Source organism: Macaca nemestrina, chromosome 11, assembly GCF_043159975.1.
Source record: "Macaca nemestrina isolate mMacNem1 chromosome 11, mMacNem.hap1, whole genome shotgun sequence".
NCBI classification, from domain to species: domain Eukaryota; kingdom Metazoa; phylum Chordata; class Mammalia; order Primates; family Cercopithecidae; genus Macaca; species Macaca nemestrina.
In genome coordinates, this window is record NC_092135.1 from 58,666,455 (window position 1) to 58,788,350 (window position 121,896).

At 39.4% G+C, this 121,896-nt stretch overlaps 1 long non-coding RNA gene across 1 annotated transcript; it reads left to right on the forward strand.

Moving 5' to 3' along the window:
- Window positions 1-22,372: 22,372 nt before the first annotated feature.
- On the forward strand, window positions 22,373-110,494 carry LOC105493166 (uncharacterized). The gene is made up of 5 exons (XR_011609809.1): window positions 22,373-23,736; window positions 90,512-90,616; window positions 91,156-92,459; window positions 99,109-99,230; window positions 109,458-110,494. It is a non-coding gene; the product is annotated as an uncharacterized lncRNA (long non-coding RNA).
- Window positions 110,495-121,896: the final 11,402 nt, after the last annotated feature.

Sequence of the window (121,896 nt, forward strand, 5' to 3'; positions counted from 1 at the left end):
CCCATATCTTGTGCTTAGTGTGGGGCCTTGGGTGCTAGAAGGTTTTTCTTAGTGTTTTTGCTCCACCCTTAGCTTTCAACAGTCTTTGCATGCCTGCACCACAGAATAGGATCCCTTTCCACGTTCTTGCCTCTCCCCCATAGACTGTTGCTGCTCATTACTCAGTAGGAGGCTTACCGTGTGGTCAATAGGGTAAATTTTAGCTTCTGTTCGTCAGTCTCTGAATTAAGGCCAGGCAGCCAGGGATTGAGGGGTTAAGCCTTCTCCATGTTTCTACCACTCCCCCACCACACCCTTTGGCTGCCAAATCCTGCCTTGTATCTGTAGTGTATCTTGGGAAGCTGAGAGTTTCCTGCCCCTTCCCAAGCAGTAGAAGATTTCTGCTTTGTTTTATTCAGAATTTTGGATTTTTAAAGGGGTTTGTTGGTTTGTTTCTTCACTCTGTCAGAAGCAAGAAACTCTTTCTTCTACCTTTTCTCCACAGCAATGGTTCTTTGCCTGGCTACTGAAGTTGAAAAGAAGAGTATCCTACCCTACCCCTAGAAGCAGATGGGTTTTATTTCTGTCTGTCCTGCAGAGGCCTTGGAGGTGAGAGATTTGGCTGCCTAGCCCCAGTGACTTAAGGCTTTTGCTTCACATGAAAGGATACAGAGAAATGTGCAGTCCTTGATGAGTCTTTCCCAGTGGCAGTCACGCATATCCTGTAAACCTGTGTCCCTGAAGAGGCTGTCTCCAGGCTCCTTCCTTACTCCTAGGCTTTCTCACAAGCTCCTGGAGAAGACAAACTACGAGCTCTTCTTGTATCTGGGCTTTCAGGTACTTTAAATTGATATGCTGGCCCACATTCAGCTTTAGGAATTCCTAAAGTTTTTAGCCAATTTCTTACTCACCTCTGTGTCAGTTACCGCTTCCTCCTATGCTTTACCAAAGATGAAATGATGCTTGTGCCCTACCTCCAAGATCTCAGCCCTTTGACAGCTTTCAGAAAAGTTATGATTTTGTAAATTATTTTACTTTTCTAGGCTTTTTAAATATTTGGATGGAAGTAAAATTCTCTTGTGACTACTTTTTACATTGTAAGTAGAAACAACACCTTTGTGTTTGTGATTTTACTTTGATGGGATATTCATATATACCTTATTCTTTTCAACTGTGGCATTGAATTCCAGAGTGAAATGTATCATGGCCCAGAAGAATTTACCCCAGTGGTTTAAATAAAGGGACTAAGGAAAGGCTATTCAGAGAGGTGTGGGCAGGCTTAAGAGAACTAGCAACTTCCTGGAAAATTCTCAGATTTATGTATACTCAATCTCTAGATGTAGACAAAAGTTGGGACATCATCAGCTTAAAGCAAGTGGGTCTGCCATTGATTATATTTCTTTATTTCAAGGCAGGTATATTAGGGTTCTCCAGAGAAACAGAACCAAGAGGACATGTGTGATGTGTGTTCTCTATAATCTCTTTTTTTTGTTTGTTTGAGTTTGTTTACTTAGGATAATGGCCTCCAGCTTCATCCATGTTGCTACAAGTGACATGATTTTGCTGTTTTTTTGTGGCTGCATAGTGGTCCATAGTGTACACATACCACATTTTCTTTTTTGTTCTCATTGGAAATATTTTCTTTTTTTAAATTATTATACTTTAAGTTCTGGGATACATGTGCAGAACATGCAGGCTTGTTACATAGGTTTACACGTGCCGTGGTGGTTTGCTGCACCCATCAACCTGCATCTACATTAGGTATTTCTCCTAATGTTATCCCTCCCCTACTCCCACCCCTTGACAGGCCCCGGTGTGTGATGTTCCCTCCCTGTGTCCATGTGTTCTCATTGTTCAACTCCCACCTATGAGTGAGAACATGTGGTGGTTGCTTTTCTGCTGTTGTGTTAGTTTCTATAATCTCTTTCTATATGTACATTGAAATAGAAAGGAATTGGCTTACGAAAGTATGGAGACTGGCAAGTCTCAAGGTCTGCAGGGTGAGCTGGCAAGGTAGAGACCCAGAAGAGCCGATGGTTTCGTTCCAGTCTAAAGGCCAGCAGGCTTGAGATCCAGGAAAAGCTGATGTTGCAGTTTAAGTCCAAAGGCAAGATAAAAGCCAGTGTCTCAGTTTGAAGGCAGTCAAGCAGGAAGAGCTCTCTTCTACTTAAAGGAGGGTCAGCAGTTTTGTTCAGTTCAGAGATTCAACTAATTGGAGGAGGCCCGCCCACGTTAGAGAGGGCAATCTGCTTTACTCTGTCTACCAATTCAAATAAATGTTAATTTCACCCCCAAACACCCTCACAAACAGAACCAGAAGGGTGCTGATCAAGTACAGAGATAAAATTAACCATCATAGCAGGGAATAAGCAATATGTTTATTTCAATTATTGAGACACTTTATCTTTGAGGGTTGTTATTCTTTTAAATCTAAGAGCTATTGGTGATGTCCTACTTGGGTAATGTGTATGTGCACACATGTGTACGTGCATATATATATATATTTTTGACAGGAAACACAAGATCTCTGGATCAGGGCAAAGACCATTTATTATTCACTGAGCATCTTAACCTTGAGCCTCAGTCCCCACAGGGCAACTCAATAAAGGCCTAATGTTTCCTTGCACATGCACCATATGCACACATATACCACAGGATAGGAACCCTCAAATTATGAAGCTTGGAGCTTCTATAGACTGCTGACATATCTGCTCATTCTCCCCTCCAGAGAGGGAGAAAAACCTTTACTCTGGAATGTAAACAAATCTTCTCTGGGGAGGAGAGAGAATCATTTCCACTTTTCCTTCACCATCCTAGAATATAATCAGATGGTGCCACAGGAGATAAATCCATAAATCTCTCCAGAGCGATATATTGTCTCTAACTTCTCTAACTTAATGTTTGCTTTTCAAACATTAAATGAATTTTTAAAATTATTTCCTCAGAGTGATTATTAATCACTAAAATTTCAGTTCATTATTAATTATTAAAATTCAAGTTTATTAACAACTGTAAGGTACCAGAAAATCTTTATAAAATCATAAATAAAGATGATTTTTGTCTTTAGTAGTTTTTCTAATTCCTAATTCCTCTCCCCACTCATGAACAATGAAAATAGATGGCTTTGTAGGTTCATCTTCTTTCTTTCAATAATTTAGCTGAAAGCTGGGTTAGCTGGACTGAGCCAGTCTGCAGAGGGATAACAAAGCTTTTAGTTGATGTCAACATTCTTGATCAGCAAGGCTGTTCCCAGGGTCTAGTATGCATACTCCCTAGGGCTTTTCAAATGCCTCGAGGTTTCTCGATATGTTTATTCCAACTTAGAAAAACTGTATGTTCCCAATCCCTTCTAAGCTGACCTATAAATAGGTACTATGGTATGGGGGCAGGGCTCACTTTTGTTCTTGGAGTGTTCTCTGACTGCTGGCCAATGCAAGGCTTTCTTTGCTGGAAACATCTCTGTGATGGATACTGAGTGTTTATGCTAGGAATGTGCTGTGAAATAATTGAAGGGTCGGCAAATTGCACGCACTTTGCTACTTCCCTATTCTTACGTCTTTCCCTTAATAATACAATTTTATAACTATATTGCATATTGCTAATAGTATACAGTCATGACCACTCTGCTTGACAGTAAACAGTGCATATTTGTGTATTTTGAAAGCCAAAGATAATTTTTTTCTTTAATCATTTTTCCCAGTTCCTTTTCCCAAGAGACATGCAGTTTTCCTATGATCAGACAGCCCATATTCATTATCTCCAAGCTGAAACTGCCTCATTCCACTTATCCTAAATGGACATAATGAAATTACTGTTCTCAATATTCTCATTGAAATACTTTGTCATTTAGCTTTCATCAGTTTCTAGAAGGTTCTATGAGTGAGATTTCATCCTTCTGATTGTCTAACTTTATGAGATCTGACTTTTTAAGTATAGTTTTCTTCTTCATGATTACACTCATTGAAATAATTTATAATTATAAATATTTTAGAATACAATCAAATGCATTTTGATCTGATTCATAAGTAGAAACTATTAATTGGTTAGATACAGTAGCTTATGCCTGTAATCTCAACATTTTGAGAGGCTGAAGCAGGAGGATCACTTGAGCCCAGGAGTTCAAGACCAGCCTCGGCAACATAGCAAGACCCCATCTCTAACAACAACAACGATAAAATTAGCCAGGCTTGGTGTGTGCCTGTAGTTCCAACTACTTGGGAGGCTGAGGGAGGAGGATTACTTGAGCCTGGGAGATCAAGGTTGCAGTGAGTCATGATTGTGCCACTGCACTCCAGCATGGGTGACAGAGCAAGAGCCTGTCTGAAAAAAAATAATAAACTATTAGTAAGCAGAATGAATTGCCCTTATAATCAATATCACAGCTATTTTTAAGGAATAAATATTGTTCCCAATTTTAACTTCTTTTAGTCAGAAGGATGTCCATTATCAGAAAATCAGAATAGTGGTTTCTAACCTCAAGTTTCATATGACTGGCATCTCTTTCCCCACATATGGACTATACACCGGGGTGGGAGAGGGTGCAGGGTAGAGTAGGGGCAAGGGAATGCTGTATTCTGGCACTGTTTTAGACACAAACTGTGGCTTCTGCTCTTTAAGATTAAGAACTTTCTTACCCTGCCCTGCCATCTGCCTTCTTCATGCTTATTCTCTTTTGCGCCTCTCTCTATCTTCTTTTTTTTCTAATACTCCTTTCTCTCGACCCGACCAAAGTTGTGGTGATAAATAGGTATGTCTAGTATTGAAAGATGGGGCACATTTCAATACTTATTTTTTTCCCCAACCTTCAGAACCACCAGAAACATTCACTTCTGTTTTCTCAGCTCACAGTAGTAGTAATCTGAAGATTTTGCTTGTTATCTTTTTTGCCAGTTCATAACTTACACAGTAGGTACATTGAGTCCTGTTGCATTAAGCTTACGTGGGAGCTCTTTTGGCTACCACATAATTGTCTTGGGAAATAATCTGTAGTTCTTAAAATGGGCTGTAAAAATCTAGTAAAGCTGGTTGTCCTTGAATTTGAGTTAAGGTTTCAGCATTATCAAAGAGTAATGTTTGGCCCTTGAAGATGCCACCAAGCATTTCATGGACTGATTCTCATTCGCCATTGTCAACTGCTTATTGAACACCCAGAGTTCATAATATTGTACAAGACAGCCTAGCACAGGGTCTTGAGCAAAAGATACAATAAATCCTGACAGCTTTTCAAGAGTGACTCACAAGCTGCAATCTATTAGGAAATGGCAGAAATCTAAAATATTTTTCTCTCCAAATAAGTCCACAGTGACTGTCCCAAGTGGTAATATAATTATATCATTAATTTGTGATGATGCCACTTTTAAGTCAAGTAGAATCTCATAAATTTCATCTTAATTTGTAGGTGTAGGGGCAGGGTAAGGGTGGTGATGTATGTGAGAAAAGCGTGAGAAAATCTTCTGAAAAAAGAAAAACTCAGCATAGTTGAGAATAGAATTAAGACTCACGTTTACTTTTTAAAAGGTTATTAAACCCTCTTTTGAGACTGGTTGGAAACCAGTTAATTCTTCTAGCAGTTAAAGGTTTAAAGCCCTAAAGCCATTTGTTTAATACATCTATTTAAAGTTGGGGGTGGAACTACGACCAGGTTTTATATACCTCCCAGTAGCTTGTGCTCTGTGTGCCTAGGGGATGTGGGAGGGAGATGGAGAGGTGAGGGTAGGCAGACACCCAGGATGTTTATTTTATAATTAACAAGGCTATAGGAAGTTTTTTGAATCACTAATTGGGGATCCAGGCATTAAACTTAGGCCTTTGCAGGGTAGGGCTTTGCAGGATAGGAGATTTAGTTCATTAATGGACCGGTAATCAGAGTGTGAGTGGTGGACATCATATTGGAGGGTCACATGGCCTAGATGGTGCTGAGCTGCTTCGAGCCCTGGATGATGTTGAAATCTGAAAATTCTGTATTCTTTATACTATACATTATATAGTTGTCCCTCGGTATCTGTGGGAGATTGGTTCCAGGACCCCCATGGCTACCCAAATCCACAGATGCTCAAGTCCCTTATATGAAATGGTGTGTGTGTGTATATGTATATTATTTGCACATAACCAACACACATCCTCCTCTATACTTTAAATCATCTCTAGATTACTTATAATACCGAATACAAGATAAATGCTATATAAATGGTTGTTATACATTTTTTAAATTCGTATTATTTTATTGTGTTATTTTTTCAAATATTTTTCATCTCAGGTTGGTCGAATCTGAGAATGCAGAACCTAGGGATAGAGTTCAGGCCTAGACACTAAAGTTGGTGATTCACAGGCCAATGTTCTTTCCAATAACCCACTAAATAGGTACAGAGGTACATGCAATTCTCGATTCCATGTTCACAGGACTCTCTCAATATCCAGTTTCAGCTTCATCCACTTCTTAGCACCTGTACTCTTTCCTAACTGTAAAATTTATACGCATACAAGAAAAATACCTATAACGGAAAAAAAACAGAATTTCTCTTTAAAATCTGGCTTGAGGCATCTACCAGGGTAGACTTTTAATCTCATTATGAAGCTATAACTTGTTGTGATCGAAGTGTATCTTAATGTGGTTATAACAGAGTAATATTCCTGTGTGATGAGATAATCTTAATTCACTGTAAAACATCTGTCTGTGTGCAGTACATTGTCTGCTGCTCTTGAGTATGAATATTGCTTCTCTAGGTAGAAATTTCAGCATCTCAATTTTCTGTCTGGCTTTTAAATTGTGTCTAATTAAAGGATTTCACATTCCTTCATAATATTGCCTTCTCAAGCAGAAATAAAAAGACAGAACCACATTTTGTGTTTTTCTTATGAAAGACGTTTTGTTAATATTTGGGTGGGTTATTTTGTCTGAAATGTGTTAATTACTTTAATTAGCCTTTCTTCAAGAATAGCAGCTAGGAGGTAGTGGAATGAATCTGAGCTAGATTATTGTCATTCCAACCCCCCCCTCCCTTTCGACTTTCCCCATCCTGCCCCATCTTTCCCATTACAAAAAGACCAAAGCTCAGGATCTTGGAAAGCCCTACTTACACAGAATTGCTATCACATGGGTTCTTTTTGAGATGGAAGCATAGATGCAACAAAAATAATATTCAGTCATTTTATCAATTTCATAAAGAATGATGAGGCTCACAGAACAAGAGCACCCAGGAATCGTGAACACATAATACAGAATTCTAATCTTAATGAGCAAGGCCAAGTTGTTCTCTCATTTTTTTCCCCCATATGTATTCTTTCAGTCACCTACTTGGAATAGAAGAGAAAAAATAACATTCTCTGTGGGGGTAGCACTGAGAAGCCAGGGGACAGTCAGCTTTTCAACTACCTTTATTGAAGCAGAAAATACCATGGGCTAAACTCCCTCCCCAGACATCAGTCACTATTTTATGGAAATTAAAAAGGACCAACAATTTGTTTTGCACCCTGGTGTTCATGGAAACCATTACATACTCCCCCCCAAAAATAAAGAGCTTCCTGATATGAATTCAGTCATCATTTCCACAGCAGCCTGTGCCCTATCGACTCTGGCCCTGCCTCCCATAAAAGCAGGCAAGGAAAAATGCCCACAATGCCAGGTCTCTATTCGAACTTTCCAGAGGCGGCAGGTCATTGCCCTCATTCCCAGCTTTCAATTAAATACAGAGTTTGTATCTTACCCTCTTACAGACGCAATAAGCTGTTCACTAGGACAGTGCTTTTCAGACTTGACTATAATGCAAATCATCTGGGGATCCTGTTTCAAAATGCAGATTCTAATTTAATACTTCAAGGGTAGGACTTGAAGTTGCAGCCTCTCAATGAGGCTGATGCTGTTGGTTCATACGCTGTACTTTGAGTAGCAGGAGTCTAGGACAGTGACTTTCAAAATGTGTTGATCATGACCCACAGTAAGAAATGCATTTTATTATTTTATAATATATTCATATACATGCATGTAATACATGTGTGAATATGAATGAAAATTAATGTAAAACTGTGCAGTTTCATGGAACAATTCTTACCTTAACCTGTACTATTTTCTAGGGTAATTTTATTTCAATAGTCTCCTTGATTGTGCTGGTAGTTATACGAACACATAGGATAAAATTGCACAGATCCATACATATACCCACTCATGAGTGAATGCATTGTGGGTGAAATCTGAATAAGCTCTCAGGAGTGTACCAAAGTCAAGTTTCTGGTTTTGATATTGTACTATAGTTATGTAAGATAGTGGCATTGGGGGAGGTGGGATAAAATGTATGTAAGGTCTGTGTATTTCTTTGCAACTTTCTGTGAATAATAATTTCAAAATAAAAGAATAATTCAAAATAAATTTCAATTTAATAATTTCAAAATAGAAAGTAAAAAAAAAGATTATAAATGCATTGGGACTTACAAAATTGGTTTCAAGACCACTAATGTACCGGGACTCAGTGTGAAAAACACTTCTTCAGGACATCATGAAACTTGATGGATTGGTTTCACCAGAGCACCTGCTATAGGTGGTTCAGGCTGAGATGAGTTTTTAACTGGGATTAAAAGGCAGTGTGGTATGAGTGGAATGTGGAGACAAAGGGAGGAACATGGAAAGGGACTTTTCAAGGGCTCCTGGGTAGAGGGCAACGTTGCCCACAAATAGTACATCGTAGTGTTCACCTGTAGCCCACACCAGAGGGGGGAAGAAGAAACATGCACGGGTGTCCACTGGCTGTCATCTGCCTCCTGACATTTCCAACTTTTCAGAGAGGAGCCCATCCAAAGTTTCTGGGTTTTGTTGCATGTATTATTATTTTTTTAATTTTGTTTGTTTGTTTGTTTGTTTTGAGATGGAGTCTCGCTCTGTTGCCCTGGCTGGAGTGCAGTGGTGCAATCTTAGCTCACTGCAACTTCTGCATCCTGGGTTCAGGTGATTCTCCTGCCTCAGCCTCCCAAGTAGCTGGGATTACAGGCGTGCGCCACCATGCCCAGCTAATTTTTATACTCTCAGTAGAGACGGGGTTTCACCATGTTGGCCAGGCTGGTCTCAAACTCCTGACCTCAAGTGATCCGCCCACCTTGCCCTCCCAAAGTGCTGGGATTACAAGCGTTAGCCACTGCGCCCGGCCATGTGTATTTTTTAAAGTCTGTGGTAATGCAGTCTAACCACAAGTCTCTCCGGTACTTGAATGAGATGTCTGGGGAGCAGGGAATCCAGAGAAACCTTAAAGCATGAGGAGTGGGAAACATTTGGATAAAAGTGAGCCTAGAAAATGGTTCAGGGTGGGAAAGGGCCATGAGTTTTAGCCCTAAATTCAGACCAAGGAATCTGGGAGGCAATTATATGCATTTAACTCATCAGGCAACAGCACAATGCAAATGACACAACTGTACAGTCTTGTTTTCCTCAGAGTAATACAAATCACAAGAAAAATATGGAGGAAGGAAAAGCATATTCCTTGGCCAGAGGCTCATGAATGTAGGATGAATAAGGGGTATATCTTAGTTTAATAAACCACTAGTGTAATGTCATAATGCTGAAAATATGAATCATACAATTGTTCCAAATTAACACCTAATTGATTTGTCTATACATAAAAATGAACTCATACCATTTTCTTAAGGCGTCCTTTTTGTTATTCACTTCATTTTTGCTAAGATGCATATTCCTTTTCTAACTAGATAATTCCGAAGCATTATTTTTGCTCTTGTAATCCAATTGCAGGTAAATCAGAGATATCTGCAAAGTCTAATTTAGAAGAGAAGGCTTTCTCTGCACGGTACAATAATTCATTTCAATTAGCATGATGAAACAAACTGCAGAGCTATTTTTCACTGAAAATGTTGTGGTGGAGTTCAGGGAAATATTAAAGATGTTTCTAGAAGCACAAACAAGCTTACACATGCATTTAGTTGCCCTAAGGAAAAAGAGAAGATTACAAATTATCTCATCACACAGATAAGAATGCTCTGTCCTCTTCAGCACTTTAGGTGAAACGGGATCATATCTGGCTTATTTATAGTCACTCAACGTACAATCTCAGGACATGTCCCATAAAAATATCCCTGTTATTTGCATTATTCTTCTTTAATGCACTTATCTAAGAAAAAGATAAAATACAGACTATTGTGGGTTTTAATAAAAATATGATAGACAGAAAAATATCCATAGGAGCAAATACTGCTTCCAGGAACTGAAGGATGTTGAATAAAACTGATATAATTAAGGGTTACCAAGAAGTTATGATACAAGCTTAAGGGATTTCAAATTTTGTAAATAAGAATTGTAGGGGAGAAAAATCAATCTAAGATAGGGTTTGTTTCGTATGTGAATGTAGGCGTTTGTGGAGATTGAATGTGTACGGCCAACTGACTTGTGACAAACTAAAGAATGCAGTAGTGAGGGAGGAAAAAAGAGCTATAAAACTAACTGGGGTCCAACATGTTTTGGGCTGCATTTAATTTTCTTGAGGGGAAAAGAGGTCAAGAATGGAATGAAGTCAATGAGAACTGGAATAAGACTCATTGGAAAAAGTAAAAAAGCAAAATGGCCAACGTTGAAAGGTCAGTGAATATCCTAGAGACAGGAAATGAATTTCAAACAAAATAGAAGGCAGTATTTCTATCTGTGTTTGAGAGTTGCTAAAATTGCTATTTAAAAGGGCGACTTAAATCACCAGGTGTTGTTTGCATAGAATCTAATTTTGGTGTATTTAATTCATTAGAAATATTAAGAACATAGATGTTTTGCACTGGGCAATAAAATAAATATTTAAACCCACAGCAAAACTGTTATTATTTACCAAGACTTAGTTCCTGTTTTATTATCTTTTCTTGGGAGGAAAAAAAAAAAAAAATCTTCTCTCCCAAGAAGTCTTCATCATGAGAGTGCTGTTAATATAAAACTTTACCCAAAAGTGTGAAATCAAATAAATTTCTTCTTTTGTTAAAAAGGTGCTGCTGTCAGTCAATTTCATTGGGACTGATCATTTACATGTGGCATTTTAAACAGGCAAAATTTGATTGCAAGGTCTGTAGATGCCCTTATGTATCCACTGTCTCAAGCCGTAGCTCTGACTGAATACAGCAAATTCTGGATTAGCATCCAAATGCTTTCCAAAGTAAAACCAAAGCAAATAATTGCTACTTGGAACTGCCACACCTAAGCACATCGTTTGAGTCTACAAAGCTTGATTTGTAGAAATAAATGTTCATGGTTTTACTGAAGGTTAATAATAATTAGAATGAACAACAATTGTTAAGGAGGTTTCTCTTCTCAAGGAGGCATTCGTAACTGTGATGTATTGATGTCCTTGTCTCCTGGCTTCCTGTCTGATGCTGTGAGATTCTGGGAAAGACCATATGATGTGGCAGGATGATGCTGGGGCAACAGACAGAGTAGGCAGGCTTGTAAAACTCAAACAGGTCGCCAACAAACCCGCTGTTGTGCCTAGAGCTTCCAGTAACACGCACATTCTCTTTTTTCTCCAAGCATTCTGTTAAGCCTTTCCTCATATATCACCATTGCATGTAAATATTTAGACTGGCCCTTTTTGGCACTATACACCTATGTTATGCTTTTAAAACTGTGACTTGTCCTCTTCCACCCACTTGTGGGAAAGACTGTTTTGCCTACATTTTCCCCCAGTCACAAGTATTCTGAATGTTTTTGGCATTTCTGCTTGGTTCCGCAATGGAGTATTACCAAGTCTTTCTTCCCCCTCCCTTTAAGTAAAGGAATGAATTGGAGTATGTGTTATACTTTGCTGTCTTGGCAAGAAAGGAGGAGGATCAGAAAGGAGCCCAATATGTTCTTTGTCCATGCATGTGGTGCTCCTAGCCCTGATTCCAGAGGCTATATAGAAAGCTAGGATAGGCTATGGCTTCAATCAAATACTGGCCCTGGTGGTATTCACTATAAAGGCATATACACAAAACCCTTCCAGGGATCTTAAAGGCAGCAATCTGATTCTCCATGGGACTAAGGGGCTTGCCTTGAAGCTATATTTGTCCCACAAATGTGTTTCACTTTGCTTGTATGTTTATTTGGGAAAAATGATAGGGTTTAGAATTACAGACCCACAGATTTCCCCTCCCCACCATCACCACTACAAAATAGATTCCTTCCCTCCAAAATTTGGTCATCAGAGAAACCTACTGACATGTATTTCTCCATAAGGTAATTGAACTATGAAACTGCAATATACATTTACAAATTATATATATGTGTGTGTGTGTGTGTGTGTGTGTGTGTGTGTGTGTGTGTGTGTGTTGTCCCTCTGGTCTTTTGTTAAGCACATGAATAGCAAACAGAAAAAAAAACTTATCTTAAAAATCAGCAGGGTAGCACTAGCTGGAATGTAATTTTACAAAACCTGGCCATCTTTCAAAAAGAGTGGGTGGGCCGGGCGCGGTGGCTCAAGCCTGTAATCCCAGCACTTTGGGAGGCCGAGACGGGCGGATCACGAGGTCAGGAGATCGAGACCATCCTGGCTAACACGGTGAAACCCCGTCTCTACTAAAAAAAATACAAAAAACTAGCCGGGCGAGGTGGCGGGCGCCTGTAGTCCCAGCTACTCGGGAGGCTGAGGCAGGAGAATGGCGTGAACCCAGGAGGCGGAGCTTGCAGTGAGCTGAGATCCGGCCACTGCACTCCAGCCTGGGCAACAGAGCGAGACTCCGTCTCAAAAAAAAAAAAAAAACCGAAAAAAAAAAACCAAAAAGAGTGGGTGGATTTTTAGCACTACAAATGTTTGTGTATTATAAAGTATTTGCCATGGTGACAAAGCTGGGAGAAACATCCCATTAGCCACAGACGGGCTACAGACTGTTCTGATTATCCATGTCCAAAACTCAGTCTGGCTACAGCTTTGTGTTATTTTCAGCATTTATAAGTGCTCCATTTTTTCAACATACTAACCTACAACTTAGTATATATGGATGTATGTAAGCATTTAATATAAAGTTACCTTTATTTATTTATTTATTTATTTATTTAATTTATTTATTATTATTATACTTTAAGTTGTAGGGTACATGTGCATAACGTGCAGGTTTGTTACATATGTATACTTGTGCCTTGTTGGTGTGCTGCACCCATCAACTCGTCATTTACATCAGGTATAACTCCCAATGCAATCCCTCCCCCCTCCCCCCTCCCCATGATAGGCCCCGGTGTGTGATGTTCCCCTTCCTGAGTCCAAGTGATCTCATTGTTCAGTTCCCACCTATGAGTGAGAACATGCGGTGTTTGGTTTTCTGTTCTTGTGATAGTTTGCTAAGAATGATGGTTTCCAGCTGCATCCATGTCCCTACAAAGGACACAAACTCATCCTTTTTGATGGCTGCATAGTATTCCATGGTGTATATGTGCCACATTTTCTTAATCCAATCTGTCACTGATGGACATTTGGGTTGATTCCAAGACTTTGCTATTGTGAATAGTGCTGCAATAAACATACGTGTGCATGTGTCTTTATAGCAGCATAATTTATAATCCTTTGGGTATATACCCAGTAATGGGATGGCTGGGTCATATGGTACATCTAGTTCTAGATCCTTGAGGAATCGCCATACTGTTTTCCATAATGGTTGAACTAGTTTACAATCCCACCAACAGTGTAAAAGTGTTCCTATTTCTCCACATCCTCTCCAGCACCTGTTGTTTCCTGACTTTTTAATGATCGCCATTCTAACTGGTGTGAGATGGTATCTCATTGTGGTTTTGATTTGCATTTCTCTGATGGCCAGTGATGATGAGCATTTTTTCATGTGTCTGTTGGCTGTATGAATGTCTTCTTTTGAGAAATGTCTGTTCATATCCTTTGCCCACTTTTTGATGGGGTTGTTTGTTTTTTTCTTGTAAATGTGTTTGAGTTCTTTGTAGGTTCTGGATATTAGCCCTTTGTCAGATGAGTAGATTGCAAAAATGTTCTCCCATTCTGTAGGTTGCCTGTTCACTCTGATGGTAGTTTCTTTTGCTGTGCAGAAGCTCTTTAGTTTAATGAGATCCCATTTGTCAATTTTGGCTTTTGCTGCTGTTGCTTTTGGTGTTTTAGGTTTCTTCACAGAATTGGAAAAAACTGCTTTAAAGTTCATATGGAACCAAAAAAGAGCCCGCATCTCCAAGACAATCCTAAGTCAAAAGAACAAAGCTGGAGGCATCACGCTACCTGACTTCAAACTATACTACAAGGCTACAGTAACCAAAACAGCATGGTACTGGTACCAAAACAGAGATATAGACCAATGGAACAGAACAGAGTCCTCAGAAATAATACCACACATCTACAGCCATCTGATCTTTGACAATGTAACCTATGTAAAGATTATGTGCTTATTATCATTACATGTAAAATGGATGTGTTTATACTATTCAAAGTAATATGCTTTAAAAGAATGAAAGACTTGTGAAAAGTATCCTGGAGCACTTATTAAAAATAAAATGGTCATGCAGAGAAAACATGAAGGAGAGGCAATGAAGTGTCTGCCCTAATTTATTTGCAGACATTTCTGACTATTGATTTCAGTTTTAAAAGTTATAGCCTCTGTTTTAAAAAGTGACTTTCACCTCATGTGCATGAGCAGAAATGTGAAGGCATGGGGAGAAATGTGAATTATAAATAGCCAGGAGAAACTATGCCACTGCATGTAAAGAATCTACATTCTTCCTTTTCCCAACATTTCTCTGCTGAAGAAAACATAGGGAAAATGTTAATGACTCATTTTTGCCCCTTTTTTGGGGGGAGAATGTTTATAAGCAAATGATGTTTTATGTAGTGGAATGAATAGTCCCACAATAACACCTAGTATTCACACAGAAAATTGCTTTGAAGATACCCATGACTGCACAAGTAGAAGTCAGGCAGAATAAAGAAAAAAAGACCCAAAAAAAAAAAAAAAAAAAAGCTTTAAGGTCATATAAAGGTTAAAGAAAATAGGCCACAGAAAATTAATTCTTATCATCTGAATAGCATTGCTCCAAATTGAACCACACTGGCAGCTAGCACTATCTGAAAATTTAGTGAAAAGACACTACACAATTTATTCTGCAATTGCAACTCTTCAAACTTTTCCTTACTTTTCTGGGTGATTTTTAGTGGGGATGGCACTTCTTTCTCGTATAAACAAGGAAGAAATTCTCATTTATCTGTTTATCGTTTGGTCTTTCAAGGCAGGTAATATAGCAGATCGCTTCACTAAACAGGACTGAAGAGAGAAACATTTTAATGAGGAGGTAAAATGCCTGCTACAGGTATTTTGAGCAAATAAAGTTTTGCTGACTCCTTACAAAAATTGTGCTTTCTTGATGCATTTTGAAAAGTACTAAGTACTAATTCAAGTGCACATTTGTGTAAATGGAACAGTTGTTTCAATAAAATATATGAGCTTTTCATATTCCCCAAATATGGTCATGTTCAAAAGAGGATTTATCAATACATTACACAATTTTGGAACCGGCAAATTAAAGAACCTTAGTTTGAAAGGACAAAGGATTCTAAGGTCTTGTTTCTAGGGTTCTGACTAGGATTGTATTAAACATTGCTAATAATCGTAATTCCAAGGTTAGTCTGTGTTTTGAGGACCGATTCTAATACTAGTTAAATTTGTTCTTGCCAATCAGCTAAGTAGTGAAGATCGTGAATATACCTTGAAGATTTCAGCACTTAAAGCAGCCCAAGTTCCTAACACTGTTAAGCAATTTTCATGACCAAAGAGTCTGTCTACAGTCAGGATCGGGGTGGGCATCTGGGGCAGTACTTTACTGAATATTTCACAATTGTCATTTGTTTCTACCCTGCATTTGCTTTAGAGTTCACATTTGGCATTTTCCCAAAGCTAATCTGGACCACTGTCTTTCAGACTTGAGCTGAGATGTTCGTCGGATCTTTCTCTATTATATTTTGCTCATGACTAAATAAAACAAGACAGACATAAAAGCCTAAATTCCTGACACATCTTTAATAATGGCAAATTTTCATATTTAAAGAATGCCTTGTACATATTTGTGTTTCAATGGAGCCCTACGCATCTGTTACTTATTTTGGAGCAGCAGCTATCACATATGCAAAAGTCTTTTGCAGATAAATTACTGTATTTCAATCTAAAATTACACATAAAGGATTTAATTCTTTAGAAGAAAATTCCTTACACAGTCATCACAGAAAGATCACAAAGGAACTAGCGTCACACTGTGTGTACAAAAATATGTGATCAGTTACTGCAGTCATTGGTACAGTAATAGTATGCATGCTTGCTTTATTTGAGTGCACAGATGCAGAGCAATATCCATTAAGGGTATAGACAAACAAATGCTTCCTATTTGCTGTGCAACTGAAGGCCTAGGATTTATATAGGTTCCAATTTGGAAAGTGCATATAGTATGCACTTCATCCCACAACTTCTCTCCCAAGGCTCTGTGGGCATCAACAGAAAGACATTTGCAGGAGGAACTCTTCCTCTGTATTTGCATTTGCTGCCCACCTGCTTCTTTGCCCTTCTCTCCCATCCAATAAGTACAGCACTATATGCATACCACCCAAAGGCCAACTTTCCAACCCAAAGAAAAAATGTTAATCCCTGGAAGGAATAGCACTGGAAGACCACTTCCATCCCTCTCACTACTCCCATGGGAAGAGGAGGAAGAGTCTCATCAGCCTCTGATTGATGGAACTGGGAGACAGGGCAATACTCCTCACTAGAGATCCATCCTCTTTGATGCTGTCTGGACCTGGCTGCCCACAAACAACCCACATTTTCCTTTTTACTTCCTGCTGCCTTGTCTGAACCAGAGCAGCTGCTCTGCCCACTACCAGACAATGTCAATTCAAGGTGGGTGGAGAGGATGTAAAGCCTATTGGCCTTAGATCCAAGATATGTTCTCCAACCCATTACTAGCAAGAAAGGCCACTTTTTATTCCTGTCTGACCTCTATTATCTACTTTTCAAAGTAGTTCAGAACTCAGAGAAGAGTTAAGTTTTCTGGATCTTGAAAACACCAACTTTCCTTTAGCAATTATCTTACTGTGGTTTAATATTTGATTGACCATACACCTTTGTAGCAGACTATAAGCAATTTGAGAGTAAAATCTAGTTCTTTTTATCTTTTTAAGCCCTGACCTAACACAGAGTAGCATTAATGTTGTTTCCATCCATCAATCATTACACTAATATCTAATAAAATTGTAATAAAGTGATAACCTGGTTTTAAAACACTTCACTCAAGCAATTACATAAGCTGCAGGGGTACTTTATCCCAGTTAATAAATTTAAAATTATTAACTGGGATAAAGTGCCCTATTGTTGACTGACTTGATCTAATGAGTATTACAAGTAGACTGAAGTGTGAGTACTTAGTTCGGGCTGCTATTACCAAACACCATAAACTGGGTGGCTTGTATGCAACACATTTATTTCTCACAGTTTTAGAGGCTGAAAGTCTGAGATCAGGGGATACCAGTCTGAGATCAAGGTCTAGTGAGGGCCCTCTTTCTGGTTGCAGACTGCCAACTTTTCATTATAACCTCACATGGCAGCAAGATGACTCTCTGTGGCCTACTTTATAAGGGCACTAATCCCATTCATGAGGGCTCTATCTTCATGACCTAATTACCACCCAAAGTCCCTACCTCCTAATACTATCACCCTGGGGTTAGAAAGCAGGAGGACCCAAACATTCAGTCCACAACAATCTCCCTCCTGCTGTTCTCCCTAATCCACATTAGAATACACAATTCTAATGTATTATGTGTGTATGAGGGAGGGCATTGGATATTAGGGATGCCTTATTTTTCTTTTTTTTAATTTTTTAAAATTTTACTTTAAGTTCCGGGATACATGTGCAGAATGTGCAGGTTTGTTACATAGGTATTCATGTGCCATGGAGGTTTGCTGTACCTATCAACCCATCATCTAGGTTGCTCCGCATGCATTAGGTGTTTATACTAATGCTCTTTCCCCGCTTAGCCCCCACCCACTGACAGGCCTCAGTGTGTGTTGTTCCCCTGCCTGTGTCCATGTGTTCTCATTGTTCAACTCCCACTTACGAGTGAGAAAATGAGGTGTTTGGTTTTCTGTTCCTGTGTTAGTTTGCCGAGAATGATGGCTTCCAGCCTCATCCATGTCCATACAAAGGACATGATCTCATTCTTTTTTATGGCTGCATAGTATTCCATGGTGTTTATGTGCCACATTTCTTTATCCAGTCTATCACTGATGGGCATTTGGGTTCGTTCCAAGTCTTTGCTATCGTAAATAGTGCTGCAATAAACATATGTGTGCATGTGTCTTTATACTAGAATGATTTATAATCCTTTGGGTATATACCCAGTAATGGGATTGCTGGGTCAAATGGTATCTCTGGTTCTAGATCCTTGAGGAATCGCCACACTGTCTTCCACAATGGTTGAACTAATTTACACTCCCACCAAGAATATAAAAGCGTTCCTAATTCTCCACAGCCTTGTCAGCATCTGTTGTTTCCTGACTTCTTAATAATTGCCATTCTGATTGTCAGGAGATGGTATCTCATTGTGGTTTTGATTTGCATTTCTCTAATGATCAGTGATGATGAGCTTTTTTTCATATGTTTGTTGGCTGCATATATGTCTTCTTTTGAGAAGTGTCTGTTCATATACTTTGCCTACTTTTGGATGGGGTTGTTTGTCTTTTTCTTGTAAATTTGTTTAAGTTCCTTGTAGATTTTGGATATTAGGCCTTTGTCAGATGGGTAGATTGCAAAAATTTTCTTCCATTCTGTAGGTTGCCTGTTCACTCTGATGCTAGTTTCTTCTGCTATGCTGAAGCTCTTTAGTTTAATTAGATCCCATTTGTCAATTTTGGCTTTTGTGGAAATTGCTTTTGGTGTTTTAGTCATAAAGTCTTTGCACATGCCTATGTCCTAAGTGGTATTTCCTAGGTTTTCTTCTAGGGTTTTTATGGTTTGGGGTTTTACATTTAAGTCTTTAATCCCTCTTGAGTTAATTTTTGCCTAAGGTGTAAGGAAGGGGTCCAGTTTCAGTTTTCTGCATATGGCTAGCCAGTTTTTCCCAGCACCATTTATTAAATAGGGAGTCCTTTCCCCATTGCTTCTTTTTGTCAGGTTTGTCGAAGGTTTGCACAAAATCAATGTGCAAAAATCATAAGTGTTCCTAGATAGCAACAATAGACAAGTAAAGAGCCAAATCATTAATGAACTCCCATTCACAGTTGCTACAAGGAGAATAAGATACTTAGGAATACAACTTACAAAGGATGTGAAGAACCTCTTCAAGGAGAACTACAAACCACTGCTCACGGAAATAAGAGAGGAAACAAACAAATGGAAAAACATTCCATGCTCATGGATAAGAAGAATCAATATCGTGAAAATGGCCATACTGCCCAAAGTAATTTATTGATTCAATGCTATTCCCATCAAGCTACCATTGACTTTCTTCCCAGAATCAGGAAAAAAAAAAAAAAAAAAAAAAAAAAAAACTACTTTAAATTTCATATGGAACCAAAAAAGAGCCTGTATAACCAAGACAATCCTAAGCACAAAGAACAAAGCTGGAGGCATCACACTACCCGACTTCAAACTATATCACAAGGCTACAATAGCCTCACTTTTCAACTAGTCATTGTGAAGATTGAGTAAGGTATCAAGTATGTAAATATCTCTTATATCAGGAATCTCCAATCTTTTCTTGAAGAATAATACTTGGTTATTTCCATAAAACGGTTGTGATGATTCAGAACCCAAACACGGAGCTGGATGCTGCTTTCCTGTTTCCGTCTTCACAAGAAGGGAAGCCCCAGGAGCAAGACGACACGTATCTCTGAAAGTCTTCATAATCCTGGTGGAATTTCCTGAAGTTATATACACAGCTTGAAAATTTTCTTGACACAAAATTTGAATCATGCTAAATACTTTGTCTGTAAGTATATGTGGCATTATGTATGGACTGATTCAAGCAAGTAGTTCTTTGTAATAAGCATTAAGTAGTCATAACCTAATGAGAAAACTTGATTTTAGAGTCACTATAAGACAAACAGGAGAGTGGTCCACATGAAAGAAATGAAACCAACATAGATTATAAGATCCAGAGATTGTTGAGCAACCATAAATAAACAGTTCCCTTTTTGCTTCAGCTAGCCGTGGATGAATCTCCATCTTCTGTTTTGTTGTCATTGTTTTCAATGTTTACATGTTTCTAATAACAGGTGTTCATTGTCATGTGCTTTTATCATTATGCATTCATTCCTGTGATGCTCATATTTTCTTGCAGATAATTATAGCAATTAGCAATTAATTTTTTTCTTTCCAAGAGAGACTATGAAATAAACCTTAAAACCTATTAACACCAATACTTTATTTCTATCCTATGGATTGTGACCCATTAACTTGCATAATCCACCAAACTAATCCACTAATCCACTAAACTAAGTCAAATCTCTTCAAATAACTTGTCTCTAGTCATCTTATTAGAAGCAAGAATAAATTTAGTTAGACAGCTTCCGGGTGGAAGAAAGGATGGGGAAAGTACAGGTGTTTACCTAAAGTGAAACAGGATAAAGAAGGTTTAGGAGGAGGTGGGAGAAAGAGAATGAGAATCAAAGAAGAGGTAATAGTATATCAGTCCTTGGAGACAAGAAGATGAAAGAGGGAGGCAGAGGGCTGGGAGGCAGACCAGGGACAAGGACAGGGAACACTGGGAACATGACCCTACTGTGATTGGATAGGGTTTTAGGGTTGGCTGACACTGGTGTTCCAAATAGAATGAGCCATTGGTCATTTCAAAGCTGCATCAGCAAATGTCCCTCTTCACCCACCTCCATGTTGATGCAAGATACAACTCCAGCTGAGGGAGAATATATAAACCAACTTCTTTGGATTTCAAACAAGATGTCCCTTTTGCTGTCTGATATTGAAAGTATATACATCTCGTTTCAATATAAAACATATCTGCACCCTACACACTTGTCAGAGAGCTTAACCTGGCCCACTGTGTACAGTTTTATTGTATTTCATTCCAAGGTAATTTCAGGAATAAGTAGGATATAAATTACCATAAATAACACAAACTTAAAACACAGACCCTCCCTCCTGCTCTAGGATTGGTGCACTATTAGATAACCCTGGATCAAAAAGAAAATATTCCTTGTACTTTCTTTGCTCTGTTTAATAAAGCAAGAAACTGTTGCATATTTTAGATTTTCATCCACACTCTTCACTTAAAGTATAAAAGTATTGGCATGAAAAAGTGTCAGCTCTGGAAAACATGTCTATGTGGGACACCTCATTCCCCAGCAATGTCAGCTAAATGATGTGCTGCTATAAGAAGCAATGATGCATGACATCAAAGAGAGTTGGACCCACCACATTTCATCACAGTTTCTCTGGCATTCCAGAAGACCTCCTTGTTCTGTTTTTTTAAACACTGCTGCAAGAACTGAATCAAATATCCGGACCTTCCCCTGACAATTGAATTGATAATATTTTGATTTTTGAATTTCCATTAGAAATAATGCATGGCTACATGGCAAGGGAAAAGAAAGTAATAATGTGAAAAGCTTAGATACACCATGACATTATCATTTTATATAAATGTACTTACATTTTAAAATAGATAGTAATGAGTCATTAGAGGAAAGATACTGTATCTTTGTATTACAGTGCTACTGAGCTTAATGCTGAATGTCTTTTCAGCAACCACAGATAGAAAGGGAGAGGGTAGGGTTGCTCTTCATTGACCTCTCAGCCATTATTCAGAACTATAGCCACATCATGCAAATATTTAATCAGTCCCTGAAAATTGTCAGCAAGAGGCAGTTAGAGGCAGCATTCTTCATTTATTACTGGCATTGCTATAACAGTACTCAAGAAAGATAGAAGGGCACGCTAATCCCCTGTCCTTCAGCTAGATAACTGAGAATTCTTACTCCATCAGCAAAATGTGTCTATCAAAATCAAGACATAAGGTCTCGAAGACCATTTCACTGAGAAAACATGAAATGGGGCTAAATGGTGGGCACACAGTCTTGAAATAAAAAGATACTTTTGATCCAGGGAGGGAGAAGAGATTGACCCCAAATGATCCTATGTCCAGGGAAGCCAATTTTTAACCCTCCAGTATTTAAATCATAACTTCCAGAAAAATTTTAATCTGAATTTCAGCAAAATTAACACTGATGGAATACTGAATTTGTATGGGAATGAAACTAATCTCGAAGATAATTATGTTTAAAAACCATTTTGAGAGAGAAATTATCACATGTTTGGCTGTACAGGGAAAGTATTTGCATTGACAAGTCAAATAAAAAGGAGGATGGGAACTAGTTGTCCTGGGAGAAGCAGGGCCAGGGCCTCTGAGCCCACTGGCCAGCAGAGCAGGCAGTGCCCTGGCAGGCCTGACTTCCTAAGAGTAGATCATCAGAAGTTAAGGGCCTCACATAACTAATTGGGAAGCCAGCCAGCCAGGATTAGTCCACATCTAAACATAGGCATCCTATCCAAGGTAGACTTCTGGAAGAGGCTCCAGAAAGGGCCAAACATGGCTTACAAAGAGCTTTTGTTGCCCACCTGGTTGTAAATGTCTTTTTTTCTGGTGTTGATGTAGCAGGGCTCCCAAACAGCACCCTCACAATGGTTTTTTCATACTGTCCAGGACACCTCCTTCAGGCAAACATGGAAAACATGAGGGTACTCCAAATAATTACAGAGGCTCTGTCCCCAGGGCCCCTCCTCATCATGGGCACCTTGCAGGGGTGGGCAACAGCACTGGATAACCCCTGTCAGGGAATGGAGGAGGAAGGCAGGGCTGTGCAAAAATGGAGTTTTGCAACCCAGAGATCCCTGTTGATCATAGATCCATAAATTCAGACACGTCACTTAAGAATAAAGTCAGAGCCAGTTGATGACTGTTGCCCCACAATAATTGTAAATAGTACTTCCTTACTCTAAAATATCCCCGTTTGGGTTCTGTATTAATACATGGGCACTCTATGACAAACACCATTTACAAAAAAAAAAACTTCTGATTTTTTTTTTAATGTTTGTTTGTAGAAACACAATATAGCCATAATATAGGCTCTGTTCAGTAAAGAATCAGTTCTGATAAATTGGCAATGAGAGGTAGAGTATTATAGAAATGTTGACTCTTTAAAAATTGCTATCTTAACTTTTTCATTTTTGTGTAGACAGTGGTGGTGGCAGCAGGATGGGTGGTATGTGTGCGTGTGGAGGAAATTATTAATACCTCTTAAAAGGCCTTTAGAAGGTCTTTTAAGTAAAGATGCCATACAACATAGTATTATTATAACTTGTTGGAATTGATTTAAAAGGCTTAACAAGCAATAATACAGACTCATTTGAAAAGTCTGTGAGCAGAAGAATGACCAGGGACACGGGTGGAGTGGGTAAACTTCTGAATGGCAGTCAGATCACCTCTTCTGTCTAGGAAGAACATAGAACTGATCTGCATGGGACAAAAAGCACTTGCATAATGAAACCAAAACCCAGTGGGAAAATCAGGACACCACAAGGAGCTCAAAGTTTTGTTTTGCTTTTGTTCTTTAAACAAGGGAGTGGCAGCTAGCCTGATGGAACATTTTTGTGTTAGAACATTGTGACAAGGGGGAGAAACCTTAATTTCTTTAATTCTTTACCGAGAACTCCTTGCTTTGTCTTTGAGAGTGGGTTAAGCTCATTGTCCTGCCAGGGATTATTGGAGAGAGTCAATGGTGGGAGCGTTAAGAGCCTGGAAGCAAAGTGTGAGTACTGTCCCTGGAAGCAGGGAGGTGGGATAAACCCTGGCTGCTTCAGGGTCTTGCTGTGATCTCTTTAACATCCACTGGTCATTCTGAAAATCACAGTCAGCATGGAAACCACTTCACAACACTCGTTTTATTTCCCCTTTTTTTGGTCCATTGCTGAAAAATGCATGAAAATCTTGTAAACTATAACGTAAGAGGGCCCCAAATCATGGTGATTTTGTACCTCTTCATTCAAGAGGTAAGAGTGAGCCCAAAAAGGGCAGCTCGAGAGTGGAAGGTGGGAGGCCCCATTTATTTTCTTGTAATAGCTCCAGCCTAAGTTGCCTTTTATCCACTTAGGCCCACATGATAAGTTCACTCTGGAAATCTCTTCAGCGTGGCTGCGTGCAGATGTAATCGGACCTGGTCTGGGTCGTCCTAATTGCAAACAGATTTCTCCCCCTCTGCGGCCATTCCTAAGCAGGCAGTGGTCAGAGCCTTGCCAGGCTTTTCTGGCATCTTCTTCCTGCTTTGTTTCCAAATCTGCATTTTTCTTTGAGAAAAGACGTATGAGAGATTGTAAACAGGATAATTATATGGCAATGTGATTTTCAATGCAGGCTTTCCTTGCAGATTATTTTGAATGTGTAGGGGTTTGTTTTGGTGTGTTTTTTTCCCTCTCTGCCTGTGAGTCAGGGAGATAAAATGTTGTTTTGAAAGTGCAGTATATGGATCCACTAGAAACCTCCTACGATGTTGTTTAGACAAATGGTGAAAGATTATTGGGGGAAGCAGCAAACAAAAAGGAAAAAAGGGAGGAAAGAGTAGGCGCACAGGTCTCTGGCATTCGGCTCCCATCACTGAGGGTGTGGGGTCTGTCCCTGCTCTCCATTCTAGAACAGCACGGAGAAGGAAGGAAAACTGTGCATAAATACAGCTACAAGTTCAGACTATTACTACAAAGCTATCGTTTCTGAAAGGACAGTGCTCTGGTTGAGGAGGTTGAATGTGATTATTTGAAAGAACACATCCTTCTGTGCTACCCCTATGCTTCATTAAATTTTCCACTGCAGTCTGTAAAATCAGATGGCCCTGAATCTAAAGATGGGACAGGGTAATGTTAAACATATGCTCATCCTTCAAGTCACATGCATAGACACAGCACATTTATTTATTTTTGGTGCATAAAATCATATAATTTGTGGCTATTTGAGGTAAGGGGTACATCAGGGCCCACACTCACGGCCACACAGGTTGCTTGGCACAGCTCCAAGCATGCGGAATATGGTGTGTAATTGCTGCCCCTGGAGCTCCACAGCAAGAGAGCCCCGGGACAGTACTGTTTCTCACTGACATTTTGTCTCCTGTGCCAGCATGCTTCCTCCAGTGGCACATACCAGGTAGTCAATCAGTTTTGTTGGATAAATTGCCAGTGTGCTTCCAGAAGATTGAACTTGTTAATAATCAAAGTATAGCCAGGTGTGGTTACATGTGCCTGTAGTCTCGGCTACTAGGGATGCCAAGGTGGGAGGATCCCTTGAGCCCAGTAGTTCAAGGCTGCAGTGAGCTTTGATTGTGCCACTGTACTCCACCCTGAGTGACAGAACAAGACAAAAGAAAGAAATAAAGATCAAAGTGCTGCTGTAAAACAAACTATTGATTCCTTCTCCCAATAGCTAGAGAAGCAGGGATAAAGAAAGCTCCATCCTGCTTTCAGGAAGCTACAGTTTCGGGGGAGGAACATGTTTATAGGAAGTATATGAACAGCACAGAGGGGTCACAGAAGGAAAGTCAGGAAAGCAAACTCTGCATTCTACAGTCCCAAATATCAAAGAAAACAATGCCCATGTCTGATCTGTGTCATTTCCCTCATTTTCACTGGGAGAGGGGAATGAAATATTGGAGCATAAGGATTACTCCAGATATATTAGAATCTATTCTAGTTTTGAATAATAGAAACTACCATAACCTCTTATGTCTCTCCTTCAAACATAACATATTCCCTTTCTCAAGAATTCTTCCTTCAGATATTGTGGAATGACTTCATGTTATAGTTAGGCAATCCTATGCTGATGCGTATTAGCTGTGTGACCTTGAAAACATTACTTATTATGGTGATTTGTTCCCTATAAAAAGGGAATAATATATATCAAATAACCATAAATGTCATTCCTTCTCCTCCATCTCCCACCTGGAGGTACACTTTGCAAGTTCAAGTTTTTGTAAATAGCCCACTTAACATGGAGAATGGTTAGTAAACATCAAGTGAGAACAAATGCCGCAAGGATTCTTAGATGGCTACTAGTTTACCTCTTAATCATCTTAAGCCTAAACAATAGCACTACTATTTCTCTTCCAAGACTTTCCTCAGGGAAAGAGATAGAAGGTATGGAGTGAGATTCAAAAACTTGAAATATCAATGGTATAACAGTATCTTTTCCAAATGAGAAGTGTCTCCAAATGAGAAGAATACTGTCTCCAGCAGTATTTTTTTTTTTTTTTTTTTGAGACGGAGTCTCGTTCTGTCGCCCAGGCTGGAGTGCTGTGGCCGGATCTCAGCTCACTGCAAGCTCCGCCTCCCGGGTTCCCGCCATTCTCCTGCCTCAGCCTCCTGAGTAGCTGGGACTACAGGCGCCCGCCACCTCGCGCGGCTAGTTTTTTGTATTTTTTTAGTAGAGACGGGGTTTCACCTTGTTAGCCAGGATGGTCTCGATCTCCTGACCTCGTGATCCGCCCGTCTCGGCCTCCCAAAGTGCTGGGATTACAGGCTTGAGCCACTGCGCCCAGCCTCCAGCAGTATTCTTTATGCACTCCATTCATAACATTAGTAAGGCAAATCTTTCACAGGTTATTTTAAAAATTCAATATATTAAATGTTTATTTTCTTCAGGACTCCTCTCACTATATCTTTATTTTAAAAGTTCTTGACTACTGTGTCTAATTTCACTTTAGAGGCAATTAAAGGCTTACTGAAAAAAAAACATTTCAGGAAAGTATATTTGAAAGAAACACATGAAAGATGGTCAGCAATCTCTTTATTAGTCCCACAGCTAGAACCGGTAAGAAAAATCAATGACATTTTAGTTGATTTCCAAGACTCATTTACAATTCAGTTGAACTTACAACTTTCTTCCTAGAACATTTTACTGATGGCTGCTAAATAAGAAATTTCATTTCTTGGTCTTCTGGTTATGCTATTAATTATCATCAATATGCACCTCCCCCCCATAAAACAGAGTAGGAAGAAAAATTAGAGCTTTATGTAATTAGATACTGGTTAACATACTGGCTCAGTAGCTTAGCTGTGGCTAATTCTACAGTTAACTCTAGATTATCCATCCATAGTTAATGCATAAGGCAGTAATCATATAGCATCCATGGGGTGCCATCTGCTTCAGTAGGTACTGACAAACAAAGATAAATAAGATCATAACCTCATAACCCACCTGGACATTTTTCTCACTACTGTATCCCAAGCACTGAGAAGAGCATTTAGTGTATTATAGATTTTCAATAAATGTTTGTTGAGTGAATAAATGACCACATAGATCTCTCTTTCCAGAAAACCACTGTCTAGGTGGGGAAACTGGTGTGTATACCATTAATTCAATGCTGCACTGCCTGTGGTGGCCTCCCTCAGCCCCTCATCATAGTCTCCAGACTTCCTTTCAACCACCTTATGAAGCTCTTTTTTGATTACAGAGTAAAGTGGAAAGAGATTCAAAGTAACAAAAATCCGGTTTTAATTTTTGGTTCCATTACTAGCTGTATGACTTTAGAAAAATTATTTGCCATATTTTATCTTTAGTGTTTGATGTATCAAATGAAGATACTAATACTTGCCATGTAGGGCAGCTTGATAAGAAAAAAACACCTAGAGGAGAAGAATTAAATGTCATTGTATAAAACCTCCAGTCCAGAGCTGGGCACAGTGGCGCCCACCTATAGTCCCAGCTACTTGGGAGGCTGAGGCAGGAGGATCTCTTGAGCCCAGGAGTTCAAGGCCAACCTAAGCAACATAGTGAAACCCTGTCTTTAAAAACAATAACAACTCAGCTCAGGGCTTGTTACATAGTAATCACTTAAGTAACTGTGAATTTCTTTTTGATCCCTCCTCTTCTTCCTTCCCGGCATCCTCCATCACACTGCATCAGCCTTGCCTCTGCATTACTGCCCTGCTAATCACTAAACCAGTGGTTGTCTAGCCTGGCTAATTTCAGAATCACCAGGGCCCAGCCCAGACCTACAGAATTAGCATCTCCTGAGGATGAATAGAAACCTATAGAAGGCTCACTCTCACTCCAGGTGATTCTGATAATAAATTGTGCCTGAGAACCTCTGCTCTCCATCAATGGGATGTTCCTTAGGGCAGTGGTTCTTATATTTTAGTGAGCATCAGAATCAGCTAGAGGGTTTGTGAAAACATAGATTGCTAGCCACACCCCCAGAGTTTCTGATTCACTAGATGTATTAGCCCATTCTCATGCTGCTAATAAAGACATACTGAAACCAGGTAATTTACAAAGGAAATTTATTACATGGTATCATGCAAGAGGGCATGTGCAGGGGAACTCCCCTTTATAAAACTGTCAGATCTCATGAGACTTATTCACTATCACGAGAACAACATGGGAAAAACCACCCCCATGATTCAATTACCTCCCACAGGTCCCTCCCATGGCACATGGGAATTATGGGAGCTATAATTCAAGATGAGATTTGAGTGGGGACACAGAAAAACCATATCAGTAGGTGTGCAGTAGAGCCTAAGCATCTACATTTCTAACAAGTTTCCAGGAGATGCTGATGCTGCTGGTCCAGGCACCACAGTTTTTGAGGTCTTGTTTAAGGTCTTGCTACTAAAGTGTGACGCACTGACCAGCAACATCACTGGGGAGCACCTTAAAAATGCAGGACCACGTGCCCCATCCCAGATTTACATTAAAGTTTGAGAACACAAATGTAAGGAAGAGCTTCACAAAGGAAGCTTTTAAAATGCAGATTCCTGGGCTTCATACACTAAAGATTGTGTATGAATAGAGTTTAGGAATCTGCATCTTAATAATCTCCCCCATGACATTCAGATGCACGAAATTCCTGAGCCAAGAAAAGCCACACCAAGAAAAGCACTGCTCAAGAGATTTGCAACAGCAGTTTGTTAGCTACAGAATCAATAAAGGTGCTTGCTACTGAGTATGCGACTTAGAGCCTAGCCAGACGTGCTAGCTGTCTTGCTATAGCAAGGGTCCTACCAACCAGGTAGACACACTGGACTTACTATATTTCTAGGTATCCATCAGAGATTGTGTGTGCTTCCCAGTAATCTAATCATGACCTATTAGAATAAGATAAGGATTGAAATGGATTCTTTTTGAAGACAGATGCCAAGTAGAAGAATGTCTAATATCATTACTTATACCCATTAGTCAAGGCTGTTTTGATTGTTAATTATAGAAACCCCCCTATCTAGCACACATACACAAAATGAAAAGTGGATTTTATAGAAATATATAAGGTATCTAATGAAATATAAGGTAAGTACAATTGGACAATGTCCTTTGATGATCCAGAATTGAGGTTCTTTTCTGTGGTTGATTGTATTTTCCCAAATTGGCTGCAACAATATTTTACATCCTACATACTCTTCCTGAACCTTGACATTCCCACACCGAGAGCTAGAATCTATGTCCCCTTCTCTTGAAACTATGTGGGCCTTTGTAAATGCCTCAAGAGGTAACAGGGTCTTGATGGAGAGTGGTAGGACACTTCCAAAGCTATATTGTAAAAGGTGATATGGCTTCCATCTGGCTCACTGTCTTAAAATTTGACCTTTTGGAACCTTGAGCATCCATATAAGAAGTCCGGCTGTCCTGAAGCTGTCCTGCTGCAGAGACTACTTGGACTGGCCATATGAAAACAGAGACACCCAAGGAATCTTAGTTGTTCCAGCCCCAGAACCTGACAAGGAAGGTACCCAGAACCTGGTAAGGAAGCCATTGAGATGACTCCAATGCTACCGTCCAATAGCAGCTACATGAGAGATTCCCAAGGAGAACCACCTGGCTGACTCCAGAACTATGAGAGATAATTATAACTGATTGATGCTGCTTTACACTACTATGCAGCAATAGCAACTGGAATACTTTTGTCTAGAGCCCTGTAATTTCTCCTCTCTGTTTCTCTCTGCTTGTCTACTTCATTTTCCTCTTTCTGTCCACAGACAAAGTTCATGCATTTGTCTGTGTATTGAGATCAGATAGCTGTTTGTCCACACCACGTGCCCTCCAGAAGATTTAATGTGCACAGGAATCATCTGGAAATTTTGCTAAAATTTAAAGTCTGATTCATTACTTTTGTGATGGGACCTGAGGGTCTGCATTTTAAACAAGTTCCTAGGTGATGTTGCTACTGGTCTGTGGACCACTAGATTGACCTTTTGCTATTTGCTTTCTCTCCCCTCCCCAATATTAAATTAAGGGAGGAGACCACCCCTCATATCACCTTACACCCAATTTCTGCCTCCAAAGAAAGAAGAAGTAAAAACTAAAAGGCAGAAATGAAATCCACAGACAGACAGCCCGGCACCGCACCCTGGGCCTGGTAGTTAAAGATCGACCCCTGACCTAATTGGTTATGTTATCTATAGATTACAGACATTGTATAGAAATGCACTGTGAAAATCCCTATCCTGTTTTGTTCTGATCTAATTACCGGTGCATGCAGCCCTCAGTCACGTACCCCCTGCTTGCTCAATCAATCACGACCCTCTCACATGCACCCCCTTAGAGTTGTGAGCCCTTAAAAGGGACAGGAATTGTTCACTTGGGGAGCTCAGCTCTTGAGACAGGAGTCTTGCCGATGCCCCCGGCCAAATAAACCCCTTCCTTCTTTAACTCAGTGTCTGAGGAGTTTTGTCTGCAGCTCGTCCTGCTACAAAATCATTTGAAAACAAGTTGCAGACCTTGTGATAGTTTACCACGAGATTCTCCAGTTTAACTCTCCCAAGATTTTCTATATAATCAGTATATTGTTATATATGCCACAAACTTATTTTTAAAAGCTTTATCTAAAATATAGTCCATATTTAAATTTCTTCATTTATCTCAACAATATCTTTCGAAGCAGTTTTTCCTTCCTTTGATCCAAGATGCAATCAAGATTAAGCACCTTTGATATCCTATAATCAGAATAGTTGCTCTATCTTTTCTTTATATGTCTTTTAAGAGACTAATATTCTTGGAGAGTCCAGACCAGTTTTCTAATAAAGTGTCACACAACCTGGATTTGACTGCTTCCTCATGAACAAACTCTAGTTACACATTTTGTCAAGAATTGGTGGCTTGTTATAATCACCAATTACGTAGTTTACATGGCAACACATCAGGAGACTCTGAATGTCAATTTGCCCCTTTTTTGGTGATGCTATGTTGGATCACTTAGTTGATAGTTGATGTCTTTCATGTTTCTTTTCCTTTTTTTTTTTGTTGTTTTTTTTTTAGACAGGGTTTTACTTGGTACCCCAGGCTAGAGTGCAGTGAGATGATCACAGCTCACCATAGCCTCCACCTCCTGGGCTCAAGCAATCCTCCCACTTCAGCCTCATGAGTAGCTGGGACTACAGGTGCATGCTACCATGCCTGGCTAATTTTTGTATTTTTTTGTAGAGACGAGGTTTCGCCATGTTGCCTAGTATAGTCTGGAACTCCTGAGCTCAAGTGATCCTCCCTCAGCCTCCTAAAGTGCTGGGATCTTTTTACAGTGCAAAGAAGTTTTTTAAAGAGAGGCCCCAGCTGTCTTCCCCTCTCATCTCATTGGCCAGATTGGATCACATGATCACCACTAACCCATTCACTGACAAAGGAGATCAGTGTCCTTTGACTAGCTTGGACCAATCATGATTCCATCCCTGGGGTGAGAATTTGTCAAGCTGTAGGAGAGCTGACTAATGAGGGGAGCTATTAGCCTAGAAGAATGGCTTTTGGGTAGACAATCAAGAGTGCCTGCCACATTTACCCAATATTACAGAGTGAGTTAGAGGACCAACTGCTCTCTGATTCCTATTCCAACATAGCATGCTGCCTCCTTAAGAGATTAAGGATTTATTGCTTATAAAATACTTTATAAGCCTCTTGTGAGAAATCCAATATTTATTTGCCCTATAAGATAAAAACAGGAATTTTTTTTTCTTGTTTTCTTTTCAGCTTTTCTCAGTCTATGATTCTTCACAGTGTTATAATGATACAGCTATTTATAGCCACTACCAAAAAAAAAAAACAAAAAACAAAAAAAACAAAAAAAAAAAAAAACAAAGTTTTTCTTTCCAAAATGGGCCAATAAGTTTTATACAGAATAAGTTTATGGGATGTAAATTGTATAAGTTTAAAGCATTTCTCACTCTATTATTCTTTCAAAACATTCCAGAGATGGAAAATCAAAAGGAGTTATAATTCCATCAGGACAAGAAGTCAAAATTGTGGATACTTTCATGAAGTTTATCAGGACAGTTAATAACTGTCATCCAGACCTTTCTCTTCTGCAGAATTGGTTGGATATTTGTAAAATGTAGTTGTCTTATGAGAATTCTGGCACTTTGAAATATCATTCCAGCTGGAAACTAGACATGAAAAATATCAAGGTGATTCCGAATCTCTGAAAATGTTTGGTTTAATTCTGAAAATTAAATGTAGTGCCCTAGGGCGGGGTACAAGGGCCATTGATTGTCCCAACTAAGTGATTCTTTTCTACTAGTTGTAGTAATCTATTGTTCTGTGCTGTCAGGCAATACTCTATATCTTGTGCTTTAAAGGGTTCAGAGACAGCTCTTTTACTACTAGCTTGCATAGGTCTAAAATTTTAGCATTTGAGTTTCTAAGTCCTCCTTCCCTATTCCCAGCAAGAAACTCCACCTACATCCAACCCCACCCTAACTGGGCCAAAGCTATTTCCCCTCCTGTTTATCTATGTAAGGGGGCCCACAGGCATCTCTGCATAGACCTAAGCCACCGGCACCCTCCACACATCTCTCAAGCATCAGCCAGTACTTTAGCAATGGAACTTTAGTTTCCATTGAGACTTAAGTGCACAGAGACCCAGATAGCCATGTGAAGAATGGGCTTTGGGTAGAGAGGAGAAGTGGAGGTGTGTAGGGAGAGGAAAAGGGAGGGAATATCGCAGGCAATCTTTACCTGCTTCACAATTTTGCCAAAACCAAGCTCCCATTTTTATAGCTCACCACCACTGTTTTCCACAACCACTGACCCTGACATTCACCAACCCTTTCTTTCTTTACTGTAACCTTGACTCCAGTAGAATGGTGCTTGTGGTTTATCTAACCTTGTGTCACCCTGAAACAAAAAAAACAGGAGATGGCCAAATACCACAGAGAACTGTGGGGTTATTTTTGTGTGAGGCCCAAACAGGATTTCTACATAGATTTGTCATCTCTCCCATACAATGAATGGGTTTTAAAAACGTGGAGAAATTTCTCAAAACTATTCCAACTATTTTGTTCTTTGGCATTTACCCACATACCCCAAGAGAGGTAGATATGAAAAAACAATATTTGACCATGTAGCTATAGTTACAGGCCACAGACAGCAAAGGGAACAGATTTTTTGCCCTGATTCTGTCTCCCTGGATAAACTCTGCTCACCACTTAAATCTAAGTGTTCCCTAGACTCGATAAGTGACAGGCAGTGGGAGAAGGTAAAGTCAAGTCTAAATTGAACATTGAATACAAAAGCACCTCCTTTCCAAGAAAAATTCCATTTTATGGTAAAATGATAAAAATGCCCCATTCTTTTGTTTAGATAAATTCCAGCCCTGTTTATGCTGATTTCTCCAGAGGGAGAAAGAGAGACTGTTTCTTTGAAAAGCGATTGACACAAAAAGACTCGGGTTCAATTTGGTTTTATCCTGAAGGTTTGAAGTAAAACAATTCTTTGTAAGAATTTATAAATAAGACATTCATTAATTAAGCTTCACAATATTGCTTTGAAGTGAATACTACTGAATTCATTTAACCAGTGATAAGATTCTGGCAGGGAAATTGAGCAATTAGACTTGTTCACTAACGCATTTAAAAGCCTAGAAAAAAAAATCCAGGAGTTCCCAATGCCTCATTCTCCATGTTGAATTACTCTTAGGTGTGGAATCAGATATTCACTGTTTAATTGCAGTAGGAAGGGAATTCTTCTGTGACCCAGACAGAATTGTCAGAATAACATAGACAAACTACTTGGAGTATCAGAATTTCCCATCTGAAATGGATATCCAATGCCTGTCACATCTAGAGGAGGCCTCTGAAGTCCATGAGTGCCGTCACCTCTTTCACAGAACTGAGCATCCGCCCTGACCCCTCTCCAGTTCTGAGGCAATCTCCATCCCCAAAGTCAATGCTGCTACTGAACATTTCTGATACTAACAATCCAAGAGCATCTGGAGTCTCAGAGCCTTTCCCTCACGGTCAGTGTAGTTATCCCTGATGTACCTCTGCCTGCGTTTGATTCCTCTTTCCACATCCCATCAACACCCACACACATTGACTCACTGTTGGTCCCCAAGTTCAGCCATTTTGTTGTTGTTGTTGCCACATCAAGTTATTTGGGTCTTGATTACAGTACTGTGTAATCATTATCTTCAACATTCCTTTACTTCCAGTTTATCTTCTGTCCATTTCAAAGATGTCTGCCATTTTGTGTCATAAGAAATACATTTAATATCTGCCCATCACCCTCCAGTCCAACTCACTTCTCCTCATGAACTTCCTGGTCTTCTCCCCGGATGTCTAATTTTCCTAGTTCTCATCTTTTACTCAGGCAAGCAAGCCCTCTTTGATGGTTAATACTGAGTGTCAACTTGATTGGATTGAAGGATGCAAAGTATTGATCCTGGGTGTGTCTGTGAGGGTGTTGCCAAAGGAGATTAATTAACATTTGAGTCAGTGGGCTGGGAAAGGCAGACCCACCCTTAATCTGGGTGGGCACCATCTAATCAGTTGCCAGTGTGGCAGGAATATAAAGCAGGCAGAAAAACGTGAAAAGACTAGACTGGCTTAGCCTCTCAGTCTGCATATTTCTCTCGTGCTAGATGCTTCTTGCCCTTGAATATCAGGCTCCAAGTTCTTCAGCTTTGGGACTTGGACTGGCTTCCTTGCTCCTCAGCTTGCAGACAGCCTATTGTGGGACCTTATGATGGTGTAAGTTAATACTACTTAAGAAACTCTCATTCATATATATCTTATTAGTTCTATCCCTCTAGAAAACCCTAATACACCCTCCCTGGGGGTCGAGTGATATAAGCACTTTCTTTTACCTCTATGTCTTTGCTACAGTGATGTATCCCTCTGATTTATATTCATGCTTCAGGATCACCTCATTCACTAGCCTTTCATTGATACAGATGCCCCATTTCTTATCCATGCTTTATTTATGCAATTACACATATTAATTTAGCAAATATTTATTGATATGTCCTAAATATGAAGCACCATATGTATTAATAAGAAGGACACAAAGATAATTAAATATGCATCTTGAACTCAAGTATCTTACTGTCTTGTTTGAGAGGTTAAGACACAGAGGGGTAGCATAAATAATCCTAATACACAGATGGTATTAAATACTACTAAAATGATATAGATAAGGTACCATGAGAATTCAAACCCAGAAAAAAATTACTTCCAAAAAAAGATGAGCAAGAGCACAATTGGGAAATAGTTCATGGAAGAAGTAGCTTCATACCATAGCCGTGTACACAAATAGACCAGAGAAAGACAGGTATTTCAGATGTTATGACAGTACCAGCAAAGACATGGCGGTAGGAAGAAACTAGAAGACAGACAGAATGGAGTTCCGGGGGGCTCAAATGAAGAGGATATAAAAGGATGTTTGGGGAAATAAATGCGTAGCAAGGTTCTTGGCATTGAATGATATGCTAAGGTGTCTTAATTGTTGCTTTGTAGCCCTTAAAAGCTTGTGATGAGTAAGATGACTGGAGCTGAACTCCAGCAAGACCCCTCTGGCATGGGTGTAGACAAAAAGGAGAAGTTACTTTACAAAACATTTACAACTGACTCCAAGGAAACAGCATTGAGACCCTGAATTAGGGTAGTGACAGTAAGAATGAGAAGGAATAAACATATCTAACAGAGATTTCAAAAGTAGAATAAACAGAAATTGGCAACTGGCTAGAATAGAGGATAAGAAAGACTGAGAAGCAGGAAGTGACTCCACGATATTTTATTTTATTTATTTATCTTTGAGACAGGGTCTCACTCTGTTGCCCAGGCTGGAGTGCAGCAGCACAAGCACAACTTACTGTAGGCTCAACCTCACTTGGGATGGCTCAGTTGACCCTCCCACCTCAGCCTCCTGAGTAGCTGGGACCACAGGTGTACACTACTATGCCTGGCTAATTTTTTTTTTTTTTTTTTTTTTTTGAGATGGAGTCTTACTCTGTCACACAGGCTGGAGTGCAGTGGCGTGATCTTGGCTCACTGCAAGCTCCGCCTCCCGGGTTCGTACCATTCTCCTGTCTTGGCCTCCTGAGTAGCTGGGACTACAGGCGCCCACCACCACGCCCGGCTAATTTTTTGTATTTTTAGTAGAGACAGGGTCTCACTGTGGTCTCGATCTCCTGACCTCGTGATCTGCCTGCCTCAGCCTCCCAAAGTGCTGGGATTACAGGCATGAGCCACCGTGCCCGGCAGCTAATTTTTTTAAATGTTTGGTAGAGTCAGTGTCTCCCTGTGTTGCCCAGGCTGATCTGGAACTCCTGGGCTCAAGTGATCTGCTTGCCTCAGTCTCCCAAACTTCTGGGATTACAAGTATGAACCACTGTGCCTAGCCCCACGATTTTATAATGTAGTGGTATATGGAGGCACTAGACATATAGATGCTCTTTTATTCAGTTAACAAATACTTATTGAGCTTCTGCTGTGCACCCAGAATTAGGCTACAAATTGGAGATACGGTAGCAAATGGAAAAAACAAAATAGAACCCTGCATTTAGGGAGCTGCAAATCTGAAGGAAGAGCTACAGATACAGACGAAAGTATTAGGGATTCTATGGTAGAGGCTGCCTCCTAACAGAGGGAGCCAAAGGAGTGAGTGGTTAAGCCACTGTTGGATGGAAGGATCCTCAGAGACCAGGTTGTGGAAGAGGCAGATGCATAAGGTCATGTGCACCACTGCCAAGAAGCTCGCCTGTGAGAGCCTTTCTCTCCTACTCCTCAGAGGGGTCTTAGCCTCAAATGAAACAAATACATGGATTCTTTCAGTGTTTATGTTAATAAAAAAATATAATTTCAGTTGTACTTGTATCATGTAATGGTATCAGTTTATATAACTTGTGGTGGGGAAGGAAGGGGATTGACAGCTTGATGAAGTGAAAAGAGTTCTAAATGAAGGCATTAAACCAGGCTTGCTCTCTGCTTCTCCCACTGGCCAGCTGGGTGACCTTTTATTTAACTTCTCTTGGTCTCAGTTTTCTTATTCATAAAATGTCGATTTTTTAAAAAAACCTACTTAAACCTGTTTATGTTGTAAAAAATCAAAAAATAAATATAGAAGAAATGTACAAGCCATGAAATATTACATAGTTACAAAATATTACTAACCATATCTGTTTCAGTCAAAATTTCTATAGAAAGCAAATGGCAGACTCATATTAGATTGGAAGAGAGTTTATTTACAGAGAGACTGTTTATAAAGTGCAGGCAGGGTTAGGAGAATAGGGCAATGCTCCAGGGAGAGTAACATCAGAGGAGATGTTATCACATCTGGGCCCAAAGGGACAAGAGGCCTGAGTCACTGTGGGAATTGGAAAAGAGAAAATCCTATGAGATGTAGAAGGCATCTGCAAGCAAAACAGTAAAGAGGAAGCCCAGGAAACAAATACCTCGCTTACCCTCCTCCTTTCCTGCAATTCGCCACTGAGAAGTCCACTGGCCACAGAGCCAACCAGAAGCCAGAGAGCGGGGGATACTAGTGGATGCCTCCTTATAGGTCAGCCTCTGGGGTCAATGAGTTGGGAAGAAAAGATACTATCGGACCCAATAGCAGTGGTTATCTATTCATCAACTTCAGTGAATGCAAAATCAACCAGGAGAGCTTGTGAGAAATGAACATTCTGGGCCCTTCCCCAGAAAACTGATTTTGTAGACCTGGAGAAATGGAAAGCAACAATGCACTGGGCATCCCAAGAGTCTCCTACACATGGTCACTGGGCTGCATTTTGAGAAACCAGAAGTAGATATTTAATTTCTAGATAGGTTAATAAGTTATCTGAAGGAGTCTGGTTTCATATATTATGCTCAGCTTAACCAAGTTATCATGGGAAGGATGTTAAGAGTAAGTTCAGATTAACCCTTGAGGAAAGAAGGCATTTGATCATCTTCTCAAGTGGCTTGTGTTTCCTGGAGGCTGCGGGAGCCACAGAGTTTATACTTTTGCTAGGACTCATCATCTGACATAGTTCAATAGGAGCTCTAAGACCTTCCTTTGCTTCTGGATGTTAATAACCAAATCAGTAGAGAAACGAGATGTTGGCTACAATGTTACCTTTCCTTATGCATTTGTTTACCCAAATAATGTAGAACATCACCTTATAAGGAAGAGTTTTTTGTTTTTTACAATATCCTGTTACACTGGAAATCACTGCACTTTTCTCCATCTTTGTATCCCCAGCTCCAACACACTGAGTACATGATAAGTGCTCCATAAATGTCAATGGCCACCATCTTATTACTGGACATAAAGGAAAAATGAGTGCAGTTTAAATGTTTGTTGTAAAATGTAGTTTGCATTCCTAAAAAACAACAAACAAAAAACTTTCTTTTAAAGTGGGGAATTCTACTTTCCACTTAAAACCAAACCCAACAAAAGTTCAAACAAGTTTTTAAAATTGTATGCAGTTGCAACATTCCTCAAACGTACTGAGTGGGTCCAGGAAAGAGAACCCCGCAAATTGCCGTCTGTCATTCCTCACAGGCTCCCACCTACTGTTTTGCACTTCTGTGTAGTTGTTATTCAAAGTAAGTGAAATTTTCTAGAAATGATTAACTTGTGAAGATGATGCAACAGTGAACTGTAGGCTTCACTTTTTAAGAGTATTTCAGTGTTTCCATCATACACGCCATTTCATATGTGTGCACTCACAACACCATATCTTAGCAACTAGATTACATAGTTTCAACTAGATTACATAGTTTCAGCCTGAGAGTGAATTTATTTCATTCCAGCATACACTGCCCATGCAGCACCTGTTCAGTTCAGAAGACATTAAGCATTTTGCACACACCTACACATCTTCTTGGGGCAGGAATCACAGCTGCTTGTAATTTTACTCTAACTGTAACCCCGAGTGTGGAATAGAACTAAAATAGCCAGTTATGAGCCATTAAAATGAGAAATCATGCAGATGATCCTTTCTTGGTAAGGCCTCAAAATTGTAAAATAAAGAACAAGATAATTATTGAATAATTTCCAAATGCATTAAGCACAGCTTCATTATTTTCTGAATATGAATACTGTTTTCAAGATTTCCTTCCATAGAATGAAACAGTCTATCACCATAGGAAAATATATTTTTACTGCACTTCTTTTTCTACTTTTATGTCCTATAAATATAGAGATGATAATTAATTTCTGGACTCTTAAATGCACCCACTTAGTCTGACCTTCTAGCCAGTGATAGTTCTTCATTATCTGAAAGAAAATGAACCAAAGACCATCATGTCCTTATTTTAAACTCTCTGTGGTTGGCTAATTGTGATTCTATTATGTATGATACTCATTGTTTTCTGATGGTTTCTGTGTTAGTGTGGTTGCTTTCAGCTTCAAGTAACAGAAGACCCAACTTATAAAGGCTTAAAGAATGAAGGGATTTGTTCTCTCATCACAAGAAGCCCCAAATACGGGAGTCTAGAGTTGATTAACTCAGCAACTCAATCAGGTTGTCAAACACCCACGTTCTTCCCATGTTTATACTCTTTCATCTCAATTTCTAGAGACTGAAAAAAGACAGTGTAACAGTTAGGGTTCTCTGAGAAACAGAACTAGAGGGACATATGTATCATTTCAAGTAATTGGCTTAGGTGATTTGGGGAGCTGGCAAGTCCAAAATCCCATGTGAGTTGGCAGGCTGGAAACTCTCAGGCAGGAGCTGATGCTGCAGTCTTGAGGCAGTTTCTCATTCCTCAGGGAGGCCTCATTTTTGCTCTTAAAGCCATTCAGACCGATTGGATGAAGCCCACCCAGATTATCAAAGATAACCTTCTCTACTTAAAGTCAAGTGCTTGTAGATGGTAAGCACATCTATAAAATACCTTCACAGTCAGACCTAGATTAGTGTTTAACTGAACCACCGGATACTATAGACTAGCCAACTTGACACATAAAACTAACCATCGCAGACGGTTCCTTCCTTATACAAATCTTTTTAAGAGCAAAGTACCTTTCCCAGAAGCCCCCCACCAGACTTCCTCTCAGTTTTCATTGGCCAGTGCTGAGATTTGTACGTCTCATGAAATCAACCCCTTGCAAAGAGAATAAGATCAAGATTGGTTTAAATCAATTGGATTTTAGCCAAGTCATGTGTGGCAAGAGTTGATGTTACAGCTAAATTTGGGCTGTGCCACATGGAAGAAGGGGAAAGTTGTTGTGTAGGCAAAAAGAGTATCTGGAATAGGGTAGGAGCTCGATAAATATTTGAATGAATAAGTCAGTCAATAAATGAATGGTGAGGCATGCTGAAGATAATGAGTACTAGGGATTTTCTCTAAATATATCCCCCTGTCAAGACATGATTTCAGCAGGCAGTGTATATGCTGTATGCATGAAATGTGACTCTTGTTTGCATAATATCACATTCAAATCTTTGCCACATACTGGTGAGGATTATCACTCATAAATACTAAGTGAATGCTAACTGTGCTCTAGAGTTTGAACTGAAAAAGAAAGGCAAGGAAATACCATTCTAAATTTATAAGCTATTTAATTTAGTACATTAAGGGCAAAGCTTAATGCTGATGTACTTAAACTCCTAATTCTAGAACACGCACTAGGCTATTGGTTTTTGATACATAAGACTACAGTTTAGAAAAATCTCCTAGGAAAGCAAAGAACCTCACTAAGGACTATGAATTGCTCCAGGGAGTAGCAAGGTGTGCTCAGGAAAAAAATGGTGCTTTTCTCGTTGCACCTGTTACAGAGTGCTTCCTTTATGTTTAGTTGCCTTGTCAGGGCTTGTTTGGACCAAGAGTCTGAGTTCATATGACATGTGATACAGGAACAAGAAGGATGGAGATATGCTCAGAATAAATGAATACTGACTTATCTCACGCTCATGTACACACACACCACCACCACCACACCTAGTATTTACTACACTTTTTCACTACCTTGATAATTAGGGACTGTGTTAGGCTCCTTTTGTAATAATTTTCAGGAAGAAACCTTTTTATCTAATCAAGAAGATATTATTATGTTCCAGCTGTTTGACTAAAATGCAACTTTATGTATTAAAAATATTAGTGAAAACCTATAAGGACTCCTATGGTTAAGAGGAAGTCTGTGACTAATTCCTCTGTCTCAAGTGCTTTGAAAACCATGTCCCTTTCATCTCCAGTTTTTCTGTGTGAATCCTGATCAACTTGCTGCCATGTCTTGTAACCCTAGCACAGTCCCTTATTCTTGCTAAGATACAGTGGTTTCTTTCCATGAAAAATAGGAAGAACAATAGTTTTCTGAAATGTCTTAGAAGACTCTAGATTTCTGTTTCCAATGTCAGGTTTTTGGCTAAAATGTGATATCTTTCATGGCTGGAACTACACCATTTTAATCTTCATCCCTAGATACTCACTTAATGTTGGCTGGTTAAGGTAATGAAATATTCCTGCTACATCAATTAAGTTTGTAACCCAAGTATTTTTTTAAAACATATCTCTCTACCAAACTATTTTCTGATTGTTCGCTTGAGCTCTTGCTCTGGAACCACTTAGAATTCCCTTCCAAGCTTGTTCATCCCAGTGGGGTTGTGTTGAGTGGGAAACTCTTAAGAAGACTTTGGTTTTGGACCTTGCTTGTCCATGTCTTTCTTTTAAATAAGATTGGTTCAGGAATGGATAAGACTACTAGATGAAGCATATACAAGGTATGAGGTACTCATAATTACACATTAAGAATTATGTTTGATACATACTGATAATGAATCATTACGTGTTGCCTATAATGATATGGTGATCATTTAGACGTTTGAATACGAAGTTGAATTTAACCGAGAAGATTAAGATTCCATTGGGAAAACTGGGAAAAGATGTTGGTTTCAGAAAGACCAAGCAGTGGAATTTAAAGAAACGTTTATTAGTGAAAAAATGAAAATTATGCCCCTGCAAAAATATTTCCATTACACTAAAACAAAGTAGAACAGTGATAGATCTGTATTTTTTAAAGGATGTGGTTTGAACAAAATAACCCTCTCCTCCTTTATTAGTTAAAAGGTTTTCTGGAAGAGGTTATTAAGTGCCATTTGGACAAGATTTGAGAAAGAGCCTGATGACCTAGGAGCAGAACTGAGACTGAGAAAGGCAATCTAGGACCAGAGCGGGTATGCGAGTGGTTCAGACAACAGTGGGATCACAGATGAAGAGAGGAGTGAGAAAAACTCAAGAAGCAACTGTGTATGGGAGTGTGTGAGGCTGTTTTTGCATTGCTATAAAGAAATATTTGTAGCTGGGCATGATGGCTCATGCCTGGAATCCCAGCACTTTGGAGGCCGAGGTAGGCAGATCACTTGAGGTCAGGAGTTTGGGACCAGCCTGGTCAACATGGCAAAACCCCATCTCTACTAAAAATACAAAAATTAGCCGGGTGTGGTGGTGTGCACCTGTAATCCCCCACTACTCAGGAGGCTGAGGCAGGAGAATCTCTTGAACCTCAGAGGCAGAGGTTGCAGTGAGCCTAGATCACTGCACTCCAGCTTGGGAGACAGAGCAAGACTCAGTCTCAACAACAACAAAAACCAGAAAAGAAATATCTGAGACCAGGTAATTTAAAAAGAAAGAGGTTTGATTGGCTCACAGTCCTGTAGGTTTTACAGAAAGCATGGCATGGGCATCTGCTTGACTTCTGGGGAGGTCTCAGGGAGCTTTGACTCATGATGGAAGGCAAAGGCGAAGCAGGCATCTCACATAGCAAAAACAGGAGCAAAAGAGAGTAGGGGGAGGGGGTGGGTGGTGAAGATGCCACACACTTGTAAATAACCAGATCTCATGTGAACTCAGAGCAACACCTCACTCATCACCAAGGGGATAGCCCAAGCCATTCATGAGGGATCTGCCCCCCACAATCCAAACACCTCCCATTAGGCTGTGCCTCCAACACTGGGGACTACATTTCAACATGAAATTTAGTGGGGACAGATATCCAAACTACATCTGAAAGAGACTTAGTCCAAGTTCAACATCTGGATACCTAGGGAAAAAGAGCAGGATCATATACGCTTCCATCCTGAAGTTACTCCTCAGAATTCTTAGCATGTGGAGGGGCTTAATGTTCTTCATTTAATCTTCTTTTAGAAAGCAAAATGAATGAAGTGTTAAAATGCAATCATTACATTCTTATTGCTGGGCATGCCTCTAAAAGTGCAGAGAACAAGTAGAAGATTCTTAAGAGAGGCTAATGCTACAGGAAGTACTTTTGGAGACTTTTTAAAGACTGTTGACATTTCCTTGTTATTTTCCAAATTTGAAGTGAGAAGCCTTCCAAAAATGCAATGCTAAAGGGACAGGGAATATATTTTAATTTACTAGATTGTAAGGGGACAGTAGACATTTTTCTAGTAGTATATTATCAATAGAGAGAAGTTTGGGGTTTGCAGTTGTGATAGGCCAGGGTCCCTCAAGTTGGGATAACAGGAAATGAGGTGTGGCACATCATTACCCTACCCTTCCAGGAGATGAGTGGGGAAGGCAGAGCTTCACCTGCCTTCCCTGCTTTCAGTTTGACTTATAGCATGCAATGGTAATGCAGGTAACCCTTGGCAAATTGTTGGGTAAATTAGACATGTACCTACATAGTGCCAAAATACACCTTGACATCTGTAAAGTCAATTTTTTTCTAGATTCCACAGGATTTAAAGTCTTGTCTCTACCTTCATATTTTCATCTGTAGTATGAAATTATGACTCTCCAAACATATTACTAAGACCAGTTTTCCCCTTAAAGCAAAGCCCAAATGTGTCACTGTAGATGATATGTATTGTTCTATTGAGGAAACTTGAGATAAAATACATGTGCCTGCTTTGTAAACTGTAAAGTGCTATCTACATGTAAGTTTGTTGCTATTGCATGGTTAAGATATACTTTGTAATGGGGAATTGTGATTGAACTGCAATTTGCAGTTTCTGGAGCCCACTTCCATTTAAGTTTGCAGTTTTATCCATTGTTATTCAATTGTTTTAAGTAATTTAAGTGCCAGGCAATGTTTTTGTATTCTTTCATTAGAACAAATATTTGAGTAGGTTTAACATAAAAACTGATATAAACAGAGGCTATATTTTTGGTTCAGGGCCATTAAAGGGCAGATATTTGGGGAAGTGCTTTTGAAAGAGTTTGGAGCCTGCCTAAGTCTGTGGCTCTCACCAGCTGCCCTACTAGTTTCTCTCCCTCAGCTTCCTCCCACATCTGTAAGGAGCAGGTATACAGGCACTCCTCACTGAGTCACCCCCTCCAGCAAGCTCCATGTGTAGTCAGGGCCTCCAGAAGTCTAAAGAGGCCCATGGTCACTTTTTTTTAAAGACTCTTCTTAACTTAAAAAAAATAAAGAAATACCACAAAAAGGCTAACAAAATATGATGTATTTTAAATGTTTGCTCTTAATGAATTAATGCCCTTAATACATGTGAATAGACACAGTGACTTAATGAATAGCTTTTTTATCATAGAAAATGTCAAAATTCTAAACTAAAGCTGCTTCCCTTATGGGAGGCTAGGCCAAGTGGCCTTTCTGAACCCCTCCAGATCTCTGAGTGCCCTGAGACTATCTTCTCATCCAAACCCTGCCCAGGGACTCGCTTTCTGGCCATTGAGGCCCAGGTGTACAGCCCTGATTACATATGACCACACCCATGTTCACTGTTGTTTTCATTTCACAACGGGGAAAGCTCTGTTGTGTCCTGGCCCATTACTAACTGCTAGAGCCTTTTTCAAATTGGTTCTCTTACTTTGAAAACTCTCTTCATATTTCAAAACACCAGAGCAGAGAAACTCATGCTAAATTAAGTAATTTGTAGAGCAATTCCTTGAACTTGAAAAGAAGTTGGTATGGCTGTTTTGTTGCAGTCTGCACAGATAACACTCAACATCCTAATGGAATGAAAATACATCACTCTGCCTAGGGGAGAGAGAATGAGAGAGAAAGGGGATGAAAGAAGAGAGAGAAAAAGAAGGAGAGAGAGAGGGAGGGAGAAGGGGAAGGAGGAAAGAGAAAGAGAGAGGCCACAATAACAAGCAGTCAGTTTTCCCTCCTGAAAATCTTCATGTTTAGAAGACATATACTCTACACAAATCCTAGTTCCTGCTTGCACATTGTGACACCCCAATATACCTGAGGATTCTATGACATAATGAGGTTCCTCCCCAACCCGTGATTCACTCCACATGCCCTATGTATCTCTTGTCTCACTATCAACTCAGAGCAATCGAGATTAAATTCTGAAAAACAAGCCTCATCATAATAGAAAATCCAATTAACTTTAGATACAGTAGCTGCACCAGCAGCAGCACTGTAATTTTGCCTTCTACGAAAATGGTTTAGCTGTTCATTAGGTAGCATGTCAAAAATTAAACAATGCCAATTATTTTTCTTGTCCCTATAGCTAGCATTATCTGGGGAATTGTATTAGGAGACTGATTACTGATATACATTTTAACTAGATGTAATTCTTGGAATCTTTGTTTTTTCCTGCTATATCCTTTCTTGTATGTCCTGGTATAAGGTAAAATAATTATCTCTGGGGAACTCAGATTGAACTTCTGTTCAGTGGTTTGCAGATTGTAAAATGATGATGTTGATAATATTGATGTCATTTTTAGCTGTCATAAGTGAAACGTGATGTCAAATAGTGATATTATCATGCTTACTCTCTCAGCTACTTTGTAAGAAAAGTAAGAAAGTGATTGTTATCCTGGCTTACAGGGAGGGAAACTGAGAAGCCATATGATTGGCTCAAATTTTCATACGGGATGATTGGTAGAGCTAGAAGCAAAAGCCAAGTCTTGACCCCAAGCTAAGTGTTCAGCCTTCAGACTACGCCTTCTCACACTGGCAAAGCTAACACGCCCTGGCTTTCTATTGCATGCTCTGTTTTTATTACTTTTTATTTTACATTTCTGGCTTAGTTGCATTCAATAAGAATATCTACTCTTTACCACAAAATTGTGAAGGAAAGATGATTAAAAAAAAAAAAAAAAAGATGAGTTAAACATAATCCCTGTTCTCCAAAGGGTTAAACCAGCACCACAAATACAAAGCAGAGAAATAATTAGCATATTAGACAAACAAGAAAATTCTATTAAGGCATTTTGCAAGTAGACATAATGTAAATTATAGGTGAGTGTATGTGCATACTTATAAGAGTTGTATGAAACTTAAAGGAGATTTTATTTGGTTGGGAGTAGGGAGAAATCAGGGAAAGCAGGGAGAAAGCTGGGCTACACTTCCCTCCCCTGTGGTTTCTTTTGGTTTAGCCAGTATGCCCATCCCTTGGGGGAGTTTCTCCAATTTAACAATGCCAATTATTTTTAAGTCTTAGGGAATGTCTTAAAAATGCAGATTCATAGGCCCTGTCCCAGACACTCTGCTGCAGTGAGATCCTGAAATCTGCATTTTTAGCAAGGCTTCCTATGGCTTAGAGTCAAGCCTTTGGACTGCCTACTCCTTGGGAAAGAGTGCTTTAAGACCACGCCATGCACCGGTTTCAAGGAAAAGAGAACACTGACTTGGAAGATAGGGATGGTACAGGTGGTCTTTGTAAATAGTGGTCTTTGTAAAGTCTGACATTGTGGTAGAGTAGGACCAAATGAGGAAAGGAAGAAAGAGCTAAGTGATTAACTAAAACAGCCTTCTTACAGCTCACATGCACTTGGGCACGGCCCCAACTGAGAGCATCAGAGAAATCTGATTCCGAACAGTGCTTCAGCTTTCCCTGTCCATCTCCTACATTTCCTCTGACCCTCGTATTATGCTCCATCTGGGGCACGGCTGCTCTCATTTTGCATTTATGAATAATTTGAGGCTATATTTAGGCATCTGCAGTCATTAGGTACCTACATTTCTGTATACAGCCTATAAGGTTTTATTTATTTATTTATTTTAGAATTCTAGAAATTCATGAGAAAGAAAGCTCTTAATATTAGGTCACTTAGTCAATTACCTCCTTTCCTGCCTAATGCAAGATTATTCCCAGTAGCTCTGTTTCTAGCGCTCTGTTGCCTATTTTTAAATGTACTAACTGATGGTGATTCTGCCACTCCCCTCAGGAGACCATTATCCTGGCTCACCACTCTCAGTGTCAGGGAGCATTCCCTGGTAATTAGCTCCAACTTGCTATTTCTTGCTTTTCCCATTATCCTTGGTTATCAATTCCCTTGTAACAACATTATTTGTCTCACATTAGTTATATATTTTTAGATAGTTTCCACGGTTTCGCAAGCTACTCTTAAAAGGAGTTGAGCTGTTCAGTACCAGACCATATCTTAATTAGTCACACTGTGGGAGGATGAAGATGGAGTTAATGGAATCGGTCACTGGGTTCTCCTTTTTCTAGCAATGTATTGCATTATGCTGTGCCTGCATTTCCATACTTGTCCACATTGATTTTATCAGTGGATTTCTCTACAAAGCAATGCCCTCTTTAAGTGTAATGCATCTATGGCCTATGAAGGTGTACAAGAAAGGGCCTTTCTTATCTGAAAAAATGGGGGGTGAGAATACCCACTATTTAGATCTCTACAAATGTTCAATGATATCAGACATGCAAATAATTTAACAAAAATTCTAGTATGCAGTATACAAAAGAAATCCTGAGGCATATCTGTATACTAAAATGAATACAGATTTGGAAGTCAAATAGACCTCATTCTATTTTTAACTTTGTCACTTGATGGTCATATGACCTTATAAACACTTACATGCAATTATTTATTATATAATATTTCATAATTTGCTGGACTGAAAATTTCTCAAAGGGAGGTATTATGTCTTACATATATTTATGCCCAGTGCTTCGACTTAAGTTGTTTAACCTTCCTGAGCCTTAGCGTTCCCATCTGGGAACTGAAGTGGGTGTTATATACCTCTGTGTCACAGACATTTTTTGCCTTGGCTCACATCTTCTTAGCCCACCTTTTTTCTCTAGCAATTGCTATAACTACCAGATGTGCATAGGAATAGCCTGATGATAGCTCACCTCGGCTGCACCCTGAGAATTCTGCCGTCACCCAGCAGACATCTTCAGGAGCCTGGCTGCAGGAAGAGAGCCCTCTTCTAACGTTTAATCAGTGGTCCACACTGGGGAGATACAGTTATCACCACTGAGAGAGGGAGGTGCTACTGGAACCTAATAGGTAGACGTCATTGTAGGATGCTGTTAACATCCTATAATATACAGCATAGCCCCTCACAACAAAGACTTATCTAGTCCAAATGTCAATGATCCCATTGTTGAGAAATCTTGACCTAGAAACTGCAAAAACCTCATCGGAGGCAGATGCTTCATAAGATACTCTCCTCTCCATCATATTCTGCTCCCGTCTCCCCTTGCTGTCTCCAGACTGGACCCAACAGACAGTTATTTCTCTAATCTGTAAGTTTACATACTAAACAATTAGCAGACTCCCTCCATTGGTTCCTATTCTGTGGAGTAAGAGCTATAACGATAGGAATGTTTAGGCCATAGCACCATTGTGAAGTGTATATGATCCCAGCTTTGGAAGAAAGTAGTACAACCAGAGAATTTTTTTTTTTTTTTTTTGAGATGGAGTCTCGCTCTGTTGCCCAGGCTGGAGTGCAGTGGCCGGATCTCAGCTCACTGCAAGCACCGCCTCCCAGGTTCACGCCATTCTCCTGCCTCAGCCTCCCAAGTAGCTGGGATTACAGGTGCCCGCCACCTCGCCCGGCTAATTTTTTTTGTATTTTTAGTAGAGACGGGGTTTCACCGTGTTAGCCAGGATGGTCTCGATCTCCTGACCTCGTGATCCGCCCGTCTCGGCCTCCCAAAGTGGTGGGATTACAGGCTTGAGCCACCGCGCCCAGCAACCAGAGAATTTTAGGACCTGGTTAATGTGCCCAGGGGAACAAGTGTAGGAGTAGATCTTAGAATGCCCATACACAAGGTTAGCACATAAGGCTGGAGAAGGGAGAATGTATTGATGTTAGAACCCTCTCCCGTGACATGGGGTTCAATGTCTTAGCAAAGACACACAGAACTGGTCCTAATACACTGCTAAAATTGTTCCTCACAGCTTGGTCCTTATCAAAGTAATTAGGTAAGTGCGGCCTTGGCAGGGTTTTGGGGAAGGGGTTGAAGGGCTCAGGGAGGTGGAAATGTTGGAATGGATTTACTATGTTACATCAAAGAACCCACCACCTGACTATGTTGCCTGAGGGGTCCAAAGAACACTCTTACAATCAGTCAATGAAGAATGCAGAGTGAGGAGAGCACCACCATTGTGGAGAAGTTTGGTTGTGTTGTTGATAGTGGGAGGTGCTACGTTGGAACCAGTCTCCCTGGTATCAATGGAATTGACAGGATTCTGAAATAGGATAGGCTAATTTGTCTTACAGAAATAGGGTGGTCATAATTTCTGAAATAAACAGTGAGGCCAGAGTGACGACCTGGGTGTTTTGACCCATAGGAATCGGTAGCAATTGTTAATAAATCATGGGAGCAAGATGAATGGGCAGCCAACTAGAGTTTCACTTCATCTACAGAGCCAGCAGGAGAGATCTGGAAAGCAAAAAACTGGTGTCAGTTGCCCCAATGGGAAAAAACACTCACTCACCCATTTACTAGATCTAAGTCAGTTCCCATACACAGAGCTCAGTCTCTGATCCAGAGCTCACTGACTGTCAAAGAGACTAGGTCCTATTTGGCAATATTCTGCAACACCACTGCAAAATTTTAAAATAAATATCTCCTGATCCTTCGCCAAAGGGACTTGAAGCTATTTACCAGAATATCAGATAGACACTGGGGAAACGAAAATACCCAGACCATGCAAGGACCTTTAGACTCAGAGTCTGAGTTGGCTCTGAAAACAAGGAACTCAAAATGCTATTGTGACCCTTCATTAGAGAGAGGTGTGTAAAAGCTAGGTGATGAATAGAATCCTGGCCCATGTCCATCTCATAGTGGTCCAAAGGGTCCACAGGCCATCTCTGTGGTTATTTCCCCAGTCCCTTACTACAATCAAGATTAGTTCCTTGGCCACTGAAATAAGAGCCACTGTGTGTTTGGAAGGGATGTGGGAAGTTCCCCAAACTGCAATCCTACATCTCAAGAGAAACTGCAGAAATTAGCACCACCACCAAAGACTTGAAGGATGAAGGGATAGCCTCATTCAGTTCACCTATCTGGCCCTTGCAAACACTAGAAGGATCATCATGAATGATAGTGGACCAAAGTTAACATAACCAAATGGCATCCACAATCACATATGCCATGTCAGATATGGTAATGTTTTTTTCCATTGAGGCATTTTATTTGTAAGTATGTATTCCATCTCTAGAAAAAGAATCCCCAGATTTTTCCTCCTGTGTGTTTTTTGTCTTGCTTCTTCATGGCCATGCCAGCTGAGATTGTCAATACAATAACACCAGGATCAAAAGCAGTTTGCTGTCATGTAGAAAAGACAGTAGTACACATTTACTGTTTTGCCCAGGACCAGGTTAACTATTCTGCTCTCTGTCACAATATAGTCCACAGAGACCTTCATTTCTTGGTATTACACAGAACCAGCATGATGTTGCTTAACAGCAATGAGGACATCATGGTCCTTGGACCAGGTGAGGACAGACGCAAGTACTCAGGGTGTCCTGGTAAGATACATACATGCTAGGAGGAGGATAATAAAACCCTCAGAATTTCAAAGACCTACCATATGTATGATGTCTTTAAAGATCCTATGAACTGGGCCAGGCACAGTGGCTCATACCTGTAATTCTAGCACTTTGGGAGGTCATGGTGGGCAGATTGCCTGAGCTCAGGAGTTTGAGACCACTCTGGGCAACATGGTGAAACCCCACCTCTACTAAAAATACAAAAATTAGCTGGGTGTGGTAGCAGGTGCCTGTAGTCCCAGCTACTTGAGAGGCTGAGGCAGGAGAATCACTTGAACTCGTGAGGCAGAGGTTGCAGTGAGCCGAAATCAGCCTGGGCAACAGAGAGAGATTCCATCTCAAAAAAAAAAAAAAAAAAAAAAAAAAATTTCCAATGAACTGGAACATGTGGGAAAATTAATTCCCCTTTAATATAAATGACAAACTTATTGCACCCACACCTCCTACCACTAAGAAAGAGGCACTGTACTTGGTAGTCTTATTTGGATACTGGATCATTTATTGAATGACCTGGGAAGTTGACATTTTCAAGTGTGGTATGTGTTGCCCAGAAAAGAGAGGATCCTGTTACAAGTCCAGACTGCAGTGCAAGCTGCCCTGATGCTCAGGCAGTTGACTTAGAAGATGGATGGGGCTAGAGGAAGCCTTAGTGGATTAAGATTCTGTACAGAGTCTCTGTTAAACTCCAATGTAAGAGTTGCAGCACAGACCCCTGCATTCTGGAGCAAGGTTAAACCTTCAAAGACAGGGAACTACTCACCACTTCAAAAGCAACCCTGGTGTGCTTTTGATCCCTAGTAGAGAACATTAAGTGTGATTATACAACGGGAGCTGCCAATGATTAATTAGGATTATTATTATTATTATTATTTTTTACTTTTTTGTTTGTTTGTTTTGTTTTTGACACGGAGTCTCACTCTGTCATCCAGGCTGGAGTCAGTGGTGTGACCTCGGCTCACTGCAACCTCCGCCTCCCGGGTTCAAGCAATTCTCCTGTCTCAGCCTCCCAAGTAGCTGGGACTACAGTCACATGCCACCATGCCCGGCTAATTTTTGTATTTTTAGCAGAGATAAGGTTCCACCATATTGGTCAGGCTGGTCTCGAACTCCTGGCCTCAGGTGATCCACCCACCTCGGCCTCCCAAAGTGTTGGGATTACAGGTGTGAGCCACTGCGCCCAGCCGATGAGTTGGGATTATGAGATATGCAAAGTCATAAGGTCATGCAGGAATAGCAGGAATCCATTGCACGATATAAATGGTACATTTAGGATTGCACAAAAGTAAGTTGCATAAGTAGGTGGCCCCAGTTTCCATGTGATTTCCTCTGTTACACTGATGCCTCTCCTTCAGCTTACACCCATGTTCCCATGAGGGTTTCCATACAGCCAACTCACAGAGGAGGAAATATGTGAGCCTGGTTCACAAATAGGTTAGCTCAACCTATTTATGGTAACTGAAAATGGAGTGCCACCACAATATAGCCCCGCTCAAAGGTGGCCCTGAAAGATGGTATAAAATTGTAATGATCCCAGCATGTATAACTCCAAGCAACTTTGGTCATACACCAGAGAGAAAATGCCTAAAGCACAGATGCGCACAAACTTTTGGGCTGACAAATGGCTTTGCTGATTAGTCAGGATGCTGAAAGTAGCAAGAATAAGAGTTTAAAGACAAGGATGTTTGAGAAAGAGGTTTGTGGATGACTCTCTGGCAGAGGGCCCAAAGCATGTATGAGTATTTTTATCTTGTATTAATGTCCACTGGAAAATATTCTAGAGCACTCAAAAAGGCACTGGACAACTAGGTAGATAGGATGGCTTGTCCAAGGGATGGCAGTGAGCTTCTGACCTCAGTCACCCAGTGCTTGCACAGAAGTCTCACGCATGAAGCAGACTTGGTGGCAGGGATGAAGGCCATGCACAAGCCCAACAGCATGGACTCTCTCACTAAGACTTGTCTAGCTACTGCCACTGCTGAATTTCTAAACTGCCAGCAGCAGAGACTCAATATAGTGCTTCAATATGGAAACATTCCCCAGAAAGCTGGTCAGTTACTTGGTAGCAAGTTGATTACACTGGACACCTTCCATCCTAGAAAGACAGCAATATATCCTCACCAAAATTCATGCCTATTTTGATTATGAGTTTGCCTTTGCTACCCAAAGTGCCTCTACCAGCACCATCTGAGGGTTTAAATAGTAAGTGATTTACCAACATGGAATTCCCAAAACATTGCTTTAGACCAGGGGATGTATTTTGCAGTGCAGAAGTGCCACAATGAGTGCATGAGTAGAGAAGCCACAGGTCCCATCATACACCACATCACTCTGAAGAAGCCAGCCTAGTAAAATGATGGAATTACTTGTTCAAAGGCCAGCTAAGGAGCCCGTGTGGGGAACCACACCCAACAAGGCTGCTGCCCTCCAGGATTCTGTAGGTGCACAGAACTGATAGCCAATATATGGTGAAGTAACTAGAATACATAAGCCTGAAATTCGCAGGTAGGATTGGCCCTTCTCATCACCACTCCCAATGACACACTTGCAGGAAGTGTGCTTCCCATCCCTACATCCTTAGGCTCTTCTGGATTAAAAGTTCTGAATCCTGATGTGGGGGTGAGGATGGACAGTGCAGAGAGGCTTCCATCAGATAACACAAAAAAGTAGAAAGAGTTCCACCAAATTAAAAGCTATGACTACTATTTTGTCATTTTGGGGCTTCTCAAACTGATGGAGCAGATGGGCTATACTGACGAATAATGATACCATGTAACAAATCTGCACATGTACCTTCTGTATCTAAAATAAAAGTTGAAATTTAAAAATAAATAAAATTTATCCAGAAAAGATATGTAAGACAATAAAAATTAAAAATTAAAAAATAAGAAAAATAAATTTGTATTTCATCTAGCTTAAAAAAAAAGATATATCTGCCCACTTTTTCACATTTTCAATATGCTTTTTTGTAGAGAAACCTTCTGTTTTTCACAAAGAAAAAGTTTTTAACTTCTTACTTTCTATTTGCTTTCAGTTTTTTTATTGTTTTTGTTGTTATTGTTTTGAGACACGGTCTCACTCTGTCACCCAGGCTGCAGTAAAGGGATACGATCATAGCTCATTATAATAACCTTGAACTCTTGGGCTCAAGAAATCCTCCTGCCTCAGCTTCCCAAGCTGCCAGGACTGTAGGCATGCACCACCATGCCTGGCTAATTATTTTTTATTTTTTACCTTTTGTAGAGAGGGGGGTCTCCCTATCTTGCCCAAGCTGCTCTCAAACTCCTGGCCTCAAGCGATCCTCCCTCCTTGGCCTTCCAAAGTGCTGGGTTTACACGTTAGCCACCTCGCCTGCCTTACTTCCTTCTTTAAGTAGGAAGGCATTGGAACAAATCCCTGCTACCACCACTAGCTTGGTGAAATTGACCCAAGGCCTAGATGTCCTTGAGTCTCAGTTTTGGTGACTAAAATCCTCACCCTTCCCACAGGAACATCCTGGGGATGGGAGTGGGAAGAGAATATACTGTGAAAGATGTAACTACTACTGTTATTATGGTTTTGCTTAAAGTAGACTATAAAAGGGTATCTACCTAAAAGAAGTGTCTGGCACATCATCAATCCACAGTTAGTCTGTTTACATAAGCTAATGTTGTCAGTTTTGCTGAAAAACCCGGACAGGACTGGTTTTTCTGTGGCCAACCTATCTTCAGTCTCCATGATCTGCCATGTCCTATTTCACTGTCTTTATCATTAAAAACTGTGCACATTGATACACTATTTGACTCTTTCCTGCCTTTTAAAAATTCAGCACATGAATGAATCACCAAGTTAGAGAAACTGCTTAAAGGAAAAGCTGAAATATACAAATGTACCCGTTGCAAGGTCCTGGCGGTAAATTTTCAAAATAACTCTGTGCAACAGACAGAATTAACTTTCCCTTTATTCTTCTGGCAGTATGTCTCTGTAGAGTCTGGCAGAGACATTTAACAGAACAAAATGAAACTTTATTTTCTGCTTGTATTGGTCTGATGCTGTCAGCCCAAGAGTCTTTTGGAATGCCCCGGTGCACTCCAAATGGGCTCTGTGAGCTCACAGGAGGCAGGAACAATGGCCTGCAGACTGCTGAAGTGGGCAGTGCTGCAACCTGGAACCACACCAGCCCTGCTGGGAAGGAAGCCTGTCCGTTTATCAAACTGACAGCAAGGCAGCAAAGGGAGCAGCTGAAGCATCCTCTGCCAAGGACGAGCATAATGCAGAAAAATACGTCATTGCTGCTGCTGAATGAATATATTTCTGGTTCAATTGTTGGACCATATCACCAGTCAACTAAAATAATGGACAGTAGAGAATGACCAAGAGTTATGTCCTCCAAGTAAAGCTGAAAATAGGTTTACCTAAAGTGAGTTATTGAGTTGGAGTCAGACTTGCTGGCCTCATATAAGGAATAGAACACTAGTATCTTACTTGTATCTCAGAACCTATTAAAGTCTTTGCCCTAAGCACACCCAAGGCCTTTTCCAGATCATGAGTCAAGTTTCCCCAGCTTTTGATTATGGTTTAAACTATACTGGCAAGAGGCTGTTACTGTTTAGATAAATTTCAAATAAGCAAAGTCTTAATATAGGAGATGCTACGACTGCCTCTCCAAAGGGTGGTTTAGTATGTGTTTTAAACAGAATGCGAAATATTTGCATTATTTCTAGTTCATATTTCACCATCACTACAAAATGCCATTTGCCTGGGAAAGCCAATATTACTACTGAAACACTGAAGGCAGAGTAACACACTGTCATTCCTTCTTTGCATAATATGCTTTCTTATTATCAAATACCTCTCATTTACAGCACTATCACTATTGTAATTTTACATTAATTTACTTATGTGATTATTTGAGCAATGTTATCTCTACCAGCAAACTATAAACTCCAGGAAGCCAGACTGTGTCTCTTTTTGCTCACCTATTACCATCCCTTGTACGAAACCAAAACATCTGTAGAATGACTATTATTTAGCAGGGCCATTATCAATGAGTTTGTATTAGTTACCCACGATGTGCTAAGAATTGGGTAATATGAAAAAGAACAAAGAGCTTAGGCTCTAGTCTTGAGAAGTTTACATTCCGAAATTGTTCTAGCTTACAGTGAACTCCTAAGCACCCACACACCCCACCCCACCCCACCATTCTCTGTCCACTTCTTTCCTGCTGCATTTGTCACTTCTAGCATACTATACAATTTGGTTTTTTGTTTTTTTATTAACTTCTGCTGCCCCTCATTAGAATGTCAACTCCAGGAGGCATACGTTTTTTTTTAATCTGTTTTATTCATTGATGTTGTGCAAGTTCCTAATAATTGTACTAACTGATCATTTCTTCCTCTTGGAAATACTTCTATATTTCTGATCTGGTCACCTTTCCTTTCCTACCTTATCTCCTATTACTCTCTCCATCACTCACTCCATTCCAGCCAAGCGTGCCAGGCAGCTCCAGCCTCAGGGGCTTTGCACTTGCTATTCCTTCTCAGTAGGAAGCTCTTCCACAAGTTCCTCTGTGCCTCTTTCCCTTATCTCCTTCAGACCTTTCCTCAAGTCACCCTGTCAGTGGCTTCTTCCTTGAGAACCCTATTTAAATGTGAGCCCCACCCCTTCCCCACAACACACAAACACTCCTGGACCTTGCCATCTTCCTGCCCTGCTTGCTCTACAGAACTCTTAAGAGTCCGATATACAATATTAGTTATCTGTTGTCTCTTTCGCTCCCTGACCACAGACACACTGAAATTCTAAGCTCCATGAAGACAGACATTATCCCCTTCTTTACTCCTTTTCCATGTCTAGAAAACTGGGTTACACTCGGCACAAAATAGTATTTGTTGAATAAATGAATGATCAGAAAGGCAATTTTTATACATGAAACACCAGATTTTAGAATATTCCACTTTAGAAAGCATACACATGATTATAATAAGATGTTTGAATTTCAAATAGGAAGTTGAATATGAAATAAAAAGTATAATAAGAAGCAGGTGGCTTGGAAAGGTTAAGTAATACAAGGCATACATCTTTGCTTTTTGATGAATGCAGTGCTAGAATTTAGGTCGTTGATAAATTTTGGATGGAAAATCTTAGCAGTTGTTTGCTATCACATTGTATTCTTACAGGCAGCAATCAAAACACACACAGAGAGACACACACAGACACACACACACACACACACATACATCAGCCTTCAAGTATAAGATTGCCTCTGGTGCCCAGGGAAAATGAGAGGAAATGACTTTTAAATGGCTAAGGAAAGTATTCATGATTTATTAGTTCAGTGAAACGGAAGAGCAGGCGCCCACTTGACAAAGCAGGCAGAACCACCCTTCACCAGGTAGACTGACGTGGAGGCTCATTGACCAAATGCCTACAGTTATAGCTGTGTGATTATGAATGGCCCTGAGAATCGAAAACCTCAGAGGAATGCTACCAGGTCTTCCTCTTCCCTTCCCGTAAGCTTGGGGACAGGAAATTTGCAGGGAATAATTTTCTCCATGTGAAAACCAGTTTAGAGTATACATTCTCCCTTCCACCCTAGGACTCCTGAGTATGATTTGGAATTGTGGAAGTGGTTGTTTGCTCTCTTTGTGATAATCATAGCATCACATTACTTTAGAGCACCAAGAGACTTACAGAATCATGCTTCTGATCAGAGCATTTTATGAAAGAGAAAACTGAACTAAGCCAAAAGCTCCCCAGCGAATTTGGAGGGGACACCCCAACCTCAAGATCACTGAAGCCCTATATAAGGGTTTTCTCCCACACTGGAGTGTCACTGTTGGTGTCCTAGGTAGCTCTCCAGAGAAAGAACTCATTTCAACCTTCATCAAAGCATTCAGTTACTCAATTCTATGTGTGCCTGCATAGGAGGTGAGATAGAGAGGCATAGCTATAGGTAGAAAATCAATATCATAAACTTCATGATCTTGTTTGCTTTTAATGAAGAGAAGAATGAAGGAGAAAATAAAAAGTGATCCCATAATCTAAGAGCCCTGATAACTCCTGTTGATAGTTACATCTTTATATTTTTAATACCTTTATCTCTTCTGTTTTAGTAATATAAATGTAGTCACCATTTCTTAACCAGTTACTATGCACCAGGTCTTGTCCTGGGTGATTTATGTATTTAAACTTCAGAATAATCTCATGACATAGGTATGATGAATCTCATTTTACAGAGGAAGAGCTGGAAGATTCAGGAAGTTTGCTCAAAAGGGAGACTAGGCCAAAGCCTGGGTATGGCCGGGTCAGTCCTCAAACCCAAGCCAGTGAGGCTGGAGCTGTTTCTCCCATCCCACGCTACATCTCCATCTTCCCTCTGGGAAATAAAACCCCAGTTTCCTTCCTCATCCAGGACAGATACTTAAACCCTATATTTATGAGGACAGCTAATAATATCCCAATTACAATCGCTGTATTTAGATAAAGATGAAATAGCATCATTAATATTTAAATAACAAACTTGATTACAGTTTTAAATCATTTAAGATGTTATTTTTCAATAAGGCATTTGAATGATCACCCTGAGCAAGGCCTGGGGCAGGGAACTGTGCTTCTCCTGTTGTCAGTTGAAGATCTTAACCTCATGTGGAAAAGCAAGCACCTCAGTGGTTTTTCTTGTCCATTGTCTGCCCAGAATGCCTTATCCAAAGCAGAACAGATTTGTAGATTTGTAGGGGAAGGTTGGTTGCACCAGGTGCCGCATCGTGGCTCCTTTTGGAAGGAACAGGCAGAGCTGCGAGGAGACTCTGCTGTGTTCTTCCACAGAGGTAGTGCAGCTGAATCACTGGGGCTTGGCCCAGAAATGTGACTGGGATTCCAAGTACAGCCTCTTTCAGGAAAGGGACAGAAAGGCAAGCAGAAATGTTCGTGCTCCTTCAGATAATTCATTCCTGGCTCCATTCACCCTGCCCCTGCTCCACCCCCTGGCTCCCAAGTCAAGGCAAGATTTCTTGTCAGGATCTTTTGCAGCCAAATCATACGACTTAAAGAGGTTTGCTGGCCCTGGCAGTTCCTGGAATCTTTCCAGAAATATAGCCAGAGGGCCAGAGTGGTATTGCCAGTCATCCTCTTGGGATCCAAGCTCTGAGAGAGCCAGGAGATGGCTTTCCAGAGCTCCACCCTGCCAGCTCTGATTCACATCTGCATTCTCCTCTCTGGGGAAACTTGCAGGGTGGAGTCCAGAGGAGGGAAGGAAATCTTTGGGTCTGTTCTTTATCCATTGTCCCATCATTCTGGTGACTGTCAGTCTTTATTTTTTAAAACATTAAACATATAAACAGCATTGCTTCATTTTTCTTTATAGGTGATAATGCTCCATTATGAAGAAAAAAACTTGTTTTTTGCTTCCAAAGGAAACGAGATGTTTACTTTTCACTTCAAACTGAGAGATTTCAAAATATGCTGAGTGAGTTCTGCCTTTCTGACTTAAGTTATCCTGTTTTTCATTTTCCTATTTTCCCACTGACAGAGAATGCAATTATTGCTACCTTTTTTGACTAGCTAACTGACTCTTCTAAAAATGTGAATTATAACTAGAGAAGGCTACTTGGTGAGCTCTTGCCTGCGATAGGTAACTAGAATGCTCCTGGTAATATTTCCTTGTAATTTTTCTGTTGTCGTGTTCTCAGAAGCCACAATCCATCTATCTATTCAATTGCCTCCAATGGACAACACAGCAAAATTCATCCCAGGAGACCTCCTTTTTAATAGTTTTCACTTTGACCCATCTTATCTCTGTGAGTTATGCTGAAATGTACACATATATACAACTCCCTGTTGATTCCCAGCAGCCAGAATGTCTTAGAGGTGCCGCCACCATATACATTTATGCATGTAAATGTATACATACCTATAGACCTGGTAAGGTTCATGCACTCAATTATCCAGTATCATTGATGCCAGGAACTCAGAATTGCTTTGAGGAATTCAGAATTCTAATTTTAGACTTTTTCATAAATGGAAACATAAGTGACAGTCATGCTATAGAATACAAGATGTTATCCTTATATTAACTAGGAGAACAACATGGATGCTAATATATATAGTTCACTATAGTTCAGCATTATATTCTTTTCCTTCTCTGTATTCAGCTTCTTCACCAAATTAAAATGCTTTGCAAAATGTGGCTTGTTTATCCCTTTCTTTCTCAATCATTTAGAATGTGGATGTGCATGTTCCTGTTTCCTATTTACTAAATTCAAACATAGAAATTTAAACATGCATAGAGGCTAAAACAGAGGATAATACCTCTTGGTGTTCCTACACATTATCTCTCTCAAACCCATTTTATTACCAAATAATACTCAGAGCTTTGTGGAACAGAAAGTATGCTTCTTTATAGAGACAATGAGTCCTAGAACTCAGTTGTTCCATGGTCATTGATAAGATAATAAGTATAACTCAAAAGTCTCATTACTGTCATATGCTTATTTTCCATATGCAAACAGATAGAAAACTGTAGCAAACTTGACTGAAAATGTAAACTCTTGGGAGAATAATTTTTAATGTAAAAGCCTACAGCTAATACCTGTTCAACACTGTGCTTAATGCTAAGAACGAACAAGATGTTCCTCTATATATCTTCATTCTAAATAATTCATAGCTCTTGAGACACACATGGACCAAGATCTAACTTTTCTTATGAAGTACATAGTGTTCTCAAAGCAGGTTGTTGGCGTTTGAGGCCATGAAAGTTTCAGGAAGATTTTATCTGTGACACCTGCATGCTATACTTAGCCATATGGCAGTGTACCATTGCCAGTGAAGACGTTTGGGAAAGTAATCGCACCACAGGCGACCCAAGCTCTGTCCTATATAACTCGCTTCTGCTGGACCACTAGTGTGAAGTGAATGGATGATGCCAGAATTCTGAAAAAAGTACAGAATCTCTAGGTTACAAGAGACCTTAAATTTCATCCAATCCCCACCACACTGATGCAAGCATCCTTGAAAAGCATTTTAAAGTAAGATAATATCACAAACTCAGGAAGCATAAGAGCAGACAAACCACCACCATCTATAAATAAAATGTTTTAGGTACACCAAAGAGAATGTGCTTGAAATTCAGAAAAGGCACACTAAAAAGGTTTTGCTCCTCTCTGAAATTTGAGAGGTAATAGTTCCTCCAATGCTTTCCAATACTTCTGCAATTCAAGGGCAAGCATTACAGATTTCAGACTGCTTCTTTCCCAATCCCTTATTCAGCAATATTTATATATAATGCCTACCATGTGAAAACTAATCTCTCAAAATTAGGATTAACACTTATGGCCACCACAAAAGTGATTTTTGTTCCCATAAGAACCTCCATTCAAACTTTTAAAAAATCATGTCCCAGCCGGGCACGGTGGCTTAAGCCTGTAATCCCAGCACTTTGGGAGGCCGAGACGGGCGGATCACGAGGTCAGGAGATCGAGACCAGCCTGGCTAACACGGTGAAACCCCGTCTCTACTAAAAATACAAAAAACTAGCCGGGCGAGGTGGCGGGCGCCTGTAGTCCCAGCTATTTGGGAGGCTGAGGCAGGAGAATGGCGTAAACCTGGGAGGCAGAGCTTGTAGTGAGCTGAGATCTGGCCACTGCACTCCAGCCTGGGTGACAGAGCGAGACTCTGTCTCAAAAAAAAAAAAAAAAAAAAATCATGTCCCTCATAGGTGGCCATAGATCATAGGCACTCCCACTTTTAAGAAAAGAAAAAATATTCCATAATAACAAATGCTAAAGGAGAATCTCATGAAAAATGACAGAAAATTTTAGACATTTTTAATAACTCACTCACTAGTTACTGTTACTAGAATAGGCACTAAAGTGTGATAAATATCAGAGCCCTAAAATAAAATACCAGGGTATTATTCAGTATAAGTAAAGAGAGATGAGAATAAAGAGAATGGGGTAATGAAATCATGTGAACATGTCAAAGCAGGTGCTGAAGAAAGTTTAAATTATCAACCTATAGGAAGATTATGAAAGTTCAAAGGGCAGAGAGAGGGAATTCTGTGAAAAGATTTTCTGGAGCAAGCTGAAAATTCCTATTACCCTCCCCGTCTCCAGTAGAAGGAGTTGCTGCCGCTTCTCTCAGAAGTATGTGTCCGCTGAATTTGGAAGGTTTGATCATCAGGAACTAGACTCAACTGATAAACTGCAAGCAGTCCATGGGAGCACAGAGAGGGCTGCAGCTGGGATGTAAATACAATTCACTCCCACATCGGGTCAAAAAGGCATGTCTTGGGGACCAGAGGTAGAGTCCGTGGTAGAAATGCTAAGCAGGGAGCATTCAAAATAGGAATCTGTCTAAGAGAGCAGCCTGCCAAGGTGAAAGGACCACAGGAATAAGGGATTGAGACTAGAACATCAGGGGCCATCACGAGTGCTCTCAGCAAGTATATGTGCCCTGAGTCTCAGACCCTTATCAATAATATCCATAACTCTAACTTCCAGGCATTAGATCAAAGTCCATTGTGTCAGGTGGGCATAGTTGTTGGTCTTTACACTCTGGAGTGCCTTGCCTCCAGAGGCTATGGAATGTAGCAGTAATGAGATAACTAAGAATGCCAAGTCCGGCCGGGCATGGTGGCTCATGCCTATAACCCCAGCACTTTGGGAGGCCAAGGCAGGCGGATCACCTGAGGTTGGGAGTTTGAGACCAGTCTGACCAATATGGAAAAACCCCGTCTCTAGTAAAAATACAAAATCAGCTGGGTGTGGTGGCGCATACCTGTAATCCTAGCTATTTGGGAGGCTGAGGCAGGAGAATCGATTGAACCCAGGAGGCGAAGGTTATGGTGAGCCGAGATCACACCATTACACTCCAGCCTGGGCAACAAAAATGTGAAACTATGTCAAAAAAAAAAAAAAAGGAAAAAAAAGAATGCCAAGTCAATATGGCGGACTGAATTGACAGCAAATCACTCTTCTTCTTGGAAAAATTAAGCCCCTAACAATAACATTTGGCTACATGGCCAAATCCAGAGTGTGAAATGCTTGAGTGTAAAAAGACAACAAAAATCAGAGAAGTGAATAGTATCTTCGGCCAAAGCAGCTTGTGGTTTGTACCCTTAATGGATATGAAACCTAGCGGGACAGTGGCTTTGGAGCCATCACAAGCAAAGGAGTTCAAAATGTCCTTCCACGTGTATAGAAGGACAGCACAGACTGACAGAAGATGCCCTATTGGCAGCAACAGATGCTAGTATGCAATGGAGTAGTATTTTCAAAGAGGTAAAAGGAAGTAACTACCCACCAGTTAAACTATGTCAAGTGAAAGTAAAAAGATATAAAGAATGAAAGAATTTACTGGTCATAGAAGCTTAAATGAAAAAAAAAAATCCCTAAATAACATTATTCAGCAAGAATAGAGGTAATCTTAGAAGAAAATAGTAGACACAAGAAATGATAATAAGAAAAAGAAGCTAGTAAGCATGTTGGTAAATCTAAATAAAATTTGGATGGAATAATCATTCTAAGTCCTGATATTTGCCAGGAAGAAGATAGAGAACTTGGTTAACTTTACATTTTGTTAAGTCAGATATGCATGTTAGAAACTTAAAGGCTAGAGCAGGTGCAGTGACTCAGGCCTGTAATCCCAGCACTTTGGGAGGTCAGGAGGGGAGGACCACTTGAGGCCAGGAGTTTGAGGTTACAGTGAGCCATGATCATGCCACTGCACTCCAGCCTGGGTGACAGAGTGAGGCCCTGTCTCAAAAAAATTTAAAAAGAAACTTAAAAGCTAACCACTATAAGGAGCAAAAACCAAACGTATAATTACAAATTATTTGAGAGGAAGTAGAGAAAATAAAATCGGGTCAATTCAATAAAAATCAAGGAAAGAGAAAGAAACATGAAATGGATAGGACAAATAAGCATTAATATGTTAGTCATCATAAATACAAAAGGCTGAATTTGCCTCAAATTGGATTTTTAATAAAGAGAATAGCATCCAGCTATTTTTTTATTTTAAGAGATACTAAAAGGCTGGGTATAATGGCTCATGCCTATACTCCCAGCACTTTGGGATGATGAAGCAGGAGGATTGTTTGAGGCCAGGAGTTCAAGGCCAGCCTGGACAACATATGAGACCTATGCTTTATTAAAAAAAAATTTTTTTAAATTAGCATGGTGGCTTACAGCTGTATTACCAGCTACTCAGGAGGCTGAAGCAGGAGAATCACTTGAGCCCAGAAGTTTCCATTCAAGGTTGCAGTGAGCTATGATGATTGCACCACTGTAGTCTAGCTTGGGTGACAGAGTGAGACCCTGTCTCTAAACAAAACAAAACAAAACAAAACAAAAACAGAGAGAAACACCCAAAACATAATGATCAAGAAGGGATGGACAAATATCGACCAGGTAAATACTGATCAAGACAGCTGGTGTTGCAATATTTAAATCAAACATAGAGTTTTAAGCCAAGAGACATTAATAGAAACATAGATATATAAGATAAAAAGAACAATTCAATCAGAAAATTAAATAGTCATGAACTTTTATGTACTTAACAATATAGTCTCAAAATATATAAAGTAAAAATGACAAAATTACAAAAAGGAATTGACAAATCTACAATCATAGTGGGAGATTTTCATACACCTTTCTCAGAATCTATCCGGCAGAGAAAAGAAACATACTAAGGATTTATAAAATATTTCAGCAACACAATTAAAGAGCTAATCTAAAAGATATACTATACATATAAGCCTGTATATGATGAATAGAAAATATACTCTTTTTTCAAGCCTAAGGGGAACTGTCTGGAAAAATGACTACATATGAGGCCACAAATCTATTTATATTACATATCTGTATCATAAAAGTAACCTGCTAATCAAAGAGGAAATCATAATGAGGAAATTGTTTTAAAAAAACAAACTTAGCCAGATGTGGTGGCAAGTGCTTGTAGTCCCAGCTACTCAGGAGGCTGAAGTGGGAGGATCACTTGAGCCCAGCCTGGGCAACATAGCAAAAGCCCCTCTCAAAAACAAAACAAAAAACAAAACCCTGAAACTATACAATAATAGTGCTCTATATGCTAAAAATATGGGCATATTTCTAAAGCAATACTTTAGCCTTAGGTGAATTTACTTAACAAGAAAGATAAAAAAATAAATGAGCTAAAAATTCCACTGAAGACTAGGAGATGAAAAGAATAAATGCAAAGTAGAAGAAAGGATGTAATAAAGATAATAGCAGAAATTAATACAATTTTTAAAACTCCAATAGAGATGATAAGGCCACCAAAATATTCCATCTGACTCCTTAAAAGGAGTCCTTCACTGTCCATGATGCAGGACAAAGCTATCTTCATTCCTCACCTGCTGCTGGTATGGAATACCTACCGGTACTGCCCAACAGAAATACAATGTGAGCCACATATACAATTTAAATTTTGTAGTAGTCCCATTTAAAAAACTACAAGAAACAGGTAAAATACATTTACTAATGTATTTTATTTAAAACAATATATCAAAAATATTTCAACACATACTCAATATTTTTAAATTATCAAGATATTTTACATTCTTTTTCCATGCTAAGTCTTTAAATCTGGTATATATTTTACACTTGCAGCTCATTTCAGTTTGGACTAGCTGCATTTCAATTGCCCAATAGCCAACATGCCACTACTGGCTAGTGTCTATCAAATTGGACAGAACAAACCTGTCTTCAAATGGCATCCCATAAAATTTCAGAACCCTTTAGCCTTTGAAGTAATCATTGTATCTTATTTGTTTCTTAATGTGACTTTTGGAACAGGATAAAGACTTGCATAGCCATTTTTTCATCTGTACTGTATGTTCTGCAAGGTGATGGCAGCCCTCCGATAAGCCACCTTGCTGCCAATGTCTAAGTCTTTTCCAGTCAGTTGTAGTGGCATTAGTTCTGATGGTGGCCAAAGTTCTAGTGGCCATACAGTTGACAGCATTTCAAAGAGTTACCTACTAACTTTCCATATTAGTGTTTACACAACAGAGATTCTCTATAGGCATCTCTATTCCCCAAGAATTTCATGTTGAAATAACAAAATGGCCTAGATTCACCCGAAGATAAATTGCTTTAATTATTAAGCGGACTGTGAATCTCACAGTTTCAAATATCAAGTCAGTGCAGTGCCCAGTAGCTTTGCTGTGCTATTTCTCCAGGTGCTACTACTGAGCCTTAATATTACTGGAACACTTCCATTCAGGACTAGCTTCATCTGTGCAATTTGCCCTCTTCTTCAACAGAAGAAAATTGATCTCAGTAATTGTGAGAGGAAACTATTATTCCCCAGTGTTGTAAACTCTACTGTTTGACATTTTAGTCCAATTGTTGGCATTATTACTAATATCTATGGAAATCTCACATCATAATTATTTCTTAGGTCTTAGAATTGATGATGAAGCTGTATAGATACCTATCAACTCTCATTTTTACACTTTATGTGAGCTCATGAAGAGAATAGAGTGCTTAAGACTAACAGCACATGGACTTCAATTGGACAACCTGGATCTGAATCCCAGCTTCACTTATTTATCAGCCATGTGTCTGAAACTCAGCTTCCTCAGCTTTAAAGTGGAAAATATTAATTAAGATTACAGAAGGATTGCACAAAATAATATATAAGGTGCAGAACACAGGGCTCAGCACTCAGAAGTGTTTCATAAACATTAGCTAGGTCAATCTGTGAGTTCCTAATTTCTTTAAGCAAATTTGGGAGCATTGAAAAAAATGACCATCTAATAGCATTTCTAAAGCTCTGAAGCTTTAGAATTTTGGAATTCTTTTGGAAGCTTTTGGAATTTCTTTCCAAAAGAAATTCCAGTTGACCTGTTTCTCTCTAAAGCTTACATCAGCAAGCTTTCCCTAACTGTGATGATCTCAACTTCCTTTCTGGATATTTATTATGCAACAATACTAACATTTTGGTTTAGAAGCTCCCCCACTCAGGTCCCATTATCAATAATCAAGACTGGTTAAAGCTCTCTAAACATACTTGGTATCAGCAGGTGGAATAACCCAGTTTCGATGACACTTTCCCTAATCTTATTCTGAATCAGGAGTAGGCATTGTAAGGCCAATATTTTTTAAATTTTGGTTTTCCTAGCTATATAATTTTTATATCATTTTTGCTCTGGGTAAGGGAAGGCCAAGTCTGAACTAAGAAAATGAAGTAATAGGGTTTATTTAAGCAGGGTGCTCTGATGGGAATTTTGCCCCAACGCCACTCCTCTTCCTTTATAGTAGGATGAAGCTCACTCACCTGTTGAGACGGGCAATTCTCCACTGTGTTGCCATTTAGATTTACAGTTCCTCTCTTTAAGGTTCACATTCATTAAAACTATACATTTGATGTCTACACTATTCATCTACTGAAATCATAGTATTCTGGAGCTAAAATTTCACTTTCTGAGACTTTTGTCAATCGAGAGTGTGGTATAAAACAAGACACATTTTGGTAATTTTTCCAGTAAATCCACTTTAACGTTATAACATTTCCTTTTGAAAATACTGATTAATAGTTCATGTAGTTAGCAGTATCCTCCAGGCACTGTTCTATTTGTTTTATAAAAATAATGCTATTAATCCTCACAATAGCCCTAAGTGAGAGGTTCTATTATTAGTCTCACTTTATAGATGAGAAAAGTCAAGTACAAAGAAGTTAAGAACCCCACTAAGGTCTCATAGTTGCAAGTGGTGAAGTCAAGATTTGAATGTGGATCTCATATCAGATCCTAAGCCTTTAACCACTATACCACATTCTGCCTCTCATTTAAAAAGCATTAGAAGCACACCTAAAATCAAAAAGAAGACTTTGTGCATTACGAAGGAAATTTGTCACAAGTTTAGCCTAATCTTAATTTACACATGTCTCAGAAACCGTATGCTTATAAACCACTAGGAGACGCAGACAAGGATATAAAATGATTATGAAAATCAACCAAAAGGTCAATGTAGCATCCACCACGGTTACTGTGGTATTTTGGTGCTCTTATTTATGAATATTTTTCTTCCTCTCCCAATGCACCCAGAATGTAAAAAGGTAAAGAAGAGATCTTGTGTATTGGACAGTGTTTCTTTTTATTTTCTTTTTTAAATTAATTTGAGCAGGACATCATTATCCAAGCCCAGCCTTGAATATGTGCTATATAGAAAACAATTTATCTACTGGAGTTCATGGGCAGCTGGATTGGGAAAAAACACATTAATTATTATTCAAGTGGAAATGCCCCCATAGACATACCATTTAATTAACAGAGAGGCCAGTATTGGAAATGAATAATTTGAGGCAAGACAGAGAAAGATGTGTGAGATAAACCCTTAGGTGATTTAAGGACATTATCTGTGGATAAACACTTTAAAATACATGAAATATATCTCTATCTTATAAACTCCTTGTAAACATAAAAGGATTCCTTAGAAGAAAGGCCCCTGTGAGCCTCTTCCTTGCCTGTATTAAAAGTCATCATCTGTGAGTAGGAAGCTTGTTGTGTTCCGCAGGAACATCAACTCCTTTAGAGGCTGGAAAATCCCACTCCCTTGAATTCAAACTCTGAAAGGATCAGAGCTAAAATCACTTCATGTAGCAAGTTCTTCTGTCTTCAAAAACCCTTGAAATTTGTAGCTCTGCCAAGATTATAAATAGAAGTGATATGGCGGCAGCGAATTGATCATTCTGCTAAATGTACTCACCCTATTTGGGATAGTTTTATGAAGCATGGTGGCAGCTGGGACAGAGGTGGCTGCTCAGCTGCCGTCACCACTGTTGCCACTGCTGCAAAATGCCTTTCCTTTTTTCAAAATCTCTTTACCAAGGAAAGCCAAAAGACATTTCCCTAAAGCATTAATATAAAAAATAGAATGACAGCCCAAAGGCTGTTTTTCGAAGCAATCTGAGCAACCATTAGAGAGTCTGAAATGAATCATATATACCCACTGACTCCCTGAAAAGAATCCAAACATCAGAATTCCGGGACCCAGTTTGGCATTATAGGTGGATTGCACTTCATTGTTAAGACACTGTCAGATTTTGTGTTATGATTCTTGAAAATATCACCCTTAATAAGAAAGACCAAATGTTCCATCTAGCTTGAGTGGGAGGGGAATGGTGAAGTTGTGCAGCAGGGGAGGAGTTAGGTGTAGATTTTCATGTCTGACCTTGGTATTTCCTTGCAACCCTCTGTAAAAATGAAAAGTTCATCTTCAATGATCCTTCCTTTTTTGTATTCTTCCCTCTAATTTCAACATCTCTTTAACAGTACCAGGATTCTTAATTTAATTCAAGAAGTATATATATAGAAAAGAAATATATATATAAATATATGTATAGATATATAGCATCTTTATAATAAACTCTCTTTAGCACTGGAATAAGAAATCAGGTCAGGAAGAGGAGCTGGGGAAGGAGCTGCGTGACCTGGATGAATTTTTCCCCCTCTTGCCAATGTTGCCTTCATCCTGGAGGCTTTTCCATCTAGTTTCCTTCATCACCCCCAGGGTCACCTCTGGGAGTAAACTCAGTGTAGGCAAAAACTTGTCCCATAGCTTAGTTAAGATACTTTCAACGAAGCTTCTCAAAATTCCAAGAATTAATAAATAAAAATAAATATTGAGAGTTGCTGGGTATGGCAGCTCACGCCTGTAATCCCAGCATTTTGGGAGGCCAAGGCAGGAGGATCGCTTGAGTACAGGAGTTTGAGATCAGCCTGAGCAACATAGTGAAACCTTGTCTCTACAAAAAATAAACAAAATTAGCCATAAGTGGTGACTCTCACCTGAGGTCCCAGCTACTTGGGAGGAGACGAAGATGGGAGGATCACTTGAGCCCAAGAGGTCAAGGCAGCACTGAGCCAAAATTGAGCCACTGAACTCCAGCCTGGGCAACAGAGCAAGACCCAGTCTTAAATAAATACATAAATAATATTGAGAATGCAGAAATCAATTCAGATTACAAAGAAGACCATTTGTCCCCCTAGTCATTTTTTCAGCAGGAAAAAACCTTTATTTCAAGCAGAATCTTACACAAACCCTAACAAACCACACAGAAATCCTTGGAGCTGCTCTAGTAAGTGAAGAGATAAACTCCATCAGGTTCTACTTTTCTACTGACCTTCACCTTAACGAGATCCCTAAGAGTCCTCTCTGGAACCTTCTGGAATCCCTAAAGAATCTCTGAACATCATTTAAAAATAACCTTAAGTACTCCATGTGACAGATACTGGCTTTAACACACCTCAAGACCACAATCTCCCCACCTCCCTTTCACTTCTACACACCATAGATATCTCAACCCTTCCTCAAAGTCAAGCCCAGGACAGCACTCCCTTCCTCTCTCCTGCACCATCTGTGCTGGTCTAATACATATGTTCCTTCCCCTAGTGACAGACACTAGGCTTAACCTTACTTTTCAGCTGCGGCTGCATCCCTGGTGTGGGTATGACCTAGTCCCAAATACAGATCCACAATACAACACGATCTTAAAATAACCTCAGCATTCACATTATCATGAAGTGATAGAGAGGAAGTCGTTTCCTCCTTAACTGAAGGGATTACCATCCCTGTAAGATTACAATGTTTAGAGGAGACAAAACATGTTTATACATGAAATAACCTCACTTGAAATAGAAAATAAAATAAGGCAGTATAAAAGAAGTTTCTAAACTGAAAGCAAACATGTAAGTTATATGAATGGTAAGAAAAGGCAGAGAGCAATACTGGCTGGAGTGATCAGCAGATATCTAAAAGGGTAGTTTAAAATTAAGATGAATGCTAAAGGAGGGATTTAGAGAGGACAGATAGAAAGAGAGAGAAGGGTATTCCCAGCAAGCATCTGGCAAAGTAAGGTGTATTCTCTAGGAAGAAATTTGCATTCTAAATAATAAATACCCAAATAGATCTAAGCTTTACTTAAAAGAGCAAACTTGTAAGAAAAAAACAAGTTACAGTAGATCCTTGACAGAGAAGAGATTTTATCCACTGAGAAGATGTAAGTGGAGCTTCTCAAATCACTTTCAAGAACTCAGAGCTACCTCTAATTTCTGTGTGCTGAGATCTCTGCCCAAGGCATTTTGAGGAGGAATATGAAAAACCTAGTAGTTTGGATTCCAGTGTGTTGCAATAATTTTGAAACATTAAGCAGTAGATTCTCCTTCCTACTTTTATCTCTCTTCACCTTCCATTCCACCTATTCTAAGCTCATTGTCTGATAGAGGATAAGACCACAGAAAGTAGAAAAGAAAGGAATCTTTTCCTGGCTTTGGACTTTCAAAAAATGAGATGAAAGATTTAGAAGAAAATGAGATGATTCCTTGGTAGTTGTCCTCATTTATACCTCCATCTCCAATCCCCCCATCCCCTCAAAGCCAGAAAAGAATTCCCCAGGCCTGGGGGAGGGTTGGGAAAACAGGTGGTGGCAAGTGATGTGAGAGAAAGGTCCTCCTGGAAGATGAAGATGCCCTTCACCTCAAGGACAAGAGTAGAAGCAAGTTTAAAACCAGCTCAGCCTTCACCCAAACAAGATGTACATTAGGGGCTGTGCTACCTGTCCATCCCTCCCACCGGCAACTAGTGAGGACTTCCCTTCCACAGCAGCACTTTGGCACTGGAGCGCCATCTTTTTCTGCCAAGTTATCATACATAACAGCCCAGGCCAGTCCAGTGGTTTTCAAACATTAATGTGCATCAGAATCACTTTGGGGGCTTGTTAAGACACAGATGGTCAGGCTCCACCACTAGAGTTTCAGATTCAGCAGGTCCAGGGCACACATGGAGAATATGCCTTTCTAACCAGTTCCTCAGTGATGTTGACGGTGCAGGTCTAGGGACCACGCTTTGAGGAGTGCCCTAGGCAATGCCATAGGACATTTTACTCAACAACTTTACATACAAGTTGTGGGACCTTAACCACATTTCCTATCCCCTCTGTCCCTCAGTTTACATATTAAAAAAAAAAAAAAGGTATATTACCTACCTCATACAGTTGTGGGTAAAGATTAAATGAGATGTTGCTAAAATATTTATCAAGGGAATTGGCTTATGGCCCATTACATTGCTGGTTATTATTTATAACAACACTTAATATAAGGCCTCTCCCCTAATTGTTTTTAATAAATGTTTTCTGGCTAGATGAATTGTCACCAAACTTTCACAATCCCAAAAGCAAGTTGGGTGAATCTACACACTACTGTCCCCACCTCTGTTCCCATGTCCATATCCTAACAATGACAGGACCAAGAAATTGCCCTCTGGTCTATCCTGCCTGAAGCCTGAGCATGTGTCCCTCTAAACCCCTCCAGGCCCCGCTATGAAATATAACGAATGTCAGCAGGCAGCAGGCCTCCGTTGTTAAGAAGAGGAAACCAGGAGAGGCCAGCTCCCAAAGATGTGGTCCCAGTAGGAATTCAGAATCGCCAGTATTCTTAGCTCCTGCTTATCTTGGATTGAGCCTTTGTTAGATTTTTTGTTTGTTTGTTTTTAAAGCTAAGCAGTCTTGTGAAAACCAGCTTCTCAGTAAGCTATATAGGCACTTCCTGGTTACCCATGATATGAGAATAACCTTTAAACTATTTCCATTTCTGATCCGGACTGGAAACAGGAAACGCATTGGGTACAGCTTTAAACAACAACAAAAAAAAGGACCAAAAGATAAACCAAATCGTCCCAGGGTTCAGAAGAGGTTTATGCTAAGTGTTAGAAGGTTCAGATTTAGTGAATCCTCCCCCACTTTCTGCCATTCCAGAAATTCCTTTTAGAGGAGGGGTTAAAAAAAAAAAAAAAAAAAAGTGAAGAGTTGTACTGAATTGCACAGCACTGCCATCTTCAGGGCCAATGAGGAAAATTTCCCAGGGTCAGCCAGATAAATCATCTTCCTAAACACTTCATTGAAATATAATCAGATGGTTAAAAATTTGACAGCAGACAGACTGGAACAGATTTTTCTACTGTTTCCAATGTTTGAAAAGTCAGTAGACACAGCTTTTTGTGGTGTATGCACATTTAAAAAAATATTTGCTGATTGAAAAGCCATTTACAATAAATAGGAAAGTTTAAATAGCTCAAACTGCATTGCCAAATGATGGGAGTAACACAGGCACAAACATATTGTTCAGAAAAAAAAAATCCTTAAAAAGAAAAGTATGAATCGAATGATTTAGAAGTGCTGTTTGAACAGATGGTGTGATTAACAACTAGTGTGTTAGCCATCTCAGGAGCCTACAGAGAAGTAAACAAATGCAAGGGGGAAAATCACTTTATTCCCCCAAAGAGTGTTTAGTTCATTTCATTATGAAAATTTAGAAGTCTGCATTTTGAAAGTTGGATATCCCTAGGGGATATTGGAAATAAGAAGTGACAGGAGTCTTTTTGGAGAAAGACCACATTAAGACAAATGCGGATGCTCCCCATACAGGCTGAGATGTACAGTCATCCAAAATGCTGGAGGCAGGTGGTGCTGTGCTGAACACACTGGCCATGGAGAAAGAGGCTGGGTTCTCACCCTGGTTGTAGCCCTTGTTGCCACTGGCCTGGAAGGCTAGCCTTGTTCTCTCTGGAGCTCAGTATTTTTCTTCGGAAAGTAAGAGTGAGAACCAGATGAGCTGTACAGCTGTGCTTCAAAAACTTTAATGTGCACCTGGGGATCTCATTAAAATGCAAATTCGAACTCATAGGCCTGGGGTAGGGTCAGAGAGTTTGACTTTCTACTGGCCCCCAGGCAATGCTGATGCTGCTGATCCACAGGCTACATGTTTAGGACCAGGGTTCTAAGTCCTTCCAGTGATGATACTCTATCATCTTCTGATATTCCAGGTGTTGCTCAGGCAGGAATAGAAGACCAACTGTCTACCTCCAAAAGGTATATGACTCAGAAATGGGTAAACATATACATGCATAAACATGTAATAAACACACCTAATGCTGAATTTTTAAAGTAAATCAAGTATTTATTTGCATTATGTAATTAACAATGGAATTGATTTTTGTGAGCAGGAGAGGTGAAGGGGCAGTCCTGGGAATTGGGTGTGGAGACCACACACTATATAGGGATGAGATGAGGGGGAGATTGAGATTGGGAGCTTGAATCATCCACCAGCATCCACACAGCATATTCAAGACAGATCCTGAGACTTCACCAGAATTTGATACTTTTACTATATGAAAGGCACTGTTAAGAAAATAGAAAGGCTGGGCATGGTGGCTCATGCCTGTAATGCCAGCACTTTGGGAGGCTGAGGCAGGTGGATCTCCTGAGGTCAGGAGTTCGAGACCAGCCTGTCCAACATGGCAAAACCCCATCTCTACTAAAAGTACAAAAATTAGCCAGGCGTGTTGCCGGACACCTGTAATCCCAGCTACTCAGGAGGCTGAGGCAGGAGAATCGCTTGAACCCAGGAGGCAGAGGTTGCAGTGAGCTGAGATCATGCCACTGCATTCTAGCCTGGGCAACAAGAGCGAAACTCCGTCTAAAAATAATAATAGAAGAACTGAGAGAAAATATTTGCAAACTGCATATCCTACAAAGGACTTATATCCAGAATGTATAAAGAATTCTCAAAACTCAACAGTAAGGAAATAACCCAATTTAACAACAGGCAAAAGATGTGAACAGAGACTTATCCAGAGGAGAGATATGGGTGGCAAATTAAAGATGCTCAACATCACTAGCTACTAGGGGAACTCACATTAAAACCATGATGACATAGCACTATACACCTACCCCAATGGCTAACATAAAAAATACTGACAATACCAAGTGCTGGTGAGGATATGGAAAACTGGATCACTCACATATTGCTGATGGGAATGTAAAATTATATGACACTCTTGAAAAGACAAAACTAAAGTGACAGAAAACAGACCAGTGGTTGCCAAGAGGACAGGTGTGGGTACAAAAGGGTAGCACAAAGAAGTTTTGGGGGGAGATGTAAGTGTTCTACATCCTAATTGTGGTGGTGATTAAATCTACACTTGTTAAAATTCATAGAATTAACGCCATGAAAAAGTCTATTTTACTGTATGTCAATTTTTTAGAAAACAGTGATCTGGAAAACATTGAACAGTTGGCTTTTAAAAACTTTGAGTAGAAGTGAAATGTTTTTGAAAGTAAGTATTTGAAGTAAGTGTTTTCTACCACCACTGTAATGCTTTACCAGTAACATTTTAGTCTTAGCTGCCATTTTCTCTCTTCACACAGTCTCAGGACATGTTCCTGTATTCTGCTCCCAACAGTGTATTAGTAAGCCCATGGCACCCTTTCCTTTTCAGATCATATTTTAAGATGTCAAATCAGTCTTTCCCTACAAGTTAAGGCCCTATCATTAACACAAATCAGCAGTGAGTCCAGGAGACCAACAAATTGCTGGCAAGGCCTTGCCTCCCAGAAGCTTAACATTCTTATAAAAATATATCAGTGGATTCTCCCATTGTTTGCACAACATAAGACTCCCCCAGAAATTTCACAGAAAGAATATGTATTAACGATTCCTAAGAAAAAGATAAACAAATAGCTGTAAGAAAATAATCAACCCCATTAGTAATTGAAGGGCTGTAAATTAGGATGAGATGCATTTTTTAACCCATCAATTTCATAAAGATCAAACAGAATGGTGATATATACAGTGTTGAGAAGAGTGTGGGGAAATGGCGTATGGTGCTGAACTGGCTTACCTTTCAAGAGGCCAGTTTGGCAGTGTGTAGGAAAAGCCTTAAAAATGTTCATCCCCTTTGGCCTTGGAATTCAACTTCTAGAAATTTATCCTAAGAAATAAGTAAGCAAGGATGTTTGGCTTTGCATCATTTTCAATAGTGAAATATTGCATGCCAGGGCTCTAAAATCCCTTTCAGAGAATAAAGATACTATCATTGTCTGATATGCTGGATGCTGCACAGAGCATAATATTATACTCTGAGGGTATAATGTGATTCAGAAATATGTATAGATTATTACACATAAAGATATACTGAAGGGGGGCACCCAAGATGGCCAAATAGGAACAGCTCCAGCCTCCAGCTCCCAGCATGAATGACACAGAAGATGGGTGATTTCTGCATTTTCAACTGAGCTTTGAGGAGAGCAGTGGTTCTGCCAGCACAGAGGTTGAGATCTGAGAATGGACAGACTACCTGCTCAAGTGGGTCGCTGACCCCTGAGTAACCTAACTGAGAGACATACCCCACTAGGTGCAGACTGACACCTCACAACTCACACAGCTGGGTACACCTCTGAGACAAAGCTTCCAGAGCAAGAATAAGATAGCAACACTTGCTGTTCAGCAATATTCTCTCTTCTGCAGCCTCTGCTGCTGATACCCAGGCAAACAGGGTCTGGAGTGGACGTCAAGCAAACTCCAACAGACCTGCAGCTGAGGGTCCTGACTGTTAGAAGGAAAACTAACAAAGAGAAAGGACACCCACACCAAAACCCCATCAGTCTGTCACCATCATCAAAGACCAAAGGCAGATAAAACCACAAAGATGGGGAAAAAGCCAGGCAGAAAAGCTGGAAATTCAAAAAATCAGAGGACCTCTCCCCCTGCAAAGGAATGCAGCTCCTCGACAGCAACGGAACAAAGCTGGATGGAGAATGACTTTGATGAGTTGAGAGAAGTAGGCTTCAGTCAATCAAACTTCTCAGAGCTAAAGGAGGAACTACGTACACAGCGTAAAGAAACTAAAAACCTTGAAAAAGAATGGAAGGATGGATAACTAGAATAATCAATGCAGAGAAGACCATAAACGAACTGACAGAGATGAAAACTATGACATGAGAACTATGTGACAAATGCACAAGCTTCAGTAACCAACTCAATCAACTGGAAGAAAGAGTATCAGTGATTGAAGATAACATGAATGAAATAAAGCGAGAAGAGAAGTGTACAGAAAAAAAGAGTAAAAAGAAATGAACAAAGCCTCCAAGAAATATGGGATTATGTAAAAAGACCAAATCTACATCTGATTGGTGTGCCTGAAAGTGAGGGGGAAAATGGAATCAAGTTGGAAAACACTCTGCAGGATATCATCCAGGAGAACTTCCCAAATCTAGTAAGGCAGGCCAACATTCAAATTCAGGAAATACAGAGAACGCCACAAAGATACTCCTCGAGAAGAGCAACTCCAAGACACATAATTGTCAGATTCACCAAAGTTGAAATGAAGGAAAAAATGTTAAAGGTAGCCAGAGAGAAAGGTCGGGTTACCCACAAAGGGAAGCCCATCAGACTAACAGCAGATCTCTCGGCAGAAACTCTCCAAGCCAGAAGAGAGTGGGGGCCAATATTCAACATTCTTAAAGAAAAGAATTTTCAACCCAGAATTTCATATCCAGCCAAACTAAGTTTCATAAGTGAAAGAGAAATAAAATCCTTTACAGAGAAGCAAATGCTGAGAGATTTTGTCACCACCAGACCTGCCCTACAAGAGATTCTGAAGGAAGCACTGAACATGGAAAGGAACAACTGGTACCAGCCACTGCAAAAACATGCCAAAATGTAAAGACCATCAATGCTAGGAAGAAACTGCATCAACTAATGAGCAAAATAACCAGCTAATATCATAATGACAGGATCAAGTTTGCACATAACAATATTAAACTTAAATGTAAATGGACTAAATGCTCCAATTAAAAGACACAGACTGGAAAACTGGATAAGGAGTCAAGACCCATCAGTTTGCTGTATTCAGGAGACCCATCTCACATGCAGAGACACACATAGGCTCAAAATAAAGGGATGGAGGAAGAGCTACCAAGCAAATGGAAAACAATAAAAAGCAGGGGTTGCAATCCTAGTCTCTGATAAAACAGACTTTAAACCATCAAAGATCAAAAGAGACAAAGAAGGCCATTACATAATGGTAAAAGGATCAATTCAACAGGAAGAGCTAACTATCCTAAATATATATGCACCCAGTACAGGAGCACCCAGATTCATAAAGCAAGTCCTTAGAGACTTACGAAGAGACTTAGACTCCCATACAATAATAATGGGAGACTTCAACACCCCACTGTCAACATTAGACAGATTGAGACAGAAAGTTAACAAGGATATCCAGGAATTGAACTCAACTCTGCACCAAGCGGACCTAATAGACATCTAGAGAACTCTCCACCCCAAATCAACAGAATATACAATCTTCTCAGCACCACATTGCACTTATTCCAAAATTGACCATATAGTTGGAAGTAAAGCACTCCTCAGCAAATGTAAAAGAACAGAAATTATAACAAACTGTCTCTCAGACCACAGTGCAATCAAACTAGAACTCAGGACTAAGAAACCCAATCAAAACCACTCAACTACATGGAAACTGAACAACCTGCTCCTGAATGACTACTGTGTACATAACGAAATGAAGGCAGAAATAAAGATGTTCTTTGAAACCAATGAGAACAAAGACACAACATACCAGATTCTCTGGGACACATTTAAAGCAGTGTGTAGTGGAAAATTTATAGCACTAAATGCCCACAAGAGAAAGCAGGAAAGATCTAAAATTGACACCCTAACATCACAATGAAAAGAACTAGAGAAGCAAGAGCAAACACATTCAAAAGCTAGTAGAAGGCAAGAAATAACTAAGATCAGAGCAGAACTGAAGAAGATAGAAACACAAAAAACGTTCCAAAAAGTCAATGAATCCAGGAGCTGGTTTTTTGAAAAGATCAACAAAATTGATAGACCGCTAGCAAGACTAATTAAAGAAGAAAAGAGAGAAGAATCAAATAGATGCAATAAAAAATGATAAAGGGGATATCACCACTGACCCCACAGAAATACAAACTACCATCTGAGAATACTATAAACGCCTCTATGCAAATAAACTAGAAAACCTAAATGGATAATTTCCTGGACACTTACACTCTCCCAAGACTAAACCAGGAAGAAATTGAATCCCTGAATAGACCAATAGCTGGCTCTGAAATTGAGGCAATAATTAATAGCCTACCAACCAAAAAAAGTCCAGGACCAGACAGATTCACAGCCAAATTCCACCAGAGGTACAAGGAGGAGCTGGTACCATTCCTTCTGAAACTATTCCAATCAATAGAAAAAGAGGGAATCCTCTCGAACTCATTTTATGAGGCCAACATCATCCTGATACCAAAACCTGGCAGAGACACAATGAAAAAAGGAATTTTAGACCAATATCCCTAATGAACATCAACGCAAAAATCCTCAATAAAATACTGGCAAACCAAATCCAGCAGCACATCAAAAAGCTTATCGACCATGATCAAGTGGGCTTCATTTCTGGATGCAAGGCTGATTCAACATATGCAAATCAATAAACGTAATCCAGCATATAAACAGAACCAAAGACAAAAACCACATGATTATCTCAATAGATGCAGAAAAGGCCTTTGACAAAATTCAACAGCCCTTCATGCTAAAAACTCTCAATAAATTTGGTATTGATGGAATGTATCTCAAAATAATAAGAGCTATTTATGACAAACCCTCTGAATGGGCAAAAACTGGAAAAATTCCCTTTGAAAACTGGCACAAGACAGGGATGCCCTCTCTCACCACTCCTATTCAACATAGTATTGGAAGTTCTGCCCAGGGCAATCAGGCTGGCAAAAGAAATAAAGGGTATTCAGTTAGGTAAAGAAGAAGTCAAATTGTCCCTGTTTGCAGATGACATGATTGTATATTTATGAAACCCCATCGTCTCAACCCAAAATCTCCTTAAGCTGATAAGCAACTTCAGCAAAGTCTCAGGATACAAAATCTATGTGCAAAAATCACAAGCATTCTTATACACCAATAACAGACAAACAAAGAGCCAAATCATGAATGAACTCCCATTCACAATTGCTTCAAAGAGAATAAAATACCTAGGAATCCAACTTACAAGGGATGTAAAGGACCTCTTCAAGGAGAACTACAAACCACTGCTCAGTGAAATAAAAAAGGACACAAACAAATGGAAGAACATACCATGCTCATGGATAGGAAGAATCAATATTGTGAAAATGGACATACTGCCCAAGGTAATTTATAGATTCAACGCCATCCCCATTAAGTTACCAATGATTTTCTTCACAGAACTGGAAAAAACTGCTTTAAAGTTCATACGGAACCAAAAAAGACCCCGCATTGCCAAGACAATCCTAAGCCAAAAGAACAAAGCTGGAGGCATCATGCTACATGACTTCAAACTATACTACAAGGCTACAGTAACCAAAACAGCATGGTACTGGTACCAAAACAGAGATAGAGACCAATGGAACAGAACAGAGCCCTCAGAAATAATACCACACATCTACAGCCATCTGATCTTTGACAAACCTGAAAAAAACAAGAAATGGGGAAAGGATTCCCTATTTAATAAATGGTGCTGGGAAAATTGGCTAGCCATAAGTAGAAAGCTGAAACTGGATCCTTTCCTTACTACTTATATGAAAATTAATTCAGGAAGGATTAAAGACTTAAATGTTAGACCTAAAACCATAAAAACCCTAGAAGAAAACCTAGGTAAAACCATTCAGGACATAGGTATGGGCAAGAAATTCATGTCTAAAACACCAAAAGCAACAGCAACAAAAGCCAAAATTGACAAATGGGATCTAATTAAACTGAAGAGCTTCTGCACAGCAAAAGAAACTACCATCAGAGTGAACAGGCAACCTACAGAATGGGAGAACATTTTTGCAATCTACTCATCTGACAAAGGGCTAATATCCAGAACCTACAAAGAACTCAAACAAATTTACAAGAAAAAAACCAACAATCCCATCAAAAAGTGGGCAAAGGATATGAACAGACATTTCTCAAAAGAAGACATTCATGCAGCCAATAGACACATGAAAAAATGCTCATCATCACTCGCCATCAGAGAAATGCAAATCAAAACCACAATGAGATACCATCTCACACCAGTTAGAATGGCAATCATTAAAAAATCAGGAAACAACAGGTACTGGAGAGGATGTGGAGAAATAGGAACACTTTTACACTGTTGGTGGGACTGTAAACTAGTTCAACCATTGTGAAAAACAGTGTGGCGATTCCTCAAGGATCTAGAACTAGAAATACCATTTGATCCAGCCATCCCATTACTGGGGATATACCCAAAGGATTATAAATCATGCTGCTATAAAGACACATGCACACATATGTTTATTGCGGTACTATTCACAATAGCAAAGACTTGGAATCAACCCAAATGTCCATCAGTGACAGATTGGATTAAGAAAATGTGGCACATATACCCCCATGGAATACTATGCAGCCATGAAAAAGGGATGAGTTCGTGTCCTTTGTACGGACATGGATGCAGCTGGAAACCATCATTCTCAGCAAACTATTGCAAGAACAGAAAACCAAACACTACATGTTCTCACTCACAGGTGGGAATTGAACAATGACATCACTTGGTCACAGGAAGTGGAACATCACACATGGGGGCCTATTTTGGGGAGGGCAGGGGAGGGATAGCATTAGGAGATATACCTAATGTAAATGATGAGTTAATGGGTGCAGCACACCAACATGGCACATGTATACATATGTAACAAACCTGCACGTTGTGCACATGTACCCTAGAACTTAAAGTATAATTTTAAAAAAAGAATATACTGAATGCCAAATATCTGGTTTTAAAAGTAAATAATTTATTTAAATTATGCAACTTGAAATAATTTACATATTTAAAAGATAGAAGATTAGTTACATAAACTACGTAATATCCAAGCAATACCACTATTAGAAAAAAATCTATGTATTTTTTGATATGGAAAGATTTGCGTTTTGTATGTTTTTATGTGAAAGATATATACTACAAAATAGTACTGTCTCATTTTTATACAAAATTTACAAAAGACAGAAAACGTGTATGGAGAAAAACTGTAAGCATATACTTCAAGACATTTTTTGGGTATTGCTGAGTAATGGGATGGTGATAACTGATTTTTATTGTCTTCTTTATACTTTTCTGTATTTCCTTTGCTTCCCAATGAGGATATATTGCTTTCACGATTGAAAAAAAAAATTTAATATAACTGTTTCTAGAAATAACTAGCAGGTTAATCAGACACAGTTTTCTCTGGCATTGTTGCCAGAAACCCCCAAAATATTTCACCTGTTGGTTATTTGGAATCTCATCTTTTATCACAGACTTTATAGGCTTACCAGCGGGTTCTAACCACTACCCCCAGAGCGTTTGGAGTCACACGGCAGCCACTGCCACAGTGGCCCAATGCACAGCTGTTATGTCTTGAACAATAGCCCTGTTTGGAGTCCATTAGAAGATCTTGGATGGGTATCAGCCACTTCCAGTGATCTTGCTGTGCCCTCACTTTTTCCTTCGTAACTCACAACTATCTGCTTCCAATATTAATTTGGAAATGGAGTTCAGCCTTAACATCTTTCTCTAACATCTTTCTTTGAAATAAAAAAATTAAAAAGCTATGGAACTTTTTTCAAGCAGTTTTCCTTAAAACTGGGTTTCATTACAAATTTGAAATGTTTTCAAATTTTTCAGGTAATAAAAAGTCAGAAAAAGGGAGAAAAATCTGTCTTTTCTGAATTCTTTTTTATATGCTGATCACTTTTCTTATCAGGAAAAAGAGAATAAGTGAATTCATTGGATCTATATTATTTCTTTTTTATCCACAATATAACTTTTCTGTATCTACATAGCTTGTGATTTGATATATTTAAAAATAATCTCATTATTACTGATTTCAGAAAACTTTGCAATGTGCTTCTAAAATTATTTATTTAGTTACTTAATCTTTAGTTCACTCCTAATACCTGGACATTTTGATTTATTTTTGGCAAACAATTTTCATGTATCTGCATTAATGTTTTTAGTTAGCCTCTAGGCTTTTTTAGAAGTTATTTTAAAATCCATTACAGCCAACATTTCTGATATGTGCTTGAGTTGTATTTAAATAGGTGTCTTTGGCTTTACTTCACCTTGCTAAAATGTTGGACTTAATTGTGCTATGATTACCTAAAGGATCACGCATGCATACCTGACTAAACCAGTTCTTGTTCATGACGTAAACACTTTATGCCATGCGGGGTTATTCCCCTTTGTTAGAATTACTCATTTGTCTCATCCTAAAACCTCACTGATGCATTTCTTCCTGAATTAGACAGCTTAACTGGCAAGTAGATAATGGAAGTTTTCAATTTCTTACCTGGCCTAACATTTCAGCTTCCCCAGTTTCCTTGGTAAACTGATTGTCAATATTCTTTTTTTTTTTTTTCTTTATGCTTTATTCAGAAAGAATACTTGCTTACAAAAATACTTAATGTCATTTTGAATGGTAATTTCCCTCACAAAGAATGATACAAATCCCTGAAATCCAGCCTAGATATACCATTTCTTACCCACCTATCTCCAATTACGTAAGGACAACTTATTTCACACTCCCCCACATACCACCAAGCACCCCATCTCATCCAGTTAATAATTTCCATAGTTTTATATTTTGACCTGACCTTTCTCACATTTCCCACAAATGTCAAATTGTTTTCTCCTGACAAATCGGACACTATTTTCCCCAAATAAACAATTGACTTCCCTCCAGTGACTCTAGCAACTTACCATATGCTTTTCTTATTATTATTATTATTATACTTTAAGTTCTGGGATACATGTGCAGAATGTACAGGTTTGTTACATAGGTATACACATCCCATGGCAGTTTGCTGCACCCATTAACCTGTCATCTGCATTAGGTATTACTTGTAATGCTATCCCTCACCTAGCCCCCAACTCCCCGACAGACCCCAGTGTGTGATGTTCCCCTCCCTGTGTCCATGTGTTCTCATTGTTCAACTCCCACTTACGAATGAGAACATGCAGTGTTTAGTTTTCTGTTCCTGTGTTAATTTGCTGAGAATGATGGTTTCCAGCTTCATCTATGTCTCTGCAAAGGACATAAACTCATCTTTCTTTATGGCTGCATAGTATTCCATGGTGTATATGTGCCACATTTTCTTTATCCAGTCTATCATTGATGGGCATTTGGGTTTGTTCCAAGTCTTTGCAATTGTGAATAGTGCTGCAATAAACATACATGTGCATGTGTCTTTATAGTAGAATGATTTATAATCCTTTGGGTATATACCCAGTAATGGGATTGCTGTATCAAATGGTATTTCTGGTTCTAGATCATTGAGGAATTGCCACACTGCCTTCCACAATGGCTGAATTAATTTACACTCCCACCAGTAGTGTAAAGGCATTCTTATTTTTCCACATACTCTCCAGTATCTGTTGTTTTTTGACTTTTTAATGATCACCATTCTAACTGGCATAAGATGGTATCTCATTGTGGTTTTGATTTGCATTTCTCTAATGACCAGTGATGATGAGCTTTTTTTCATATGTTTGTTGGCCACATAAATATCTTCTTTTGAGAAGTGTCTGTTCATATCCTTCACTCACTTTTTGATGGGGTTGTTTTTGTCTCGTAATTTTGTTTAAGTTCTTTGTAGATTCTGGATATTAGCCCTTTGTCAGATTGATAGATTGCAAAAATTTTCTCCCATTCTGTAGGTTGCCTGTTCATTCTGATGATAGTTTCTTTCGCTGTGCAGAAGCTCTTTAGTTTAATTAGATCCCAATTGTCAATTTTGGCTTTTGCTGCCATTGCTTTTGATGCCATTGCTTTTGGTGTTTTAGTCATGAAGTCTTTGCCCATGCCTATGTCCTGAATGGTATTGCCTAGGTTTTCTTCTAGGGTTTTTATGGCCTTTAATCCATCTTGAGTTAAGAGTTTCTCTGTAATCCAGAAATTGCTCAATTGACCCAAAAAACAAAAATTTCAACCCGCTTCCTATTCTTTCCTGATCTAGTCACATGCCTCAAAAAGTTTCCTTGTTAACAATAATTACTACTATTTATCAACTATCATGTACCAGTCACTTTTGAAACATTGCATTATGTTTGTAAGAGCATGTGGAGGGGAATTATTTCAGATTTATAGATGAGGAAACTGACACTCAGGAAGTTGAAGTTACTTGCTCAGCCAAGCTCAGTTAGTATGTAACAGACCAGGGATTCAGAATCATGCCTCTCTGATGGCAAAGCTACTTCTTTCTTTATGCCATTAGCTTTCATGAACTCACCATTCTCACCCAAGTGACCATGTCTGACCATCTTATCTGGTTCTTGGACCACTACTCCAGTATATCTAAGGATTCGTAGCATCTTGCCTGCAATACCAACCTGTGCAAAATGAGACTGGCCTGGGACTAATTGTATGTAAGTGTCTCTCCAATTCTTATTATTTGACCTTCTTCTTGGGTCATTAAAGGTCCTCCCAAATGCATTATTGTTATTTTTCTTTATTTCAAGACTTAATCCCTGTTCTAAAGTCTTATGTGGTTCCTCAAGTGAGCACTACTTTTCCCTCTTTATAAACAAAGCTGGCTATTGATTTATTAGTTTTTCAGTGTGGCAGCAAATCAATACACTAGAAAGCAGTTTGTCAGATGACCCAAAGAATGCAGAACAATTATTTTTTTGGGAAAATGAACACCAGGGCTTCCTATGTGAGATTTGTGAATGATACCATCTTCCCAGACCTTCTTTTGTTCTGGAGGAGAAAAAGCTGGTTTGGTGATTACTCACATCACATTTCCAGCTTTGCCATTCCCTTGGGCACTAACTTATTTTCTGGCATTTGAAAAGATAACTCCCCCAGGTTTTAATCGCAATTAGAACAGGTTGGAGAGAACATCGAATTGCATTCTAGGGGAAAAAACTATTAACGTGGAGGGAGCTAGGTGGTAAGAAGAAAAGAAGTTATTAACTTCCAAAATACAAAATACATTGTAATTTTCATTGTAATATATTAATTTTCCAAAATATATTGTAGAGAAACACAAAGCTATTTATACTTGGAGTTCCTTCTATTTTTGTTATTTGGCTATTGACAGGCAATTTTATTTGCCAATTTTAAATTAATCATGAAATCAAACTGCTGCTTGGCATGTCACTTCCTCCCAGATCATCTCCGCAGCCTTCAGCTGGCAGTTCTGATATGCGCACAGATAGCCCTTGACTGTGAAATGCTGACCTATGTTAATTCCAGATATTGGCATCTCCTCTTCCAACCCCTTAAAGGTAATGTTACCACCTCAATGGAAAAAATCACTACTGCCTCAGCCACCTAACCTTTCTGCAGGTTAGCCTTTTGGTTTCTCTGTGTTTAAAAAAAACAAAAACAAAAACTACCTTTTAAAAATCACTATTCTTTTAAGGTTTTTTTAAACTAAGGAATTATTATTTTTGTGCTAAAATATAAAGAAACTCTTTTTAACATACAAAAATTGAGGTTAAATTCATTAACCAAACACCTTAAAATTATATTCAATCCCAGAATGAGTCTTTGCTTTCTCTTCAGGGGTCTAAATTATCCACTTTTATGTGCCGAAGTCCTGGCTCCTTGGTGTGATGCTCCCTTCCCTCCTGTGTGTCTCATATTTTATACTTTTTTTCTAATTTTATTCTGCTGTATTGTTTTTTATATCTGTAGGCCACTTTAGATTCTCTTTGGAACATAGGAAGACATATACAAATTAGTTAAATGAAAAGGCTCTAGACAAGGAATTAAGATTTGCCATTAATTATCTGTGGGATCTGGAGCAGGTCACTTAAATATTCTAGGTCTCAGTTTCCTCATAGTCTACAAAATTAAAGGGTTGGCATGGAATGATCTGTAAGGTTCTTGCCTTTCTAATTCTGACCTCGGTGTTATAAAACTGCTAATCAAAAGAACAAATGAAAACATAAGACATGTCTCAACTACAGCAGGCCTGAATAGGGTCAATTGACCCTTACTATCCATCCCCACTTCTTCTCATGTGTGTTTCTATTTCCAGGGGCTGCAGAGCTAACAATCACATTCCTTAGTCTCTTCCATGTCACGTTCTGGATTGAAACTAAGTTCCATAATTAAAGTACTTGCATGTGATTTTAAAGATGGAAATAAAGCAATAATGATCTTTGTGCCTTTTGTTTTTTCAGTTGCTATTGGGAAACAATGTCATGGAAATGACAAAACCTTTTTCTTTGTCTTGTCACTTCTTCACAGATTTCTTTCTCTTTTTTAAAATGGTATATAAGCTGTCAGGCCTAACTGCTTCTTGGGATTTTCACTTTCTTTTCTGTAAGACTTCTGTGTACACACAAAAATAAAACATTAACATTAAATAAAACTTGTATGTCTTTTTTCTATTAATCTGTCTTTTGCCAGTTTAATTTGCAGTGCCATAGTCATTAAGCTTAAGAAAGTAAAGAATAATTGCTTTTCTCCTTTACAATCCCTAGAGGGCTATTTGATCCCTCTCCTGTAGCCTATATTTATTTTAGAGTTCTAGCATCTTCTTTCTTAGTTCTTGCTAAGTTTGTGTGTATGTGTGTGTCCAGGTATATTTTATTTACATGATGTAAAATTTGCTTTAAAGGTGAAAATATAATCAACTCAGTCTTGCAAGAGCGTCATTTAAAACCCATTCCAACTCAATCTTTTTAAACACTTTCCAGTCAAGCCAAACGTTCTTCCAGGTTTGTTCAGTACTCAGTGTGATTATCTCCTGACTACTCTTTTGGCATGCATGACTCCAGGATTTTCTTTGGAAACTATTATACTACTCCCATATTCTTTTGTCACTGGTTTCATCTGCTATTTTGAGGTTAGGCTTCTCCCCCTTCAAATAGCTGAATGTATGTGTGTATATATATATGTGTGTGTGTGTGTGTGTGTGTATACACACACACATTATATATATGTGTGTGTATATATACACACATTATACACACACACACACACACACACACACACACACACACACACAGTGGTCTAGCTTAGCTCTGATATCATGCTACACAGACAGCCAATCTGTCTGCAAAGATTGGGAAAGTATTTTTTTTTTCTTTTGTTGACTCCAGGCATTTAGGGAAACTCTGTCAAAACACTAGATGGCCACTAAGTTAATAGAATACAGATTTCAGTAGCTAAACATGACAAAGAATACAGAATTTATAAAAATAGTGATATACTTTGGTTCTGTGTCCCCACCAAATCTTATGTTGAACTGTAATCCCCAATGTTAAAGGTAGGGCCTGGTGGGAGGTGACTGGATCATGGGGGTGGTCCTTCATGAATGGCTTAGCAACATCCCCTTGGTGCTGTTTTTTGATAGTGAGTGAATGAGTTATCATGAGATCTGGTTGTTTAAAAGTGTGTAGTGTGCACCTCCCCCCCCCCCCTCGCTCCTTCTCTGGCCATGTAAGACATACCTGCTTCCCCTTTGCCTTCTGCCATGATTGTAAGTTTCCTGGGGCCTTGCAGAAGCCACTATGCTTCCTGTACAGCTTGTGCAACTGTGAGCCAATTAAACCTCTTTACTTTATAAATTACACATATAAATGTATGAGGTAAAACTAGGTATTTCTTCTTAGCAGTGCAAGAACAGACTAGTACAGATAATTTAGAAAAGTCACTGAACAAGCAAACAACAACAACCCCAAACAGCCAGCAACACCAAAACCCAGGGAATAGGGATAATCTGATTTTCTGAGCTGCCACACTGTAATATTCAAAATGTTGAATTTTCAAAAAAAAAGAAATACTAGACATACAAAGAGACAAAAGAGGATGGTTTATTCACAGGAAAAAAGACATTAATAGAAACTGTTTTTGAGGAAGAAGACATAGGAATTGGACTTACTAAACAAAGACTATAAACCAACTGTCTTAAATATGTTTATAAAAGATAACACCAAAAAGATAACAAAGAACTAAAGAAAACCAGGAAAACAATGTCTTCCCAAAGTAATCTATAGATTCAATGCAATCCCTATCAAAGTCCTGGCAGTCTTTTTTTTTTTTTTTTTTTGCAGATATGGAAAAGGTCCTAAAATTCCAATGAAATTGCAATAGCCAAAACAATCTTCAAAAAGAAAACCAAAGTTGGAGGACTCACACTTCCCAATTTCAAAACTACTACAAAACTTCAGTAATCAAAACAGCATATCAATCAATGGAATAGAATTGAGAATGAAGAATAAACTCACACATGTATGGTCAATTGATTTTGATGACAAGACATTCAATGGAGAAATAATAATCTCTTGAATATATAAGACTAGAGAACTAGATATTCACATGCAAAACAATGAAGTTGGACTCTTGCCTCACACCATATATAAAAATTAACTGAAAATGGGTTAAAGACCTAAATGTATGAGGTAAAACTATAAAATTTTTAGAAGAAAATATAGAGGTAAACCTAAATAAACTTGGATTTGGCAATGGATCCTAGATACGACACCAAAAGCACAAGCAACAACAAAAGTAGATAAACTGGACTTTATGAACACTAACAACATTTGTGCATCAAAGAACACTATCAAAAGAGTGAAAAGATAACCCACAGAATGGGAGGAAATATTTACAAATCACACATGTGATGAGAGGCTAACAAAGGACTTCTACAACTCAATAACAAATAGAAAATTCAATTTAATTTGAATAGATATTTCTTCAAAGAAGACATAAAAATGGCCAAGAAGTATGTAAAAAGTTATTCAACATCACTAATCATTAGGGATATGTAAAACCAAAACCACAATAAGATAGCACTTCACACCCATATAATTTCTTAAAATGAAAAATGACACACATTGACAGGGCTAGGGATAATGCTTGTACATTGCTGATGGGAATTTACAATCATCCTTGCCATTGTGGAAAACAGTTTAGCAGTTCCTCAAAAAGTTAAGCATTGAATTACCACATGACCCAACTGTACTCCTAATTATATACCCAAATAATTGAAAGCAGGTATTCAAACAAGATTTTGTATACAAATGTTCATAGCAGCACTATTCATAGTAGCGAAAAGGTAGAAACAACCTAAATGTCCATGACCTCTTGAATGGATAAACAAAATGTGGTACATACAATAGCATATTACTCAGCCATAAAAGGAATGAAGTATTGATATATGGTACAACATGGATGAGCCTCAAAAACATTATACTAAGTGAAAAAAGCAGATATATAAGTTCACAGATTGTATGATTATGTCTATATGAAATATCCAGATTGGAAATCCTTGGAAACAGAAAGCAGATTAGCAGTTGCCAGGGGCTGAGGAAAAATGAGAATGGGAGTGACTCTTTAATGGGTTTCCTTTCAGTTGATTAAATGTTTTGGAACTAGACAGAAATGGTAGTTGCACAACATGGAATGTACAAAAAGCCACTGAATTGTATGTATACTTTTAAATGATTCATTTTATGGTATATGAATTTTACCCATATTAAAAAAAAAAACACTGGAGTTGCTCTCCCTTGTCTGCTGAATAAAGTACCAACTCCTGACTTAATCTGGCATTTTACCACTTTTAATCTGACTCTGTCTCTTTCCAGCCTCATCTCCTTCCATATCCCAAGCCCACCAGGAATGCATTGGTGATAGGTTTGGCTGTGTGCCCATCCAAATTTCATCTTGAATTGTAGCTCCCATTATTCCCACGTGTTGTGGTAGGGAGGTAGGGACCTGATGGGAGAAAACTGAATCATGGGAACAGTTTCCCCCATACTGTTCTTGTGGTAGTGAATAAGTCTCATGAGATCTGATGGTTGGATAAGGGGAAACCCCCTTTCACTTGGTTCTCATTTTCTCTTGTCTGCCTCCAGGGAAGAGGTGACTTTCACCTTCCACCATGATTGTGAAGCCTTCCCAGCCACAAGGAACTGTGAGTCCATTAAACCTCCTTTTCTTCACAGATTACCCAGTCTCAGGTATGTCTTCATCAGCAGTGTGAAAACAGACTAATACGACTGGTACCTGCTTGAATCTTCTGTGCTCTCACTTGCTCCCACACCTTTGTATATGAATTGTCCATTCTTTTCCTTTCCTCCTTTGCTAGGCTAACTTCTACTTCTTTAAGATTCTTCTCAGATTGACTCTTTGGAAAGCATTTCCTAGTTCCCTCCCCCAGTCTTATTCCCTAGCTCCAGCTGGAGTATAGATTTCTAACTGTGGGGTCCCACAACACCCTTTGCATACTGCATTTGTCACGCTGTCTTCTAATTATCTCCCCTCCAAACTGTGAGTTTCTCCAGAGCAGAAATTGTGCCTTTCATCTCTATTAATAGCTCCTGGCAGTGGTCCTGGCACACAGCACATGCTTGTGAAGTGTTGAATTGTTAAACTGGATCACAACTTTCTCTAGCATGATTTTTGCTCGTGCGCTTACTCCCCTGTTTGAGCATCAGCCTTTCTCTCTTTCTTTACCTTAGACCACAATCTAACATATTCAGTCCCCTCACCATTATAGGCAAATGGTCACCAGGAGAGCTGGGAGAGTGTATGACTAGACCCTAGCAAACACGTGACCTCTGCAGGAACAGCTCAGCATTCATGCCCATTTCCTGGTGGATCGGGAATGTCACCTTCAATCAAAGGTATAGAAAAGAAGAACTTGAGGCCTTGGGATCAACAAAGGAAAGTTCAGTTTCCTATTTCCTCATTCACTTATACAGCCTTTGCCCAATCACCTATGCCCTGTGGAATTCATTTTCCTCATCTATAAAATGAGAATAAAAATAATTACTCTTCTTATTCATGGAATCACTTGAGGATTACAATGAAATAAAACAATGTATTAACATCTATTGTGTTTTTAAATGTTTAAATATTATAGGCCTCAAATCTTCTCAGACTGATTCATAATAGAAACTTCATAATATAGGCAACCCAGATTGACCACCTTCTCAGTCATGGTAATTTTCTATATAACACAAACAAGTAAATAAAAATTCTAACATGGCATGTAAATGTGAATGATTATTATGTATTCATCTTCATCATCTCCTTAAAGCAGCATTATTGAGACTTCATCTGAGAAACAGTAGCATTCTCGGGAGTTTCTGTCCTATATATTAATATATGAGTAACTGAGGCAAGTGGGAGAGTCTGGTTAATCCTGTTATCCTGGTACCTGATCAATGACTTTATTGTTGGGAAATGGTGTGGTGTGGAAAAGCTAAGCTATGCTCACTCTCATCATGTGATAAAAGCTGCTTAAACTCTTGCCTAGATGAAATGATCTTTTACCAAAAAATCCCCAATAAATGTCTCCCTAGCTTGAAAGTCTTTAGAAAATAGAGTTGCTTGGTTTTATTATGTTAAATAAATATTGTTTTACACTTTTCCAATAAGTTTTAACTTTATTTTTGCACTGAAATATCTTATAATTTCCATTTTGTGACTCCCACTAGTGATGACTTAAGGGACACTTTAACCTGTCCATTCATCATAAAAACCTAGAGTCAACCAAGTTTGACTACCTTTCCCAGCTATGGTCGGTAAATATTTTCCCCTGTCAATGGCTAGCTTATTACTATTGTAAAATGAATAAATAAGGAAAATAATTAGGTGGTTCATTTAGGCTCTTTTTGTATTTGCTTATTGTAAATAAAAATTGAATCCAGTTTAAATTAAGTGATTCTTGTCATAACCTATTGTAGGAACATGAAATAATCTAAGAAAAAGTTCCAGCCATGCACATCAGGAGAGCTTGTCAAAGTAAAGGGGAAACTACTTCTACAAAGAAGGAGAAATACTGCCTCCTCCTTTCAGGTACCAATCTGAAAGCTGTTCTCTTTTCCATCAAAATTAATGGTTGCTTTTATAACTTCCCTCTTCCCTAAAGAGAGAAGAAAGTCAAAGAGACCTAGAAGCAAACCTTGCCTGGTTTTCCAATATCAGCTTACAAAGAATGTTCTAAAGGAAAGCAAACTTTACATTCCAGCTTTGCCTGAATCTGTGCAATAGTAAATTGGTGACAGTAATAGCTTAAGCAATGGAAAAATAATGCATGAGCCTTATCTAAATCTAAGTTTAGACTCAAGTCTAAACATTGAGTAGTTAGTAACTCTCTGTAAAATTAATAGTAGGCTGGGGGCGGTGGCTCATGCCTGTAATCCCAGTACTTTGGGAGGCCAAAGAGGGCAGATCACAAGGTCAGGAGATCAAGACCATCCTGACTAACACAGTGAAAGCCCATCTATCAGGGGAACCCACCCCCAGTATTTCAACATAGGTTTTTCCTGTTTTCCATAAGTGTTGGCCAGCTGAGAAATAAAGAGAAAGAGTACAAAGAGAGGAATTTTACAGCTGGGCCGCTGGGGGTGACATCACATATCAGCAGGACCATGATGCCCACTAGAGCCTCAAAACCAGCATGTTTTTTTTAAGGATTTCAAAAGGGGAGGGGGTGTATGAACAGGGAGTAGGTCACAAAGATCATATGCTTCAAAGGGCAAAAAGCAGAACAAAGATCACATGCTTCTGAGGAAACAGGACAAAGAGCAAAACGCAGAACTCCTAATAAGTGTCTATGTTCAGTGGTGCATGTCTTGTCTTGATAAACATCTTAAACAACAGAAAACAGGGTTCAAGAGCAAAGAACTGGTCTGACCAAAAATTTGCCAGAATGGAGTTTCCCAATCCTAGTAAGCCTGAGGGTACTGCAGGAGACCAGGACATATCTCACTCCTTATCTCAACCGCATAGGACAGATATTCCCAGAGCAGCCATTGATAGACCTCCCCCAAGGAATGCATTCCTTTTGTAGGGTATTAATATTCCTTGCTAGGAAAAGAATTTAGCGATATCTCTCCTACTTGCATGTCCGTTTATAGGCTTTCTGTAAGAAGACAAATATAGCTCATTTTGCCCGACCCCACAGGCAGTCAGACCTTAGGTTGTCTTCCCTTGTTCCCTGAAAATTGCTGTTATTCTGTTCTTTTTCAAGGTGCACTGATTTCATATTGTTCAAACACACATGTTTTACAGTCAATTTGTACAGATAACACAATTATCATAGTGGTCCTGAGATGACATACATCCTCAGCTTAAAAAGATGACAGGATTAAGAGATTAAAGAGAGGCATAAGAAATTATAAAAGTATTATTTGGGAACTGATAAATGTCCATGAAATCTTCACAATTCACGTTTCTCTGCCACGGCTCCAGTTGGTCCCTCTGTTGGGGGTCCCTGACTTCCTGCAATACCCATCTCTACTAAAAACACAAAAAATTAGCCGGGCATGGTGGCACATGCCTGTAGTCCCAGCTCTTCAGAAGGCTGAGGCAGGAGAATGGCATGAACCCAGGAGGTGGAGCTTGCAGTGAGCCAAGATCACACCACTGCACTCCAGCCTGGGCGACAGAGTGAGACTCCATCTCAAAAACAAAAATTAGTTGGGCATAGTGGCACGTGCCTGTAGTCCCAGCTAGTCATGAGGCTGAAGCAGGAGAACTGCTTGAACCTGGGAGGTGGAGGTTGCAGTGGGTGGAGATTGCATCACTGCACTCCAGCCTTGGCAACAGAGCAAGACTCCATCTCAAAAAAAAAAAAAAAATTAATGCTAAATTATTTTTATGGAAACTTTCAAGGACCAGGGAAGAAGATGAATTGTAATGACCAAAGAAGATGAAGGTGATTATTTCCTGAATGAGGAGAGATTAAAAGTTAACATAAAAAATGTGCCATGTGGGGGAAAAAAGTACCATGTATTATGTTTAAATTAAATGTTCAAGAAACTCCAAAATATGGGAGATAATGAAGGCTTTTCCAACTGGTCCTAATTGTTTTGTCTCTGACCTTCTTTCCTAGCACCTACTTCAAACAATCACACCCATGCTGCCCCAAAAGATGCTTCTATCCAGGCCTTACTGTTAACAGATCCCTACTCTTTCTTCATGATCCAATTCACTTGTCATCTCTTCTGTGAATCCTTTCATTCCCCAGACTCTCTGCTTCATGGCATCACAGAGCTATATTCGCTTCTCTATTAAAGCACATATCATGTTAAGTTGCAATTCCTTGGAGTATTGGTCTGCTTCACAAGTTTTTTCTATTTTTGTGTTTCTTGGACTTAGCAAACTGCCCAGCATTAAGTAGAGGTTCACAAATGTTTGTCGAAGAGATGAGTGAATCTCTCATTTCTCTCCTAGCCAGCCAGCTTTCTACCTCCACAACAGCCTTGAAATCCCAGTTCCTATATCCTACACAAAGTCCAACATTGTAATCCTCTTTGAGAAACTAACATAGGGGATGAGTGAGTAATTTAAGTTGCAAGATCTTACCAGCATCATTAACTTTGGTTACAGAGAACATGCTAATTGCCTAGCAAAAGCCCAAATTGTACAACCTTGCAGTCTTTGCTACTGGTGAATTTATATTAAAGAAGACCTAAAAGTAGACAGAGAAGTCTGAAAATATATTCATATATGTTGTGCCCTACTCATGGGTGGGAGAAGAGAAGTAAAGCAACTAGAATAAATAAAATACTACCCCACATGATTTAACATTCTTCAGCAGAATTTTTATTGAAGGAGTACTATGATGGTTTATAGAGAAGGGAGGGAATACATATCTGATTTGTTATAAATCGCTTTTTTAAAAATAGCACATAGACACTATGCTGCACTGTCTGGTCTGTCCTGGAAGCTTGATTGCATTTGTTTGTTTTTGCTTGCCACCCCTCATCCATTTTCTGCTCTACTCTCTGCTTTGCTCTCTGCCCCAGGAGGCTGATTTGAACTTAGTACATCACAGGGCTACTTTGCCCTCTCTGGCTTCCAGGTGGGTTTGTCCCACAGGAGTCATTGGCCAAGATCAGAGAGCAAGGGTAGAAACTGATCTATTTCCCCTGCGCCCTCCCCACTTGGAGTTCAGACAATACCAGCATTCCATAGGTGCCCTTTTCCAGGGCTCCAGCTCTCCCCAGACTTGGGGAATCCTGTTCCCAGCTGATTGTGCCTGTTTCCTAGAAGAAGCCTGACTGATAGAATGGTCACCGGCCCACAACTGGAAAAGTATGTGAATAAATGAATGCGGCCGGGTGCTTTTATTTCTTACGCTATTGTCTTCCACTGAGCAGTCTGTCCACTAAACTATAATACAGAGGGGAGATTGTAAGGGTTGAAAAGAGCAATAGCTAGAAATTTCATTTATAAGCGCACTGATTTTTGCCCATTTCAGGATCACAGCTTTGATGGGACAATAGGCAGTTCCTCCCAGTGATAGTTTTGAACACTGGCAATTAGACCTCACCAAGGGCACCTAGCTGGAGCCTCACCTCTCCTTACTTCTACAACTGACCTCAGAAAAGAGCTGTGCAACTGTGGCATCCTTCCATTCCATTCAATTAGCCTGCTTCAAGCATCTTCAATGGTTCATTAGTGTCAAAAAAAAAACACCGGTGAATATCCAGGGAGACTTGTATGTGTTATCTTTGCAAGATTTTACTTGTGTTCTTTTGTTTAAAAACACTTTGGATTCCCTTGAGATTATTATGATGCAGAGCCATATTTTCAAAAAGATTCCTCAATTCTTGCCAGTAAAAGCTCATCTGATCTCTGCTCATTTTTCAAAAATGGCTTGAGTTTCCTCATTACTGGCACCATCTCATCCCTCCCCTTGTTGTTGCTGAATGCTCATAGCAGATTCCACAGGCGTGGGGATAATGTTGTCTGTCACTTAGAGAAAGGCAGATTCTTCTGGGAGTTAAAGGCAATGAATTCCAGAAAATGTTTTTCAGATGTTTGGGGTTTAATGAAACACAGGATGTGCACTGCCAGGTAGCACCAATGTTCATTTTTAAGCTTTCCTTATGTTACCATATATTTGCCTAAAACACTGCCTTATGTTACTTTGCCTCTCTGTTTGCCTACATTTCTATGCAACATTCCTAAGACTCCAGGCTTTTTAAAGCCCATTTAAAAAATAGCCACCAAGAAAAGAAATATTTTTTTTTAAAAAAGGCCTTAGGCAACTGCATTCAGGTAGGAGCAAATAATTTGAAGCTCAGAAGTAATAAGGCTGATGGGAATTCCAAACATGGCCCAGTACTACATGCTTGACAATTCTTTATAAAATGGCCTTCTTGTATTAAAATAACAGTTTAGATATAAATGATATCTACAATATCCATTGTTTTCAGAGCCACATACTCTGGTTTATTGAGGTAAATAGCTGTTCATAACTCTGGGCCCCTGAAAACCTCATTTTTCTGGAGGCTGATGGTTTTGAGTCAGCAGGCACTGTCTGGGTTTCTGTAGCAACCCTGGAGGCCATTGTCCCACACCTGCTTCAGAGGGTAAGAAGACACTATTTCCTTAGCCCTTGATCTATCTGGAGTTCACCATTCACAATGTCATTTGTGTAACAAGAGGGAAAGAAGCAGCACCACCCTGACCTTGGGAACATTTAAGAAGTAAGGAGGACTCCAGAGAAAGTGAGCCCACAAAAGCCATGTCCATGTAAGAAGAATGTTTCCCAACACTATGTAGAATGGTCAAATGAGAATGAAGCTTCAAGAAGTTTATTTCATCCTCCACATTGTGTGTCTGGGAGAGGAAACCTCTGATAAAGGATGTGATCAAAGTGAGTTCAAGTTGTTCACTTTACCAAAAAGCCCTTCTATATTGCCAAGGCTAGAAGCATGCTGATTTACAACCACAGGGTTCATATTATTGCCTTTCTCCATCTTATATTTTAATTAAACAGTTATTGAGTCTATAAAACAACATCTACTAAACCCTATACCAAGAATAGAAATAAATAACCAAATACAGTTCCTGCCCTCAAGTTTGCCATCTGACTGAGAAAAGCAATCATAACCAGCTGATAGGGGTTGGGGGAATAAATGAGTACATGCCCCCAAATATGAAATAACACAGCACATGTTGACTCCTTTGGAGTGAAGGTAGACAACTACCTCTGTAATATAGTTGAGATTGAGATCAAAATGCCTCCTGTCATCTAATCTTTTGGTAGTATAACTTATGTCTCTCAGGAAAAACTTATCATTGAGAAAATTATTCCCCAGTCCTACCAGGCCTTTCCAGAGAGCTACAGTTTTACTCCTCTTCTTCATGCTTGTTTTTGTTTAGATGAATAGTATACTGAGCTTTAAGAGGGACATGACTTCTATTTTTCTTTTGTAATTCTACGTCACTAAGAACCCAATGGCCACAAGATCTGATTTAAGTTTTTCCAAAGCTAAGGTAACAGTTTTCAAAGTGTGCTTCAAGGGCCTCCTACATAAAAATTAATAGGACACATGCTAAAATTTGATTTTCTGGGTTATACCACTCTGAAGACCTACTAACCTAAAATATCTGGTGAAACAGCCCAAGGATCTTAATTTTAATGAGTATCTCAGGTTATTATTGAATTTCCACCACCAGTAGTTTAAGAACCACTGGTTTAGGGGCTATGCTAACTTTTGGGGCATCTTCCTAACCCTATTCTTGACAATAAATTCTGTAAAGAATCGTCCCTTCGGCTGGGTGCAGTGGCTCACGCCTGTAATCCCACCACTTTGGGAGGTCAAGGTGGGCAGATTACTTGATGCCAGGAGTTCAAGACCAGCCTCACCAACATGGTGAAATCCTATCTGTACTATTAATAAAAGTACAAAAATTAGCCAGACGTGGTGGTGTGCACCTGTAGTCCCAGGTACTCTGGAGGCTGAGGTGGAAGGATCACTTGAGCCCAGAAGGCAGAGGTTGCAGTGAGCCAAGATCATGCCACCACACTCCCGCCTGCATGACAGAGTAAGACCCTGTCTCAAAAAAAAAAAAAAAAAAAAAAAAAAAAATCCTTTTAGTTACATTCTTCTATTATAGAAATTCTTAGCTCCAGACCAAAATCAAGGCTGTTGATTTTGTTAGGTGAGATCACTTGAGGAATATAAAATGGGTTTCTACAGAATCCCTGGATGGGCTTCAAGACGTGCTTAAAGACTCCTGCATGTGTACGCAAAATGGTGAACAGGTGTATGTTTCTCTAGGGTAAGAATCCATAGATATCTTCAGATTATCCAAGAGGTTCCAGGACATAGAACAGTTGACCCACTGCTTTGTGGGACTAATGCTATTAAACTAGGCTCCCATTGCTGAAATTAGGTTTCATGGATACTAAGCAACCTCAGCAACAGAATTCTCAAGCTAGGTAATTAAACAAATAGACATTTATGGAGCATCCTGGGTGTTTATGAGGCACTGAAAACATTCATTCCTCACAACTCTTTTTAGTCCTTTACAGTGGAAAGTAGCATTATCTCCATTCAGGTTTCTAATAACAATAATAGTTAACATTTAACATTTACTGAGCACTTACCACAGGCAGGTACTAGTCTAAGTACTTCCTATATAACAGCTCAAGTAATTCTTATTAACATCTCTATAATTCTTTTTTTTTTTTTTTTTTGAGATGGAGTTTCACTCTTGTCACCCAGGCTGGAATGCAATGGCATGATCTCAGCACACTGCAACATCTACCCCTCGGCCCAGGCAATTCTCCTGCTTCAGCCTCCCGAGTAGCTTGGACTACAGGTGCGTACCACCACACCCAGCAAATTTTTGTATTTTTAATAGAGATGGGGTTTCTCCATAGGCTTGTCTCGAACTCCTGACCTCAGGTGATCCACCTTCCTTGGCCTCCCAAAGTGCTGGGATTACAGGCATGAGCCACCGTGCCCGGCCAACATCTCTATAATTCTTATGATGCCTCTATAATTCTTCCCATATTTCTATAATCTATAAAGTGGATTCTACTATTACTCCCATTTCACAGATGAGGAAACTAAGATTTTCATTAAGTCTCCTTCTCTCATCTCTGTATCATTAATAATAATAGCTAACCTTCATTGAATTCATTATGTGCCAGGCAGTATTTCAAGCACTCATTTTGTAGAGGAGAAACCTAAAGCACAGAGATGTTAAGTAACTGACCCAATGTCATCCAGGTAGCAGGAGACAGAGCTAGGATTCAAACCCTAGTCTGGTTAAAGAGCCCACACCCAGCCATGCCTACTACTGCCACAAGTTCTAGCCTCTGCCTTACTGGATTGCTAATTCTATAGGCCTAAGTTTCTGTGGATTCCTACCTCTAGTCTAATAGATTTCTTTCTTCATTTTAAAGCTCCATTTGCATCAAGGGCTTTTGGGCATGGCTCCTAAGTTTCTACATGCACACCCCATGCACATGTGCCCTGGGTGACAGTGAGTCAGGCCACCCTTAGCTCTGTTCCAATTCCCAGACTACACAAGGTCACACCAGTCACTCAGGGATGTTAGGGCTCTCAGAGGCCTTTTATGATCATAGATACGATAGCACCCGACAGCTCTGCTGCTCAAAGGAGAACTGGGCAGGATCACATTTCAAATATTGCCTCTGTGTAATGTTCTGAGACCATTCAGAGTCTGGTTAAAAAAACACAGCAACGACTCTCCTCAGAGCTGGGGCTGTTGATTTTGTTAGGTGAGATCACTTGAGGAATATAAAATGCAAGAGAAAGAGTAGCAAAGAGGAAAAACAATAGATGAAAATATAGGGTCAAGCAAAAGTCACCAAGTAGGGGAGGAACTGCCCGGCCACAGCGTTCTGCTCAGCTTAAACCTAGGGTTTAAGAGCTAAAGGAATTAATCAATTTCTTCTTGTTTCAATTCCTTCCCAATTGTAAAATGTTTGCCTGCACAGTGGCTTTTAATTCAGAGAGAGAGCGAGAGAGAGAGTGAGCAAAAGAGAAACTGTGTGTGTGTGTGTGTGTGTGTGTGTGTGTGTGTGTGTATAACAAAAGTTAAACTATGACTCTCTTTTAAAAGACACTAGCTCATATTTTCCTGCTCAGCACACACACATAAAGGTTTTGTGATCGAAGCACACAACATTTGTATGCCTAACTATTGATTTATGCTGGGCTTTTAATGTTATGCAAGATTTTTTCCTTCCGTTACCCACCACCGAGTGACTGTGCTGATTCAACACTTTATAAATGCATCAATTTTCCTTTAGAAGCTGTGCCGAGAACGTGTGACTCCCTGGGCCAGTTTCTTATTGAAATCAGATGATGCAGGAAGTATCATCCACATTTCAGTGATAGGCTGCCCCCTAGTGACAATTTTCAGCTACACAGTCAACCTACAAATTTACTGTTAACAAATACTGCAGAGGTTTCTTGACACAAAGGAGAAACATCCTCCGTTGCAGAGGATATAAAAGAATAGTAATTTAATCCTCAGCCTATTTTCTATACATTTCAGTGTTATTAAAGTTTTCTGCGCTAATTCAAGATATCTCTGTTTTCAAAATATAGTCATATGCTGCATAGTGATGTTTCAGTCAACGATGGATCACATACATTTAATACAAAGATAGTCTCATACAATTATAATGGAGCTGAAAAATTCCTATCACCTAGTGGCACTGTAGTCATCATAACTTCATAGCACAATGCATTATTCACATATTTGTAGTGGTGCTGGTGTAAACAAACCTTCACCGCCAGTCATATAAAAGTGTGCATATAATTATACAAACATACATAATACTTGATACAACTATATCATTGGTTTATGTATTTGCTATACTATTTATCATTTTTTTAGCTTTTTAAAATTTTTATTATTTTTATTAGAGACAGGGTCTTGCTTTGTCACCCAGACTGGAGTACAGAGTCATAATCATAGCTCACTGCAACCTCGAAATCCTAGGCTCAAGCTATACACCTGCCTCAGCCTCCCAAGTAGCTAGGACTACTGGCACACCACCATGACTGGCTTTTTTTTTTTTTTTTTTATGTAGAGACAAGTCTTGCTATGTTGCCCAGGCTTGTCTTGAACGTCTGGGCTCAAGTGATCCTCTCTCCTCTGTTTCCCAAAGTGCTGGGATTACAGGTGTGAGTCAGCATTTATCAATATAATAGAGTGTTCTCCTTCTACACATAAAACAAGTTAACTGTAAAACAGTCTTCTAGTCCTTTCAGGAGGAATTCCAGAAAAAGGCATTTTATCATAGGAGATAGCTCCATGCTTGTTATTGCCCCTGAAGACCTTCCAATGGGCCAAGATATGGAGGTGGAAGATAGTGATATTGATGATCCTGACCTTGTACAGCCTTAGACAAATGTGTGTTTATGTCTTAGGTTTTAATACAAAAGTTTAAAAAGTAAAAAAAAAAAAAAAAAATTCTTAAAATAGTAAAAAAGCGTATAAAGATATAAATAAAGGAATTTTTGCCTGTAATCCCAGCATTTTGGGAGACCACGGCAGGCAGATCACAAGGTCAGGAGATTGAGACCATCCTGGCTAACACAGTAAAACCCTGTCTCTACTAAAAATACAAAAAAAAAATTAGCTGGGCGTTGTGGCGGGCGCCTGTAGTCCCAGTTACTTAGGAAGCTGAGACAGCAGAATGGCATGAACCTGGGAGGCAAAGCTTGCAGTGATCCGAGATCGCGCCACTGCACTGCAGCCTGGGAGACAGAGCGAGACTCCGTTTTAAGAAAAAAAAAAAGAGAGAGAGAAAGGAATTTTTATATAGCTGTAGAATGTGCTTGTGTTTCAAGCTAAGCATTATTACAAAAATGTCAAAAAGTTTAAAATATTAAAAAGTTTATAAAAGAGAAGAGTTATAGTAAGCTAAGGTTAATTTATTATTGAAAAATGAAAAATATTTTGTTATAAATCTAGTATAGCCTACATATACTATTCAGCACGTATAAGGTCTACAGTAGTAGACAGTAACGTCCTAGGCCTTCACATTCACTCACCACTCACTCACTACTCACTTACCCAGAGCAATTTCCAGTCCTGCAAGCTTCATTTATGGTACATGCCTCATGTAGGTATACCATTTTTTATCTTTTATACCATATTTTTACTGAATGATCTAGGTTTAGGTATGTTTACATACACAAATACTTAATACACAAATTGTGTAACAGTTGCCTACAGTATTCAGTACAGTAACATGCTAGACTGGTTTGTGGCCTAGGAGCAATAGGTTGTGCCATATAGCCTAGGTGTGTAACAGGCTACACCATCTATGCTTGTGTAAGTACATTCTGTGATGTTCACACAATGATGAAATTGCCTAACAACACATCTGTTAGAACCCATCCCTGTCATTAAGCCATGAGTGACAGTCGATAAAAATATCTCCATGGAACTAAGTGAAAAATGCTGATAACCAGTGCTCTCTGTAGTGAGCTGTGTGTGTCTTTCCATTTGTATTTATTTTATTTGGCTATTTTGTGGTATTTTTTCCTATCTAGGATAACTGCACAAAGTAAACCATATTGCCTTATCAGCATTCTAAATCCTTTGGTTTTCAATGTCTTTATTTTTAATAGAAGTTCAATATTTGTCCTCATGCAGGTCTATTAGGTCTATTGGATAATTCATATGAAGCATTTTGCATAGGGCCTTGCATGGGAAGGCTTAGAAATAGTCATTGATACTATTGTTATGGGATTTTCCATTTTAGAGAAAACTTATTTTAAATGTTAAAGAATACAATTAGTGTTTTGTTTACAGATTACTTCTACATTGTACAGAGGTGACACAGTTTTTACGACAGAGTTAAACAGTCTCTCCATAAAAAGTTAATATTTAGAAACTTGATAACAGCCAGGGGCGGTGGCTCATGCTTATAACTCTAGAACTTTGGGAGGCTGAGACAGGCAGATGACTTGAAGCCAGGGGTTCGAGACCAGCCTGGCTTCACTAGTAGAAACCCTGTCTCTACTAAAAACACAAAAATTAGCCAGGCATGGTGGCATGCATCTGTAATGCCAGCTACTTGGGTGACTGAGGCATAGAATCTTTTGAACCTGGGAGGTGGAGGTTGCAGTGAGCCAAGATCGTGCCACTGCACTCCAGCCTGGGTGACAGGGCAAGACTCCGTGTCAGAAAAAAAAAAAAAAGAAAGAAAAAAAAACAAACTTGAAAAGAGTGGCAAATGTGTCCATCTCTGTTTTTTTATTTCTCCATCCTGCACCACTCTCATCTATCTAATATCAGTGGAAGGAATAGCATATTGCCTGAATTAGCCTTTTCAAAACTTGTAGGATGTCAAGGTGTAAAATCAATGACTGTGAACAATTCTTATAAACATCTGAGTGTTTGGAAACTCACTCCTCTCTGCTTCTCTTCTATTTAATTTTGTACAGATGCCATCCAAGATTAAAATCAAAAGGTGCTCTTCACTTTATTTTGGTCGTTCTTCCATGGACTGAAAACTCTCCAGAACCAGAGTTCTCTTAGTTTCTCCTACTCATGTACACTGATGAATACCTTCCATTTTGTAGGTAGCTAATTTTGAGGGCTAATTTGTGTAAAACACACAGTGCTGTGAGATAGACATGAGTATACTCTCTTTAGTGATAAGGTGACTTGGCTCAGAGAAGTCAGGTCACTTTCCCAAGGGCAGACAGCTCATTAATAGCCATCAGAATTCAAACTGTGGCCAACTGAGACCAAGTCCCATGCTCTTTCCCATCAAGATTGCCCCATGTCCTGCCTGTGGCGTGTTGTTCATTAGGTCTTAGAGACACAGGCTGTGTCATCCCCGTTTTAAGGGAGAAACTTACATCAAGACAGAAAAAGCCAGAAAGTACATATAAAGGTCAGCATCTCCCTGTTCTAAATTAAGGAAAGCTATTCTCATTGATCCTTGGAAACATGAATGAGAGCTGTCCCTGAGTCACTGAGGACTGGCAATGCCTCTCTCCAGTGATTCTCCCTAGGATTGTACTTTTCTTCCCAGCCATGAATAAGTTATGAAGGAAAATTTCTTTACTTACCCAGAGATGTTGTAATAAAGGAAAAAGAAAGGGAATTCAGAGAGACCCTATATTATCAGAAACAACAAACTGCCCCCTTGTGGGATTACTGTATCGTGGGAGCTCAAGAAAGCCACTCAAATGACAATATCCATAAACTGTGATTCAGAATTGGGTTTGAAATATTATGGCTAAGGGAATATTAGCAATATTTTTTCCTTCATATTTTAAGCTGAGTGAGGTTGGTTTGTTTTGTTTTGTTTTGTTTTGTTGCCTTGTTTGTTTTTTGGTCCATTACTTGCACTCTTAGGATGAATGACAATAAAAAGTTCTTTCTTTTGGAAGTTTTGAGATCTTAATAGAATGTGTAATCTGCCTTTAAAAAATCATGCCAAGGTGATCTGTAGTTATTTTTCCATTAAAAAAATCTAAATTTACTTATAAAAGGCAGCAGCTTGTGGTCAATTAAGTAATTATTCAGCTAATATTCACTTGCTCTTTTTGGAGGAATATTCTTCCCTTCCCCATTGTTGACTTTAACCACGTGGTTTGCTATGGCCGGTGTAAGGTGGATGGAAGCAAGTGTCCGAGTCCCAAGCCTAGGCCTTAAGCACTCTCATATATCTCTGCTCACCTCTCTTTTACCCCATTTTTGCCTCAAATAGCTACTGACCCAGGAACTGCTATGGTAGTCCTGCATCCAACCCACTCAAAACCCACTTCTGAGTGAAGCCCAACTAAACACACTTAGACTAGCAAAGTTCCAGCTGACAAGCAGAGAAATAAATGCTTGCACCACTTAGTTTTGGGGTGGTTTGGAATGCAGCATTACTGTGGCAATAGTTGACTAATACAAAAACTAATAACACAAGAGTGAAATTTACATCCTAGTGGATTCTACATTGTGTAAACAACACATTTACCTCTCAGGAAATCATAGATATGTGGTCAGCTTGTTCATGAAGACCACAGTGAAGAATGAGAAGTAAGCAAGACTGGTCCCTGACTTGCCAAAAGAGATATCCCATGGTCTGCACACGAACACCTGAACACTTTATTCATAGCACACTCTCTCGCAGAGTCTATTTACCATTCTAACAAGCTTTGTTATTTAATTTTGCAGCCACTTTATAGTAGGCAGGGAGAAATTGCTAGAAGCAAACTTACTGATAACAAGGGAAAAGTAACTACCTGTGAGAGAGGAGACCAAAAAAACACAAAAAGACAACACAAGAATTTTAAATCATAAGAATGTAAAATCAATTTCCCTGAATGTGTCAGTTTCCCAACTAGTAGCAAATAAGATAGGAAAGTTAATAATGAATTGGAAAAAATTACTTCAAGAATTGATTAAAACAGTAGTTCTTAGTGTTTATAGATTATAGTTCATTTTGAAAAACTTCTAAAAATAATAGATTCTCTCTTCAGGAACATGCATGTGAGAAAAACCCCACAAAATCTTCCATATAATTGTAGGCAGTTCAGAAACTCCCTAGAACTGATTCATAACCCCCGGGTTATAAACCACGAATTTAAAATAAAAATAGTCTTAGTTTCAGGAGGTATATAATTTAATTATCTGAAATTTTTTTATTTTTATGAAATAGCTTATTCCTGTGAAACAAGATTCCAGATAGGTGTCTCAGATTAATAAAGCTGTAAGAGGCCTTCCCTAATCACCACCCCATTACTGGCTAGCCTGGCCCTGGAGAGATTAATAATCTTTACATCTCCAAATACTCCATGATATCCTTTAGTGGTACATTTCCACATCTCTCAACTTCATTCTTACGAACTTCCAAGTTTATGAGAGCTTCATAATTAGATCATTCTTCTATACTCTTGAAATCTTAGCTTCTATGTCACTGGTTCATTGCTTGTTAGAAAAATGAAAGCCACTGGAGCCATTTTCTTCTTTTTGCTGATACAATAAGAGATTTATTTATTTATTGTCATACTTTTCTTTAATTCCCTCTGTGAAATATGAGGCATCCATCTTGATTTTGCTTATGGAGACGCCTAATGTATGAATAGTTTTAAGTTTTTCAACTCAGATTCCTGAACATTTCTACACCTTATTATTTCATCCAAAAAGAAGAAAAAAAGCACCAAACTGACAGTCAACTGGTAGACCCTAGGATCAAATTTATAGATTTGGAAGACCAACATGCGATAAGGGCAACGATTCTTAATAAAATTACTGATATTATGGTACCATTACCACTAGTAATAATACCTTATTATTAGATTTTCAAAATATATTTGTATTTTAAGATAAATTATGAGTAGGACATTTTTCAAAAAGCAAAGAGAAATAACATTTGTTGTATGTCTACTATGCACTCAGCATTAAATTTAATCCCTTAAAACAGTGGTCCCCAATCTTTTCAGCACCAGGGACTGGTTTCGTGGAAGACAATTTTTCCACGGACTTGGGGGAAAGGGAGGGGAGATGGTTTCGGGATGAAACTGTTCCACCTCAGATCACCAGGCATTAGATTCTCATAAGGAGCATGCAACCTAGATCCCTCACATGCCAGTCCACAATAGGGTTTACACTCCTATGAGAATCGAATGCCTCCACTGATTTGACTAGAGGCAGAGCTCAGGTGGTAATGCGGCTCACCTCCTGCTATGCTGCCCAGTTCCTAACAGGCCACAAACTGATACCAGTCTGCAGCCCTGGGGTTGGGGACCCCTCCTTAAAACACTGAAATCACCATAGCACCTTAGGAGTTAAGAATTATTATCTCTGCTTTAGAGATAATGAACCAGAAACAAAAGAAATGAAGTGACTTGCCCAAGGTCACACTTCAAGGGACTGTGGAAAACTTAAACCCATGTCCATCTCATTCCCATTATATCATTTATTTTTTGAGAATAGAAGTGACAGGGAGGTTTTGATAGCCTTTTTGAAAAAATCAAAAGGATGATTTTTGTAAAGGATTTGAATTGCTTTTTTAAGTCCAAAAGATGGGATTTATGTCAATGCATGAATAGGCAGATTTGGGTTCAATATTAGAATGTTGAGGAGTGTGCCTGAGAGGGTAAATGCCCACCAAGCTCCGATATTAATGAAAACAAACCCACTCATACACAAAGCTGGGGACCTGAGAGCTGACAGGACTTCCTTATGATGAGGACCTTCTCAGGATGCCTGTACCACAGTATAACAGAAGGAATAACAGTACTGCACCTGATGCTGGGCCCAAGGGACCTGAGGAGCCTTGCAAATTCCTCATGCCCCCTTAAAAACATGGGGAACAAACCAATGTCCTTCCCCAAGGCCAAGTGTTTGAACATGGCTATGAGAGGGCTGGAAAGACTGGAAGCCTCCCAGTTAGAATGAGGAGGGCTCTGTGTGTCCAAGCTAGCAGTAATCAGTGTGGTTCACAGACTGTCAAGGGTCACTGAGATCCTCTCGGGACATCCATGGGGTTGAAACTATTCTCATATTAATACTAAGATGCTGCTTGCCTTGTTCATGGTGCTGATATTTGCACTGATGATGCAAAAGGAACAGTGAGTTAAACTGCTGGTACTTTAGCCTGAATCAAGGCAGTGGCACCAAACTGTACTAGTTGTCATTGTATCCTTTATCACCACACACTCACATTTAATTAAACAAAAAATAAGCCAGTTTCACTTAAGAATGTCTTTGATAATACAGTACAAATTAAAATTTTATTAAATGTCTTGAGTATGAGTATTTTTAATATCCCATGGGAGGAAATGGACAGTGATATGGTTTGGCTGTGTCCCCACCCAAATCTCAACTTGAATTGTATCTCCCAGACTTACCACATATTGTGGGAGGGACCCAGGGGGAGGTAACTGAATCATGGGGGCCGGTCTTTCCTGTGCTAATCTGGTAATGTGAATTAAGTCTCATGAGATCTGATGGGTTTATCAGGGGTTTCCGCTTTTACTTCTTCCTCATTATTCTCTTGCCGCTGCCATGTAAGAAGTGCCTTTCACCTCCCACCATGATTCTGACGCCTCCCTAGCCATTTGGAACTGTAAGTCCAATTAAACCTCTTTTTCTTCCCAGGCTCTATGTCTTTATCAGCAGTGTGAAAACAGACTAAAACAGATAGTATGTATAAAGCACTTTTGCTGCATTTCAAAATGCAATGGTTGGGTAGGGAAAATGCAGAGGATTGGGCAGTGAGCAGTGGCTCACAGCTGTAATCCCAACACTTTGGGAGGCCAAGGTGGGAAGGTCACTTGAGGCCAGGAGTTTGAGACCAGCCTGGGCAATGTACCAAGATCCTATTTCTAAAAACAAAAAAACAAAATAGCCGGGCATGGTAGTGCATGCCTATAGTTCTAGCTAATTGGGAAGGTAAGGCAGGAGGAATGCTTGAGCCCAGGAGCTTGAGGCTGCAGTGAACTATATTTACACCACTGCACTCCAGTCCAAGTGACAGAGCAAGACTCTGTCTCAAAAAAAAAAAAAAAAAAAGGTAAAGCAGGAGTGCAACTGAGTTGCAGTCTGAACTAAGTGCTTTTTTTCACAGAACAGCATTTTTATTCCCCTAAAAGACTGAAAGATTATGACTATTCAGATTTCAGTATTGGCAGACTTGAGTATTTTTGAGTATTTTCTTGAAAATGAATCAACTGAGTCTGGCATGTCAAAGAAAACAATTAACAGAATTTGTTGCCCATAACTCAGTTTTTGCTTTCAAGTAAAAAATTTTTGAAAACTTGTATCCAACCCTGTGAGCTTGATAGCATCCTGGTACTTAATGACCTTTCTCATGAAATAGATGACATTAATGGATTGATGACGTTAATGACTGTGAGTTTGGATGTTATATAATGAAATGTGTTAGCACTTAGAAGATTTGCATAACTGAGTAAACCAATTTTCCAAAAGACCAGGACATGATGTTATGAAATTATGTATGAGTAAAAGATGTATCCTAAGTACAAGATAAACCAATGGATTTTAATGTGACAGAATAGAAAATATTTATTGCTATGGTTTCAGCTTCCACATTGCAACTAACCTTTAGAAACTACCGGGGATTGCTGGCAAGATGGCTGAATAGGAACATCTCCGGTCTGCAGCTCCCAGCAAGATCAACACAGAAGGCAGGTGATTTCTGCATTTCCAATTGAGGTACCTGGTTCATCTCACTGGGACTAGTTGGACAGTGGGTGCAGCCCAAGGAGGGCAAGCCAAAGCAGGGTGGGGCACTGCCTCATCCTGGAAGCGCAAGGGGTCTGGGAACTCCCTCTCCTAGCCAAGGAACGACATTAGGGACTGTACCATGCACTCAGGCCCAGATACTGCGCTTTTGCCATGGTATTTGCAACCCACAGATCAGGAGATTCCCTCCGGTGCCTACGCCACCAGGGCCCTGGGTTTCCAGCACCAAACTGGGTGGCTATTTGGACAGACACCGAGCTAGACACAGAAGTTTTTTGTTTTTTTTTTTTATAGACTAGTGGCGCCTGGAACACCACCAAGACAGAACTGTTCACTCCCCTGGAAAAGGGGCTGAAGCCAGGGAGCCAAGTGGTCTCCCTCACGGGTCCCACCCTAACAGAGCCTAGCAAGCTAAGATCCATTGGCTTGAAATTCTGGCTGCTAGCACAGCAGTCTGAGCTCAACCTGGGACACTCGAGCTTGGTGTGGGGAGGGGTGTCCATCATTGCTGAGGCTTGAAGGCAGTTTTACCCTGATAGTGTAAACAAAGCCACCAGGACGTTCCAACTATGCGGAGCCCACCACAGCTCTGTAAGGCCTCTGTGGCCAGACTACCTTTCCAGATCCCCTCCTCCTGGGGCAGGGCATCTCCGACAAAAGGCAGCATCCCCAGTCAGGGACTTATAGATAAAACCCCCACCTCCCAGGGACAGAGCACCTGGGGGAAGGGGCTGTTGTGGACGCAGCTTCAGCAGACTTAAAACGTCCCTGCCTGGCAGCTCTGAAGAGAACAGTGGATCTCCCAGAACAGCGTTTGAGCTCTGACAAGGGACAGACTGCCTCTCAAGTGAAGTGGGTCCTTGACCCCCGTGCCTCCTGATGGGGAGACATCTCCCAGTAGGGGTTGACAGACACCTCATACAGGAGAGCTCTGGCTGGCATCTGGCAGGTGCCCCTCTGGGACGAAGTTTCCAGAGGAAGGAACAGGCAGCAATCTTTGCTGTTCTGCAGCCTCCGCTGGTGATACCCAGGCAAACAGGGTCTGGAGTGGACCTCCAGCAAACTCCAGCAGACCTACAGCAGAGGGGCCTGACAAACTAACAAACAGAAAGCAATAGTATCAGCATCAACAAAAATGACGTTAATTCAGAGACCCCCTCCGAAGGTCACCAACTTCAAAGACCAAAGATAGATAAATCCATGAAGATGGGGAGAAAACAGTGCAAAAAGGCTGAAAATTCCAAATACCGGAACACCTCTTCTCCTCCAGAGGAACACAACTCCTCACCAGTAAGGGAACAAAACTGGATGGAGGAAGAGTTTGACGAATTGACAGAAGTAGGCTTCAGAAGGTGGGTAATAACAAACTCCTCTGAGCTAAAGGAGCATGTTCTAACCCAATGCAAGGAAGCTAAGAACGTGGAGAAAAGGTTAGATGAATTGCTAACTAGAATAACTAGTTTAGAGAAGAACATAAATGACCTGATGGAGCTGAAAAACACAGCACAAGAACATCATGAAGCATAAACAAGTATCAATAGCTGAATTGATCAAGCACAAGAAGGGATATCAGAAATTGAATATCAACTCAATGAAATAAAGTGAGAAGAGAAGATTAGAGAAAAAAGAGTGAAAAGAAATGAAGAAAGCCTCCAAGAAATATGGGACTATGTAAAAAGACCAAATCTACGTTTGATTGGTGTACCTGAAAGTGATGGGGAGAATGGAACCAAGATGGAAAACACTCTTCAGGATATTATCCAGGAGAACTTTCCTAACCTAGCAAGGCAGACCAAAATTCAAATTCAGGAAATACAGAGACCACCACAAAGTTATTCCTAGAGAAGAACAACCCCAAGACATATAATCACCAGATTCACCAAGGTTGAAATGAAGGAAAAAATGTTAAGCACACCCAGAGAGAAAAGTTGGGTTATCCACAAAGGGAAGACCATCAAACTAACAGCAGATCTCTCAGCAGAAACCCTACAAGCCAGAAAAGAGTGGGGGCCAATATTCAACATTCTTAAAAGAATTTTCAAACCAAAATTTCATATCCAGCAAAACTAAGCTTCGTTAATGAAGGAGAAATAAAATCCTTTACAGACAAGCAAATGCTGAGACATTTTGTCACCACCAGGCCTGTCTTACAAGAGCTCCTGAGGGAAGCACTAAACATGGAAAGGAACAACTGGTACCAGCCATTGCAAAAACAAACCGAATTGTAGAGACCATCAATGCTATGAAGAAACTGCATCAATTAATAGGCAAAATAACCAGCTAGCATAATAATGGCAGGATCAAATTCACATATAACATATTAACCTTAAATGTAAATGGGCTAAATGCCCCAAATAAAAGACAAAGACTGGCAAATTGGATGAACAGTCAGGACCCACTGGTGTGCTATATTCAGGAGACCCATCTCATGTGCAAAGACACACATAGGCTCAAAATAAAGGGATGGAGGAATAGTTACCAAGCAAATGGAAAGCAAAAAAAAGCAGGGGTTGCAATCCTAGTCTCTGATAAAACAGACTTTAAACCAACAAAGATCAAAAGAGACAAAGAAGGGTACTACATAATGGTAAGGGGATCAATGCAACAAGATGAGCTAACTATCCTAAATATATATGCACCCAATACGGGAGCACCCAGATTCATAAAGCAAGTTCTTAAGAGACCTACAAAGAAACTGAGACTCCCACACAATAATAGTGGGAGACTTGAACACCCCATTGTCAATATTAGATCAACGAGACAGAAGGTTAACAAGGATATCCAGGACTTGAACCCAACTCTGGACCAAGCGGACCTAATAGACATCTAAAGAACTCTCCACCCCAAATCAACAGAATATACATTTTTCTCAGCACCACATCACACTTATTCTAAAATTGACCACATAATTGGAAGTAAAACACTTCCTCAGCAAATGCAAAAGAATGGAAATCATAACAGTCTCTCAGACCACAGTGCAATCAAATTAGAACTCAGGATTAAGAAACTCACTCAAAACCACACAACTATGTGGAAACTGAACAACCTGTTCCTGAATGACTACTGGGTACGTAATGAAATGAGGGCAGAAATAAAGATGCTCTTTGAAACCAGTAAGAACAAAGACACAACATACCAGAATCTCTGGGACACATTTAAAGCAGTGTGTAGAGGGAAATTTATAACACTAAATGCCCACAAGAGAAAGCAAGAAAGATCTAAAATTGACACCCTAACATCACAATTAAAAGAAACAGGGAAGCAAGAGCAAACAAATTCAAAAGCTAGCAGAAGACAAGAAATAATTAAGATCAGAGCAGAACTGAAGGAGATAGAGACACAAAAAACCCTTCAAAAAATCAACGAATCCAGAAGCTGGTTTTTTGAAAAGATCAACAAAATTGATAGACTACTAGCAAGACTAATAAAGAAGAAAAGAGAGAAGAATCAAATAGATGCAATAAAAAAAGATAAAGGGGACGTCACCACCAATCCCACAGAAATACAAATTATCATCAAAGAATACTATAAACACCTCTACACAAATAAACTAGAAAATCTAGAAGAAATGGATAAATTCCTGGATACACACACCCTCCCAAGACTAAATCAGGAAGAAGTTGAATCCCTGAATAGACCAATAACAAGTTCTGAAATTGAGGAAGCAATTAATAGCCTACCGACCAAAAAAAGTACTGGACCAGATGGATTCACAGCCAAATTCTACCAGAGGTACAAAGAGGAGCTGATACCATTCCTTCTGAAACTATTCCAAACAATAGAAAGAGAGGGAATCTCCCTAACTCATTTCATGAGGCCAGCATCATCGTGATACCAAAGCCTGGCAGAGACACAACAAAAACAAATTTCAGGTCAATATCCCTGATGAACATTGATGCAAAAATCCTCAATAAAATACTGGCAAACCAAGTCCAGCAGCACATCAAAAAACTTATCCACCACAATCAAGTTGGTTTCATCCCTGGGATGCAAGGCTGGTTCAACATACACAAATCAATAAACATAATTCATCACATAAACAGAACCAACGACAAAAACCACATGATTATCTCAACAGATGCAGAAAAAGGCATTCGACAAAATTCAACAGCCCTTCATGCTAAAAACTCTCAATAAACTAGGTGTTGATGGTATGTATCTCAAAATAATAAGAGCTATTTATGACAGACCCACAGCCAATATCAGAGTGAATGGGCAAAAGCTGGAAGCATTCCCTTTGAAAACTCGCACAAGACAAGGATGCCTTCTCTCACCACTCCTATTCAACATACTATTGGAAGTTCTGGCCAGGGCAATCAGGCAAGAGGAAGAAATAAAGGGTATTCAATTAGCAAAAGAGGAAGTCAAATTATCTCTGTTTGCAGATGACATGATGCTATATTGAGAAAACCCCATTGTCTCAGCCCAAAATCTCCTTCAGCTGATAAGCAACTTCAGCAAATTCTCAGGATACAAAATAAATGTGCAGAAATCACAAGCATCCCTATACACCAATAACAGACAAACAGAGAGCCAAATCATGAGTGAACTCCCATTCACAACTGCTACAAAGAGAATAAAATACCTAGGAATCCAACTTACAAGGGATGTGAAGGACCTCTTCAAGGAGAACTAAAAACCACTGCTCAAGGAAATAAGAGAGGACATAAACAAATGCAAAAACATTCCATGCTCACAGATATGAAGAATCAATATTGTGAAAATGGTGATACTGCCCAAAGTAATTTATAGGTTCAATGCTATCCCCATCAACCTACCATCGACTTTCTTCACAGAATTGGAAAAAACTACTTTAAATTTCATATGGAACCAAAATAGAGTTCGCATAGCCAAGACATTTCTAAGCAGAAGGAACAAAGCTGGAGGCATCACACTACCTGACGTCAAACTACACTACAAAGCTACAGTAACTAAAACAGCATGGTACTGGTAGCAAAACCGATATATAGACCAATGGAACAGAACAGAGGCCTCAGAAATAATACCACACATCTACAACCATCTGATCTTTGACAAACCTGACAAAAACAAGGAACAGGGAAAGGATTCCCTATTTAATAAATGGTGCTGGGAAAACTCACTAGCCATATGCAGAAAGCTGAAACTGGATCCCTTCCTTACACCTTATACACAAATTAACTCAAGATGGATTAAAGACTTAAACATAACACCTAAAACCATAAAAACCATAAAAGAAAACCTAGGCAATACCATTCAGGACATAGGCATGGGCAAAGATTTCATGACTAAAACACCAAAAGCAATGCTAACAAAAACCAAAATTGACAAACAAGATCTAATTAAATTAAAGAGCTGCACAGCAAAAGAAACTATCATCAGAGTGAACAGGCAACCTACAGAATGGGAGAAAATTTTTGCAATCTATCCATCTGACAAAGGGCTAATATCCAGAATCTATAAGAACTTAAAACAAATTTATAAGAAAAAAAAAAAAAAACCCATCAAAAACTGTTCGAAGGATATGAACAGACACTTTTCAAAAGAAGACATTTATGCAGCCAACAAGCATGAAAAAAAGTTCATCATCACTGGTTATTAGAGAAATGCAAATCAAAACCACAATGAGATACCATCTTATGCCAGTTAGAATGGTGATCATTGAAAAGTAAGGAAACAACAGATGATGGAGAAGATGTGGAGAAATAGAAACACTTTTACTCTGTTGGTGGAAGTGTAAATTAGTTCGACCATTGTGGAAGACAGTGTTTATTGTTTATTGCAGCACTGTTCACAATAGCAAAGACTTGGAACCAACCCAAATACTATCAATGATAGACTAGATAAAGAAAATGTGGCACATATATAATATGGAATACTATGCATCCATAAAAAGGATGAGTTCATGTCCTTTGCAGGGACGTGGATGATGCTGGAAACCATCATTCTCAGCAACCTAACACAAGAACAGAAAACCAAACACCTCATGTTCTCACTCGTAAGTGGGAGTTGAACAATGAGAACACATGCACACAGGGAGGGGGAATATCATATACAAGGGCCTCTTGTGGGGTGGGGTCTAGGGGAAGGATAGCATTAGGAGAAATACCTAATGTAGATGATGGGTTGATGGGTGCAGCAAACCACCATGGCATGTGTATACCTATGTAACAGACCTGCACGTTCTGCACATGTACCCCAGAACTTAAAGCGTAATAATTAAAAAAAAAAAAAAAAAAAAACTACCACTTGTTGAGTGTGGGGATAGAATTGAGGAGAATAGGGACAGTGTCTGAAAATGCTATTAAGTATTTTTCTATTTTCCAACTGCACATCTATATGAGGCCAGACTACCTTTATATGCTTCAGCCAAAACAGCATATCACAACAGTTTGAATGCAGAAACAGATATGATAATCTATTTTCTATTAAGCCAAATATTGGCTTAATAGAAAGACATTGGGAGAAATGTTTAAATCTACTCAACATTAATTTTTATTTTGCAAAATATATTTTCATGAACAATATGTGATTTATGTTAGCACATAATAGTTTTTGTATTTAAAGCAATAAATATTTCAAAATTCTCTGTTTTAACTTCCAATGTGATAAATATTGATAGATATAACACATAAAAACAAATTATTGGGGTTTCAATAATTTTTAAGAGTGTAAACACGTCTTGAGACCAAAAAGTTTAAGAATTGCTGGTCTAGGCTGATGATCTGAGATAAATGGAACTTGAGCATTCTAGTGGGTACCAATGTGAAAAGGTGCTGTGCCCAGGAATCAAGCAGGACTGTGTCTCACAGTGGTGCCAATGTAGTGCATTTCTTCAGGACCAGACTCCTTCCAGAAGCCCAATACTTTATAAGCATGCAAGGCACTAAATTCTGCCACCAGAGAGATGAGTTTGGCTGAAATAGCAGAGCTTAAAATGACTAAGAAACCTGGGCTCATTTTTCTGTCACTAGGTAGAATAAGGACATAGGAGAGACACTCCTGTCTAATTACTGAGAAACAAAGAATGGGATGTTGTTAGCAGATCTCACTTTATAGCTTTGAACCATCTTGCCCACTAGAATCACTGGCAGCTCTCAAGCAGAAGTCAAATGACTACTGGGGAGAGATGACACTGGAGCTCCCTGCTTGAAGGAATTTAAGACTACAAGTATTCAAAGTCCTTTCCAAAATTTTCAGAATTCTATATATGCTGTTATTTGATTTTACCAAAAATCCTGTCAAATGGATAAGACAGATAGGATTATTCCCATAGAAAGAGAGAGAGGCAAGGCCCAAGAGGCACAAGTGTACCAGAGGTAGCCAAGGCAGCAGATCCACTAAAGGCCCCATTAATTAAACAGAAAATGTGTGATCAGCTGGGAACTGCAAAGCCTGTGAAATAATTAAATTTCCTCTCACTTCAGCTGAACAAATGTTCACTCTATACCTATCAAGAACAGAGAGAATATTAAGATAAACCAGGATAGTTTCCACTCTCTAGAGATGCTCAGTTCAGGTTGAATGGAGAGTATGCTCCACTAGAGGTGAAATAATGTGCTGTAGGAACATGGAGCAAAGAGAAATTAATTTTGGTATTAAGAGGAGTCCCACATAAGCTCTCCCCAGCCAAGTCTCCCAACATGCAGTTCTGAATCAAACAGAAACATGTGATCACTGCTCAGCACATCTCCTTCCAATGGTAAGGCTGGCCAGTGAGTTGGTTTTAAGACTCACACAAGTCCTCATGAAATTTAGCAGAACACAGATCTTTGTATTCTGTGTCCCTGAGGGGCCCTCCACAGAACTTCACTGCAACCTATCACTCACAGCCCACAATAACACTGGTTCCCAAAGCAATTGGTACAAGTGGTTATTTTTCTTTACGTGCTCATGAGACTTGGCAGGAGGACAATGCATTTTGCATGGGGAAATAACAGTTTGTTAGACCAAATTGCCCCAGCAGTAAGTCTGTTTTCTAGGACGACTCCAGGCTCTATGACCTTGACTGCTGAGCAGAGTGCATTCTTTTTCTGGAATGAGTTACTGTTTCCCAAGTCAATCTCCTTACACTTACCAAGGGTAACCAGCTGCTTTGTGTTCTGAAAATATGCCTTCCAGCTGCTTGTCCCACACAAAGATTGCTATTATGCTGCTTTTCCAAATGTAATTAATATTAAAGCTGCGAGTGTCGTAGATGCTGACTGTATTAAGCTTTATGTTTGGGTCCTGGACACAGTAAATAAATCACAAATTTTTTTTGTTCACTAAAGCATAATTTGTGTTAGGAACTTCAGTCAGTCATCTGAAATATATATATATATATAAAAAGACATATTTTATATTATCGACATATAAAAATAACAGAATATGAAATATATGTATATATAGTTATATTTTATATGTTGATTCACCCCACCTGCCCACTCCCACTGCTACCCCCACCTTCCCACCCCCTGTGGAAAAAGGAAAAAACCACACTGTGTGTTGGTAACAAAGTGAAATAGAAAACATATCTTCATGGTTAATAGTATACCAAAAAAGCATTATATACAACTGAAAAGAAAAGATAATACATGCCTTAGTATTTGTCTTTAAATGAATATTTGATTCCCCCAGGGTGTCCTTATCATTCAGTCAGTGAAAAGAAAGCACTTCTGAGCATGATCTCTTCTTTCTTCAGATGTGTGAGAATTTGAATGGTTTATTTCTACAGAATACTATGTATTGATTACACTACATTGAATATTATGTGACGCAGTAAAGCTGTTAAATGCCTTCTGATTTCTTTGCGTTCTGTGTGATGCTTAAATAAATAATAATTTTTCAGATTGTGATGAAGCAATGCCATCAAACTGAATCATATAGCTGGTCTATAATTGAATATTAGGTTCTAATCCAGAAAGAAGCAGTCCAAAAGGACTGTGGTAAATACCAATTCTGTGACTGACCACATTCTCATCCTACGGATGGAATACTTTTTTTAAAATAGGGGCATTCTTCCTCTAGATTGAAATCCCACCACACTAACACCTTCTCAATGAACACAATTTTAGAGATATAGGACTCCCTCAGGAGGATCTGGAAGTACTGATTCAGTTAGGGAGAATGGGAGTTCCATAAGAGTGAAGACCATATTCGTATTGCTCATCGTTTTATCTCCACGGCCTAACATAATTGTATATGAGAGTTGCTCAATAATTATCATTGAGTAAATGAGTGAAAGAAACAATTCAAATGTCAGAAGAACAAATCAGAGCCGATTGTTGACTCTGATGGTCCTGGAAGAGCAGGAGGTAAGGCAGCCAAGGTGCTGCTGAGCTGGGCCCCACAGAGCCAACCAGTGGTAAGCTGGAGTTGGCTCTTGTTGACTCTCAAGAGGCAAAAATGTACATCTTTTCCCAGCTGTGCATTCGTCACTTTAAGCTGGTAGCTTGAAATTGGCCAGCATGGGACTATTTACACCATAGAAATCAGCAAACACCATAAATCAGACTGTTTTTTTAGAGATTCAGTTTATTTGTTTTTTTAAGCGAGCCACACCACTAGCATAGCTACCAAACTTGTTTTAGCTCAGAATTTAACACTAGAAGTCCTCAAAATCCTAACCAAAACAGAGAGGAGAAAGAGAGAGCTGGGCCAGAGAGGATGATGATGGGGTATTCCATCCTCCTTGCAAGACAGTGAAAGAGTTTCTGATTTATGATTGGAAAAGTTAGGCTAATCTGAGATGGTATATCAATACCTCCAAGAATTCTGTTTTTGTTGTTTTTTATTCTTTCCAGCTCATGGGAACTCATAATTTCAAATGTTGAATTAGGACCCTAGATCCCCTTCTGATCTAAATTCAATGACATTCATTAATTGAACAAATACTTACTGAGTGCACACCATGCACTAGGGATAAAAAACTATGATAGATCAGCTGTAAATTCCCCCCACCCTTCCCTGTATCTACCTCTTTTGTAAAGTAACATTTTGGCTCCCCATTAAGGAATAAAGTTTATTTTCTCACCCCTTGAATCTAAACTGGTCTTGCAATTTGCTTTGACCAACTAAATGGAGACAAATAAGGATGCCAATTCTGAACTTACATCTCAAGAGACCTTGCTATCACAACCTCTGCCTCTGCCTTGAAAATAGCCAGGGTACCCTAATGGAGAATGAGAGAGTGTGGAATAGAGCCAAGTCATCCAAGTCAAAGTCATCCTAGATCTTCCAACCCACAATCAATGCCACAGCTAACTGCAAATGCATGAATGAGCCCACTTGAGATCATTAAACCTCATCCAGATCAACAGAACTGAGCCTAGCCAACTGTGCAGATTCTCGTAAAATAATAAATGGCTAAGATTTATTTAAGAAACTTACTGAGGCCAGGCACAGTGCCTCACGCCTATAATCCCATCACTTTGAAAGGCCGAGTCAGGTAGATCACTTGAGCCCAGGAGTTAGAGACCAGCCTGGGCAACATGGTGAAACCCAGTCTCTACAACAAAATACAAAAATTAGCCAGGTGTGGTGGCACACACCAGTAGTTCCAGCTACTCTGGAGGCTACGGTGGTAGGATCACTTGAGCTGGGGAGGCAGAGATTCCAGTGAACCAAGATCATGCCACTGCACTTCATTCTGGGCAACAGAGTGAGACCCTGTCTCAAAAAAGAAAAAAAAGGAAATTTATTTATGTAAAATTAACCATTTTAAAGTGAACATTTCAATGGCATTTAGTACATTCACAATGTTGTGTAAGCATCATCTCTATTGAGCTCCAAAACATTTTATGCCAAAAAGAAACACTCCACTAAGCAAATTTCTCCCCATTTCCCAATTCCTTTAGCCTCCGGCTATCACCAATCTGTGTTCTGTCTCTATAAATTTATCTATTTTAGATATTTCATGCAAATAGAATAATAAAATAGATGACCTTTTATATCTGGCTTCTTTCATTAGCATAACTTCTCTGAGGTTCATCCATATTATAGCATATATGAGTCCTTCATTCCTCTTTGTGGCTTAACAATGTATATATATACAGGCATACTTCATTCCTCCTTGTGGCTTAATAATGTGTATCTATACAGGCATACTTCATTCCTCTTTGTGGTTTAATAATGTGTGTGTGTGTGTGTGTGTATATATATGCATACTTCATTCCTCTTTGTGGTTTAATAATGTGTATGTGTGTGTGTGTATATATATATATGCATACTTCATTTCTCTTTGTGGTTTAATAATGTGTATATATACAGGCACACTTCATTTTCTTCTGCTTCACATTATTACACTTTACAGATACTGCATTTTTTTCACATTGAAGGTTTGTGGCAACCCTGCATCAAGCAAGTCTATTGGCACTGTTTTATCCAACAGTGTGTGCCCACTTTGTGTCTCTGTGTCACATTTTGGTAATTCACAATATTTCAAACTTTTTTCTTTCTTTTTTTCTTTTTGGAGACAGAATCTCACTCTGTCACTCAGGCTGGAGTGCAGTGGCACGATCACAATTCATTGCATCTTCAACCCCCTGTGCTCAAGCAATCCTCCCATCTCAGTCTCCCAAGTAGCTACGACCACAGGTGCACACCACCATGTCAAGATAATTTTTTTTATTTTTGGTAGAAACGAGGTCTCGCTATATTGCCCTGACTAGTCTTGAACTCCTGGCCTCAAGCAATCAGTCTTTCAAAGTGTTGGAATTATAGGCATGAGCCACAGTGCCCAGCCCAAACTTTTAAATTATTTTCATACCTGTTTTGGTGATCTGTGATCAGGAATCTTTGACGTTAACATTTTGGGTGCCACAAACCATGCCCATAAAGGATGGCAGACTTAATCAATAAACACTGTGTGTGTTCTGGCTGCACCACTGACCAGCCATGCCCTTATTTCTCTCCGTCTCCTCAGGCCTCCCTATTCCCTGAAACACAACAATACTGAAACAAGGCCAATTAATATCTCTACGGTGGTCTCTAAGTGCTCAGGTGAAAGGAGGAGTTGCACATTTCTTACTTTAAACCTAAAGCTAGAGATGATCAAGCTTAGTTAGGAAGAAGGCATGTTAAAAGGCAAGACAGGCCTAAGCTTAGGCACAGTGTACCAAGTAGTTAGCCACGTTGTGAATGCAAAGGAAAAGTTCTTGAAGGAAACAAAAAGTGCTACTCCAGTGAACACATGAATGACATGAAAGCAAAACAACCTTATTGATGATAGGGAGAAAGTTTGAGTGGTCTGGATAGAAGATCAAACCAGACATATTCCTTATATCAAAGCCTAATTCAGAGGAAGGCTCTAAACCTC